This window comes from Sapajus apella, unplaced genomic scaffold, assembly GCF_009761245.1.
Source record: "Sapajus apella isolate SASKATOON/1434 unplaced genomic scaffold, GSC_monkey_1.0 scaffold33, whole genome shotgun sequence".
NCBI classification, from domain to species: domain Eukaryota; kingdom Metazoa; phylum Chordata; class Mammalia; order Primates; family Cebidae; genus Sapajus; species Sapajus apella.
In genome coordinates this window covers 3,149,661-3,293,839 of record NW_022436973.1, presented here as the reverse complement: position 1 = coordinate 3,293,839, position 144,179 = coordinate 3,149,661, and the positions used below count along the sequence as shown (strand labels likewise).

The window sequence follows — 144,179 nt, the reverse complement described above, 5'->3', positions numbered from 1 at the left end:
AGGAGCACAGAGGACGCGTGGACTAATCACCTCCTATAGATCCCACCTTTTAAAATTGTTGCATTAGGGATTACATTTAAACATGAATTCTGGAGGGACACAAACATTCCAGCCACAGCATGTGAGTAAGAGTTAGCCTGTTCCCAATCCTTCTATGTCACAACACAACAAATACCTCCTTGAACTTGTGCCTCTAATTGTGATCCATTGCCTTGGGCCTCAGACAACAGAATAGAAAACCGTCAAGACCATGAAGGGAGGGCAAAGAGCAGTGGGTGTCCAGAACTTCACGCAACCGTCACAGTCTTTCTCAGGTTAACCTCTTGAGACCTCCCTAGAGAGATTACTTTTGTTCCTCAGACATGGTTATCTTAACTGCATTCTCATAACTGGTTTTCTCTTTTGCATTTCATTTCTTCATTCTGTATAGATCTGCCACCCTACCAGAGGTCAATGTCCTACTGCTGATTTGTGGACACTTTATCACTCGATGTGCTTCCATCTGTATCCATCTATTCGTCTGTCTGTCTCTCTATTTACTAAATTTATTTACCTGTACAGTATTCCAGATGTTTGGAATTGCTGGAAGTCTGAACTCTGATTTACAGAGGGGATGTTATTTAATTCAACATGATTTAAAGTGTCACACAATCTGTCTATATTTGGAAATGTCTTCTCTCCTGGCATCATGCAGAACCAGACACAGCCCAAGGCCTTATGTTTCCTGTTTAACTTAACAACCTGCATAAATGTCTCTTTTACATATTATCAATGTGTCTTTAATAGTCTTGCCATTCTTGAAGCAATACCAATCTGAATAAGCAAAATTTTTGCAGGCTGTGGTATGTAAAGATCCAACTGGCTCACACAGTCAAGTAGAATTTCAAAATATACATGCTAGCCCAGAACAGTATCTTTTATGCCTTTTGAAGAACACCCATTTTTAATTATTGTATTTGACATGTGTTCAAGAAGAATGGTCTGGTAAGGGATCTTTTTACTTTGTTTTTATTATCGTTTGACATGGGATGGGATGCGGGGTGTGATTTACTAAGACAGCTCAGTAAAATTCTGTAACAATAATGCACTTTCTTTTTTTGCAATGACATATTGTTCTCCACTCTCTCTCAATAAAATATCTGCTACAAATAGTTTCTACAACTCTCCTTGAAGGCTTCCAACAACCACACAGATGTCTCTATTCACAACATTAGCTGCGGAAAGAAAAAGTTGTGTTAAAGATGACATTTTCCAGTTACAGGGAAAGACAGAACCACTATCTTATAGTGAAAGTAATACATGGTGAGTCCCATTGGAGCAGGCTTGGAGACCCCTCAAGGAAAGGGATTCAGACACCCGCTGGTATCCTGTCATGTCTGCCAAACGGATGGCTGTTCGTGAGTTGAAACATGAATGGAACTAGAAGAAAATGGAACAAAGAAGCAAGATGGTCAGAATTTGTCCCCAGAATAAATAAAAGCTCCCCTCAAGACCACCAGTGCCTACATTCATTGAAAAACTTTTTAATACTTGATTCAGTCTTTCCTGCATGTTAACACCATGAAAGAAGTGAAGAAGATTCTTGATAACAAGCAGAAGTAATTTTTACACACTAAAGGTAGAGGCAGCTCTGTAAATTGATTCAATGTTCTCTGGCTTATACATCTATTGTTTATGAGTTTAGTTACTACAAATTGGTTTCATGAGTTTGATCATGAGAATAAGAACCAATCAAGTCAATTTCAGGACATGCAAAGTTGATGGAGCTGTCAATCAGGGGCTCTTTTCATTACTCTGGCCAATTGGACTCCTTCTTTGGGGGAATATGAATCTTGAACCAAGTATAACAGTTCATAAATCATTGGAACTAAGTATTTCTGGAGGCAATCTTTGAGACTTTCCATGAGTTCCTGCCACTGAGATCCCTCAAGATATCCTGGTTTCTGTCTTTCTCAAAGCCTGGCAGTTCAGCTTTTTTTTTTTTTTTTTCTCTCTCTCTCTACTCCTGTGAGATATCTATTATATACTTCATAAACTACATCTTTCTATTTATCAGCCTGATGTGGATTCTATTTCTTGTAACCCTGAGCCCATAAGTCATTCAGGACCCATAAGGCCTTTTCCATTCAGGTAAAAATCGAGGTTCAAGGAAGCCACAATTTCTTTAACTAGATTTCAGATGCAGGGCAGGATAATTAACCTTTTATTAGGGAAGGTATGAGCCCTGCCTCCTCTTCCCCCGGCAGAGACAAACAATTCTCCACCCAGGCCTGACTGAGCAATATGATTGTTTGAGCCCACATGCATTTGCACAGGAAGGAGCTGCTGGAGCTTGCCCAGGTGGCCAGGCCAGCACTGAGTGCTGGAGGGCCCAGGAGGAGGGCTCCTGCCTCACCCTGGGCGGTCGGGTGGAAATAAGCTGTGTCTACCGCCTGGTTCTGGCAGCAAAAGCAGCACCAGCACTGGAGGAGGTTCGGACTCCAGACCCCCCGAAACCAGGAAATTCCAAGCTGGAGCTAAAATTGTAGCTGGCCCTCCCAGTCTTGCTCTCAGCTCAGTGCTCTGCAAGCCTCAGCACAGCTTGTATCCACACACAAAGTTACCCACGTGGGTTGAATTATGGAGGCACAGAACTGCTGAGGCCAAGGCCCTCTGTAAGTCTCCCACTCTCTGAAGCCTGGGGCAAGAAGAATCCTTCACCCTCTGCATTAATACTTGAACTGAGCTGGCTGTTAATTTTAACCATGGCATCAGAAACAGAAAACTAACATTTGTTGTTGTGGGCCAGACACTGAACTAGCGATTTAAAGAAAATTTTCTATTCACTCTTTCCAGCCATGCTTTGGTCAAAGTAATATTATCCCCATTTCACAGAGGTTGCCCAGGTTTGGTTGATGTATATGTGCCAGATTAGTTGCAATTTGAGCTCATATCTTTTGTCTCTAAAAGCCTAGATAACTATTTGATATTTTCTAACTGATGGAACAGAGTTTTCCCTGAGATTATTCTCAAGTGGCTTTTAAAAATTATAAAACCAGACTGTACCACTAGACTTTTCTATTGGAAGAGCCAGGAAATGCTATTTTCTGGGCCAGGAGATTTTCCTGTCTGTCCTGGCAAAGTCCATTGTCATTAGTAGGAATGACCAGCTCACAAAGGATGTTACTTTAGGGAGAGACTCCTGGATTATGAAATAGGAATTTAAAGCCAACCCTTAGCTATGTCTGGACAACATGGGCTCTTAACACTTACCTCCTTTGTATCCTCAACCCTTTTGCTTATAAGATGGCATAGCAATGTCTACTAACAGCACTGTGCACTGTTAATAAGGCAATGACCTACTGAAATTGGGGAGGGAGGCTGTCTGCCCTAGTGGAGATGAATTTTTATTTCTCACATTGTCAAGACTTTGAAAACAGGGAGAGATTTAGTTTTATTATTGTTTTCAAATCCTCTATGGACAGTGCAGCCCTTATAACCGGCAAGGGTGAGAACCTCCCAACTTTTCTACTTCTGTGTACACTTAGATCAAGAAATTTGCCAGAAAAATACAAGGCTGCAGCTAGAAAGGGACTTATAGACCATGAACATCAAATTGATCACTTACAAATCCAGAAATGGATACCCTTAAAAGAGAAGTAACTTGTCTAAGATCACATAGTAAATTAGTGGCAGAGTCAAGGCTTTAGCCAATCTTTCTCACAGGAATTACAGTACAAATGTAAAGTGGTATTATACTAACATTGATGGCCATAAAAAGACCCCAAATATTTTCAAGAAATTCAGGCACGAAACTCTGGCCTTTGGATGGCACTTATTCTGATGGAGGGAATGTTGGATTTAAATGCCAACGACTTGTGCTCAAGTCTTTGGGTACTGTTAACCCCCTGGGGAAGGAAGACAAGAAAGGAGCAGTTAATTAACACTGCAAGGTAGAAATGACTGCCCAAGACACCAGTGAAAGGTAGTATAAATTCAACCTTCTTTTTTAAAAAATCAAAATAGGTTCTCCTCCTCTCTCCTGAGTATGTTTTGGAAAGCACCACATGATGAGTTGTCATATTAGTGGAGCCAGGAGGTAATGCTCTGAGAGGGCAAAGGAGAACCACCACCTTGCCTCCTCCATGAACTCTCCAGCTCTCCCTGCATTCCTGTGGCTTCCAAAGCCCTTAATCAGTAACCTTAACAGTGATTTGCTTGATAATTATATGTTTATGAAACACGATATTTGGGGGAAAGAATAAGTGATTTGGAATCAATAGACATGTCGCTACAGCTCATCTTTGCCATCTGCTACTTGAATGACCATGGGCAAGTTCCTTTGCCTTCGAGACCGCACCTTCTTTTCTACAAAGTGAAAACAACAATCCACACTTCTCATGACTGATTGAGCGTTAAATGAGAAACTAGATCAAAAGCATCAACCATCGTGTTTGCCTCTTTTTGAATGCAGGATAACTTCTGTGTCTTCAGTTAGACTGCAAACTCCGTGAGGGTATGTTCAGGCTTTGTATGACTCAGTATCTTTCATGGCTCCATCACAATTATATCAAAAACACTTAAAGAATATAATTGGATTGTTTGTAACTCAAAGGGTAAATGCTTGAGAAGATGGATGCCCCATTCTCCATGATGTGCTTATTTCACATTGCATGTCTGTATCAAAACATCTCATGTATCCCATACATATATACACCTACCATGTACCCACACAAAATTTTTTAAATAATCTTAAAAAATTTAAAGACATTATTGATTGAACCGACTCAAACAGAGTGAGGAGAGAAGAAGAGAACCTATCTTGATTTTTTAAAAAAGAAGACAGTTGGATTTATACTACCTTTCACAGAATATCAGTCAGAGTGTGAGCTAAGTTTTCTTAACAACTGTTCATAACTTGTGTCCATCGTGGGCATCATCAGTTGAATGCAGAGTGGTATCAATAATCTATGAAGAATAATTACTTCCCTAAATATCTTGGAACTCAGATTATTTTATTGGTGACCACTTTAAAACTTCCATATGATAAGTTCCATAACATATTTACTTCCATAGGACATATAAACTGATAGAACGCCATACAAAAATTCGATAAAATCCTCATGGCAAAACATGGTGATCAATTAGTCACCCCCAAAAAACTAGCATGTATCATTATAGACATGAGTATGTTATAGCAAAATTAGGTACAAGTACTGAATAGCTTATAAAAATAATTATATTTATTATCATAAAAAGAATGCTTTATCATATACTACGAGGAGTTCTATATTGGAAAACACACACATTCACAGATCTCTGTATACAGATATGTGGATAATATTTTCCACATACACATATGTCTCAATATATTTTCCACATTTTCTACAATTTGCATCATAACCAGAAAATAAATTCATGCTTATTTTCCCTTTACCAAATCAATCTAGCTAGATAGCTGGCCAGCTACCACTATCTATTTATAAATTATGGATCATTTTAGTAAAGAGAAATAAACTTCAGTTTATTTTCTGATTATGATGGGAATCGTGGAAAATATGGGGAAAAAAAGAGAAATTTTTAATTTAGGGTCCAAACAGGAGACAAAAACCACACAGCAATTTGAACAGGAAATGTTGAATACAAAGAATTATTAAGTATAACTTGGAATTACCTACAAAACGTGAAGAGAATACCAAAAGACAAAGGAATGATAGAAGAGGAAGCAGCCACCAGCTCTAGGACTGAGGCAGAGAACCCAAGGAAAGAACAAATGTGGAAGACACTCCCTTCCCAGAGTTGAACTCCACGTATGGATGGTGGTGGTGCTGCTTTGGCCCACTGGATGAGGGAGAAGTTCACTGAGGTGTGCACCTCTGGGGTCCCGGGGGAAGCGGCCCATAGGAAAACGTGACGTCCCGGGTGGTAGAGTGGCTGAAACTCTCTGGAGGTGAGTGCCACTGGGTGTCCCGCTGCCCGCCTCCCTCCAGCTGCCTCCAGCCAGAGGAACGAGACAGAATATTGGAACCATGTGAATCCCGTTTCCTACTCCAGTGTCTCTCCAGCGCCCTCTACTGACAAAGCGTATCACTGTGTCAGGGGTCAAAGGAAAAGTACTCTTGTCCCAAGCAGGGCAATGAAGGGTGAATGTGAAGCGGAGAGGCAAAACTTGATCATAGCACATACAAATATATGTAAAGATCACCAATAAGCCCAACAACCAAAAATAAAATCTTCTATTGATATTTCAGTATAACCTGTATTTACTTGGGAGGGAGAATGTCTACATATTTTGTAAACAACTAAGATCATGCGTTAAGTCAATTTAACTGTGTTTCTTTTTTATTTATCATAAATTGTGTTACATAACATTAAAAATTCTCTTTCACATGATTTTATTGGGTTGTTGATATTCTACATCATAATATTTATTTAAGTAATGTTCTATTGTTAAGTACTTACATTTTTATTTTTTTTTATTCAGATAATGTATATCTTGAACAAATTCTTTAAAGACCCAGAGCATATTTTCTGGTTTAAAGTTCCAACCATATTTAAGAAACCTACTATATATTTTTAAATTGTTCTTGGGAATTATAAAGCCAATTTACATTTCCACAGAAGCATATGTGAATGTTCATCTCATCACATTCATATCAGCAAAGAGCAGTACCATATTTAACTATGTATTGTTAGATTTTTGAAAATACATAAGTTAATTCTTACATTTTTGATAGCTAGTAAAGTTGGCGATTTATTACATCTTTAAGTTCCACTTCTGAATATTTGTTTTAGCCATCTTCTTGAATCCTTTATGTTTTCATTTTCATTATGAAAAAGTAAAAAGCTATTTGTTAAAATACGAAGACAATCAAAATATTACAGTATAGAAGTCAAATGATACTTTTAACTATGATAAAGGGTGCTTTTATCACACACAACAAATTGGGTAGTTGTGACAACGATAAAAATAAAGAGTTTGTTTTACATTTTTAATTTTTAAAATATTTTTCTTATAAATATATATTCTTTCTTACAATCAGGAAAGCTATATCTTCAAAATACAAGGATGTATGTTTTTCAGTTATATCCATGATCATATTTCATGGTTAATACTAGAGGTATACCTGCTAAAAATCAACAACAAAAGAAAAATGTCCATTACTACTAACATTGTTGTGGAAGTTGTGGTCAATGGAGAAATACATACAAAATAAAAAAGAGGTGTATATAAAGGTAAGGAAGAGATAAATTATTATTCATTCACTATGCAATTCCAGAATTAACACAGAAGCATTTTTGTCTTGAGAAATGTTCTAAGGTCTGTATGTAAGGAGGAATAAGTCACAGTATGATGTGGTTTGGCACTGTGTCCCCACCCAAAATCTCAGCTTGAATTGTAATAATCCCTAGGTGTCAAGGATCGGACAAGGTGGAGATAATCAAATCATGGGGGCGGTTTCCCCCATAACGTTCTTGTGATAGCGAGTGAGTTCTCATGAGATCTGATGGTTTTATAAGGGGCTTCCCCATACTCCTTTGCTCTGCACTTCCTTTGCTGCTGCCATGTGAGGAAGGATGTGCTTTCTTCCTCTTCTGCCTTGATTGTAAGTTTCCTGAGGCCTCGCCAGCCCTGTGGAACTGTGAGTCATTTAAATCTCTTCCCCTCATAAATTACCCAGTCTCAGACATTTCTTCATAGCAGTGTGACAGCGGATTAATACACAATACAAAAGAATATTTGAAAAGAAAAACCGATAAGGAGGAGGACTAGGTGATAAACAAAAGAAAAATATCCCCCGCATGTACTAAGGTTTAATATCTAACAAAGCATTGCAGATCATTGGGAAATGAAGAATTATTCCATAAAAGTTACTAACTAAGGTGACTTAACAGTTAAAATAAACAATTTCTGTCCCCTCATACCATTTACCAAAATACATTTTAAATGGATTAAAATGTCAATATAAAAAGCAAAACCAAAAACTCATATAGCATAGAGTTGCTAATTTGTTAAAACCTTGAGGTAAGCGACAAGAAATTGGAAAGCTATAAAGGTAATGGAACAGATTAAATCCTAAATATGTAAATTTTTAAATATAAAATGTTTTGTATCATGAAAGTATTCATAAAGTAATATTGCAGATGGAATAGTTTTACATTTGTTTGGTTAATAACGTAGAGAAGTCAATAGGAAAAACGTAACACCCTTATAGATAAAAGGACAAAGAACATGAACGGAGGACTATTTACTAAATATTAACCAGAACCATTAAGTAAAGGTGAGGAAATATGTTAAACCCCATTCATAATCCAAGAAAACTCTCCCTGTGGTGAAAGCCAAAACTGAGCATCTGCCTGAGACCAAGCTAGATTTTCTTGTTAGAACCATCTGAGTTACTACTGAAATAAGTTTCTGACAATGACAAATTCCTCAACTCCAAATCATGATTTTCTTCTAATAAGAGTGATTGTAAGTCATAACTCCTCAAGCATGGGTGTGTGTGTGAGGGTGGCGTGGCGAGGCTCTAAAGAGGCGCCCAGACAGATGGGAACCTTCATGTCTTGACCTTTGTCTCTCCCAGGGTAGCCTCCAACAAGATGGCTTGGATTTGTTTTGAAATGTCTTCTCCAGAGAAGGATTCCCAAGAGGCATCATGTAGACTAAACCTTTGGATCTGCTTGGCACAATGCCTACTGTGGTCAGGCCCTGGGAAATGCTGCAGAGCCCTGCAGGGGAGGTGAGACTCAAGAGGGAGACCCAGACCCAAGCCCGGGACTCTTAATTTATGTTTCTGCTCTGGCTTCAGTGCTGTGAACAAAGAAACAATGGTGGGATTTATTTAGGGGGTTGCCCTTCCCCTCCCCTCAACACCCATCTACCTTCTGGAATAGAGGAAACAGTGCTAGATTTGAAGAATCCCAGTTCCTCCAGCTCCTGAATGTTGACCTTCTCATCTAGAAAATGTGGTCAATACTTTCTTCCTTCCTGTTGTTGGATTATTGGGAAAAATACAGTTAATTTATAGTAAATTATGCCAGATGGTTGAGCCTTTGAGACAAAGTAGACGTTTTGGATTCAAATCTTGTTTCTGCAACTTTGCATCCTTGACAAAGTCTGTTTAACCTCTCTGTGCTCAATTTCACCTTCTGTAAAGTTGAAACTATTTCTTGAATAATTATTATAAGATTTTAATTACGTAATACATCCAAGCACTGTAGCAAGACCCGGAAATAGTGTTATTATTACTAGTGCTCCCAACTTAGAAAGTCCTATTTCAGCATTCTTTCCCACATTCTCTTTTAATTCACCCCTGTCTAGCATGTTCTCTTTCCCACTTCTGCCAAGCAGCATTTTATATTTTATATTTTTTGATATTTAATGCCATCTGATATAATGAATGGCATTTTCCTAGGATGGTTGTCATATACCTGAGGTCCAGTACCACATTCATTCATTCATTCATTCATGCAGCAAACATTTATCTAGCATCTACAATATCCCAGACCTTGTCCTAGACCTTTGAATATACTCATGACTTCACTTCAGTCCTGGTCATTTAAATTCTAGTTCTAACTTGAAAGTCAGGCAAGTAACCAAATGATTTCAAGTCATAAGTAGATAATAAAGAACAAAACTTTATGGGAAATAGAGCTGGGCAGGATTCACTCTTGCTCTAAGGATTAGAAATCCTCCAATGGGTCATCTAAGCGGGAGTCTGAATGTACAAAGTAGGCAAAAGGGAGAAAGAGTGGTCCAGACCATGAGAACAGAATGTTCCAAAGCATGAAGGTGTGAACGTGTATGACCTATTCAGGAAAGGTGGTAAAGGTGACCCTGGCAAAAGTATAGGGTTTGTAAAAGAAAAAAAAAAGAAAAGAATAAAAGAAAAAAAAATGGCTGCTAGAAGTCAAATGGAAAAACAAAAAGGCAAGGACCAGAAGAGACTTCAAAAACTGGGTTAAGGAGTTTGGACATTTTCCCAGACATTCAGGATTTTAAACATGTGGACACCAGGCAGGCCTGATCTAGTCGGGTCTGTATTTTTAAAGTTTTCTTTGAATATAGGGCATATACTACCTATTTCGCCACAGAACCCATCATGCCATATGATGGTATCCAGCATTGAATCCTTTCCCTCATACCCCTGATGGATATAAGCCTCCAACCCTGCCTAGTCTTAGTGAGTTGCTAAAGAGTGGATACTAGGCATTGACTTTATCCAGTCCCTCTGGAGACTGGCAGGAGACACAATTGTACGTAGTAGAGGTGTGAGACTATAGCAGGAAAGAGCAGCTAAAAAAAAACTACCACAATAAAATGAAAATGATAAAAAAATTATGCTTGCAAGGATGTAGAATGGCTAAAAAAATCATACTTTATAACTTCAGGAATTGCCAATTGGTATAACCACTTTGCAAAACTTTTTAGCAATATTTATTAAGCTAAACATCTGCAGACCTTGTGACTTAACAATTTTAATTCCAGATATATGCCCAACAACTCTGTGTACATGTGTGTATACAAAGTCACGTACAAGACTATACAGCAGCACTATTTATAATTACTTCAAACTGGATACTGCCCAAGTAGACAGTAGATGGTGGATAAACACATTTTTGTATGTTACATACAACTGACCACTGTATCCCTATGAACAACAATGTGGTTAAACCTCACAACGCAGTATTAAGTGAAAGAAGACAAACTGAAAAGGTCACATGCTAAATGGATCTGTGTGTACAAGGTACAAAAACAGGCAAGACTAAAATTTGCTGTTAAATGATGATTACCCTCGGGCAGGCACCAGTGTTTGTCTGGAAGACAGCAACAAGAGGGCTTCTGGAAAGCTGATAATGTTCTATTTCTTAATTTGAAAACCAGTTTCCTGCATCTGTTCAGTTTGTGAAAATGTATTAAACTGGAATAGGTGTTTACAATATGTGTACCTTTCTGAATATACTTCAATTAAAAAGTTTTTACAAATTTAAAAAATAAGTTAGAGGTCATCCCAAATAATAATATTGCAGTAGACAGTGAGAATTAATGAGACCTGATCCAGGGAAATAAATGTTTTAATTACTTATCTGTTTATCTATTCTTTCATTCAATTTTTTTTTTGCTTGAAAACTTTATTAAAATAAGGATTAAACCTGAAAAAAGAGCGATAAGAATGTTAGCCCTTTGCATAAAATCAGCAAGAAAAAGGTAACAGGGAGAGAAAGAGAGGGAAGAAAGGAAGGAAGGAAGAAAGGAAGTAAGGAAGGAAGGAAGGAAGGAAGGAAGGAAGGAAAGGTTTTTCATTCAATCTTTATTAAGAGTTCGTTATGGATCAAACAGTCTACTAGGTGTTGAGCATGCCCAAAGCTATGGTACACGGAGAAGAGAGATATTAAACAATCAATCTCTCAACTAAATAACTTCAAGAAGAAAAAGACAAGTAATCAACAAAGCAAGGTGATGAGATACAGCAGAACCGGATAGCAGTAGGGGATTTTGGAGGGAAGAGGCTCCTTTAGACAAATTAGCCACTGTGTTTCCCCCATCTCAGGCTGCTAGGACTAAGTACTTCTGCACAGTTAGTGGTGTGAAAACTCCTAGAATTCTTGTTCCCATGCCAGCAGATTTTGATCTTGCTGAGGGTAAAGCAGGATTTTGATAAAGCTTCCTTACAAAGGGTGTCACATGCAATAATGTGGCATGATCAACATGTCACAGCACACAGCACCAGGTTGGTACAAACCGACGGTCGGGGTTCATAATGTCATTATTGGACACTGGGAAGTTAATTTTCTGTGTCTCATAAAATGCTCAAAGAACACTGTCTACCACTGCTTGACCTGTGTTTTATAGGATCCTTAGTTGTTTGCTTCCAAAGTGGAAAATATTCCATGGGTACCCTGATAGCATTATTTAATATGCCTTACATCTCAACATTTTTTTCCTGGGTTGTTTTTCTATCCAACTCCCTGGTACTCCTGAACATAATTGGTATTCCTTTGTCACCAAGATTTTTTCAACAAACTTTACTTTTGAAATATTTCAAAAACTTAAAAAAAAAATTTAATATTCAAATAATTTCAGATTTCACAGTTAGTCCAAACATCCCACTAAGGCTGATATGAGTTAGAGGGCTCATTGGAAGAAAGGGGATAGAACATATATTTTTTAAGAAGGGCCAACATTAAAATTGAAGGTTTTAGCTTTTAATAATATTACCGGAGCCTCTAAAAATAAATGTGGTATATAAATGTAAAATTCTCATCACAATTTTTCATGGCAGAGCATGTAGTAAAGACAACTTGAAAATATCTCAGCTTTTCGGAAGGAGTTATTGCCAGATTTGATTTTATTTCATCAACACTGGCCCTCCAGTCTATCCTTGCATCTCCAAAGCCTACATTTGGGAGACCCAGCTTAGAAACTAACACTTGTAGAAAACCTTTGTTGATAACCTTAGCCAAGAGTGCTTTCTGCCAGCTAAACTGTTGTACCTGTTATTTACACCTTTCTCCAATCAACTGTGTGATGGCATGTCTAGCTCTCTACCTGGCCGCTGGGTGTGAGTATCTTGATGTGTTTAAGTTATTTCTGCATCTTCCACAACCACAGCATCATCACCACCATCATCACCATCATCACTGTCATTGTCACCTTCATCAGTAATACCCACTGAGCGCCTACCCTTTGTTAGGACTCAGCTCAGTGCTTTAATAGCCTTATCTCATCTAATTCTCCCAACAGCCTTATTACTACTCACTTTTTATAGATGAAGATATGGGAGCATGGGAAAGCTGAGTAATGGCTTCAGATTCCTCAGTGTTAGAACCAGGGAATGTGGCTCTAGCATAGACTCATACCTGTTTTGCTACGGTGCTTCTTACCTAGAAAAAAACAGGCATGATGGAAGTTCATAAACATCTGTTCAATACATTGTCCCCAGAGCATGACAATGGCTGTGAATTAATTTGGACAGAATAATACAGGAAGCAAGTCGAGCCTCACAGATGTGAGTTTGAGAAACACTGAGAGTCTTCATTTCAAGATGACCAGTGACCCCCTTGTTTAATTGGGGTCCGTGACATATACTCTAAGCAACCCATGTTTCCTGTGAGCATGACACCTTCAATCAAATGTTCACAAAGCCGGCATCTCATGTCATGCCCACCCAGCTGCTGGTAGAATTCCCCAAGTGGCACACTGTGAGGACAGGTGGGATTCTCAGGATGGAAAGCATGTACACTTAAGCAGTTGGCAGAGATTTGCTTTCTCCATTCCCTTTATTAACTCCAATTGCCTTCCATTATAAAAATGAAGATGCATTCCCATGGGATAAACACTTGGCCTCGCTACTAGACAAAAATGACCTGTACAAAGGAAACAAATCCCTTTCAATCAGCTGTTTAAAGGGAAAAGGATAATGGATGAAAGAACCTGAAGGAATAATGATCATCGTCTTTAGAAAGCAATGCTAAACTACATAAAACATGAAGCAGAAAAAAATATATACCTTTTAGAAAAAAAGGGGGGAGAAACTAGGCCCAACAAAAGACTTGAAGCAAACATGGACATTCATTTATTCATTTACTTTTTCTGCTCATTTATTCATTTATTCAACACATTTCACTGATTTGTGCTGTGTGTGCTCTGTTTGATATAGAGAAGGAAAAACAAGAAGGTGCTCAAGAAGTGAGACCAGGCGTACTTATGTTCGGGTAGATATGAAGGTGTTACAGCACATTAGTTACGATGCAGATTTTAGCATCTGGGAACCAGCATAGCACAGTCTTGGGACTGGAATCCTGTTCTCTGGCTTAACAGCTGGTGCCTTTAGCAAGGCATTTAACCCCACCTCAGTTTACCTGTCTGCCACATAGGGAAGATAGTAGTTTCTGACATGAAAATGTTGTTGTAAGCATTAAATAAATTCGTGTTTGTATATCACTTAGAACTAAAAGGCAATAAATTTTATATGAATGAGTTTTATCATTTGTTATCTGAATGAGTTTGAACAAAATTAGTTTATTCATCTGTAAAATAGGTAACTTGTACATCTCAGGATAATGAAAATTATACACATACATACATATGTAAATATCACACACACACACACACACACATACACGGAATTCAGAATATGCCATCCAAAATATGTTACCCTGGCATGTTGACTATTTTGAGTTAAAGGCACTTGAAAAACAGCAGATCCAAGAAGGACACTCCGATCTTCCTTCTTTTTCTCAAAAGAAAGAGGTGAAATTCCAATTTGAGAACTGTCCTCCCTATACCAGGAGAAAGAAAACATTCTTATCATGGAGAACGGGAAATTGAGACCAAGAAAATTCTGTACAAACAGATCCTTGACAAAATAATTCTTATCTTCCTTTAGCCTTCCCACAATTGCCCTTTTTTGTTCAACCTAGAATAAAAGCATTTAGGGTTTGCCAGGTCTTTGTGTCTTCATTTCCTTATGAGGTCTCCTGTGTCATATAAAATTTATATTTAAAAATTGGTATGCTTTTATCCTGTTAATCTGTCTTATGCCAAGTTAATTCTCAGGCCTAGCCAGAGACCCTAAGATAGTAGAGACAACAAAGTTTTCCTCCCTTACAATATACACCAATATAAATACACATACACATAGAGATATGTATGTGTATGAGCGTGGGTGTGTGTGTGTGTGTAACATACATTATATAAATGCAGTCATGGGCCACATAATGATGTTTTAGTCAACGGACTGTATATATGACAGTGTCCCATAAGATAATAATGAAGCTGTTATTGCCCCCAGACAGGAAAGCAGTAATGTTGATGACCTCAACCTGGTGTAGGCCTAGGCTAATGTGGGTGCCTGCATCTTTGGTTTTTTTGGTGTTTTTGGTTTTTTTATTTTTTATTTTTTGAGATGAATTCTTGCTCTGTTGCCCAGGCTGGAGTGCAGTGGCACGATCTCAGCTCACAGCAACCTCTGCCTCCCAGGTTCAAGAAATTCTCTGGCTTCAGCCTCCTGAGTAGCTGGGATTACAGGCACACACAACCGTGCCCAGCTAATTTTTGCATTTTTAGTAGAGATGGGGTTTCATCATGTTGGTCAGGCTGGTCTCAAACTCCTGATCTCATGATTCACCTGCCTCAGCCTCCCAAAGTGCTGGGATTACAGGCATGAGCCACCACGTCCGGCCTGTGTCTTAGTTTTTAACAAAAACATTTAATTTTTTTTTAAGTTAATAGAAAAAATCTCATAAAGATCTAAATAAAAAAATATTTTTGTACAGCTGTACAATGTGTTTGTGTTTTAAACCACGTGTTCTTACAAAAGAGTCAAAAAATTGACAAAATAATAAAAAGTTTATAAAATAAAAATTATAGTAAGCTAAGGTTAACGTATTATTGAAGAAAGAAAAATATGATTTTATGAATTTAGTATAGCCTGAGTGTATAGTGTTTATAAAGTCTACAGTCATGTACAGAGATGTCCTAGGCCTTCACAATCACTCACCACTCACTCATTCAGAGCAACTTCCAGCCCAGTAAGCTCCTCTTTATGATTAGTGTTTTATATAGGTATGCCATTGTTTATCTTTTGTGCAATATTTTTACCGTAACTTTTCTATGTTTAGATGTGTTTAGATACATGAATACGTACCATTGTGTTACAATTGCCTACACCATTCAGGACAGAAAGATACTGCAGAGATTTGTAGGCTAGGAGCAATAGGCAATACCATATGGCCTGGCATGGAGTAAGCGATGCCATCTAGGTTTGTGTAAGTACACTCCGTGATGCTCACACAACAGTGCAGTCACCTAAAGATGCATTTCTCAGAACATATCCCCATTGTTAAGCATCACATGACTGCACATAAAGGGCTTGACACAGCATCTTACACCCAGCAAACACTCAAGTAGTTAAATGTTAAGCACTAAGCCAAGCTCTATCCATACATCTATGTATCTATCTATCCAATTTACATAATTTTGTTATTTTTATTATTATTTAGTGGGAAAGGGAGAGAAGATAACACATTTTTTACACATAAAAATTTTTTTGATGCCAGGCGCGGTGGCTTACGCCTATAATCCCAACACTGTGGGAGGCTGAGGCAGGTAGATCACCTGAGGTCAGGAGTTAGTGACCAGCTTGGCCAACATGGTGAAACCCCATCTCTATTAAAAATACAAAAATTAGTTACCCATGTTGTCATGAACCTGTAGTCTCAGCTACTTGGGAAACTGAGGTAGGAGAATCACTTGAACCTGGTAGGGGAAGATTGCAGTGAGCTGAGATTGTGCCACTGCACTCCAGCCTGGACAACAGAGTGAGACACCATCTCAAAAAAAAAAAGATTTTGCTAAGCCACTGTCATGTACAAGGCACTGGAAATTCCACAATGACAGAGACAGGTGTGATCACTGTCCTCAAGGGTACTTAGAGTCAGTCTTACCGGCCTGGGCAGATGAAATACTGATACGTTCATATACAGAAGACTAGGGGAAAATAAATTTGGTAGAAAAGTTTATGAGGTCAGTTAGGGGCATATGAGGATAAGAGGAGGAGTTGACAGGAAGATACTCAAGTTTGAAATTTAGAATAGGGGAATTAGATTTCTTATAGATTTGGAGAATATATCAGGAGTTGGCTGGTGGAAGATAAGATCACCCAGATTGAACAAGTGAAATGAGAAGCAATTCTAGCTTAAACATGGAACTCTTAGTAACTCTACCATTTTAAAATGCAGACAAAGAAAAGGACCCAATGATGATACCGAGGGGGAAAAAAGTTGAAAAAAGTGAGACAGCCAAGGTTCTACAAAAAATACAGAGAGAAGGGCAGAATAATCAGGGTCATGTGGTTGCAGTCTAGGAAAGCAAAGGCGTTTATCGCAGCAGCCAAGAGAGTCACACAGGCTTTGTTACATACGTGATTTTATAGCAGTTTAAAAAGCCAGACTTTGAGACACTTCCTATATCACGAGGCTCCTGCTGTCCAGCAGAATCTCATTTCCTGAAATTTGTGCACATTTGGCTCCTAATAACTCCTCACTTTATAGTTTACAAAGAGCTCTCTCATTCTTGTCTAGGACTCTTCACTAGAGAATCAGGCAAGGCCCGATCATTATCTGCATTTACAGATGAGGAGGAAATGGGATCAGAGAGGCAAAAGCATGTGTCTGAGGTCTTGCAGATTTATTGACATCCTGCAACACACTGGCTATTTTCTCCCTGACCCTGGCCTTGGAGAATTGTGTCTTCTGAAATACATTCTCAGAAATTACGCACTATGCCGGATCTTAGAGGGGCATTTTGGATCCACATAACCCAGAACATAGGGAGCATTAACTTCCTTAAATCTTTTTGGAAGTGAATAAATAAAGAAATGCAAAGGGAATTAAAACAGATATTGGGGCATTTTCATAGTGATGGAGAGATAAAGGCAGATAAACACATCTCTGTGTGTCATTGCATCCCATCCTCTCCTCCTACCCTCAAAAGACAGAGAAGCTAGGCTGAGTTTCCAGGAATTGCCTGGGCCATGGCATGGGCTGTGCTCCTTTCCCCATGGGTGCTGTGTCCTCCATCCAGGGACCCAGTACACTTGCCCTCTCTTGCAGCTTCAAAGACCACTGCTGCTGACTTAGGGTCTCCGCTCTGACTCTGGTTCCCTTCTTCCTGCCTTTCAGTCAGACCTTCCCATTTCTGAAGTCAACAGCTTCCCTAAAGCACTGGAACACAGGATGTCATAACTCAGATGCCACACAGCAGGAGCCGGCAGGGAGGGAAGAAAGGAACACAATGGAAATGGGGCTGCAGAGACTGAGCCAAAGGGAGGACTGGAGTGGGAGCCCAGGGGAGATTAAAGCAACTGCCTGATGCTGAGCATTGTGGGGCACAAAAGCCATTGCGTTGGGTATCCAGTTGACATCTCATGTTTAAAGTCCAGGGTGTATGCAAAGAAGGTGGGATTTAGAATCTAGCAATCAGACTGCGGTCGGGGTGGGGGTTGGAGGAAGTAGAACCAGCCCTTTTCTAGACAGAGATGGTCCAGAGGTGGGCAGGGGCGGGCTCCAAGAGGACACTGGAGTGCTGCTCATTAAACTGAAATCTAAGTGCTTGTGCATAAATGGAGCTCAGAAAAAAAGTAGGAGATTGGGGAGGGGAGCAGTTTCAGGCTACACACCAATGCCCCAATGCAAAAGACACAGGATCTGGCAGCAGATTCCTTTCTCATTCCACAATCCGGTGGGCCTGTGAGGTTGCTCACATTAGGAATGATGAATCTGACCTTGTCTCTAGTAGCAGCCAGGTCTCAGCTGGAAGGAGCCACAAGTTAGGAGGCAGGGCTCCAGAGAGGAGCAGGGGCCAGTCATTCGAGGCGTCCAAAGATCCCCCAGAAGGAAGCTGGAGGATCTTTCTGGAACTCCCAGTTCAATGTTTTAAGATGTGTTGCGGTGTCTCAGTCCTGTTTCATGGGACCTTTAAAGTAATATGGCAGACATCTGGCTGATTGTAACTGAGTACTTTAAATTACGTAGATAACTATATTATTTTTCCACTTAAAAGGTCAGTTCTTATATAACTTGCCTCATTCTTTTCCAAAAGTACTTTCATATACACATTAAATAGAATATATAGAAATATATACATAAAGTATACATATATACACAAAGAAATACGATCTTCATATAGAAAAGTATAATATGCATTCTTAAGTGTACTCAGCACCCAGATCCAGAAATAGAACATACCAGCACCCTAGAAGTCCTAATCATACTTAACTCTTAATAAAAAAAAATTATCTCAGCATCTCTGCCAACCCCAAGAAACACCTTTCCAATTTAGGCAGAAAACAAATAAGGAACTGTGATACAGTATGTGGGTTTATATTCTATGGCACACTTTCCATGTAGATCTGCTCTGCAAAGGGAATTACACCTCATCTCCAGCTTGCCCAAGAAAACTCATGGAGAGTCACGTTGATTACACAAAACAGATCCATAGCATTAGCAGTGGCTGTTCTGCTCCATAGCCATTCAGAAGTCAACCCTGTGTCTGACTGAATGGCCTGAGTCCTTCAGTATTGCTGTCTTATGTATATTCCTTCCAAGCTCCGCAGCAGCAGCCAGCATGGAAGGGGAGATTTCCACACAGCCAACACTTATTTCTGTCCATGCAGTTTCCAGTGGAATACTTAGCAGCATTTCCTCCATAGGGCAGGGCACCTTGGAATTAGTAACAGTCTGCTTCCAGCGTATTTTGAGCTCAGAGTCTCTGCTGGGGATTGGGATGGGACAGGGAGAGTGTACTAATATTTCTCTGAAGCAGTGTGCAAGATTTTCAGCATTTTTCGAGGGAGAGTCTCAAAGTTACACAACATCCCCACACTCTGCCCTTCCCCTTAAAAGGTTAAGAACCTCTTTACTTGACTATGAGTTATCTGAGGGCAGAGGCATTGATGAATCTTCTTCAGTCTGTATCTACAGTGAGATTTTTTTTTTTCTACATCACCAGCCATCAGCCTGTGTAACAGAAAAACTGGGAATTTGGAGTCAGACACACTGCCTTCGTCCTGTGTAACTGAGTAAAGTTTTTAAACTCTCTGAGCCCCGGTTTTTTCATCAGTAGAGTAATTATAGTAATGCCCACTACACTGTAACATTATATAGTGTAGTGCTTGGCTCATTAAAGGATTTCTGCGAAGTCCACCTATCATATGCCGCTGCCTCTCTGATAAATGCAGAGCAAGCTGAGATAGGAAGAAAGGTTGAGCTCACAGTTATCTGGATGTTTCAGACTCACAACCAATATGAAATTGAGGCTGACCACGAGACAATAACTCCACTCAGAATAGCCACGGAATGGCTATTTAAATGACAATGATGACTATCCCTCTATGTTCAGCCCATAGCCCTTCAAAAGGTCCCTTCTTGGTGTCCCTGATCAATTCTGATTTGTAGTCTACGAAGTTCTGGATTTGCCACTTAAGCACAACACTCATGTTTTGAGAGCATGAGCTTTGTCTAATTCCTCCACTGCCCAAGGCTAGGCACACTGCAGGTCTTGGATAAATGCCAGCTGAATTTACAGTTTGTAATAATGAAGTCTATGGCTCAATTTAGCCAGAAATCAAAAGTAAAAATAGCATGTTAAAGCCTATATAGTTCTTTCTGGCCCCCAGAGGAAAGGACAGGTAGCTTTCAACAGACTAACAAAGGATGAGACACGTTAATCTATTCCTTAATAATCTCCTCATGTCTTCATATACAAAAAATACCCAATAGATGTGTGTTTCAGGGGAATTATCAGACCCTCCTGTTCAGTGCCTACTGACTTACAGGTGCTAAATACCCAGTAAGTTGTCTTCTGTTCTGCTTAACAACCACCTAATTCATCCACCGTTCCAGACTTAGAAAGAGGTGATTTTTGTCCTGAGGTCTTCTCCAACAGAAAGGGAAGAAACTACGTCAGTTAATAACTCTTAGTATTTGATTTAGAGTTTCAAGTCTATAACCATCAAGATAGCAATTCTGTGAAGCAAAAAAGGCACACACAAAAAATTAGCCTATATTGAAAGGAGTAATAATAGCCACAATAATATTAATAACATCTACTATGGATGAGCACATTTGAAATGCAGAGTAAAGGACTAATCACAAATCATTTCATTATATTTTCTGAAGAAGGCAGTAAAATAAGCTCGACTTTTATTTCCACTCCTCAAATGTGGAAACTTGATGGAGAGAGGTCAAGTGACTTGGCCAAGGACACAGTCACAAAGCCAAAAGTCAAGCCTAAATCTGCCTGATTTCACAGCCTCTGCTGAGAACTGAAGCCACAATCAGGCATCTTGTCATACGTCAATATCATTGATGGTCCCAGGAGTAGACTCCATTATTTTGAATTCCTAAATCCAACTTCTGCACATTGAGATAATCTCTAGATTTTCTTCTAGAGCTATATAGATTATCCAATTTTGATTTTAAGGTCAAATCACACAATGACTGAGCAGGCTTCCCCAAACCCTGGCAAAGTTTTCATTGCCCACAAGATGGCGTTGAGGGGTGAATGAATAACCTGCAGGCCTGGATGTCCTGTGTGCACCATTCCACCAGAACATAAATGTACTGGCATTTTCCAGCAAGATCTATTAACAGTTTTGGACCAAGGAAGGGGAAGGGACCTCATTAGATATATCACTTTCCAGTCATGTACCAAGTCCTGTAGTAAGTGCTTTGCATCTGTGACTCCAAAGCAAAGTCTCAGAACTTTGCTTTGGAGTCACAGATGCAGAGCAATTAATGCAGCAAGTATTTGACAATGTGCTAAACTAAACTGAATTGGTTCAACCACCAGTTCCTTAGGAATCCTGGGCAAACCTTCCTTACTTGAAATTACGTGTAACCTAGGTTGGCACATAGTTGGTGCCCAATCAGTTAAACAATTGATGAATGATGTTTCATTCAATACCTGAATGCTGGCCTTCTCTGGATAAGGACTGGCTAAATTTTACATCCAATGAAGCTGTCATTGAGGTTGACATTCTGAGGAGGAAAGAGTTGGGTCTGCCAGAAAGACACCTGGACCGTGAAAAGAATACGTGCGCAACTCTAGTTCTGAGCCTTAGAGCCTTTAAACAAATCACTGTGAGTCTCAACGTCCTCATCTTTAAAATACTGTGTTTGCCCTGCATAGCTTCTACTGAAATAATCAAATATGCTAAGAAAAGAAAATTGGTGTACAGAAAAATGTCACTATTCCAAATGTAAAATTCTATAGCCACGAAGAAAGCAGCTATTGCCTTTTAGTAGGTGACGCTAAAGTTGGTCATGCATTAAGAGCCTGGAGTCACTTTGGGAGACTGAAGTGGGCAGATCACCTGAGGTCAGGAATTCAAGACCAGCCTTACCAACATGGAGAAACCCCATCTCTAGTACAAATACAAAAAATTAGCCTTGCATGATGGCACATGCCTGCAATCCCAGCTACTCGGGAAGCTGAGGCAGGAGAATTGCTTGAAACCAGAAGGCAGAGGTTGCAGTGAGCCGAGATTGCACCACTGCATTCCAGCCTGGGCAACAAGAGTGAAACTCCATCTCAAAAAAAAAAAAAAAAAAAAAGAATCTGGAGTCAGAGCTGAATCTCAGCTCTACCATTTACTAGCAGTGTGACCTTAGGTAAATCATAGAACTTTATGACCCACAGTCTTTATCTCCAGTAATACAAGCATAAGCTTCCTGGAGATTAGGACAGAGGTAAATATAAAGTATTTACCAAAATGCCTGGTACATAGTTAGCCTCAAAATGGTACTAATCATAATATTAATCCTATGTGTACAACTTTTAAATTATGTCTATCATGACTTATAATATTTTAGACATGGCTCAAATTGACTCCCATGAGCCAATTGCATGCGCGTCTTTTCAGCTTTGTGTTTAGCAACGTCACACTGGCAGCTTGAAAATGATCATAGTAGGAGTTATTTACACTGAGAAATTAGTAAATGCTACAAATCAGGATTGTTGCTCATTGTTGTTTTTATTTTCTTCCAGAGAATCAATTTATCAGTATCGGCCAAGTGTGGTGGCTTACACCTGTAATCCTAGCACTTTGGGAGGCTGGGGCAGGAGGATCACTTGAGGTCAGGAGTTTGATATATCATTATATACCTCGTTAGCTATATGGATATATATCCATGGCCAACATGGAGAAACCCCATCTCTACTAAAAATACAAATATTAGCCAGCATGGTGGCACACGCCTGTAATCCCAACTACTTGGGAGTCTGAGGCAAGAGAATCACTCGAATCTGAAAGGTGGAGGTTGCAGTGAACTCAGATGGCACCATGGCACTCCGGCCTAGGTGACAGAGCGAGACTCTGTCTCAAAAAAAAAATTATCAGTATCCCTTTGGTTATGAATATTGAGTGTGTCTTGGTTTAGGCCCTAAGCTGAGATTCATATGTAATTGAGCTATTGAGAGAGTGCCCCCAAATAAAACCTATAAGAGAGTGACAGAAGTAGTATAGGGCAGAGGAAGAAGCCAGGCCAAGGTGAGGGTACAGCTGAAGTCTAGTCTCAGCCTCATCCCACAGGCAGCTCTGGAGCCTGCGTGGAACCACAGAGTTCCCACCTTGAGGCAAGGGTGCCAAACTTTTCTACCCTTGTGTTAGTTGGCCATTGGCTACTGACAGACATCTGGAGAGAATGCAGCTTCCAAGGCCATTCTGGGTGACACAGCTCCTGATCTTGAGTAATTCTCTAAAGGGTCCAGCTGTGAGTCAAGAATGAGTGCTGCTGAGACATGGGTCCACCAGCCCAGCAAAGCAGAGCTGAGCAGGGCACCAACAGCACCTACTACAATATGGAAACTGATTGTCACATTAGACATTTGAGCAAAAATAGACTTGGGAAGTCACCTCTCTATGTCTGTAATCCAATACAGAAGAGTTGCTTATTCAATAAGCAAATATTTATTTAGTGTAAACTACATTCCTGGTAATGGGATTGATGCTGGAGTTGTAGGGCTGAATGCAATCAGATGTGGGGTCCCTGCACTGAAGGAGTTTATATTCCAGCTATGGAGACAGACATTAACCAAATGCTCTCACAAATAAACACACATTTACAACTGTGATGGTTACTGTGAAAGGGACAAGAAACGTAGTACTCTTGGATGTTAAGAGAAGGGTTTGGCAAGGAGGCCCCAGAGAGCTTCCTTAAAGAAGTGACATCTGAACAGAGAGCTGAAGCATGAGCAGGAGCTCACTAGGTGTGGGAGGAGGAGGATCTGGAAGTGGGAGGAGCTGACAGGCAGCAAAGTGAACCTTCCCTTGGATTCATCTCCAGGACAAGCTTGAGTATGGAGATTTGTCCCTGAGGCCCAAGGAATGGGACGGCTCCTGGAGACCACGAGGGTGGGGAAATGGGGAAGCAAGGAGAGTTACCTTTGCTCTTCTGAGAGTAGTACTTAGAAGGCAGGCCAACCCTTCTCTATTTCTACTAATATTCTAGAATTCTCTATCTTGAAAACAAGACTATTTTTATCCTCTTCATATTTTCTCAGATTGGTTACTTTCTGGTTTTCTTTGATGTTTAGAAAAGTGCCTTTTGAAAATCCCTGCCTGATTTAGTTTTGCCAAGCAAAGGCAGGCAGGTGAGCGGCTGGAGGGTGGGGGGTGTGTCCTCACTAAGTCCTGAAGTTAAAAGACAGGAGGATGATAGGTCTCTATTTTTACATGGGTGTGTTTATTGCACGTATATGTGTGTGATCCTGTGAGCGCATCTGCATGCATGTCTGTGTGTGCCTGTGAGTGCTTGGGCATGCATATGAGAGCTGCATGGATGCAAGTGTGTGTAGCTAGTGCTTGTGTGTGCAGTGTGTGTGTGTGCATGTGTGTGTGTGTCATGTGTCTGCTTTAGTGATCAGGGCTGGGAGGTAGAGAATGGAGGTGGAGGAGAAGAAAGCAAGCATGCACAGGGCAAGTACTGGAGGGGGGAGGAGGAGGGGAAGTACTCATTGCTGCTGCTCAGCCCATTATTAAAGAGAAACAACATTCCCAGCAGGAGGCAGAAGGGCAATAAAACCAGTGGCTCCACAATTTATGATGCTAACTGAGATTCCATAGTTGAAGCAAGACTATCCCCCCGAGCATCAAGGTCAACAAGCCAGTAATGCCCTGGCTTCCAAAGAGCTCCCCCGTGCCCACCTATTAATCAGCCCATTGCTGAAAATGCACCAATGAGCTCTGCTCTGGAAACATCATTAATAAGCAGGGACAGGCCAAATTGCTAAAAATTCCAGGATAAGGGCAGAAAGGCATGGAAAAAATATTTATATACACATATGTGTGTGTTTGCATATGGGGTGTAGCCTATTATGTATACTGGGCCATCTATTACAGGGGTCATATATAAGTGTGTCTCTTCATTTTCCGTATATTTTGTATTATATGAGAAATGTTCAGCCTTTAGAACCTTGCCAGTTGGAATTAGAGCAATTGTTCTTCTGCCGAGACTTTGGGAAATTAATGAGGTTCGCAAGCAGAGCCATGAGAAAATAGATATGTTTTTTTTTAAAAAAAAAAAAAAAAAGAAAGAAAGAAAAGAAAGTGCCCCTTTTCCAAAAATACAGCAGCCACAATCCCAGAGAGAGCTATCCATTTAGTGGCTAATCTTGAGGCCCATCAGTTGTCCCAGCCTATCTTTTGGGTTATTGCAATTCTGAATGGAGGTTTAATCAGCTTAGCCCAGCCCGGGCGCCACGGGCCTGCCGGCAAAGGGCATTTTCCTGCAGATCCTCTGGAAACCGTCTCCACTGCTCTTAATAAATGGATCATTCTCTCTCTGGGTCCAACCTGGAGTGCAGCACTTAACTTCCTTTTGTGTTCATGTAAAGAAAAAAAAAGCAGTAATAGGGAGGAAACCCATATACTCTGAACCCCAAAGTGAAGGACTGAGTATTTTCTTTATACCAAGGCTTCAATAATGTCTGAGAGTTTGGACCCCAAATTGGAAGTGTCATTCCCAAAAATGTGTTTCTGTTTTAATGTTCTATCAACAAAACTTTTCCTGGATTCTCTGTTCCCGTCAAAGACCACCATGAAAAAGGACTCTGTGCCACTTTTGTCACCCGCCAAGTCCCCCGGGACAAGCCTTTGGCCAACATGGCGACCTCCCATTCTGATGGCTCCCCTACAGAATGCAAGGGGGTGGGAGGAGAGCCCAGCGCTGGGTCTTTGCCTCATCAGATGAGCAAGCTGGTCCCAAATGAAACCACTGCTGGCTCACTTCCTTCTCTGCTCCATTCTATGCCTCCAGTTTGGAACAGGAAGGGCTTTTTGTCAGCAATCATCCCCAAAGGGTGTTTTCCTATTGCTTAACAGACCTCAGAACCAAAAATGCTATGCGTTTTCCCAGCTCCTTGGCTCCCTGCAGATTGCCTTCTGTTTGGAGCTGCCTCAGAGGGAATACAGAAAATTTACAATATGTTGTATTTGTTCTGAAACAACAGAAAATGGCTCTGAGGTAGAACTTTCTTGCTAGCAAGGTAGGGCAGGGCATATATGTTCTTAGTATATGTATGCATTGAGATGCTATGTGGGAGATTTTTAAGATGCCATTTTTTGACCTTGCACTGTATACCTGCACTATATATAAAGTACTTCCATCATGCAATATCTTTTGATAAAATGGAGACTCAAAATTTTCCAAGGTCCAAGAACTGGTGAGTATAGCAGTTGGAGTTTTTCATCCAGGTCTGTTGGATCCAGAGTGGATTCTGTATCCCCTCTGAGTCCCGTTCCAGGCTCATCAAATGTCAGAACTTCCAACAGAAAAAGATGAGCTCACTAAACAGCACCCTTTTCAGATGGACAATTGACCTTGTCTATTACTGAGTAGTAGAAAAAAGACCAGAACTCAAGTAATACAGGGGTCTTATTCTGTGTTTCTGTGTGATTAAAAAAAAAAAAAAAAGGTGAAGTGGGATGGAGAGGAAGAGCTCCCTTCCTCTGCACCAGTCTTTGCAGAGGGTCCTTACCTTCCTCATTGAGTAAACTCAAAAGGCATCTGCTCAACTACCAGGGTTATGAGTGTGAATTCATTCATTCCGTTACCCATAACACACCCTGGGCAAGAGTGACCACCTGAATGCTGGGAAGACAGCAAGTGAAGGACTAAAGGCAGCCTCAGTCCAAGAACCAGGCTCGGTGCTGAGTCTGAGAAGTGCCTCATCATAAGAGTTCCTGAGAGGGCTGGGTGCTCTGCACACACAGGCAAACTGAGTGCAGCTTCCTAGGCTAGGGTCCCCAGGAATGAATTCTGACTCATAGACTCTCCAGAGAGAAGGAGACGCCAAGCTCCAGAGCCAAGGGAGATGGGGAGGACAGCAGCTGCTATTGTTGTTTCTGTCTTGACCTTATTAAGGCAAGGGGAGGACCCATTGTGCTCCTAATGATTGCTGAGATTTGAGGTCTGCCCACTGAGTGGAAGTATTTTGGTTTTAATTAAAAACATGGACCTTAAGATGAGCTAGAGAAAGAAAAAATCAGGGCCAACCTTCAAAGCAGCTTTTGGGAGACTGAATTTTACTTCCACCTAAGTTTTATGACCTTGAATGAACTATGTTCTTATGCTTTGGTTTTGCCATTATTGTGACTGGCATGTAATGATTTTTGTTGATCTACATTGTTACAAATATGGAATTTTTCAACCCAGCTCTAAGCAGATGCTTTGCATTCCACAGTATCTTTATTTATTAACATTGCACCTTAGAAGAAAGAGAAAGGAAACTGATGTTCAGTGATAATATACTTTGTTCCAGCTACTATGTTAGATACTTTACAAGCATTAATCTAGTTTCATCCCCATCTCACATAGTTTCAGCCCTGTCAAGAGATAAGTTCAGAGAGGTTCAAATGTTACCTGATCTCACACAGGTTTGAACTGAGGAACTGCTGTTCTGATCCAAGTCCGTCGAAACCTTGTCTATACTCAAACTCTCTCTGATGCTTAACATCACGCTTACACATTCTTACATTCTCACCAGAAACCAAGGGCTGATTCTTCCCATGCTCCTTGGTACTCAGTATTTCTTGTCCTGTATCATTTTCATTTGCAAATGGACCCTGCTTGCTCATATTTGCGAATTAACATTTTTACATCCAATTGTTCACAGACCTCTATGCACCAAAGTCAAAAAGACTGCAGGACACTTATGTTACCTCCTTCTCACTTGAAGCTAATGCGTGAAAGCCAACTTGTCCTTGGGCCTGTGGCTAAGTCCATGGAGTAGAGGAGGTGCCGGTGATGGTGGTTTGGTGCAGCAAATGAGCATGTCTCACCTTACGTTCCCAATCCTACTTCCCCTCTTGACTTCTCATTTAAGGGTCAACAGAATGATATTCTACCAGTAGCTAAGATTTCAGGGCCAGGGCTGTGGAAGTCCTTCCCTGGCTGGGCCTGGGTCTCATGAGCTGCCCAGGTGTTCTCAGGGTCACCGATGGGGGTGTCTTAGTAAATACCACAACTCAGAGCTGCTGCAAATTCTGGAAAGGAAAATTAACTCAGTGGTTGTATATCAAAAGGCAAGTGGTCATTCATCAATAAAAGACATTAGTTACTTAGCCTTTCAAGAAAAACGAGTCACCAGTACCTACAGGAAAGAAGCCTAAGAACAAATAACCTCTAAGTCCCTACGGGGCCCTTCATTATCCAGCTTTGCCCTTCTACCTATAGATTTTTCACTGGCCTCTCTACCACTCTTATTGCCTCAACTCAAACTTATTTTCATGTGATGGAGAGTCAAGGTTTCAGGGTTTCAGGGCCATGTGTCTATTACTTTACTGTTTACGGAGAGATAACAGCTCGGGGAACTCTTGCATTTTTAGAATTGGATTTTTTTTTTTTCTTTCGGAACAGGAGGCCCCTGCTCTGTTTGGCTCTATCCGGTTGTGTCTGGTCATGCTCTGTCCTCTGCAGTAACTTCCCTGCTTTAGTTCTTCTTCTCCTTTCTGGAGCCAGTCCCTTCCAGCTTCTCCTCTGGTTATTCTAGTGGAGCCCCATGATGTCTGTTCCAGCTGTTTATAATTACCTCCCTGAGGCTGCTTGGGGTGAGTGACTCAGCACTCTGCCTTGTTTTTTGTTTCTTTCCTTTTTTTTTTTTTTTTTCTTTTTTAAAGAAGCCAGATATTTGTTTAACATAGTCCATTCAATTTCACAGACACTGAATGCTCATTTCTGGTTCCCAGGTCTAGGCAGCACCTAGAGTTCTCGAATCACTTTGTATAAATAGGTTAGATTTTGAAAGCAGAAGTAACTGGACGTGAATTCTACCTCCAGCCTTCTGTGCCAGTCACTTAGCCTCTCTGAGTCTGTTTTCTCATCTCTAAATAGGGACTCTGGCAGGTATTCACAAAGTAGTTTTGGAGCTAAAGCAAGACACTGAATAGAAAAGGCCAAATGTAGTGCTTACCCACTATTTTTTTTTTAACTCCAAATATAAGGATATTATTTCTTTTGTTTCGGATATCCACTTAGTGATTATATCATATAAATTATTCCTTCTAAACGTCTCTGGTATGCTCCCACTTCTCTTCCATTTCTACTACTCCTATTAAATCCAGGTCATAATGCTTATTTCTGAACATGTGCAATAACACCCAAGTGGTTTTTTAGCTTCTAATCTTTGTCTTTTTGACATCAAATTATTTTTCTAAATTGTACATTTTTTTTTGAGACAGGGTCACTCTGTCACCCAGGCTGAAATTTAGTGGCATGATCTCAGTTCACTGCAACCTCCACCTGCTGGTTCAAGCGATTCTCCCACCTCAGCCTCCCAAGTAGCTGGGACTACAAGCGTACGTCACCACGCCTGGCTCAGTTTTCATATTTTTTGTTAGAGATTGGGTTTCACCATGTTGGCCACACTGGTTTCAAACTCCTGACCTTAAGTAATCTGCCTGCTTTGGCCTCCCAAAGTGCTGGGATTACAGGTGTAAGCCACCCCACTGGACTTTAATTGTGTATTCTATCCCTGCTCCACTATCAGTACCCAGCCTTCCCAGATTACTCTCAGCGGCAGATCTGAGTTTTGCCCCTGTGGATTCAACACTACCTACCCTGTCCTCTGTGCAAGTTTTGACCAAACCAGGGGATCTGAGGTTGCCTCATGGCTAAGCACATATAAGTCACTCTGGCAAAGACTCTCCATTGCCACGAAGACTTCACTCTGTGTCCATCCTGAACAAGGCAGTCTCAGCCTCACCAGACAGTGAGCTCTCAAATGAGCTTTGCACTCCCAAGCCTTGCTTTTACTATGGCAGCATGCTTTTATTCATTTGGCAGATAATTAACTATTACCTACTAAGTGCCAATTGCTGTTAAGGATCTCGAGGTCAGACATGAATAAGACACAACGTATATGCTTTAAAGAATTTTAAGTTTACAGCCGGGCAGGGTGGCTCACACCTGTAATCCCAGCACTTTGGGAGGCCAAGGCAGACAGATTACCTGAGGTCAGGAGTTCAAGACCAGCCTGGCCAACATGGCAAAACCCCATCTCTACTAAAAAATACAAAAAATTAGCTGGGTGTGGTAGTGGGCACCTGTAATCCCATCTACTCAGGAGGCTGAGGCAGGGAGAATTGCTTCAACCCAGGAGCCCAGGAGGTGGAGGTTGCAGTGATCTGATATTGTGCCACTGTACTCCAACCTGAGCAACACAGCAAGACTTGATCTAAAAAATATATAAGATCAGTGGGAGACATAAATTCCTTGATAAGAGTTAGGATGATGTCATACACAAGTTCTTGGGCATGTTATGCCAGTCAGGAGAATCATCCTAATTGGGTTAGGAGAATCCTCCTGATTCTCACTCATTCTTTCATTCAAGTGTTTCTTTTTTTTTTTTTTTCTTGAGCACCTCATATAATCTAGGCATTGAGGATGTAGTAATAAAAACACAAACATGGTCTTCATTTTCATAGAGCTTGCAGTGTAGTGGGAGATAAAGATAATATATAATTATATATGTAATTACAACTTGTGATAAGTTAGTTCATTAATTCAACAGAGATTTATTGAGTGCCAACAATGTCCCAGGTACTGTTCTAAATACTGTAGATACAGTAGCAAAGCTACATACCTTTCCTAACCTCCTAGATCTTCTAGACAGCAGTCAAGAAAGAAGAAAAAAAGATAACATATATTATGGGTTGGTGGTAAATGCTAAGGAGAAAAAACATAAAGCAGGAAATAGGGGTGAAATAAAATAAAATATTGGGGGATGAAGGGGGTTTGAAATTTCAAATGAGATGGAAATGCCTCCCATGTAAATGACTTTTGAAAGAGAATCTTGAAGAAGTGAGGAAGCAAGGCATGAGGATACCTGGGAAAAGGGCATTCCCAGAAAAGTGAGTGACAAGTAGAAAGGTATGGAAGTGGGAGTGTATCCGGGTAAGAAAAATACAGCCAGATAGCAATGAAGAGCAAGGGGTGTCTACTGCAGTGTTTAGCAAAGTTCTCTGTAAATAGATGCCCTTAATCTGAGGTGTAAAGGCCAAGGCAGGTGTCTACCTGGGTTATATGAGTGTGTGTTCCATTTTGGATTTCTTTTTCTCACTCCAGATGCTTCCATAGCCTAAAACTTATTTCTGAGAACTAGCTCACTCCAATGATGGCCAGCCCCTTCCAGCTCCTTCCTCCCAGGATCCTCTAACCTGCACCCTGCTCCAAATTAAGATGCCATCCCATTGTTATCACAGTTTGGAGATTCCTGATCTCTCTGCTCACACTCCCACCCCCCACAATGTCCCATCACGAAGATGAAATTAAGCTGGAACCCCCCAGAATTCGCCACATATTTGGACAACTAGAACCCCTCCCTCTACCAATGGCCAGTTTTCCATCTGGGCAAGTTTTCTCCATATTCATCTCAGTGCCTCTTCCTCTTCCAGAGGCCTCCTGTGTCTGAGGTCCCAGCATGCCTTGCAGCTAGTCATGGACAAGTTATGACACGTTCACACTTCCCTGAAAAAGAAAAACGTGGCAGCATAGCTCCTGGAGACTTGATTATTTATGGGGCTTCAGTCTACTTGGAAAGCCTACAAAGAAAAATGACAAAGGAACTAGAGTTGTGATGAGTTATGTTCAGTTCTCCTTTGCCATTTACTAGCTGTACGTCTCCAGGAAAGTTAACTTCACTGAGTTTCAGTTTTCTCATTTGTAAACTGGGAATTCCTTTTCTACCTTAAAGCTTTTGAGAGTCAATAAAATAAATTAATTAAAGTACCTGAAACATAATTAAGTGTTCCGATGAGTGTTTGTTATATCTGAAACTTCCGTGTCCTCTTTTGTTTATGCCAAGTGCCAGCAAACTACTGCCTATAGGCTGAATCCAACCCATGGCTTGTTTTTTATAAACAAAGCTTTATTGAAACATGGCCACACCATTAATTACACATTGTCAATAAATACTGATTGCCACAGCAGCAGAGTTGAGTAGTTGTCACAGAGACCATATGACCTCAAAGCCTAAAATATTTACTATCCGGCCCTGTCTGAGGAAAGGTATGCAAATCCCTAGTTTTTACCATCATGGGACACTACACTATTGTGGTTGAGTACAGGATCTGGAGTCAGCCTTCCCGAGTTTAAACACACTTTTACCACTTGCTAACTATGGAACTCTGAGCAAGTTATTAATTTAGCTATACCTTAGTTTTCACTTCTGTAAAAAGGGAATACTAATTTATTACCTTAAGTTGATGAAATAATTAAATGAGCCAATCTAGTGAAGCATCCAGCACACTGTTAGGCAAATGGTTAGGCTTAAACAACATGATGGTTATTATTGTGACTATTATATAATATTATTGCACATGCTATCCAAGCACTCTCTCCATTAACAGGGACTATAGATGGTTTTTTAAAATCAGCCTGAAACCCAAGGATCCTGACTCAAATGGCATTCGGCATATAAACATCCCTCCAGGTATTTGTGCAAGGCTCAGGGCTCAAGGATCTCAACCCATCCCCATCTACTTTTCCCCATGGCCACATCCTGCCTTCATCTTGCTCCCTAGAACCTGCTTGGTAATGTGGCTGGAAGATTCAGGCTCTTTACATGAGGCTTTCCCTTGTAATGCCCTTGGCAGGTGTGGGCATGAGTCACTGCTGAGCCCAGCCCTTTTGCTACTGAGGATGCACCTCTCCTCAACAATCATTGGCATGCACTGTGCACCTCACTGTACCTTGATGTTGGCCAGACTGAAGGAAGGAGGAGCAACCTCTAGTGACTCCTGTGTACAGCTGAGGACTTGCTGAGCAGAACTCACAGCGTAAAGTTAAGGGCTAAAGTGATAGCCCAGGTGGAGAGAAGAACTAGGTCAGGGCAGGCAAGGACAGATGCCCTCATGTCTTGGGTGAGGCCACCTCCTGGAAACTAGAAACCTGGGTGTTTGGGAGCCCAAAAGTTAAACACAAGAGCTCCCGTTAAATAATTTGGACTAGGCAGATGTGAGTCTGTAGACCCAAAAGAATCAATGGCCAGAGAGTTGAATATACTCAGAGCTACTTGGCAAGAAAGAAAGAAAATGAAAGCTATCCAAGGAGACCAAGAAGAAGAGGAAATGTGTGTGTATCCATATACATTTATGTGTATAAATATCTATACTCTCTAGCCAGTGAAAAATAAGATGGAGCAACAAGGCAGCGTGAGTATGTTTGATTCCTCCACAATGCAAGATTTCTAACATTTCTAAAACAACTGACTCTCATTTTCCTTTTTTAATGATACTATTTCTTAAGTCAACATAACCTGACAAAATACGTTTAATTTTGGAATAATACATGTATAAAAAGTCTTATGAAGTTATACATTCAATCACACAGATTTACATACCATTTTTAAGGACACAGTAGCAGACCCATGATATTAGGTTAGACCCAGATCTTCTGAGACCCATGATTCCACTATCAATAGGACATGTACTTTGAAGCAGCTATCAGTAATTTTTTTAAAAAACTTCCTATGTGAATCAAAGAGGCTTGATTCAGAGCCAAGACACCTGTGGGGAGTGTAGTACAAGCTGCCACCACCTCATCCTGAATGGATAAAGATATTCATGCTTCAAATCTAGGGCCCCAGCACACACCCCAGGTGTGGCAATATTCAGGAGCAATAGTCCTGTCAAGAAATGCAGGTGACTGTTGAATTGGTTTGCTTGAGCCAAGAAATTGTCTTTAGCAAATGAGGACACCTCCTTGAAAAATAAAGGCCTCAGCCAAAAGTGCCAAGAACTCTTTTGCTCCCAAAGTAAGGTAACTTGCTATCTTAAATAGCCAGTCCTGGCCCCAGTGAACTTTGCAAGCAGGTAACTAGAGCATTCACTCAGAAAAAAAAAAAAAAGATTTCTCACACTGACATGTTCTTTCTCTGACTTTATTATCATGCCAGGTACAGAATTGAGTGTGGGGGCAAATGAAGCACCTTTCTAGTGCCCAAACAGGATCTGGTATATATTAGGCTCCCCATAAATTTGCAGAGGCTTTCTGATTAACTGTGTTCCACTTTGGGCAAAGAAACCAAAGCCATTTGTTCACTACCTGATGATACTCCTGCACTCTGTTGTTTCCGGACCATTTCTAAAATGTTCTCTTTGCTGAAGGAATTGAATACATCAAACTGTGATAATATTCCAGTAGACATTTCTTTTTTTTTTTTTTTGATACAATCTAAACAAATTACCCATTCCAACATAGAGATCAATTAGACTTATGCTTTCATTTCAGCCTGTGTGTGTGTGTGTGTGTGTGTGTGTCTGTCTGTCTGTCTGTCAGTAGCATCTTTGCATACCAGCCAAACAACAACCCTAGCCAAGTCCAAAGGTAGGGTTCAATGGGCTCAGGAACATGGGCTAGGAAACTCAGGAAGAGCATAATGGAAGGCAAAAATACTATGGATAATTTAGCAAACATTTTGGAAAAATAGATTTCCCACAAGTGTGGGATTTATCAGCGTCAAAGAAGGAATGCTGGGTGCATCTTTGCACACCCACAATGCACACAATGTGAGGCTGGCACTTGCCTCTTCTTATCCCATCAGGCTCTGCAAACAGAAAGACTGCCGAGAGAGGAGAGAATGTGCAACCCGAAAGGAGCTTCTCTTCTCCATTTTTCTTGAAGGCATTTTACCCCTTGGCACTTCGGAGATTTTCTGCTTTAGGCCTGAAAATGAAGATGGGTTAGGTTGCTGAACAAAATGAGAAATCCTCCCAGAGACAGACAGATGGGCTGGACCACCTTTTGAGGTTCGGTGGTAGTTGCTTTGAGATGATGCTTTCTGAAAGATCAACTGCGCAATGGGAGGTCTATGAAGCACATGACTGCAGTGCTGGCCTGCCTGAACAGCATGGTCCCAGCCATTTTCTTCTTCTTATAGTGAGTCAAATAGATTGCTCCAAAGTTTGCCATTTGGGAGTGACTCCATTAATGACTGATCATGCCCACTGAGGGCTCTCCCTGAACAAAGTCACTGAAGTAAACCCAGCCCCCACAGAATATCTGCCCTGGATATAAGCATTTCCCTAGCGCCCACTGTAAGTTCAAAGCAGTGCTGGGTGATTTCATAGGGAGCCACCAAATATTTCAAGTTCTTTGTCTTGGTCCTCCTGGCAGCCTATCACACAGGTACTGCAGGGGAATCCTTAGTAAGTCCGGAGCTGGGTGCTGGGGATACAGAAATGAGCAAAAACCAAGGTGGAGAGCTCAGAGTCCAGTTAGGGAAATGGGCACTCACCAAAAAATCACATTAACTAAGGTGCTATCCCCCAATGACCCAAGTGCTTGGATGGGGAGGACCAGGATCCTAGGCACGTTCTGAGAAGCATAGCACAGTGGTTATGGTTAGAGACATCTGCTCAGAGTCCAGTCTCAGCTCTGCCAGCTTTGCTATGAGATCTCGCCCAAATCATTTGATATCTCGGCGCTTTATGTGTAAAACAAGCCTCATAATAGCACCTGCATCATGCAATCATTATAGGAGTAACTGAGATATTTGTGAAATGCATCGAATAGTGCAGTGCAAGTACGCAGCTAAGAACCTGCAGCTGTGGAGATCTGTGAGGGACAAACCATTATTTCCATTTAGCTGATGAGAAATTGGAGTTCAGATAGATGATCTGGTTACCCTGAGGTTATATACTCTGTGTACTGGGGTGGTTACCTCTGCTGCCCCTCAAATCTGGCAATCAACTCCTTTCACCATGCCACCTCCTGTCTTGGCAAAGGAGCATGTCAGGGAGCCCCCGCCTCAGGCAGGGCTCAGCTATCACCACCACAGAAGCAGACTCACTATCATAACACATCTCTGTTTAAGAAACCTAAACCACCCTTTGGCAGCTTCTCAAGTATATGTCAGAGCCATTAAAGAGCTCCCTCCCCTCACCCCACTTTTCTGCTTTGACTGTTAAGACCTAGCTTTACAGGGAAACACACAAGAGCTTACCCAACAGGTTTCCCAACAACCACGCCAGAGCAGGCAGGTCCCAAGGAGCCCAGGCCTGGGAGGGCCCACCCTCCTGGCTGCCAATGCCCCCGCTGACCCGGGCGCCGGCGGCCTCCCGCTCCTCCTGTCTGAACCTGCTGCCTGGGAAGGGCTGATGTCACTAATCTTGCCCTTGTAGCTGCGGGCCATCTCAGGCTCCCAACCACGATTACCCACTGCAGCTCCATGCAGGCCCTGCCTCCTTCCCTCTGGCACCTCTCCAGTCGTGGCTGAGAGCCCAGCTCGGTAAAGGATGGCCTGGCCCAGTGGTGAGTGTCCCGGCCGGGCAACTTGGCGCAAGCCTGACAAGTAGCATCTGTGCTCGTCAAGCCTGGCAGCAAGAGCCAGGCCAAAGAGCTGAGTTCCAAAGCTGGGCCTTCGGAGGACATAAGAGACTCTGGAAATGAGATGACAGGATCAGAGCAGGTCACAAGTCTTCAGGGAGTTATTCTAAGAAGAAATCACACCCAGTTCCCAAACTGTGAGTGTAAATGACTCCTCGGAAAACCATTAACGGTGCCCACCTTTCCATTTCTAATTAGTAGGCTCCTTGCATCCTGGATTATACTGGGGACATATCATGTTCACATTCTCCTCTGATGGGAACTGAGGCCATACCCAGAATTTCCCAAGGGCTCCTGAGGACAGAAAAGGTGGTGAGAAGGCAGGTGCTTGGCTCAGAGTTGGTGGAACAAGCAGGGACTCCAGAGGGCAATCAGATTTAGCACAATAAAAAAACATTAAAATGAAAGCAGTAACAATAGTTAACATTTATCAAGCTCCCACTCTGTCTTAGGATCTATGCAAAATAGTTGATGCACATGAGCTCATCGAAGCCTCACAACCCTGGAAAGGTGGATACTGATATTTTCCACCTTACAGATGAGGAAACCTGAATCTAATGAAGAAGAAATGACTTGGCCAAGGCTATTCAGATGCAAAGTGGCTGACTTGAAATTCAAAATCTGATATGCCTGACCCCAGGACAGACCCTCCCATAAATAATGGGGGTCATGAGTCTCTCTACTTCTCCTCATGAGCTGTTGTGCCATGGTTTTACAGAGAGGAGGAACTCATCTCTTTGCTTCTAATTCACCTGCTTCTAATGCTTTAAATCCAATACCAGATAGGTAAATGTGACACATCTTGGATGGGTTGCAAGTGACCAAATCCTAGTCATTGACCAGGTAATGGGCAGCATAGAAGTTCTGGAGTTAGACGTGGAAATGTTTCCCAACTATGCAATTAATAGTCTGGGTGAACTTGCTAGTGTTCATATACTTCTTTGAGCCAAAGGCTTCTTATCTATAAACAGGACTAATTATCATTACATTATTAAGCAGGGTAGAGGTCGGGAAAATATGGAGTAGACATTTGGAATACAGCAGCAGATTAGATTGCAAACTCTGTGGAGGCAGGAGGCAATTACATCTTGTCCCTGCTGTACTTATAGCACCCAGTCCCCTACCTGGTAGACACTTTCTTCAATAAATTCTTTTGAAGAACCTGTTTTACAAAATTATTTGCAAGTGTTTGCAAATAGAACACATGTAGGTTACATGTACAACCAGCAAGAAATAACGCATATGACAATGGATGGGGTATGGCTAAACAAATGCGAGCCCTTTCATGAAATAGAATGTGAGAGAGTCGTTAAAAGGAGTGAGAGAACTCTATCTGTGATCATGTAGAGAGAAAAGCAGGGTATATAAATAGAATGAGGGGATTGCAGAACAATTTGTATTTATGGCAAAGTGCTTGAGAAAGGGTCAAGAGAAGAATCCATACTAGTCTACTAGAAGTGGTTACTTCCACTTGAGATTAAAATTTTAAGAAGGAAGGGTAAGTGGAGAAGGAAGTGTGGTTGCTGGTGTAGGAATATTTTTACTTTTCGCCCTGTGCCCTTTTGCATTGCTTAATTTGTTTTGACAAAGAATCTGATATTTCCTTTTATGCAAAAATGCACTCAAAGTTATTCATTTATCTTAAATAAGTGAATAGAAGAATAAACATCTTGCATGCCAAACATAAAATAGGCCCCACAAATGTTCATCTTTTTCTCTCTCTTTCCCTAAAGAATATTTGTCACATATCTGCATCTCTGTGACCACAATAAAACATTTGAAAATATGCAAAATCTTCCTAAAAGTGTGTGTGGCCCTGCAAAATCTGATGGCATCCAGCCGTCAGATTGTGGAGTTTCCTGGCTATGTCTTAAAAGGATGCATGATAGAAAGCACAGGCATGGGTTTGCTCCAAAACAGAAAAAGAAACTTGCATGCTTTGACCAAATTAGAAAAGGGGTGGGTGGGCTCCTGGAACATCTAGCTTAGAAATAATTCTCGTCTGAGGCTCTGCCATGACCTCAGTGCCAAGGAATATTCATTATCATGGACCTAGTGTCTTACCAAAGAGTCATAACTCTAATTTAGAAAAGCTAAGGACCAAGAGAAAAGTGAAGAAGGCCAAAGGGGCAAGACAAGGGGATCATTTCCAGAGACAGTGAACAGTCGCTCAACATAGCCGGTCCCCTTCCACATGAACATGCCTTTGGCTGATGGCATTTGTGTATCTAATTATCGAGGGTAGTGGGCGACTTTTATTTTGAGTCCCTACTATCTGGACCCAGCCATGTCCAAACAGACCTTGAATGTGGTGGAGGGGAAGAGAAAGAGCAAAAAGGTCAGAAACAAACATTTAGGAAACACTTACTTTGTTTCTGGAACTACTCTAGCTGTTTAACATAGAAAGTCTCCTAGGACTTCTAAATACCTTGGGAGGTAAATTAGATTACCCCCATGTCACAGATGGTTCAGAGAGGTTAAGTGATGATCCCACTGGGATTTAATAGCAGAACCTGGAAGAAAATTTAGGTTTGTTTGACTCCAAAGCCTGTCTTCACCCAATACAACATACCCAAAGCAAGGGTACACACACACACACACACACACACACACACACACACACACCTCTTTTTCTCACTGCAACTACTTATACAACTAGACTAGATTATAGAAGGTGATATTTTCTTCCCAATGTTTCACACCCTCTAAGAAGACTAAAAGACACATTGGAGAGGGCAGGAATGTCACACTGTCATACATCATGCTGATATTCACTTCTTAGAAAATACCTTTAATACTATATATGAAGGCTCATAAATATTCATAATCATAATCTCCTTATACCAATAGACGGCAGTGTTTAACTCTCTGTGTAGAGCTGTGAGCCAGACATTGGCAGGGGATGAATCCCCAATCTCTGCTCCTTCCCAAAAGTTGACAGCCTGGTAGGATAGACATTTGGGTTGTTTTTGTTTTGTGGTTAAATATTTCAGTAACTATTCTTCTCAGGTACTGTTGGAGTCTAAAAGTTCCTGAAAGAGCATTAGCTCAAATACATCGACTTACAAATGAAGAAAATTCAGACAGAGAAAGGAAGTTCTTTCTTAACATTACACTGTAAGTCAGGGGAAGATCGCGGAGTAACTTGTGCCCTATGGCTCCGTGACTCCAGGTAGTCAAATGTCTTGACCGACAGGCAAGCCTACCCCATGTGTTTTGTAAACAGATTTATTGATTTCAATGTATAATTTACATAATGTTGAATTCACTTGTTTTAAGTGTACAGTTAAATGACTCTTTGTAAATTTATAAACTTGTACAACTATCTCCACCATCTAATTTTAGAATATTTCTACCACCCCAGAAAATACACCATTACCCCATTTGTAAGCAGCACCTGATCCCACCCCTACCCCCAGAAAATGGCAATCTACTTTTGGTCTCTATAGATTTGCCTTCTCTGGATATTTATATATGTAGACTCATAATACATGGTCTTGTGTGTCTGTTTATTTTTCACTTAGCATGATGCTTTAAGGTTCATCCACATTGTTATGTGTATCCACATTTCATTTCTTTTTCATGGCAAATTGTTTTCTATAACCTGGATATATCATATTTTGCTTACCTGTTTACTATTTTATGGATATTTGAGTTGTTTTCACCTTTTGGCATACTGGATTTTAACACATACGCCTACCCCAAATGACCGATCATGGCTGCCATGTATATTAAGGATTTTGTGGCTCTATCTAGACTCAGTGGGAAGAGTGCCTTTGATGATTAGTTATTTCTGTCAGTGGAAAGGGAATAGAAAATGTGGACATGCATACAAAGTACTATTACACTGTTTCCAAAGGGGTCTCTTCTTGCATTAAATAAAGTAGTCACATTTCTCCCAAAAAAAGAGTTAAAAGAAGGCAAGTCCCTGCAAGTGGGAAGAACCATGCTCATTTTTGGTGATGAGCATACCTTTTATGTACAATTTACTACTGCACAACCAGTGGTCGGGGCTTCTTTAGCATAGTGTTCTGGAAAGGCAATGAACCCACACGGTCATGCCTCCTTCAGACCAGCTTCTCATCAGGCTCAGGATTGACACCATCTATGTGGCCAAGGGTTGGCAAACTCAACCGCAGATAGTCCCAAGTGACTGATGAGTTAACATTCCTGGTGATCTTGTCAACAGCCACGTTGGCTCTTTTTATTTTTTAAGTAAAAGTAGGAAGACATATTATTTCCAGTTTTCTCTTGGGAATGGAAGTATAGGCTTGCCTATTTCAAAACTCAGTGGGCTTGGTGGTGTCATTGTATTGTCATTTATAAGAAAAGAGATGTGAATTTGAGTGGGCCTGTTGGAAGAATGAGGAAACTGTGGTTTGTGTGAATGTATCTCAAGCAAAGAATTCCAGTATTCCTTTAGAACAATATAAAGAACACGCTTTTTTCAGGGGGAAAAAAGATAGAAAAAGAAAAAGTATTAGAGGACAAAGAAGAAGAGGAAAAAGACAGAAATGGATAAAGGATAAAATATATTACAAATATCAGATTGGTTGCTTGTTAGTCAAACCCAGCCTACAACCATGTTGTAATTGTTTCACATCTTTTTGCAAAATAAAATGAATTGGTTCCAACATGTAAAAACTGGGACACGCTATATACATTTTTAAGTGTCCTATTTGCTTTGAAAAAAGAAATGAAGTCTGGTAAACATTTGCTATAACAGAATAATATCTGCTCCCTGTGACCGGGGCAAGGGTGTTCCACCTGGGAGTCTCCCCTATACCCTATTGTTTGTATTCAGTAACTTCACAAGTTTATGGGACTCTGCATCTGCAACACCTGAAAAAACTGTGTCCATATTGACTCCCAGACATCTTGCTGGGACCCTGTGTTGTCAACACATTTTTCAGAGGGTAAAGTAAATGTTGTAGAGGTTAAGTGACTTGCCTAAGGTCACCATCAGTAGGAGTCAAAGCTACTTCTCATTTCCACATATCTGCCGTTTTTTGCAGTCTATCATGTTGCTTTGATGAGTAAAGAAATGATTAAAAATAAAACAAAGAATTGAGTAAAAAATAAAGGGAAAAAAAAACGAAGGAAGAGGAAGTGATGGGAGCTTTTAAAAGAACAGTTTATTAATTGGCTGAAAATTAAGCTACAGCATGGACTTTGCCAATGAAGGGCCAAACGCAAGTTGGCTGGACACATATATTCTTCTCCCAGGTGCCAGAAACAAGTCCACACCTCCTAGGCAGAAAACATTGTTTTCTTGACTCACAAAGACAGCTCTGAAAAGCAGTTGGGAGTTGTTTTAGGAATAAAATCACTTGTTCAAATTGATAAACATTTCCTAAATATTTATTTAGGAAACAATATTAATGTACCTATCACTCACAACTTAATAATATTACCTATCACTCCCAAGCTTCAGTGGATTAGCAAGCTCCCCAGGTAGTTCCAGAAATGAAGTTTAGGCCAGAGTTACTATTGGTGGTATAGTTCCTCTTTAAATCACTCCCTGGAACAGGCCTGACCACTGTCTACTGTCAGAATTTATTGAGGCAGCATAAGACCCTGTTTCTCACTTCTTTGGCCCTTGACAAAGAACCTGAGATCTCCCCTGAGAGTCACCACGTGTACAGAAGTAGAGGAGAGCAGAGAAAACAAGCTTTTCTTTTTGCAACTTCACAATCTATTTCTGGGGTTGAACTGAAGCCATTAAAACATTCCCATGACTCTGTGCCAAGCCCCCAAATTACTAATGACAGACATGCTGGCTCAAAGGGAGTCACTGCTGGCAAATATCCCTCTAGTATCTTGTTAACAGTAATAACCCCGAGCCTTTCATTGAAAGATCTCAAAGCACAGTGCAAGCCTTAATTGACTCTCCCCCCAACTCTGTCCCTGAAAAAGGTAATTATCATTATATTCCTCAGACAGTTTACACAGGGGTTAAATGGACGACGGAGGTTGAATGATTTATCCTTGTTTCATATTCCGAGTTGAAAGGAAAAGTCTAAATAATGTCATAACTTGGGGTGAACTCAGCTGTACAACTTGCTGGAACAGTGGGATAGCAGAAACAGACAGAACAAGAGCCTGGTGAGGCTGATGCAATGAGAGAGGCCACAGGCCAAACACTCTGTGCAGAAGTGCTGACCTGAAGTTATTTTAGCCTAAGGACATTATCCATAACTGTCCAGTGCAGGTCAGAAGGAGCAGAGAACTGGAGCCAGTGTCCTAGAAGTGGGAGACCCTCAATATCATGTACCTAGAGTCTAAAGCCAGAGTCCATGCTCAGTGACTTGGACAAAATCAGTCTCTATATCTCTGGTGTGCAGTGTACCAAGAGCTGGAAATGTACCTGGGCCCCAAACAGATAAGAGGTTCATCTCCGTGGAGAACTTGCATGCCAGGCATGGCATCTGGGACAGCCCCCCAATCCTAGGGCCTTCACCATCATGAAGATGAGCATCACTGATCTCACAAACCAGTTTCTCCTACTACAAATTCTCACCTCAGTACACAGGGCCTCTCCTTACTTCAGAGCCATAACCAAAGTACAGGGAGTCATCGTCTCCATTTATATTTGATACCCAAGTTCAGATGACACAGTTATCTACCAAGCCAGCTTTCTTATCACCACCCCTACCTCCATTGACTCATTTGAAACCTCATTATATCTCCCATAGATTATTTTAACAGCCTCCTGGTTGTTCCTGTTGCTTTCAGACTTTTCCCAAGCCAAACAATTGGGACTGTCCAAAGGATATTAGACTGTCCAAAGGATACTTCTGGAATGCAAATATAAGCATGACATTTATAAACTCCCCTGATAAAATTCTTCAAGTTCCCTTCCACAGGGAAAAGTGTAAAATTCAAAACTCAGGGTAAATTATGTTTCTGATAAATAAGCTGAAATAATTCATCACCAGCAGACTTGCACAACAAGAAATATTAAAGACTGTTCTTCCAGCAGAAGGAAAATGATGACAGCTGAGAACTGAGAACAGCTGAGAACATTATAGGCATGAGAAACATTAGAAATGGTATATATAAGTGAGTATACATAAAACACTATTTTTCTCATTTTTTATTTCTTCAAATGACATATCTTTGAAGCAAGAATAATGCTATTTATAGCATATGCATAAATAAAATTGAATGGCAACAAAAGATGGAAGGAGATAAACGAAAGCATATAAGGTATATAAGATTTTTACATTATGTGGGAAGTGAGATGGTATCATTTAAAGGTAGGCTGAAATTAGTTAAAGGTGTGTGTTATATTCCCTAGAGTAATACTAAAAACTAAAGCAAGGGATAGCTAATAAGTCAGTAGTGGAAATAATAGAACACTAAAACAATAATTAACAATAAAGGATGCAGAAAAGACAATTTTTTAAAAAAGATCACAAGAGTATAGATTTAAACTTACTATATCAATAACTACATTAAATGTTACTAATCTTGACACTCCAATTAAAAGACACATTGTCAGAGAGGGTAAAAAGGCAATACCCAAATATAGGCCAGCCATAGAAAACCCTCTTTAAATATAAAGTCATAGTGTGGTTATAAGTTGAAGGCTACAAAATTAAATACCATGTAAACAAATGCTAGGCATAGTCTAGAATGTCTATATTAATGATCTACAATGTAGACATCAGGATAAGCAATATTTTCAGAGATAAGATGAAGCATTTCATAATGAAAAACTGCAAAGTACATCCAGAAGACATAACATTTTCAATCTATATACACACCTAATAACAGAGCTTCAACAATGCCTGAAACCAAAGTTGGTAGAACTTAAAAGACAGACAAATTTATAATTATAGTTAAATATGTTAACATTGCTCACTCAGTAATTAGTAGAACAAGTCAGCAGATAATTATTAGAACAAGTAGTAAAGGTATAGATGACTTTGATAACATTAAAAACCAACTCGACCTAAGTGAAATGTGTTGAATGGTCCACTCGACAAGAGAATATGCATTCTTTTCAGGTGCACAGGGAAGATTATATGGTGTTAGATTATATTATGGGCTATAAAACAAGTATCAATGAATCAAAAAAATCTAAAATTATTCAGATTATCTTCTCTGAAAATAATAAAATTAAATTATAATCAATAATACAAACATTCTGTGTGAAAACATCTCCAAAATTTACAAACTCAACAACACACATCTATACAGACTGTAAAAGAATAAATCACAAAAGAATTATGAAATATTTTGAACTGAAATATAATGGCATCAGAAAATATTAAAACAATTTTGGAAAGAGCTAAATCAGCATGTAGATGGAAATGTGTATTAAGTGCTTATATTAGAAAATAAAAATCATATAAAATGAGTGACCTGAGCTTTCATTTAAATAATCTGTAAAAGAAAAGTAAGTTAAACCTGAAGGAAATAGAAGTAAGAAAGTAATGAGAGGAAGCCAATAAAATAAAAATTAGACAAAACAGAAAAATCAATGAAACTGAAGCTGTTTTTGTAGAAATATAAATAAAATTTACAAACTCTTAAATAGACTATTAGTATTTTTTGAAAAGAAGCAGCATTTCCAATAATTGAATGTAAACAGGGACATCACTACAAATCCACAGAAATTTTAGAGTAAATAAATAAGGGAACATAATAAACAAATTTATGCTAATAAATTTGACAACTTAGCTATAATCAACAGATTCTTTAAAAGATACAGGTTACCAATACTGACTCAAGAAGAAATAGAAAACTTGAATATTCCCATATCAAATTTTAATCAGAGACTTCACCACAAAGAAAACTCCAAGCAAAGAGGACTTTATTGGTGAATTCCAGTAAATATTTATAAAATAAATAACAATTCTACCTAAACTCTTTCAAAAAGAGAGTATGGAGGAAGATTTCCCAAATCATTTCACGAGGCCAGTTTTATGCTGACCCAAAACCAGATAAAATCTTACAAGAAAAGCATACTTTAGACTGATACTCTTTATGAAAAAATACACAAAAATCCTTAATCCTTAGTAAATTATAATCATCTAGATATAAAAGGTAGTGCATTATGAAAAGTAGATTCCAGAGTTTCATGACTGGTTTAACATTTTAAAATGTACTTTATTTCACTATAAGAATAAAGACTAAAAATCTAATTCTGTTTAGAATATAAACACATACTCATATGTATGACAAAATTTAACACGTTTTTATGATAAAAATTTCATAAAACTAGGAATAGAATAAAAACACCTCAATGTTATACAGACTACCCATGAAATATCTACAGATAATGTCATAATCAAGAATGAAAGACTTATACCTATGAAATATCTACAGATAAAATCATAATCAATAATGAAAGAATGAATTCTTATCCTCTAATTTCTGGAATAAGGAAAGATATCAGTTCTCACCACTTCTATTTAATATTGTTACTGAAGTTGAATAAAAGTCATACAGGTTACAAAACAATTAAAGCCTCCCTTAATTTGCAGACAACATAATCATGTGCATACAATGTCCTAAAGAAACTAAAAAGAAAAGTTATTAGAACTAACAAGATCACAAAATACAAGTTCAACATTCAGAAATGAATTTAAATCTATACATCAGAAAGAAACAATTGAAAACTAAAATTTAAAATACAATACCATTTATGCTATCATCTCAAAATATAAAACTCTTAGGACAAACTTAACAAAATATGTACAAGACCTCTAAACCTAAAATTTCAATGAAATGCTGAAAGAAACAAAAAGTCTAAATAAATTGAGAGATATACTATGTCCATGGATTGGAAGACTCAATACTGTTAATGGCAATTCTCTCACAATTGATCTACATTCAACATCATTCCAATTCTGGCAGGCTATTTGTGTAGAAATTGAAAAAATATACACTTTAAAAGAATGAATTTTATTTTTTGTGAGTTACAAACCAATAAAGTTGATTTTTGAAAAAATATATACATATATATACATAACAACAACTACTATGAAAGTAAACCTATTAGGAAGTTAGAATAACCTTTTTTTGGAAGAGAAGATAAAAGGTCATAAAAACATTATGAATTTAAAATTTTATCTAAAATAAACTAAACTTGAAACTAGAAATAATGGATCAACTTGGAATAGCAAAATTGCATTCCCTGCTACCAGGTAGAAGTGAAAGCTAATGAGCTAAGATAATTTCAGTACAAAAAACATCAATTGAAAACTTACATTTTTGCATACCTGAGTATTTTGCCTATGAAATATTATCTCTGGTTCCTTGTTAATGAGGAGAATTGATCACTATGCTAATGGAAGACTTGGTCCCCAAGATTGCTCAAATGACTATGCAAAGAATTGGAGGTTGGAGCCAAGACTAAACTCTGATATTGAATCCTGTGCTTCAAAGGACCTAAAAGAACATTTGTACCTCTGAACTATACCAAATTTCTGATAAAGGATCTGGTAGCCTTCACTAAAACAGACAGGAGCTTTCTGTTTTGAATGGAAGCTCATTCTATTTTCAGCATGCTTTCTGATGGTTTCTTCATAGACTTGCAGAGCTAAGAGATGAGCATATACATCAAACTTTGGCCTGGCCTATGTCAAAGGTAGGGACTCTTACCTTCTTTGATCTTAATAATACTTATAATTTATTTTGCCTGAATTTTGGGAGCACTTTAAGCAGTTACATTGCTGCGTAAGGATAAACTGCACCATATTATCATAAATTCAGGGCTGTATACTTCTACTCATGAACTCTCAAGGTGTTTGTTTTCATCTCTTCTTCTTGACTGACAAGATCATGTTTTTAATATGAATTGTTATACAACATCTTATCTGATTGTTTTATTCCATGCTTGAAGAGATACAGCCTGCACCTTTGAAGGAATATCAGCAGGTAAACATGAGAACATTACTTGAAAGCATGAGACAAGGGCTCAAAGCAACAGGGTGTCTGGGAAACAATAAGCAATCACACAATGAGTATTCTTGGACTCCAAGATAAGAAGTCTTGTGGAACACCTGAACAAATAGATAAGGATTCCTGAAGGAAAGTGCATCACAGATTACTTCAGCAGCTGCATCATCCAGAACTTGAGCAATATTTTCTTATATTCAATCTTCAGAGTGAGCAAAACACAGCTTCCGAGTTCACTCTAAACAAGTCTCAGAAAAAAAGATGATAGGAAAGAGGTGATCTTTGGCAACATAATCACGCTACTCAGCTTGGTGTTGGTGGAGCCTCTTTCAAGATGGTTCATTAATATGGCTGGAAGTTGATTATGACTGTTGGCTGAGAGCTCAGCCAGGGCTGTAGATCAGTGGGCACTGATTCCTCTCCATGTGAGCCTCTCCACAGTTGTGTAGGCTTCATCACAGTATGTTGGCTGGGTTCCAGGAGCCAGCAACCCTCAAAGAACAAAATTAAAATACATGGCAATCTTATGATCTAGCCTCAGAAATTACATGGTATGATTCCTACTGGAGTCTCTTGGTTGAAGCAGTCAGGAAGAGCCACCCAAATTCAAGGAGAACACACACAGACACCACCTCTTGATGGGGGAAGAGTTTAATGTTCCAGAAGAGCCTGTGATATGGAAAATACAGCTGCACCCATCTCTGGAAGATAATCTGCCAGATCAAATAACTTTGAGAACTATTCTCCATTTCTCCACTTCTTTATGCACTCTGTTGTGTGATTTTTTTTTACACATGGAAAGTAATACTGCACACCATTATGCATACATGAATAATGTAATGGAAAAAGTAAAATAATGTCCTCCCTGACCTTGATTACAAAAATATTTTATTTTTCATTTCTGTTACTGGTTTTTTCTCTTACTACTCACATCTTATGTTCATAGTCAAAGGTTTTATAATCATCAGTTCTCATCATGGATGGGATAAAATAAGTGACAACAAGAATACATGTATGTAACATCACTTTACCTACCAATGGCAGATAGTTCTTTCTATGTGAATCCAGATCTTTCCTCCAAATCATCTTTAACATATTTTCCCATAAAATCACAGCCAATCTTTCATGTTTAGCATGTGTAAAAAATGTTTTTTGCCATGCTAGTACAGTTTGAAAATGTAGCTGCCTGGACCAAGGTGTTAAAAGCAGGGGAAAAACTGAACCTAGATGGGGGAAGAAGGGAGTAAAAACTTAAAATAATATGTGGAAACAGAATGAATCACTACATTACCCCCAAATAGTTGGTGAGACAAGAGCCAGGCAGATTCAGTTCAGATTTAAGATGAGATTGGGGATATCTATGAAGATACAATGTGGGAAAATCTAGGTGAGGTATAGTTAGGGAATTTAAGGGCTGTGATGGAAGGATACCAAATTCAGAGTAAGACTATGACCAGAATTCTGCTCAAACAGATGTAGTGCTAGCCTCAAGTATGGATTGATAAGAACCAAGCAGTGGCCAGCACTAGCCTTATAAATGAAGATCACAAGCAGGTCTCCCCTTCACAGGTTCCCATGTAGGTAAAGAGAAGTCCTGAGCAGGGGCCTTCTCCCAGTAGAACAGGTTCTGTCATAGCTATCATGCCAGGTTTATATGATAATATCCAAATTCTTCTAATACCTAGGTAATGCTGACATTAGGCTCTCCCTCTTCTGCACTAGTGTTTTCCAACTGGGTGTGCATGTCAGACTAATCAAGAAAGCATTAAAAGAAAAACGACAGAAGACTGATCTCATTTAGGCCTTTGGTTGCACAAGCCATCAACAAAATTTGAATCAATTGAAGTTAGCATGAAAATAAGGAACATATTCTAAATAACCAAGGGTAAATGAAACAAGGAATATGCAGGATGCTCATTAAGAAAAGCGACATATTGTTGACCAAAATAAATGAAGTTGCAAAAGGACATGTTCAGTCTGACACATTTTGTACAAAAGTTCTAAAAATACAAAACACTATATATGTTGTTATGGACAAATAAGTATGTTGTGAAATTATAGGTTAAAAATGCACAAAATGACAACACACAAAAAGATAGTGCAGCATTTTTTAATGTTAGTTACTATTGAGAGTAGAGGAAAATGCAGGTGGAAGAATGTGCCTGTTTCTGTAACTTTTTAGGTGTCAATTTTAAAATATTTGAAGCATACACAAAAGGCAACATGTCAACATTTGATCACTATGCCTATTTTTAATTTTTCTCGATGAAATTTATTATTTAAATGAAATCAATAAATAGAAGAAGGTAATGATGGAGAAATGAAAATGATGAAGTAAGTTGAGAAGGAAAGTAAGGGAAGGAAGGAGAAGAGATGAAAAAGAGAAAGAAGAATAGAGTAAGAAGGAGGAGGAGGAGAGAGGAGAGAAGAAAGAGGAAAAAAGGAAGAAAAGAAGGAAGTTCCCAAATATTAATAAGAAAAAAAATTTAAAATTCCCCTTGGATCTATGTTGAAAGCTTGACAGACTGTTTATGATTCATTTAGACAAAATAAATACATGAGAATGACCCTAGATGTAAAATAAATAATTAAAAAGGTGAAATCCACCCTGTCAGATGTCAAATCATACTGTACAGCAACAGTAATTCAAACACAGAACAAAAACAAGACTACAAATTATTTAAAGTGTGAGGAAGAATTATTAAATAAATATGGCATAGATGATTGGTTAAATATTTGGGAATTATAGCAAGGCAAATATCCCCTCCTTTACCTCATAAAATTTATCTAATTTGATTTAAATTGATCAAAAATTCAAATATTAAATAAGTCGTAAAAGAATTGACAAAAAAACAAACAAATGCATCTGATTCATCTCAGGGTAGAGGTGCCCTAACTATAAAAGCAAAGGGAGAATCCGTAAAGAAAATGTTAGGACCAGGCGTGGTGGCTCAAGCCTGTATCAAGCCTGTAATCCCGGCACTTTGGGAGGCAGAAGTGGGAGCACCACTTGAGGTCAGGAGTTCAAGGCCACCCTGGCCAATATGGTGAAACTCCATCTCTACTTAAAACACAACAAATTAGCCAGGCATGGTAGCGGGTACCTTAATCCCAGCCACTTGGGAGTCTGAGGCAGGAGGATCACTTGAATGTTGGGGGCGGAGGAGTAGGCTGGCACTGCACTCCAGTCTGGGTGACAGAACAAGAGAAGAAAGAAAGAAAAAGAAAGGAAAGGAAAGGAAAGGAAAGGGAAGGGAAGGGAAGGAAAGGAAGAAAGAAAGAAAGGAAGGAAGGAGAGAGAGAGAGGAAGGAAGGAAGGAAAGAAGGAAGGAAGGAAGGAAGGGAGGAAGGAAGGAAGGAAGGAAGGAAGCAACGGAGGGAAGGAGGGAGGGAGGGAAGAAGGGAGGGAGGGAAGGAGGGAAGATGTTTAGGAGGTTTTAAAAATTGGAACACCCAATTCTGATGTGGGTATTGTGAGACGGATACTTCCTTACAATGCTGGTGAGAATAATTGGTAAAGCCTTTCAGCAACATAGATTAAAACCTTAAATGATAATATTCCCTTCAAGCCAGCGGTTCTACTTCTAAGAATTTAACCTAATAAATAATAACAAATGCATGCAAAGATTTAAGTACATGCATGTTCACTTTATCATTTGCAGTATTCCAAAGTAGTCAATAATTTACAAGCTCAATGATAGAGAACGGAGAAGTACTCTCCATACAACGCTAACTGGCAAAAAGGACACGTAAGAATAACATGGATCTAATCATATAAATAGAATGTATGTAGATTGTGAGTCTCTGGAAATTATTCCTGTTTGATTTATTCTTCTTTACAGATGTATGTATTCTATAATTGACATGTATTTTTTTATTTTAATGAATTGTATTAAATTATGATATATTGGTTTTAAGAGTCAAGAAATACATAAAGAAACATAAACTTACTAAATGCTCTCTTTTGCCCCACTCTCCTATCTTCATTTCCCAGAAGTTTATCAGAGTTTCTTGTGTATACTTTCAAAGACAACTGTCTTTGGATATGAACACATATCTCTGGAAACATCACATAGATACGTGTTCATGTGTATAGTATGTGTATACATATGTATCATACTAAGATACTAACATAAGCTTCCTGTGTGCCAGGGCAGTTTCTTGTTTGGGGAACATGATGATTCACTTATGATGATCCCAGCCAGTGGTTTATGTGAACATAAACGCAGATAATTCTGAGAGGCACTAAAATAAAGGTAGAAAGTTAGAGTCAGGAACTTAAAGTTGGATTTGATCCTTTTTCTCATCAGTGTAGATTTTGTTTGTTTTTTTTTTTAATTCTTTTTTTTAGGTTCAGGGTATACATGCGCAGGTTTGTTAGATGGGTGTATTATTATGTGATGCTGAGGTCTGGGCTTCTAATGAGAATGTGATCTCTTCTAATGATGAAGTATGAGGTTGGAGGTACAGAAGGGCTTCCTGGAGGAGCTGGCCCTTGATATGGACACCAAAAAGGGAGATAGACTCTCCAGGATATATTAATCTCAGGTGGAGACAGAGAAAGGCTATTTCTGACAGATGGAAGAGGCTAAGTTAGGGAAGTTGAGAACAAGATCAGGCCTGCTGGGCCCAGAAATTATAGAAAATGTGAGTGAAAGCTAAGACGGGGAAGGTCATTTCATGGCACATCATAGGGGATCTCGACATGTGATGTGGATTCTGGATACCTGTCTTTTGGTGTTAGGAGGTCTTTGTGGTTTTCAGCAGGACGGTGCTGCTGCTGACAGAGACAAAGACAGATTGTAGAGGGTGACCAGAAGGCAGGGAGGTAAGTCAGCTAGCTTAATTATTAAAGAGACGAGGAAGGCCAGAACTAGGGTATTTTTAGTGTAAAGGGAGAAAGGGAGAGCAATTCAGAGAGATCATGGAATGGAGGGCAATACAGCAGGGTTAGAAAGCTAAGCTGTGCCTGGGACATCTGATTCCCAGGGGAGATGGTCAGGAAGGATGGAAATGATAAGAAAGAGGGCTTCCCCCTTCTTGCATTTCAAACACATGTTCCATGTAATTCAAACTGGTTTTTTTTTTTTTTGAGACGCAGTTTCTCTCGTTACCCAGGCTGGAGTGCAATGGCGCGATCTCGGCTCACCGCAGCCTCCGCCTCCTGGGTTCAGGCAATTCTCCTGCCTCAGCCTCCTGAATAGCTGGGATTACAGGCACGCGCCACCATGCCCAGCTGATTTTTTTGTATTTTTAGTAGAGACAGGGTTTCAGCATGTTGACCAAGATGGTCTTGATCTCTTGACCTCGTGATCCACCCGCCTCGGCCTCCCAAAGTGCTGGGATTACAGGCGTGAGCCACCACGCCTGGCAATTCAAAGTTTTTAAAAGACTTCTTGTGGCTTTTTAATTTCCCGTGTCAGGTTCTCCATAGTCACCCAAGTCAAAGCCTAAAGAAATCAAAGAACATTTCTAGGAGAGGTTGAAAAATGGTGCCCGGAGTCACCTCCAGTCACCTCCAGCTTAGGAGCATGGAATCCTTACTAGAAAGATGTAGGACTTGCTGGAAAAGCAAAAGGCGTATCAACAGGTCAAGTGCTCTTGACCCTGCCAAAGAAAGAAGGGCTGACAGTGAAACCCACATAGGTCATTTCAAGGGCCCATATTTCCTAGGAGTCTTTAGCCTGCACAGGGTTCCACCTGCCCCTTCTGATCTCTGTATTTTTGCCTGGACTCTCCTATGGTGGTGGTCACAGCTGAAGGGGTGAATAGTACTATGTTTTGATCTTGGTAACACAGTGATTAGTTATTTTTTGAATGACCTGTTGTCATAGTGATTAATAAGCAAAAGCTCTAATACTAGCCTGCCAGTGAGTCCACACATGTGAGGCACATAGAATAGGGTGGCACAGAGAAAGCGTTCCATCTATATTGGCTATGGTGTGTATTCATATTAATGAAAACATCACACTTCAGTTCTAAAAATGTCTGTTCAGCTTCTCTAACCCCCCAACCTAGACTCAGTCCTGTATTTGCCTTGAAAAAGTAGGTAAGCATGAAATGACTCTTGCTGTCATAAACTTGTGATCCCCTGCACCCACTGTGGGTCTATCTGTGGCCACTCCAGCCATGATTGTGAGGTCTGGGTGACTGGGTTTTGACTCAGGCCTGCTTTGTACTCAGCCAGGCACCTTTTTTTTAGAACTGAAGCCCTGTTCTGACCTCCAGTCCACTTGGCTTGGGCCCCGACACCTGTCTGGCCTTAAGAACCTCTCCACACATACTGATGCCATTCCCCAAACCAGGCAGCCTGCCCTGAGCCTGTTCTGGCTTGACTGCCACTCCTAGAAGAATTTCTGCTGTCATCCTCTTCTGCCCCAGTTCAGACCCCCTTATATTTTATTTCTGGACTGAGTCAAGTGATAGTCACCATGCTGTTTTCTCATTATTTAATACAAGTCTTGTCCCATCCTGGCTGCCTCCCGTTCCAGGGGGCAGATGCTTTTGAATTCTCAGCCTGGTCCCATTCAAAGCATGAGATGAGGGATCTTAGAAATCCAAACTCCCCATTCTATGGATGAGAAACAGTGGCTCAGATACCGGAAGTACATTCCTCCATCTGACACTCTGATTGTAGGATAGATACAAGGTAAAATCCCAGCCCCTGGGAAACATTTGTCTTGGAATATTATCACAATTCCAAAAGGCTATGGCTTGTTTCCTCCACTTATCCTCAGGAAACCTCCAAGAGAATTTCTTTCTGAGACCATACTTAGCAGGTAATTCCTTCTTACAAAATAGTCAAGGACCTCAGATTTATAAACCCCTTCTCTCCTTCCAGCATTCAGGAGTTGTCAGGATATTTTGGTCTGTCAGTAACCTATGGTGGCTGAAACAAAGAAAGATGTATCTTGGAATCCTTGAAGCAGAAAAAACAACATCAAATGTTTCCCCCGTGTCCTGTGAGTTGGCAAAACCATAGGTGTAGAACCAAGTATCCACACGATTATTTCAATTTCCCACATCTTCTGGACTTTGCCACAGAGCCTAAATTGATGCACAAGAGATATCTGACACATTCATAGAAGTCTCCCTGGCCACTTTCAGTGAACCAAGCAAACACATAGGAAGTCTGACCTAGCAGGCTTGTAGTCCACTGGGACTTGGGGGTCCTCCTATTCCCAGCGTGCTGCTGAGACTATTGGAATTATGTTCCCAGTCTTTGGCATTTCCATGCATGAACAGATTCTAAATTAATCCAAAATCAAGTGCTAGAGGACTAAGTCCTGTACTTGCAATAATTTTGAATTCCATCCCCTCATCTACTGACACTTGGTTTCCAATAAATCATATAACCCAGATTGCAGGGTCCAGCTCTTAAAAATTTAAAAATAAACAAAAACAAAACCGAAAAACTTGTCTTGCTTTATCCACGTAATGTAATCGTCTAGTTAAAAGACCAAGTACACAAAAGTGCTTTGGGAGTTGTAAAAATGTAGCAAAACTGTTCCACTTTCTTTCTAATATCCAGTGCAAATCTTTCAAGGGTATCAGAAAACAGACAATGTAAAATGAGAATCGGCTGTTGGCATACACAGTCTCAAATGTTGCTTCCTCGTCTGTAAAATGGGAGCAAGAGCAGTGCCACTTCGTAAGGATATTTTAAGATTTAGAACATAATGACAGGCATATGATGACAGTTTTCAATTCAAGTCATGTTTTTAAATGCGATCCAGAACATTCCCTCCTGCTCCAGCTGATCTTGGGAGACATTCCAGCCTCTTTACTGCTGTCCTGAAATGATGTGGCAAGGTTCTTCCCTGGATTCTGTAGTGTTTTAAAGAAAAATTTCAAAGGCTCACAAGAGGCTTTTCTAAAGGGGTTAGGGTAACTGAAGGGAATGAACAGGCAAGAAATAAGCAGCCATGGCACTTGACAAGATGAGGGTGGCTTCCCACCTTCAGCTCATTTCATGTAGCCTGGGAGCCCCTTTCCAGTTCCCATCACACCTTCCTATCAGGGAGGCCATCTCAAAACCCTGAAATGATGCTCTCCTCCAAGGGCATCAAGTCTCCGCAAGGTCTAAAATCAAAGTGGAAGGACTAGGAGACCCTTTGCCAAGCCTTCTAAGGTCATATTTTCTGGCTAAGTATGGCCTCCTCCTCAGACATGTAACACTGGGTGTGCCTCTCTCTTTCAGGGAATGCTGGGCCCACCCACAGGGATACAGATTTACCACAGAAGCAAAATGAACAATGATCAACGATCTGCAGCACAGAACACAGACACAAACAATGGAAGTGTGGGAAAAAAAAATTGTTTCCCTAGAGAAGCACTCTATGCAAATAGCTAGGATCAGTATCCTTCTACTTAGGTATTTTTTATTTTCTCTGCAAGAGACAAAGTGACAGAAAATGCCTCCAAAGAAAGAAATCCTAAGCCTCCACAAAAAAGATAAAAGGGAAGGGAGGCTGTTGGAATGCAAAAGCTGGGAAAAGAGGTCGGCTCTTCAATTTGGGAGTAAACTATACTCATGGCTCTTAAGAGAGGGTGTCCTGTCAGTGAGAAAGAGGAGTCTCTGGGAAGACAGAGGCATGGGAGAAAGATCATTCCAAAATGTGTCAGAATTTCCTCTAACTTCATCTCTCCCTAGTCGGCCTGCCTCCCAGTATATGCATATATGTATATATATGTCTGTCTGTCTTTACAGCTAAGACAAGATGAAGGGAGAAAAGTGCTCCTGCCATGGGACTTTACCAGCATCCTCGCATAGCATTCATAATAATAACCCCATCACTCATCAAAGGTGCTCTGCAGGCCAGGCCTCGCCGGGCCTGGGCAACTCTCTGATCCCGCCGCCAGCTCAGGCTATAATTGCAAACACCCTGCCCCCGGGAAGTGTCAGGTTATGTGAAGACACTTGGGCTTTGCTGGTGTCTGTAAAATGCAAGTTCAAGGGGACTTTTTAACATCAGAAGCAAAAATATGAGAGTCAAGAGACAGGTCCCTTGTGCCCTGTAGAAGATCACAGTAGAGATAAGAAGTAGGAGGCAATTGCTCTGAAGGTGGGGAAAATAATTTGAAAGCAGCTGAACAGACACAAGGTAATTACCACTCAGACACAGCCCAGGCAAAGCGGCTTTTGCTTTCAGGGAAACAAGTGAACAGACCAAGCCAGGAGGAGAGACCTGGCTCTAGTGAGATGGGTGAATGTCAGTGTTTACTTCCTGATAGGAAGGCAGGGAGAGAGAGAAAATGGCCCCCCAAATGCCCTCTCATACTTAACAATATTGTGAACCAAGTTAGGTATGGGTTTTTCTCAACTTTCGGTTCAGTTTTGGAAGTGCGCGTGTGTGTGCATGTGTGAGTGTGTGTGTGTGTGATGAGCTAAAAAGGACATGAAAACATGAAGGAAAAGTGTACAAGAAAGAGACATCAAAAATTCTACCTCTTAACTTTATGGCATTCTGGAAAAGGTAAACTATGAAAACAGTAAAAATATCAGCTGTTGCCAAGGGTTCAGGGACAGAGAGGGATGGATGAATGGGTGGAACTCAAGAGAATTTTTAGAACAGTGAAACTCTTCTGCATGAGACTATAATGCAGACTACATGTCATTATACATTGTTCAAAAACCTGGGATGTACAACACAGAGTGAGCCCTAATGTAAAGTATGGGCTTCAATCAATCATGATATATTAATATTGGCTCATCAGGCCAGGCACAGCGACTCATGCCTGTGATCCCAGCACTTTGGGAGGCTGAGGTGGGTGGATCATTGAAGTCAGGAGTCTGAGATGAGCCTGGCCAACATGGTGAAACCCCATCTCTGCTAAAAATACAAAAATAACTGGGTGTGGTGGTGCACACCTGTAAACCCAGCTACTCAGGAGGCTGAGGCAGGAGAATCACTTAACCCGGGAGGCAGAGGTTCTAGTGAGCCAAGATTGGGCCATTGCACTCCAGCCTGGGTAACAGAGCAAGACTGTGTCTAATATATATGTATATATATATATATATGCTTATTAATTGAAACAAAAGTACCCCTCTAATGAAGCTGTTGATAATGGGGTACTGTGTGTGGCAGGGAAAAGGGGTCTTTATTTTCCACTTAAATTTTCTGTAAACTTAAAACTGCTCTAAAAAGAGTCTACTAATTTAACTAAAAGAGAGAGAGAGAAGAGATGTATGTGTGAATGTGGGGTTAAACATTTAAATATCCCCTTGCCATCCCAATAAAAAGTTGACAGTTTTGTAATCAGAGAAAAATTGGGTATCGTAGTCCAGAAAACAGCATCAGAGTAAAAATCTAGAAGTACCTGGAATCCAACTTGGGTGTAGTTTCATTTCATCAAAATCCAGGAAAATAGTTAAAATCATCCTACCCCAGCAAAGAAACAAAGAAGGCTGTTCCCTGTGCGGCGCAGTGGCAGTGCTTCCCGGACTCTCTGATGGAGGGCTCTTTCACGTTAGTGTCGTTTGTCTGTTTTCATTCCATTCCATTACCTACTGATACATTTATAACTAAACTTGAAATGAGTCACAAGAAAAGAATGACAGCGCACTTGGATATTAAATTCTTGTGAGTTCTTACAAATGCTTGTTCTCATAGCACTGCATCGAAAGAAAGTCACTCTACTGAAGACCCTGGCACTGTCCAAACCCAACAGTTAGCAAACAAAGAAACACAGCGAAGGAACGCAGTATTGCCCAGGGATGTTTTTTGAAAAACAAGGGCACCAGCTCTTGTATGAACAATTGTGCTGTTCCCTCGCCTTGCTGTCTTCCGGTGTATTCTCACAGCCGTCAGAGACATCATTCTAAAACACAAATGTAACTGTGCCACTGTTTTACCTGACACCAGACAGTTTTTCGGATATCTCTGGATGACCTGGGCATTGCTTAGCACTTTCTTCATAGCAAACTGGTCCCTACTTACTTCAGTATTGGGTGCCCCAAAGAAGGTCCCAACTGGGTTTTTCAAGCTAAGCAAGAAGACTGGAGTTTGACACAAGTAATACCAAGGATTAGCACCCTAGTCCACTAACATATACTACCAGATGTGAGCAGGTAAGCCAAATTTTAAACACTGAGTCAAGAGTACTCACCGAATTCTCATGGTCAGGTAGGGATGGTGATCTTAGAATGTTCAAAAAAGAGAATTTCATTTGTGAAAGAAAGGCATTCCAGGTAGAGGCATCCTCAAGAGAGCCTATGCATTTCAGTTAGGGAAGAGCCTCACATCTTCTTTTAGTAAAGGGAGTGGCAATAATTACTAATTACTGCAGAAATCCTCAAAGTTTGCATTCTCTAAGTACCTGGCATGAAGATGTCCTCTACTTGCCTCAAATTGGCATATTTGGAATACACTTTAATTCTAAGAACTTGCCAGAGACGGGATAATCTATGGAGGAAAGAGAAGTCAAATGTTCTGAGTTTCAACATTCACATCAGTCCAATGGTGTGGGCTTTCTCCTGTTTTACAGATGAGGAGACTGAGACTGAGAGAGGACAGTGATCACAGACAGTCACACTGAGTAAGCAGCATAACTGAGTTTCAAACTGAGGTCTATAGGCCACGAAAAGCTATGCATTTGGTACAAGTTCACCACTGTTTATGCATGTAAATGTGTATGGAAGCTGGTTGTTGAGAGGAGAGTAAAAGGCAAAGACTGATACATTTTAATCTTGTGTTGGCAAATATATGTATTAAAATTGAACTACTTAATAAAAATTTACCGTTACAGAATGTTTATTGTGTCAAACACTAAGTGTTTTGTAGGTGTCATCCACTTAATTCCTACAGTAACTCAGTAAGCTTGATGTGGCAGATTGTATTACATTATTGTTCCCAACTATTCACTCTCCTCCCTGTAAAATTTCATGCACTCCTGCTCATTGTTGTATGACTTAGAGTATTGCCCTGTAAGCAGAATATACTTTCCTACCCTAATGATCAGATGGGTCATGTGACTTGCTTGGGCCAATGACATGAGAACAGATGTGCTGCTTGCCATGTCTTAGGAGAAACTCTCAGAGGCTTGCAAGTCTCTCAGCGCAAAGCCTGGGTCTTCGGATAAGACATCGCATGAGCAGCAGCATAGCAGTCGACCTGCAGCTGAGTGACAGATGAAAGTTGTAAGTCAATGAGATCTTGGGGGTGTTTGTTACTGCAGCCAAGCTGATGGATACAAATGAGGTATTTTACAAATTGCTGACTGAAGTTGGGAGAGACATCTTTCCCTAGCTCATTACCACTTATAAGTGGTGAAGTCTGGATTTAGATCCATTTCTACTTGACTTAAACATCTGTGCCATTTTAGTTAGAATTTAAAACCCTTCTGCAAAACCCAAATTGTTTAAAGTAGATCACATGAGGCCACTTCCCAGACAGGAAATAAAGACACCGACTCTGGAGTCTCAGCATGTTCCACGCTTCCTGTGGCTTCTCCCACCTTCCAAGCCCTGACAGATTTCGGTGGATTCCAACTTGAAGCATCCATTTTGCTACCTTAATGATTTCTTAGAAGAGAATAAAATCTCTGACCCTACCATCTATTCCAAGCATTCTGTAACAACCTAATAATTGGGCTCCCTCCCCCAATTGTCCCCCTTACAGACTTATCCACACTACACTTAGGACAAGCTTTTAAAAACGATCTTGACTCTCCCTGGCTTAAAGCCTTTTGGTGGCTTCTCACCACTTTTGGAATAAAATCCTAAACGGCCTGTCTCTTGCCAGCCTCCTCTAATACATCTTATAGTGTGCCGTTCCCTGCTTATTATGTGCCAGACATAATGACACCCTTTTAGTCACCAAATGGGACAAGCTGTTTTTCACCAGCTCATAGCCTTTCCATGTGGGATTCTTTCTGTCTTCAGCACCCTTCCATCTCATCCCTACAGCCTCAACTCAAATGTCAGAAACTATACTGTATGAAGTGTTTCCCAAATCCTTTTTCATATCCTTCATCTGGCTCACTCAGGAAATGTACTTTATGGCCTGCTTGACATTAGATTTTACCATGTGACTAATTCTGAGCTACTGAAATGTTAAGTGGAAGTGAGGTGTACCCAGCCATCCAGGCTGCACCATCCTCCAGCCCCCTCTTCTTCTGCTTCCGATCCTGGCCATACCACTTACTTTCATCTCTGTCATGCCACTATCTTTGCTTCACTTATGATATTTGTCACCATCTGGAATTATCTTCTTAATTCATTACTACCATATCATTTTCCATGTCCCATGCAGACTTGAAGCTCAAAGAAGGCAGGGCCTTTATTCATCTGTTCAGTTACATCACAGTCCCCATCACAGTGGCTACACATAATAGACACTCAATATTTCTGAAGTACATAAATATATGAGGAAATAAATGAATACAGCTCTTGTACAAATGAGTTAATTTGTGTAATTAGTATAGCATCTGATAGAAAGTAAGCTCTGAGCAAATGTATCTAATAATGGACATGAAGAATTGAAACAAAAGGTCTTTCCTTTTATTTCTGTGCTATGGAAAAGAAGGAACAAAGATGAGGTTATGACTTGGGACCAAAGGTCTATAAGAGGCAGTCTCAGTCTTGAATATAGAGGTGGCCTGGGAGAACAGTCACTGGGGTGTAGGCAGTGAGAGTGGACTCAGCTTCACAAGTCAGAACTTCTCTTCATAACAGCAACATGATGCTGGAATTACTAGTAACGGTCTCATATGCCAGGACCAGGATATGATATACCTTCTGCATCCACATCACAGAGCCTCTTATAAGAATTGTTCCATACGTTTGGTATAAATTTATTGGGCTTAGACTATGTGCAAAATTTTGGCTGGATTCTGTGATTAAAAGATAAATAAACGGCAGGGCGCGGTGGCTCACGCCTGTAATCCCAGCACTTTGGGAGGCCGAGGCGGGTGGATCACGAGGTCAAGAGATCGAGACCATCCTGGTCAACATAGTGAAACCCCGTCTCTACTAAAAATACAAAAAATCAGCTGGGTGTGGTGGCGCGTGCCTGTAATCCCAGCTACTCAGGAGGCTGAGGCAGGAGAATTGCCTGAACCCAGGAGGTGGAGGTTGTGGTGAGCCGAGATCGCGCCATTGCACTCCAGCCTGGGCAACAAGAGCGAAACTCCGTCTCAAAAAAAAAAAAAAAAAAAAAAAAAAAAAGATAAATAAACTACCATCCCTCCCCACAACAAACCAGAGTGAGAAACAGACATGGAAACAAATAATTAAAAGCAAAATATGACTAGAAGTATGATAGCAGGATGGGCAAGAGGATGCTGGAGTAGAGAAAAAAAGATTGTCTCAGTCTGTGGAGTCAAGAAGGCTCTAAGAGGCGACTTCACAGATGGACCTTAAAAAACAGGTATAAGTTTCCCAAGAAGACATAATGGGAAGGGCATTCTAGAATGAGGGAACAGTATATGCAGAGTGCGGAGTCATGGCACAGCCTTCACAAATCTTGGAAAGGGTGGGAAGTTCTGGTGGTTTAAGTATAAGGTAAGTACATCTCACAGGTATTGGAATGAGTGGTTTTGCTTTTGCTTTCTCCACTTGAAAGATATGTGGGAAATAGACACAATAAAAATTATGCATAGGAAAAAATTAATCTATTGGTGAAAAATCAAAGATTTACTGATTGTTTTTGAATGTGTTGTTGTAGTGTGTTTGTTCCTTCAAGCTAATCATAGAGATAATTTCTGGCATCCAAACTGTTTCAGGTTCTTTCTTAAATGTATTGCTCAGGCAATGTTCTACTAACAAAACTGAAAACTCAAAGTTAGAAAAGAATGACCCAGAATACCAACAGCCTAATAACCACGTGTTCATATTCCCATGTTCCTTTGAGGCTGCAGTTTGACTGGCCCATCCCTTTCCCAGGAGACTTAATGAATGAAAACAGGACTTGACTGCATTTGAACTAAGGCAGAACACTGCAGGGGCTCCTGAAGGATATGTATAGAATACCTGTCCCTGGAGAACATAAACTAGAACATAAACTAGAAAGAGGGCTGGCCATTGTCCACTCTTGAAGGTGTAGATTTCCAGGATAAGGAGAATCAGTATGAATCTCTAGTTCATGGATTTTTAAATCTTGGATCCAGACATAGAGGACCCTCCTAGTCTTCTGTGGGTGGAGTAGGGGGTGTCCATGGAAAGTGTTTTGGAATCGAGGAGTCACTTGAAATTGTATGCCTAAGTATTTTGTAAGTCTACATGTGCGTTTTCCAGGGAAATGGTCCTTTGTTTTTTGGAGAGCTTGTGTATGATTTAAGTTTGAAGGTTTCTCTAGTTGTTTTCTGTCTATTCACCAGATCACATTGAATCAACATGTTTCCAACTTATTGTTCTGAAGCCTGGGAACTGAACAAGCCTGACTCCCAGTTCTTGGCAAAGAATAGAGCTTTTTCCTAGGCAGTCTTTCAGAAAATCCTGCTATTTCTCCTTCCAAAATACATCTCAAATTTGTCATGTGTCTCCATCTCCAACACCAAGCCCCTGGCCACCAAGCCTCCCCATCATCTCTCACCAGAACAAATGTCAAAGACTTCAAGGAGGCCTCTTTTGTTCACCCTTTCCTTGCTGCACCTAATTTTCACAGAGCATCTTGAGTGATACATTTTAAAATGGACATTATGTCACCACCACACTGAAAATTCTCCAACAGTTTTTTATATTGCCTTCAATGTAATCCAAGTTTCTTAGTACCCAAGGGCCCTAAAGCCCTATGTGACCAATTTTCTTTGCACTTTTACAACCTCAGTTGATGCCACCTTCCCTTTTGCTCACTAGAATCCAACTAGGCTGGACTTGCTTCTGCTCCTGACCTTGCCCAGTTATTTCACACCTCCAGGCCCACATCCATGGAGTTCCACCTTCTGGAATGTTCTTCTCCTTTCTTCACATGAATAGCTTCTTGCCATCACTTAGGTAAGTCTCAACTTAATATGGCAATACTTTTGTGGCAATACCTGTCACGCTGGAGTCTGAATGATTGGATAGATATGGTAGTGGACGAATGAATGAAAAAAATAAAAAAGAAGGCCTTGTAAGTAGTCTTCAGGCTCCATCTTTCTGTATAGAACTAATGTCAACCCCCGAGGGGTGCTAGGCTGTCAGATATGCTGGGATGGCAATGGTGGTCAATGGGGATATGAGTTGGAAAGAGTTGAGAAGGGCATGCTGAGGATGATTAAAGGTTGCTAATTAGAGGGTGTGGCCTTCAGTCCAAACCATGCTCTTCTCAAGGGCTTGATGTGCCTAAGTTTAATTTGAGGCAACACCTGTATCTTAGACCGTAGTAAGGGAGGCAGGGGAGGGGAGGAGGATTTTCAAACTGAATATAGCACACTAAGGGGCTAAAGGAAATATTTGGAAGGCCTTCAGGGACCTTTCCTTGATCAAGGAAATTTAAGAATGGTTTTAGATGAGCAAGAGAAGATTTGGGATGAAGGTGAGAGGTGATGATGATCTGATATTCAACCAAGGCTCACAACCAATGGCTCAGGGACAGGTGGGACAGAAGGTCACCTTGTCCTCTTTCTCTAGCTAGGCTGACAAACCGTCACACCTCCAGTAAAACTCACAAGCATTGATGCTCTTAATTTCTTACCTTCTTTTTCCCCATTCCTATCAATGTCTGGCTCAAATCTCCAATCTTGTCTGCCTCCCATTCCTGTCCCTACTTGTAAAGCTGAGGGTTGCTTATGCTGGATCCCAGGGTCCTTATCTACCTCTAACCTAGCATGTTCTGACCTTTGGTTCTCCCTTTTGAGATACTTTTTAGGAGGGCCCCTTAACCCAAACTCTTTCTCCAGGAATCAAATAATCTTTGTCCTGTGATTTGTACTCTAGTCAGGTCTGCTCAGGTCTGAGAGGGGGAATTTTAGGGCCAGTTCCTGTTAACTTTTATAACTTTGTCTTTAGGGAGGGAGTATAGCTTATTAGTTAAAACCATGGTCTCTTTTTTCAAAAATTTTACTTTAAGTTCTGGGGTATATGTGCAGATCTTGAAGGATTGTTACATAGGTATACATATGCTATGGTGGTTTGCTGCCTCCATTCCCCTGTCACCTACGTTAGGTATTTCTCCTAATGCTATTCCTCCCCAATCTCCCCACCCCCCTGCTATCCCTTCCCTAGCCCACCACCCCACAACAGATCCCAGTGTGTGATGCTCCCCTCCCTGTGTCCATGTGTTCTCATTGTACAATACCCATCTATGAGTGAGAACATGCAGTGTTTGGTTTTCTGTTCTTATGTCAGTTTGCTGAGAACGATGGTTTCCAGATTCACCCATGTCCCTACAAAGGACATGAACTCATCCTTTTTTATTCCATGGTGTATATGCCCCACATTTTGTTTATCTAGTCTATCTTTGATGGACATTTGGGTTGGTTCCACATCTTTGCTATTATAAACTGCTGCAACGAACATACGTGTCTTGTGTCTTTATAATAAATCTATTTATAATCCTTTGGGTATATACCCAGTAATGGGATTGCTGGGTCAAATGGTATTTCTATTTCTAGATCCTTGAGGAATCGCCACACTGTCTTCCTCAGTGGTTGAACTAATTTACACTCCCACCAACAGTGTAAAAGCATTCCTATTTCTCCACATCCTCTCCAGCATCTGTTGTCTCCAGATTTTTTAATGATCGCCATTCTAACTGGCGTGAGATGGTATCTCAATGTGAAAACCATGGTCTCCTAACTCATGGGTGATTCTACTAGTTCAAACCTCAGCAATGCCACTTAAGTGCAACTTCAATCAAAGTGACTTCTCCTTTCTGAATCCCATTGTCCTTATCTATTAAGTGGGTTCCAAATAGTCCCTTCCTCCTAGGGTTGCTATGAAGATTAAGTAAGATGATGCAATCGATCTTCCACTCAGCCCCTTGAAATTTTAAAAAGATCAAGCTGATTTCCAGCTTGCATAATCTGCAACAATATGCCGGAATGTGTGTGTGTCTGTCTGTTTTAAAATTTTGAGTCACAACTGCAGAAAATCCTGTTGCCTCTTTTTCTCTGTGTGTGTGCGTGCGTGCATGTGTGCACATGCAAACACACAGAAAACCGAAAGTGCAAAAGAGTTACATCAGCTAGGAGCAGGGTCCAACCAGTGACCATGGTACAGGTTGTATAAATACCCCAACTCCCTCACACCTCAGGTGGGATAATTCCAAAGCATGTGTATTGCACAGTATTATACAACTTCCTCAGAGAAATTAGTTTTAATCCTCACTACGATAGCTGGCTTGATACCAAACTCATTACTGCTGCTTTCATTTCCTTGTATAATTTCCCCACTTCCACAAGTGTGTTAGACATCCCAAATAAACTACTTGAGCCATAATCTTGGCCTTAGGATCTATTTCTTGGAGAACACACCCTAAGACAAAATTCTCAGCATAGTTCCAGGTTCTTTGTAAACCTTCAGTATTCAATGACTGAGCTATTATTGTTATGGGAGAAATCTGACCTCATCTCAGTGGGAAAGACCTCACTATGCCACCCAAACACTAACAAAAGGAACATGCTGTCCATCACAGGGAATAATCAGCCTAGGCCTGCCAGTAAATTGCAGTCCTGTCTGCATGTTTTACTAGCCAAGTTGCCTCCTTGTGCTGTGAGCCCAGAAACTACTGAGGGATACCACCAAAGTGTTCCTTTCTGGCACAACTCCTCAGCCTCCAGCGAAGCAGTCTGCAAGACAGGGGAATAAGCCTGTCTCTTCAGGTGGGGTGAGAAGCCTCCTTGCCCTGCCCAGAACAGGTCTGGCTGGTGATCGCTCCATTGTCACAGATGCCAATCAAAGGCAAAGCTGGGGCACTTAGTCCAAAAATTGAATTAAGAACCTCAACTGGGCACAAGCAACACCCATAAATCTGCCTGTAGATCTTTTGCCTGTTACTCATTTTGCATCTTCCGAAGTCACTCTATAAAATTTATCTCCCGTAAGGAGAGTTCCAGGGGATTATCCCCACCAAAGACCTTTCAATTTTGCAGGCAGCTTTCAAAGTTCACAAACTGATTCCAGCCCAGATGTCCTGGGAGGACACTCTTCATTCCCTTGGCCAGCTCGAAGGCTGCTTCCACTGACTCACATTAATTTAGTATCTACTGCATGTCCAGCAATAAGCTACTTGAAGTATCGCATAGTCACTAAGAGAGTAGGCTCTGGTGTCAGGTTATCTTACTGCAAATCTGTGCTGTCTCTGACTCCAAACCCATAGAATTCAGTAGAAGGGACACTATGTGACTTCTTCTAAGGCTCAATTATAAAAGGCCATGTAACTTCTGCCTGGTTCTCTGGGAACACTCACACTTTGTGTATTAGTCCATTTTCATAATACTATAAAGAAATATCTGAGACTGGGTTATTTATTGAGATGGAGTTTTGATCTTGTTGCCCAGGCTGGAGTGCAATGGCGTGATCCCGGCTCACTTCAACCTCCATCTCCAGGCTTCAAGCGATTCTACTGCCTCAGCCTCCCAAGTAGCTTGGATTACAGGCATGCACCACCACGCCCAGCTAATTTTGTAGGTTTAGTAGAGACAGGGTTTCTCCATGTTGGTCAGGCTGGTCTTTAACTCATCACCTCAGGTGAATCGCCCACCTCACCCTCCCAAAGTGCTGGGATTACAGGCACGAGCCACCACGCCCAGTCAGAGACTGGGTAATTCATTTTAAAAAGTTCAATTGAATCACAGTTTTGCATGGCTGGGGAGGCCTCAGGAAACTTACAATCATGATGGAAGGCAAAGGGGAAGTAGGTACCCTCTTCACAAGGTGGCAGGAAAGAGATGGAGGGAAAGCAGGGAAAACTGCCTTATAAGACCATCAGATCTCATGAGAACTTACACAATCTCACAATAACAGCATGGGGCAAACCACCCCCAGGATCCAATCACCTCCCACCAGCTCTCTCCCTTGACATGTGGAGATTACAATTCGAGATGAGATTTGGGTGGGGACACGGAGCCAAACTATGACACTTGGAGTCCTGGGCCACCATGTAAGAGGGCTGCCTATCCTGAGACCAGCATGCTGGAGTGGTCATGGGTACATGCTTCAGCAGCAGCGCCAGCTGAGCTTGTCCTTCAGTCATCCAAGCCCAGATATCAAGCACAGGAGCAAAGAAGCATCTTACAAGTGGATCCTCCAGCTCAACTGTTTCCAATCCAACTGTTAAAGTTATCCCAGCCATTTATGAAGTTCCAGCCAAGGCCCCAGACTTCATATGAGGAAAAACTGTACTTCTGTGCCCTTCCCAAGTTCCTGATCCTCCAAATACAGAGCTTACTAAAGTGGACGTTTTATGCTATTAAGTTGCATAATTGTTTGTGACACAGCCATAGCCAACTTGAACATTCTCTAAGCCTCAGTTTCTCTATCTGTGAAATGGTGCCAGGAATGGTGCCAGCCTATAGAGACTCTGAGGAATAAATAATTGCTGTGCACCATAATCACTCAGATGTTGGTGAGTATTACCATCATCACCTTCATTTCATTTAATTGAAGAACATATGAGTTAAATCTTTGTGATGAAAATCTAGTTAATTGTTGTGCAAACTGTCTCTTCTAATTAGATGAATAAGACATATTGATGAAAAAGATGAGCTCAACTCTTAACTAAAAATAATATGTCTATAAGGTTTCAGAATTTCATCAGTTCTTTAAAAGATGCAGAAACAGGTTTGGTAAGTGTTTCTGTAGCGGGAGGGGGTGGTATCTATGTGCATCTGTGACTTCATATTTGCTTTACATTCTTCTCCATGCATATGTTTGCAAAATGATTGACAGACACATTACAAAGAGCAAAGGGATCGTGTGTATGTATACATGCATGCACTCACAGCTTCTGCAGTATGTGAAGTACCCTAAGTGGTAACTGACACTCCCATTAGTCGGCTTCGTCAATCCCTTCCAAGCCTAAATGCTTTTATTTTCTCGTCCACAGATCGATAGGGCTGGCAGGTAAGTGTCTGCCACATCAGGACAGTGAGACCCTTGCGGGTCAGATGACCTTAGCCCCTCCTGCAGGTCCTCAGGCCCAGCCACGCTGAGCAGGTGTTTGAGAAGTGAGCCAGACCACACTTGAGCATCGAGCCGTCAGGGTACAAAATCAGATCTGATCGGCCTGTGGAAGATAAATGAGCTGGAGTCCCCCCAGCCCTAGATTTGGTCATCTCTTTATGAGCTCTGAAGGGCCTATTAGCAGATCTGATGAGTGCTGGGGGAGATGAAGTCGGCCTCGAACAACGTTAGCCGGCAGAATCAAATCATTCCCAATCCCCCTAGGGAGAAGGAGACGGGCTGGCTTTCAGAGGCAGCATCCTCTCGTCTCCATTGCCTATAAGGTTTATATGAACACTCAGTTGGGGGAAGAAAAAACACTAAGCACTTTTTTTTTTTTCTGGTAGAATCGACTAAGAATTTCCTCATATATCTAATAGCTTCTCCTCAGGCAATTTGATGTCCCTGCTTAGACAGGTGCCCTCTCATTTTTCCCTCTCAGAGTCTCAGCTTAGGAGGGAGTTACACCACTCAGAAGGGCCAGCTGAAGCCAGCTCCCTTGTCACCCTCTCTGAGCCCTGTATCCCACTCAGCTAGAAATTGGACTAGCCTTCAGGGTGCCGAGTGGAGTCTCTTCTGTGAGGCGGGGAGGTTTGATGGGAGCCATAGAGCAGGGGATCAGAAGTTCAGCTCTTGGTAGCTGGATGACAGCGGACAATTAATACCATGGAGCCATAGTGGACTCCTCTGTAAAATGAGACAGCAGGTTTTGTCCTGACATGGTTGTGTGAAGATTAAATGAAATCACAGGTATCCAGTTGATGAGCTGCTCATGGAAGGACCCTTTCCTTTCTCTCGTTCAGCATAACAGGGAGTCTGACTTTCTGAGCCCGAGAAAGGGGTATTTAGAAGAGGCAAACAGTAACCACAGGGATTTCACCAGCTTATTAGAAAGATGAAAAGAAAGATAATTAAATCTAGGGCAGGGTTTGGAGAGAAGGAAACATCTTCCTGAAGAGAAGAAAACTGACAAATATCTTACTCCTTACCCCTGCATCTTGGATAACATGAAATAGACCAAAGAAGACGTAGGTGTGAATCCTGACTTCATAGTTGTGTGTCCTTGGCCCCAGTCACTTACCCTCTTGGATTCTCAGTTTCTACATCTGTAAAATAGGAACAATTAGGCTATTTAGATTGTAAGGAAAGTATGCAAGAGTGCCGAAAATCACTTTAGTAGCTGACACCTAGGATCAGGTGCACCCCAAGTATCAGTTACCTTCTCCCTTCTTTTCTTATTTGTCTGCACAACTTGCAACTCTTTGCCTACCTACCTTTCCTCACAATTGTGTGTGTCTGTCCCTGTGATCCCTTAATTTATCCTTCATCTGTGGTGAGGCTACTCATCTCTGGCTGCCTTCTTGCTCAATAATATTTTCTTCTCTCTATGGCAGGTAGCTGTTGTAATCCTACTCAATTTTTTTTTTTTTTTGAGATGGAGTTTCACTCTGTCACCCAGGCTGGGATGCAATGGTGCAGTCTCCGCTCACTGCAACCTCTGCCTCCTGAGTTCAAGTGATTCTCCTGCCTCAGCCTCCTGAATAACTGGGATTACAGATGCACAGTACCATTCCAGGCTAATTATTTTTTAAAGTAGAGACAGGACTTCACCATGTTGGCCAGGCTGGTGTTGAACTCCTGACTTCAAGTGATCTGCCTGCCTCGGCCTCCCAAAGTGCTGGGATTACAGGCATGAGCCACCTCTTGACATTTCTTGTGATTTTTTTTTTTTTTTTGGTCTGTCTGACCACCCTACTTGACTGCAAGCTCTCTGAAGTTGGGGGCTGTCTGTTACTGATTAAATAACATTTTAATCAGAGGTTTTACATATTTGCTTTTTAAATAAATTGAGAGACCCCTACACACCAAGCACAGTGCAAAGGTATATGACTGAGGAGAGAATGGGACAAAAAAGAATCTGCCCTCTGAGGACTTAAAAAACTGTCCTTTGTGGGAGAAAAACCAAAACCAAAATGGAAGTCAATGATAAGATAATTAATGTCTCTAACATGTCCTTACAAGGACAGAAACCAGCAGGCTGAGATGAGAGAAACTGAAGGAAGTCACTTTAGGCAGGACAAGCTTTCAAAAGAGGTTCAATTCATGGAGGCCATCGCATAAGACAAATGGATGACATGAGGAATGAAGACGAACCATCTTTCCTGAAAGTCAGGAGGAGAGAATTTCTTCAAGCAGAGGGAATAGCACATGCAAAGATCCTGAGGCAGGTAAGAGGTCAGGTTTGGCAGCTGCAAAGAAGTTTCTATATCAGGGGGGAATAAATGGCAAGGAGAGCAGCATCTGGTAAACATAAGGAATGAGACAAGGATTAAGTCACAGAGCTCAGCAGGACAAGATCAGATGTTTAGACTAGGTGTCAGCAAACTGTAGCTCTCTATTTTTATAAATAATGCCTATTTTTGTAAATAGTGTTTTATTAGTACACAGCCACACCCATTCATAGACACATTGTCTATGGCTGCTTTCAAGATCTGATGGCAGAGTTGAATAGTTGCTACAGACACCTCATGGCCCAAAATCCTAAACTATGTTCCATCTGGCCCTTTACAAAAAAAAAAGTTTGCTGGCCCCCAGTTTAGATTATGCAACAAGAAGCCAGTTTGACGGGCTTTTAACTGAGGAGGGATGTGATCTGATTAGACACTCAGAACAGTGCCTGGCACACATCAGATTCTCAAATGTGTTCCTTGAATGAATGAGTGGATACTTAGATGAATAACGCTTCATTATCCATAACCATATAATATTATCCCCTCCATTGGCACAAATAATCGGAGGGTTTACAGGACTGAATGGGAGCCTCCCATCCATCCGGGCAGACTACGTTTTCCACACTGCTAACAGCTGACTGATACTTAGAAAATTGAATGTTTTATGCAGCTTCAGATTGAAAATAGCAGTGTGGTTTTCACCACAGGGAACCCTCTTAATGTAAATCCAACCCAATTACACACACGCAGGCAGGCGCCGAATTTGCAGCGAGACTGAGTTTTGCCCAGCAGCAAATGAAATACAGTTCCAGAGAGGAAAGGGAGGTCTGTCAGTGAGGGTGTGGGAGTTGCAGAAGGCACCTCAACCCTAAGGGCCGCTGCGGTGTGTGACTCATGTGTGGAGGGTACTGGGTAGCTTACAGAGCCTGAAAGAAAAAGGATGAAGTGGCTTATGTAAATGTACAGCAAGCTGCATTCTGCAATTGCAAAATCATGAATAGGGGAAATTGGTGGAAAACCAGAACTAACTTTTGGCCCCAGAGGGTTCCTATGACCAGTTACAGAGATGACCAAAGCCTTAGAGAAAGTTAGAGACTGAGCTTTTAAAATAACAAATAATCACGATGAGCTTTGTGACATACGTGCAAGATTAGATATATGAAATAATGAGGTGGAGAGATTAAACACAAGAATTGGTTAAATCAAATATCTGCTTTGTGGTCAGGGTCCCATATGACCACCAACCATGTAGCTGTCCTATAGGGGTAATGCCTCTGAGCACTGAAATGTCCTCCATTTGACACCCCCTCCCACAATATAGACATGTGGGCACTTGCCGCCATTTGCCAGATATTCAGGGGTCCCCTGAAGTCCAAAATCAAGGTGTGGGCAGGGCCATACTTTCACTCAAGGTTCTCGAGAAAGATCCTTCCTTGTCTGTTTCTAGTTTCTTCTTTTTAAATTTTTTATTTCCATTTTTTGTGGGTATCGAGTAGGCATGCAATGTGTAATAATTTCATCATGAAAAATGGGGCACCCATCACCTCAAGCATTTATCCTTTGTATTACAAACAATTTGATTGTACTTTTACTTAGTTTAAATTGTACGATTAAGTTATTACTGTCTATAGTTGCCCTGTTGTGCTATCAGATAGTCGATCTTACTTATTCCAACTATATTTTTGTACCCATTCTTTCCCAAGTTTCTAATCGTGGCAGCAATCCCTGCTGTTCCTTGGTTTGCAGCTAACATCACTCCAACCTCTTTCTCCGCCATCATATGCTGTTCTCCCTGCAGGTCCCTGTGTCCAAATCACCTCTTCGTGTAGGGATACCAGACATTGGATTAGGGTTCACTCCAGTCCAGTGTGAGGTCCTATGAATTTGAACACATCTGCAAAGACCCTATTTCCTAATTCATTCATCTTCACCCATGCCATAGGTTAAGATTTGAACATATCTGTTGGGAGCACAAAGTTTTACCCTCAGTAGATCTGTAGGTTGAGTCCTATGGAAGGGTTTTATGGAAGGAAGAGCCCACGGCATGCATTTGGCAGTGTTCCCACTGGCTAGAGAGGGCACCTGGAGAAAGCAGCCATACTCCTCTTGTGTGAAGGCTCTGGGGGTAGGCGATCTAAGTGTCTGCTCATAATGAAAACCAGAGCTCAGAAGGCTGTAAATCTAACCAAATACAACTGCTTGCCACCAAAAACACCCTCTTCCCCAGAGGTCTCTGTGTCAGCCTTCTCCCCTGGCACCTCCCCAAACACCTCCCTCTCTACTTCTTGTCTACTCTGGGTCTCTGCCATTTAGACTCTGCCCTCTAGATTCCCTTTCTTCTCCAGTCTGTCTGCCTTCCACCCATATCAAAGGTCAATTCTCTTCTTTTCCTTCTGTGGCCTTTCAGTCCCAAGGAAGAGGCTAGTTAATCCTCAAAATCTGAGCCCAAACTAATTCCCCTTCATCAAAATTCAGAGCTGCTGTTCCAATCATGATGATATCAATAATAATAACTGACTAAACCACATTCCTGGAGTGAAGATATTTTTCTTCCATCTTAGAGAAGGCCCCCTTCTGCCCAAGAAACATCTGACCAAGTTTCTAATGTAGCAAATAAAAATAGATTGAAAGTCACAGCAATGAAAGTTGGAAATTCCTCTCCCCCTCAAACCTTTGGCAATCAGTGTGATCAGTCACTAATCTCTGTAATGTTGTACTAGCAGGTAGTTTCCTGATAGGCCTGTCATCTAATTTTAAAAATCATTCACTTGAGATTAAAGGATCAGAAAAAGAAAAAGTCATCTGCCTCAACATGTCCCAAACTATAACATGCATCAGATCACCTGGGGATCTTGTTAAAATACAGAGTCTGATTCAGTAGGTCCCTGGATGGGATTTGAGATTCTACATGTCTAACAGGGCACCACACAATGATGCTGATGTTGGTGCCCTTACCACAGCTTGGGTATCAAGGGTCTACATGATCCCTGTGGAAAGAGGATAATTGCTTATCCAGAAGCATGTGTGTTCCAGCCAGAAGGCCACTTGTAATGCTGCTCTGTCTTAGGCAATACAGAAAATCATCCAAGGCAAGTAAAAATTAACTTTTACACCTTCATTGTATTGTAGAAAGCTACCTTCTTCATGACAAAAAGTAAGGGCTTATAAATACATTTGTGGTCTCTTATGTTGGCAGCTATGCCAATCAAATTTCTGCTCCACATATATCTTTATGAAAAGCTATAGTACTAGAGAAATAAAGATTTTATGATTTCACAATAGACCTGATCATGGCAGAAAGTGGGAGGAAGGCTTTATGTAAGGTTTTATGTACATGCAATTGTATTTAACCCTTGCTACAAGCCAATAGGGAAAGTGAAGAAACAGAGGTCCCGGAAAGTTCCATCCAAAATTGGCCCCAAGCTCCAAAATTATTTCATAAAACACATTGGACTTCATGGTCTCCGCTGATTGATCCCTCATTGGTTTTTCATCATTGATGCTAAGGCCCACATTGTCCTTGTGGAGACTCGATGTGAGTCAAACAAAAACAAGTTTGCATCCCTGCTGTCTCCTTACACCCCAGCTTGCTTGCGTTAAGACTGGGGATATTGTCCAGACCACTTCAGAGCTGATGGGAGAGTCCATCTAGGGGGAAATTGTCCTGAAGGGCCCCTGGAGGAAGCCACTCAATGCCAATTCATTTTCCCTTCACCCTACAGTGGAATCAGAAGGAAGTGATGACAGAAACCTAAAATCACCCATCCTGGGGTCCCTGAGATCCACTGCCCACTCATTTCCTGCATGTGCCAACTTCCTCTCCAAGAAGCCCGGTTATAAGGCTTCTTGCCCATGACAGCAGAGCAGGGAGTAATCAGGGCTGAAATAAAATAGTGACTAACTTCTGAATAAACCTTGGGGGTGCCCGGATTGGGGCCTCCACCCCATCCCATAACTCCCTGACCTCTTATGAGTGAAGATGGAGGGGAAATGACCACCAGGTCAAGTGTATCTGAGGTAGCTAAAAATGCCAATTTCTTCAAAACCTGTACATGGTATAGTTTTCTGCTGAAGACCTCAGCTCTGGAAACTGGTTTAGAATTCTGGCACTACCTTTTCCGGGTGTACAACCTGGGGCAAGGTGACCCTCTCTATACCCCAGTTTCTTCATCCATAAATCTCATAAAGTTCTTATAATGTGCAAATGATTCATGTTTACACCTACTTAAGTCTTTGGCTTATAGTAAGCATTCAATAAATAATAGCAAGTACTATTATTTATATTTCATTATTATCATTAACAGTTCCCCCTGCCAATATAGCCTACTACTTTTTCCTGATAACAGGATTGAGGGAATCAGACACTGTTTAACCCTATAGTTGTTGTCATTTTTTCTTTAATCCTCTAGTAAATACAGTCATAATCCCAGGGCTTTCCATGGAAACAACCACTGAAAGTAAATTCCCTAGAGCTCTGCAACAGGTCAGTCTTAGATAGAGTAACAAGAAGTTCTGATCTTAAATGCGAAATATGATAGAAATGTGTATGTTCCAGAATCATGGTACTGAAAAAGTCCAAGGTCCCACTTAGATTCAATGGCAAACAAACAAACAAACAAAAGCATGTTGTGATTGACTGGTGATGATTGATATGGCTACATGAGAAATTTTCAACAAACAAAATATGCTACTCACTTTGCTTTCCATTGTGTGGGGGACAGAGAACCAGCCTTGGAGTCCAAAGAATTGGATTCAAATTCTGACTCTGCCCCTTAATGGATGGTGCAGCACTGGAAAAGTAATCTAACCTTCTGGGTCTTGAACCACTTATTTTTATGAGCAGTGGCTGCTCTCATTATCTTATGAAAATAAGCCTTTAGATACACAATAAAGAATAATAGTATAAACACCTTCTTTCTCCTCCCCCCTCTCCCATTCCCCTTCCATCTTTCTTCCTCTCTTCCTATCACTTTCTTCCTTTTTCCTCTTTTCACACTGGTTAGTCTTCTCATTCTTTCTTTCTCTGCTTTCTCTGTTGGCCCATGCTCATAAAATTTCGCCTTGGACAGGAGTACTTCATCCGTTTCCCCAGAGCAAGGTCACTGAGGATACAGAGCCCATGTGCTGACCCCCAGTTCCAAATCTACAAAATCAGTGAACCACAATGAGAGTGGAATTCCCTAAGCAACCTTACACCAAAAAAATCAATCAATAAATAAATAAGTCTGGCAATGCTTAACTCCTCAAAGCTTCTAGTAGGTATTCTGGAAAAGGGATAAGCTATCACCACCTCTGATTAAGTTTCTTTTATATGCCAGCCCTGTTTTTGTCATTGAGGATACAGAAATGAAAGAAACCACCTTGTGCTGAAAACGTGGAGTAACTAAATTACCTTAGGGGCTGATAGCAGGATTGCTAGCAGAGGTCACAGCTGAACTGACCCTTAAAATTTATTTCAGCAGAGCAGTGAGATAGCATATATAAGCCACATAGACGCCCAATCAGAAAAACGTGAAATCTCAGAGGTGTGTGCATTCTACTACCACCAATTCCCCATTGAAATGCCTTCTTCCCACTCCTGAGACCATCTTTTCCTTTACCCACACTCCATTTCCTGGAATACCCTCTATGCTTCTATCCCATGATCCAGATTTATGCTTCTCACACTGGATACCTACCCCAATATGAGTTACTTAGTCTGTGTTTCCTAATCTCTGGTCTAATTGCCATATAATCCACCAACCCAGCCCAGCAAATTTCAAAAAATAACCCAAAGGGAACACTCATATCAGAATCACTTAGACAGCTTATTAAAAATGCAGTGACCAAGGCCCCACTCATTATATTCTGAATCAGAATGGGGAGGAAGGCGTAAAAATGGAGTCTACATTTCCACAAAGCCCCTCATTGACTCACGATTAAGAACTATAGAACCCATTCTTGCTAAGGTGACACTAACTGATAACAGCCTATCCTTCCTGCGAATTTAATGAATACCTTCTATAACTGGGCATTCTGTGAGCATATTTTGCATACATCATCTCTTTGAAAGTGATTGTGTTATTAATTGGTGCACTGGTATCATTTGCACAAGTCCAAATATTTTAAATTTAATTCTTCCAACAACTTCACTGAACAAGAATGAACTCTATAAGGCATTTCTTCTTTCTATATAGTTTGAAGCTGGAAAGCAACACAAATAGCTCTGTTGTGTACATATCCTGTACCCCAGAGATTGACCCTGTGGATCGATCCATCCAGTATGAACAAAGGGCAGAGAAGAAAGAAATTCTCCCACAGTGATGTGGGTTGAGTGGGCACAAAAGGACTCAGATATTATCCCCTGAACTCTCAATTTCAGCCTGTGAGCCTGTGTCTTTGACAAATGAAATCATCAGATAATGAAAGAGAATATTCTTAGCAAACTTCTGCCCCTACATGTAAGGTATATGGTATAAGAGTTACAGTCCTGGGTTCTTGACTAAGACAGACTTGAGTTTGAAACAAAGCTCTATCACTGCTTGTATGTGAGACTTTGAGTGAGTCAGGTGAGATACAGATAATATGGGATCTATCCAAAAGGGCGTTAGAGGAGCTCAAACACATAGTACATGCAGTGTGTTCAGCACAAAGTATCACAAGGATGATGGTGGGCTTTGTGGCCCCACCCTAACATTCACACCTAGCCACACTTCTGTCTGTGCTCAAAGAATCTCCAAGCCAGGTACCCTGTGTATTTCTGCAGAACCTCATCATCTGCTTTCTCTTGTCTTTGTTTTCCCTTGAAGCTCAGAATTTCTCAGCAGGAAGGCAAACAGCCAGACAAGAGGCTCTCATCACTTGGGGATCAGCATGAATTGACAGAAATCCCAGGGGAGTATCCAGCAAAGCATTAAGTGGGTTTCAAGAGCTGGAGACAGAATGAGGTGTGCTGGGGAGGTAGCTCTCACTAACTGGCTGCCTTCAGCCTGGCTTTGTGGAGACTGAGCCTCACGGACCTTGACAAGAAGACTGGTTATGAGTGAGTGGGTTGGGGAGGGGTTCAGCTGCTTCCAGTGTGAATGGGAGGACCTGGCTGAGCTGAAGAGGAGCTGAGAGATCAGCCAGAAAGAGACAAAGATCTCCTGGCATTTGTCAAGAAAGCACATCCCCCACCTCCAGCCCTTCATACACACAAATACCACCCCTGGTTATAAGAGTAATCCTTATCTGTGATGGCAGGGACCTCGTCCACCTCATTTTCCACTCTAACCACCTCAAAGAATAGTTATTGAATGAATCAATGAATGAATAAATAAATTTAAAGAACCTGAAGGACCATCATTTTTGTTTTCAGAAGAAGCCTTCCAGTTCTGAAATTTCAGACGGGATGGTCTTCTCACATTTTGTTTAGAAAAAACTAAAGAATACTGATGCCTTCTCTTTGAGTGTCAAGAATTCCATCTAGGATACTTATGCACATTCCTTCATTTAATCTCCTTCTGACAGCTCTATGAGGTGTATATCTCCACCTTTTGCTCAAAGGAGCCTACCCTGATTCAGAGAGGGTAAGTGACATATGTATAATCACACAGGAAGAAGCAGCAGGGCTGAGTTATGAATCCATGATGCTCTGATGCCCAGGTTGGTATTTATTTCCACTCTATCTCCTCAAGACTCTGTATATTTGTATGACTCTCTTACAGTCACTGAGATTTATTGTGCCCTTCTCATCTATTTATACCTCAGAGGAAATTAAAAGCATTCATGTTTATTCTTTGTTCCATTGAACGAGCTTCACCTAGTTAAAGCTAGATAAAGTCTATCCAATAGAAATATAATGCTAGCTAAACACTTAAATTTCCTAGTGCACACATTTTTAAAATTGCAAATAGAAACAGGTAACATCAAATTCTATAATATGTTTGATTTAACCCATTGTATTCAAAATATTGTCATTTCAACATGTCACCAATACAAAAATCAATAGTGAGATAATTAACATTTTGTGCTTGTCTTTGAAATTCAGAGTGTCCTTCATACTTACAGCATGTTTCAAGTTAAGCTGCATTTGGAGTGCTCATAGGAATGTGGGCCTGGTGGCTGCCATATTGGACAGAGAACTCCTGCAGGGATAAGACATGGGATCCATCAGCGTTGAGGATAGAAAGGAGACTAGCAAGGGGCCTGTAGCACTGCTGCTGGAATTCTGGCCTCCTGGCCCCTGCTGCAGTGCCCTTGTGCAGAAGGAAGTCTAGTAGATGGCTGCTGCAGTTGCAGGCTGCCTGCTATTCAAATTCCTGAAGGAGGATCAGAGAGATGCCAGAGATTTCAGGATGCCGGATCACATCCATTTCCCCACTGGAGTTTCTAATCAACTCAAGAGGCCTATAGGGAGGCCTGTATAGGATTATAATCCTGCTGAGCTTCTGCCCTGGGAGGGCCTACTTTGTCCCTGTGTGGTATCCCTGTCTCTCCTTCTTCGGGTCTGAGAACCCAGAAGATCCCCCTGGAAACCCAGCAGCATAGGCAGTCAAGTAGCCCAGATCAGTATGTGGGCTGTGAAGTGGGGATCCTGGGACAAATCCAACAAGCAAGAATCCCCCTCCATCCTCCTTGCTGGGGCTTTGTGCCAACACGGCCATCCTTGCTGCTCAGGAACAATCACTGGAACTCCACACTGGTAGCTTCTACTTGCTCCTGTCACAGGCTTGGCTGTGCCCCACTTTTGAGTGTCCCCAGCTACACATGGAAGCCTGCCAGGCTAAGCCGAGCTTGGCATGTTGAGCCTGGAACCACCTCAATGCTTTGCTGGAGAAGGGAAATGCCCAAGGCCCATTTGCTGAGCTACCATTCATTCCCACCAGGCGGCTTGGCAACTGTCAGATTACTAACAGCGACTGGATAATGTTTCCTGAGCAATTACTATAGCCCAGGCCAGAGCAAAGACCTTAACATGGATTACCCTGTTGAAGACATTCTCCATATAGTAGCCCGTGTGAGCTTTATGACACACAGAACTAACTGTATAACCCCCTTGCTGAAACACTTCGATGAATTCCCACTGTGCTTGGAATAAACACCTAAATCCGTAATAAGGCTTCCGAGGCCGCCCAGGCCCCTGCAGTCTCTGCAGCCCTGTCTGGCTCATGCTCCCGCTTCTCCCTGGTCTCTGACAGTGCTCACCTCCTTGGTGTTACTCACAATCATTGCCAGCTGATGAGGGAACTTGGCAGGGCTGGGTGTGGGCTTGTGCTCACTCTGAGACAGTGGCAGAAATTTGTGGGCTGTCTCTAATATTGACTGGCTGCCCCCACCTCCTTGGTTGTCATCCAGGGTGGAAAACACTCCAGAGCAGCCAATTATTATTTACTGTGACTTCACACACAGCACAGACACACACCCAGAACACTTCTCTTTCAGCTTTTAAGCTTCTTCAACATTGCTCATGCTGTAAATTACCAGAAATTTGCAGTGGATTCTCCTAATTAGTGTATTTCCCATCTATATGCAGTATCATCACCTTGCTGGCCAACAGAAGAGCCCTCCCATGTGAATTAAACGGGCTCTTGCATCCCAGGACCTAGGGAAGCTTGCCCTGGAAGAAAGGTAATGATCCCCACTCTCACCTGCACAGACAATGCTTTCACTCCAGCAGCCTCGTGAAACATCCAGCTAATCCGTAGTTCACTGTGATGCCCACTTAACAGATGGGAAAACTTGCTCAGAGATAGGAAACAGCTTGCTCAAGCTTATATGGTCAAAAAGCAACAGAATTGTGCTTTGCCTGTGTGTTGGCCTTTGAGGGAAATGTTGGGTCTGGGCTAGAGAGGCTCTATTTTGGGAATGAGGCTGCAAACCTGAGCCCCAGCCTCCAGGAGAGCTGCAGGGGGCTGCAGTGTCCAGAGGCTCAGGGTTTACCTCCCAACCTTGGCTACATGTGAGAGATCAGGCTCAATCTCCTCTCCAGAAGACTTTGTCTTCTATATCCCAAGCTGTGAATTTAGTGTCCATATCATTCCACCAAAGACCTCCCAGGCTACACTGAATAGAAGATGACTTCAAGGGTGGGCGCCCCCTCAGGGGCCTCCAAGACCATCACTAGGTACTGTCCTCTCCATCTTCAAGACATTTCCCATCTGATTCTCTCTTCCCTTGCCTTTGCCTTGTGCCCGAGCTTAGACTGCAGTGGTTTTTATCTGGGCTAGTGTCCCAGCCCCCTCTGACCTCCCTACCTTCAGCCTCACCTCACTATTCAGTCCACCCTGGATGGAGGTTTCAAGAGAGAAGTTTCTCCCGGTGATTTCTGCCTGTACCTCCCATTCTGACCTTTCCTATTCTCTACAGCATGTGTCTCTTAAATGAAACCCTTGTAACTGAACCTTCCCCTTCTACCCAGCCCATGGTCACTCCTAACAAAGTTGTAATAATCAACCTGGTATTCCTGTTTCCTCCTCACGTATGCTGATGCAGGGCCCATGGTCTAGCAAGACGCTGAGACCCCAGACTCTGCGTCCCTGCCTGGGGGAGGACCCCGTTTGGGCCTTGCCTTGCCCTGCACTCACTCCCATCACCTGTATCCCTGTGTCTCTTTTCTCCCTCTATCACCTGTACCATGTCACCCAGGAGCTGGTGGGAAGAAAGTTTCCTGGGCCCTGCTCCAGAATGCTTTTTTATGATATATACTTAGTACGACATAATATTTGAGATATACATATATATACAGTGAAATGGTTTCTACAGTCAAGTGAATCAACTTATCCATCATCCTACACCGTTATTTTTTTAAAACGTAAAATCTACTCTCCGAGGAAATGTCCAGTCTTTAACATATTATTGACTATAGTATCCTTATGGTATATATTTTATCGCTAGACTTACTTATCCTGCATAACTAAAACTGTACCCTGTGACCACCATCTCCACATTCCACACCGCCCCCAGCCCTTAGCAGCCACCAGTCTCTGTTTCTATTTGAGTGTTTTGTTGTTGTTGTTGTTGTAAGATTCCACATATAAGTAAGATCACGTAATATTTTTCTTAGTTTATCTGGCTTATTTCACTTAAGCACGAGGTCCTCTAGTTTCATTCATGTTGTTGCAAATGGCACAATTTCCTTTTTAATAGCTGAATAATATTTCTGTGTATTTGGGGAATATATATATATATAAAATCACAGTTTCTTCACTCGTTCATCCATTGATGGACACTTAGGTTGTTTCCCTGTATTAGTTATTATGACTAATGCTGCAGGGAACATGGGGCACAGATATGTTTACAAGGTACTGATTTTATTTATTTTATTTGGGTGTATACCCAAAAGAAGGTTATATGATAATTCTATTTCTAACTTTCTTAGGAACCTCCATATTGTTTTCCATGACAACTGTACCAATCTACATTCCCACCAACAGTATATAAGGACTCTCTTTTCTCTACATCCTTGTTAAAACTTGCTACCTCTTGTCTTTTTTATCATAGCCACTCGAACAGGTGTGAGGTGGTATCTCACTGTAGTTTTGATTTGTATTCCTGACAATTCAGGACGCTACATTTTTAACAAACTCATTAGATGATTCACAAGTCCTTGAGGTCCATGAGGTCTGAGAACCACTAACACACAAGCCTTTGTCATGGGATATGGCATGATCCACCTTGGGGACTGAGGGCCACTGTCTTCTCCAGCCTCATCTTCCCTACGTGCTCTTGAAATGCCACTTGAGCTTGCTGCCCAGGACCTCTCTCGTCTATCCTCTCGGAAATGTCTGCCCTTCCTTCCTGGTACAGCTCACTTGCCATCTTCTCCAGGAAGCCTTCCTGGGCTCCACAAAGCTGAGTTGCTCATACCATCCTCTGTGTACTTACAGCAATCTGCTTTTCATTCTGCAATGTATCTCAACTTCCTCTGTGGCCTGGGGATCTAGAGCCATTTAGACAGGGCCTTCCACTTCAGACGAAATGGGAGGGTGGGGAGAAGGGCCAGTAACGGCCTGAAAAGAAGGTGGCCCTTTCTGATCATCCACTACACACGTTCACATTCATCAATGACTTTGCTCTTTCCTACTAACCTAAGAGGCTTGAACTGCCATTCAGGTTCTAACAGGCAAGGACACTGAGGCTTGCAAAGCACAATATGGAGTCTGCACTGCTGATAAACAGCAGAGCTGGACCTGCACTTCAGCTCACCTGGACTACAGAGACACCATTAAGGCATCACTCTGAGAGCTGGAGACAGTGGTCATAAAACAGCTGATGACAACCTAAGATCTTGATTCTTCTGCTGTGCATGTTCAGTCCCTGAGCTCCCCTCTCTGCGTGCAGCCCATACGTGACTATGAGTCAAGCCTTTGACCCAGGGTGATTCTGGTGTAAAGCCCAGCATCACCGTCATAAGCGTGGGAGCCATTCTCCCCTTAAATTTACAGACCTGCTTTATACTCCCACAGAAACGCAGTCAGAAAATGACCCTCACACCAGGCATCCATCAGAAATCTGTGTGCAATTTGTCTTTATTATGAGGAAGAAAGGGTTGGTAGAGAAGCTTGGGGGAGGTGGAGGAGGAGAAATTAATTTGATGTCAGGTTTCAATTGTTGAGTTACTAATCTAATCAGTGACAACTTACCCTTTTAGATGTACAGCTTGGCTTTCCAAAAATTAGAAATATCCTCCTTTTCCAAAAGGCTGTTGGAAAGGAGATAATTACCCCAATACAATCTGTGCTTATTCTCAGAGTTGTGGTTTTTTTTTTTTTTTTTTTTTCCTTTAAACACGACAACATTTCCTACATGTGTTCAGTGAAGCTGAAAATGCTATTTTGATAATGGGCCCACAGAACGTTTAACAGGCCTGGATGACAATGTGAGACTTTCTTAAGGAACGAGGAGGCAATGAAAAGCTATTATAGGAGTCATTAATGGGGACTGGGAGGTTTGCTGGAGACATCACTGCAATTCTCAGTTTTGCACTTTTCTTAATAAAGCTCTTTGGAGATCAGATCCGAAGTGTGATCTCACCAAAACCCAGAGCCCTCAGCCCTGTCCTTACTCAATCTGACCCTCCCAGCTGCCAAGACTGAACCCTCCTCCCTTAATACCCTCCCCATTTGATAAATATTGACTAAGTATCTACCATGGGCTAATTTCCCCATTATGTACTGGCAATGAGTTGAAAACAGTCTTTGCCCCTACACTTTACAGCCCCGAAGGAAGGCAGCTAAGAAAGGAGAGCCATAATCCCAAGTGATGGGTTCCGTGATGGGGTAGCTGTGTGAGAGCAGAAAGTGGGCAGCAGCTAAAGTTTCTGACCTTAAAAGATGAATTGAATTTTCTTAGTGTGAGAAACTGAGCCTCATTAATCTGGCTTCAGTTCCACACCCATCCCTGAATCTAAGGCCAGAAGTATGAAATACACTCTGATTGGCCACATGGTCACATAACTACCCTTAAAAGTGACAGTAGCGTCAACTCCTGGAAAAAATCATTGACTTAAAGTAGGGGAGAGATGGTTCCCCATAGAACTAGGGGAGACATTCTGTTCCCAGAAGCAGGGAAGTAAATACTGATCAGGCTAAACTAGCAGCTGTCCACTAAGCAGATAGGCAGCTGTTACCCCCAACAGAGGTCATGCCATCTTTCAGTACTGCAGCTACAAAAAGCCACAACTCCTGGAACTTGGCTCCAAAAGGAGTTACTCTCTACCAAGCCAGTCTCACTAACCCTCCATTTCCAGTTCTTCCCAGAATAATGGGGAGCTTGCCCCTCTGAGAGTATGGACTTGATTGTCCTGTCAGCAGGAAGAAAAGCTAAAATTACCTTGTCATTTATCCTGGTTTCCTAGAATAATAAAAAAGAAAAGAAGGCAAAATGGAGTATCTCAAGAAACCCTCCAGCTGCATTAATAACAGCAAGCCAGGGAGAACATGTTATTCTGGAGAAGTATCTAAAATTCTAGTAGCCCTGAAAATGGAGCAATTTATTTTGTAAAGAAATGGGTGAGGAATCAAGTAAAGTTATGGAGAAGAGGTTATGCTAGGAACTGGGCTATAATCCTCATAGAAATGAATTCTAATAAGTGGCCCACATTCAAAAAATTGATGATCAATTTGCTTACTCATCTGGGTCTTGGGAGTGTGCAAAGTACCCATACATATGTGACTTCACATTCCAAAAATGCCCCGGAATTGGGAAACATTGCATTTGATAATGAGAAAACCTGTCCCAATAGATAAAGTAAATTCCAAAGTAGTTCTTAGGGGTGGAAATATAAACCATAACCAAGGGGACCCATTAGTGTTCACTATATTCAGAGGATCACAATGAGATGGAAATAACTGCATTATCCAGCCAGTTGAAGTCAAAATTCCCCTGAGGGAGGGACTGTCTTGGTGTGAGAAACTCATGATAAGTCCCTTGTAGGTCCAGACAGCTCCTTAAGATAAGGAGTTGTCTTGCTTGGGGTACAAGGAGAATGTATTGACTTTCCCCCCACAACATTGAGGAGGGAAGAAGACTAACTAGAGAAGAGAAAGAGAAGGAAAAGTATAGAAGGAGGGAAGAAGAGACAGCCCAGTGGATCCACAGCTAGTGAAGCAGTACAATGTGTACCAATCATTTGGAAACTGGGTATGTTCTTATCCTTTTAAATTAGTTTGTTCCTGTGATGGAAACCCTTCCTCCATTCTGAGTCTGACTGAGGCACATGGCTGTGTTTTCCTTGTTCTTGTTTTGGTTTGTATGTCAGTTGATTTTGTTTGGTAGAAAGACATGAAGAGGCTGTATCTGACACCTTAATCAGTGTGGTTCAAAACAAGGATTGCATACTAGAGATCAGGAGGCCATGAGTCAGAAAAATTATGAAAATTTAGGGAGATCCTGGAGAAGAGCCACAGAAATGGATATTTGAGGTCATCTTATCCCAATCCCAAGGGAGAGGGAGACTGACAATTTTTTATTTAAAAATAAAAAGTTAAGAATGAATGAATTACTTTTATGTCAAGGTCTTTTCCACTGTAATATAAAATATCTTTTGACAAATCTGGATAACTTCCATCTTTTTTTTTTTTTTGATACTAGACTTCTTAGTGCCTTTAACTTTTTACATACACTCAGACTCTCCAAAACACCTTCTTCATTCTGATACAATTCTCTCTGTCTTATATTATTCTATTTTTTATATCAGTGGGTTTTCTATAGCAGCATTTTTCAAAAAAACTTATTGTAACATCTCTGCCATTTTGCATGTGTCCCTACACCCTACAGACCTGGAGGAAATTGGGAATGTGGAAAAGCCACAGGTAGAGATTGAGAGGATGTTAAGAGAGTCTGAGAAGAAAGTGGGGCTTTGATTTCACAGGGCAGGCATGTGATAGCCTGGCCCCTGAGCTCCAAGTAGGCAGGAATACTATCTGCCTTATTCATTCCCATCTCTATGTCCCCAGGACCCAGGAAAATTGCTGGTGAAACACATAGGTGCTCAATAAATATCTGTCAAATGAATAAGTGAACAAGTGAACTCTTCAGAGCTCCATGAATTAAGTGTATGACCTAAGAATTAAGTATAGGACTCTGTGATTCACATCAACAAAGAAACTAAGCCTCCAAGAAGTCAGGTAGATTTCTCCACATCACAGAATCACCGGGATAGGAATTGAAGAGGCTTTGGCTGCACAGCCTGCATTATTTTCAGCCTCACATACTCTCTCTCTTCTTACTTCAGGAGGTATCCTTCTGGTCACCTTTGCCCCCAGCTTCCTGTTTGCACTGATCTACAATACATAAAACTGGGGTTCTCCACCATTAGAAGGCATTAGAATCACACAGAGCTGAACAAATGTGCAGGTTTCTGGGATTCACCCCCAAGAAATGTTGATTTTTGTAGTGGGCTCCACCCCCAAAAATACGGATTTCGTGGGCCGGAATGAGACTTGGGAATCTGACTTAACCTGGGTCCATTGCATGAGTAATCCCTTCATGGAAGGACCATTTTAGTAGCCCATTCAGCTTCCTGTAGATCCCTTTATTATTTTTTGTGTGTGTCTTGGGGCCTACGATTTTTTTAGGGGACCACCTTTGTGTTATTTGAGCCTTGTGCTACCTTGACCACATATACAAATATCCAGAAGTTCCTAGGAAATTATGTTTTGCTAGAAACTTTTAACTATTGAGATTCAAGTGAAGTTTTAGGAAAACTCAACTCCCTTATTTCAGGCCAAGACACTTCTGAGGCTTAATTTACACTCCAGTTTCCCTGTGGGATCAGACTGAAGTCAACTTCCACAGGTCTGTGCCTGAGATCAGACCCTTGCTTGGCTTCCAACTCTTCTCAGTCTGATTTTCACCTCCCTTACCAGCTTTCCCTTCATAAGTTATCTGTAAATGAATCCTCATCTCAGAATCTGTTTCTGGACAGTTGGACCCAAAACATACTTCCTGTCTTTAGTGTTTTATTGCTTATATCCTGCCCTGCCAAGACCTGTTCTTCCAGAAAGTTGAATACGAACAACTCAACTCAAAATTAACACAACTTGAAGTTTAAAAGTATGTTTTCCCCTCTCCCTGACAATTATACATATTTTGAGCTGACCATCTTTGAAACTGGTGGAAGCAGGCTAGAAAATGGAGGGAGGTGTGCCACTCTTCCAAGGAACAAAAATCTTATACCCTACACTAAGGGTCAGAAGACTGGGTTCTTAATTGCCTTTGGAGGCTGATGCAAGATTGAGGCCATCTTTCCATGAGAGCTCCCCTTCTTCTGACCAACTCCAGACCCATCTGCATAGACCTCACTAGGTTTCACCCCTATTTTTCCTCCTTACCCCTACAGAAATGCACATGACCTCTTTATGAAGACCCTAAGGTTTATCTGTCATTATTTTTTACATTTTCAAAACATAATAGAGAGAATAGAAAATCTATTTATTTATAGGGAACTGCATGACTGTGTGACACATCTCCCTGTTGTGAAATCCAAGCTACTGTCTTAAAACATTTAGAAACAAAAAGGGAAGAGATGAATACGGTGGTCTGAAGAGGAAGCTCTTGCTATGTATTTGCATTTCTATGGAAACAGCTTTGGGCAGACATGGCTTTGGTCCTCTGTGGTCAGAGGGACATGAAGTCAGGTGCCTGGCAGCTGGTCAGAGGCTGCTGCAGCAGCAATTTGCAGGGGACAGAATGGCATTAGAGAACAGACTCCAGAGGCCTCCAAACCTCCTGGTCCCAATAACAGGGACCAGGAACTCCTGGGTTTATCTCTCCAAATGCTCAGCTAGTCCTGTGGCAATCTCTCTCTGTGTGCACTTGCAAGCGGGCATACCTTGCCATTTTCTCCCTCACCCTAAAAGCACTATGCAAAAAAATATGAGATGCAGACATCAGAGAGAGAAGACCGATGGACTGCTGTAAGAACAGTGGCTAGAAGATAAGGAGAATAACCATTTTATGTTTATTATTAATAAATAGAACAGGTACAGTTGCCGCCAGTAATTCAAAAATAGTTATGCATTAGCAGTTTCAATTATACAGCTTAGTAGGGGGGGGAAAAAAGGACCAAAAAAAAAAAAACAAAAAAAAAAGAAAGCTATTTTGGAAACTGATGGAAAAACAGGTAACTACTCAATATCCATTCCTGATTAGAAAACAGAAAGATAAACAAACCTTATTAAAGTAAAAATAGGAAAAAATGTTGAATATGGTAATGCTACTAGAGTTTGACAACAAAAATCATACCTTATTTTAAAATAATAAAATCATTCCCAATGAGGCAAAACAGTAGAAAAAGTAGACTGGCATCATTATAGTTTATTATTGTTCTACAAATTCTACTACCCACGATAAGATAAGGAAAAAAAAAGATGTTTAACTAGCAATAAAGCAAAGCTAAAATTCTCCCTACTTGCAGGTGGATTTATCTGTATTAAAAAAAATAAAAGACTTAACTAAAAAAAAATAAGATTTTAGGAAAAGTAGAAAGATATGTGTTCAATATGCATATGTATTGAATGCCTACTGCATACCTTTGAACCATGGTGTATCATTTTAACTTTCACACACACTAGCAAGATAGGTCTAATCTTCTGTTCCTACAGATGACACAATTCAGATCTGGAGAAGTTTAGTACCTTAGTGAGAGACAGTTTCTAGCTGCTAAAACACGAACCCAGTGATGACTTCCTTACATCTCACATTCTTCATATAGTAGTCCAGTGTGACTATTACTATCAATATGTTATATTAACAATGTTAATAATAATTTTAAAGGTACTCCTTAATAAGTACTTCTTATTTGCTATGCATTGCACTATGAATGAATGAATAATGTCTGTTCCCCCAAACACCGGCAAATGTTCCTAAAACTTTCCATGGCCAAAATATACTTCTTCAATAAATAAGATTTTAATGCTATCAAATTACTTGCTTTCTCTAAACATCATTAATCATGTGTAATCTATGAGCAGAGAGGTATAGCATTTGGAACAAGAAATTATCTAAAAAATGAAGAAACTAAAATGTATAGGGAGAGTGACATCAGCAAGATGACAGAATAGGACTTCCCAGTGCCCAACTCCTTGGAGGAACATCAATTTGAATGAATTATCCTTGCACAAAAATAATGTCACAAGAGCCAAGGAAACCCAGGTAAGAGATTATAGCACCTGGGATTAGCACAGAAATAAGAAAAGGCCCATTGAAGAGGGTAGGAAGGACGGTTTCACATTACCTAAGTCATGCCTCCCTTAAGCCTGGGCAGCACAACATGTTGAGATACCCTCCACATGTGGGAGAGAAAGTGAAATAAGCCACAGACCCCAGCACCAGGACTGCTTTAATGAAATCAGCACTAGGCCAGCCTCCACAGCCCCAGACTCTAGGTCAGCACCCATGGATCATGCCTCCAGGCCTACCCTATTGTCAGGCCAGCCCCCATGGCCACAGGCTTCAGACCATTCTCCACACCCCGTACTCCAGGTTGACACCCAAGGACTCACCTTCCAGGACTTCCTCAGTTCCAGGACAGCACCTGCAGATCCCAGTTCTAGGCTGGCCCATGAAGCCTCAGACATCTGGCTGGTTCCAGAAGCCCCAGACCCTAGGCCAGCTGCCACAATCCCAGGCTCCAGGTCAGCCCCTGCAGCCCCAGACTCCAGGCTGGCCCCAGGGACCCCAAACACTAGACCAGCAACTGGAGACTCCTAACCTAGGTTAACCACTGCAGACTAACTTTCGAGGTCCACCCTAGTATCAAGCCAGCCCTGAAAGACTCAAGCTCCAGGGCTGTATCCATGAACCCAAGTGGCAAATCTATTCCCTTGAGGACTCAGGCTTAAGGCCCATCCCAGCACCAGGACAGCTCTTATGGACCCAGGGTCCAGGCCCAACCCCCACAGACTCAGCTTTATTTATATCAGGTCCCTGTGGACCCAGGTACCAGGCCTTTCCACATTCTGATCCAGACACTTGGCCAGCCTGCCTAGGACTCTAGCAGCAAACCCACCACTGGGACTTACAAAATGGTCAACCCAGAATCTCTGGACTGACTGGAGGGTTTTCCCTGCCAAAGCCAATCTATAAAAACTGGAATAGGTGCCTACTTCTTCAAATGTGCAATCATAAGCACATAGCCAGAAGGATAACAAATAACCTGTGAAACATGACACCACCAAATGAACATGATAAAGCACTAGTAACTAACCCTAAAGAGATGGAATTATATGACTGCCTGACACAGAATTCAAAATAATTGTCTTGAAGCTCAATGAGCCAAATTAAATATAAAGAGATCTTCACTGAAACAAGAAAACACAGACAACTAAATGTAATCATAAAAATAATACCTAAGCAAAGTTTGAAGTTCAATGGTGGGAGTGTAAGTTAATTAAACCATTGTGGAAGACAATGTGGCAATTCCTCAAGGATCTAAAAATAGAAATGCCATATGACCCAGCAATCCCATTACTGGATATATACCCAAAGGATTATAAATTGTTATGTTATAAAGACACATGCACATGTATGTTCACTGAGGCACTGTTTACAATAGCAAAGACTTGGAACCAACCCAAATGCCCATCAATGATAGACTGGATAAACAAAATGTGGCACATATACACCATGGAATACTATGCAGCCATAAAAAAAAGATGAGTTTGTGTCCTTTGCAAAGACATGGATAAATCTGGAAACCATCATTCTCAGCAAACTGACACAGAACAGAAAACCAAACACCACATGTTCTCACTCATAAGTGGGTGTTGAACAATGAGAACATGTGGACACAGGGAGGGGAACATCACACACTGGGGTCTGTTGGGGGTGGGTGGCTAGGAAAGGGTTAGCAGGGGGTGGAGAGATTGAGGAGGGATAACATTAGGAGAAATACCTAATGTAGGTGATAGAGGGGATGGAGGCAGCAAACCACCATGGCATGTGTATACCTATGTAACACTCCTGTAAGATCTGAACGTGTACTCCAGAACTTAAAGTATAATAAAAGTAAATCAGTAAATCAATAAATAAATGAAAAAAAGAAACTGTAAAAGTGAACCAAACAAAAATTCTGGTGCTGAAGGATATAATATGTTAACAGGAAAATTCCATAGATAGCTTCAACAGCAAACTCCATCAAGCAGCAAAAAAAAAAAAAAAAAAAAAAAAAAAAAAGTGAGATAAAAAACAGATCATTTAAAATTAACTAGTAAGATAAACAAGAAATAAAAAAGAAAAAGAATAAAGAAAGCCTACAAAAATTATGAAACATCAGCAAATGAACCAATACACACATTATAGAATTCTCGCAAAGAGCAAAAGAGCACAGAAAGAGAAAGGGGAAGAAAGCTAAAAATACATAAATAAATAAATAAATAAATAAAAATAAAATAAAATAAACTAGAAAGTTTCCCAATCTGAAGAGGAAAATAAATATCTAGACTCTTGAAGACCAAAGAACTTGAAATAAATTAAATATAAAGAGATCTTCACTCAAACATAATCAAATTCTCAAAAGTCAAAGAGAGAAATTGAGAAGCAACAAAAGGAAGAAAACTTGTCACATACAAGGGAATTTTAATAAGATCACTAGCAGATTTCTCAGCAGAAACCTTGCAGACCAGGAGAGAGTGGGATGATATATACAAAGTGCTGAAAGAAAACAGCTGTCAGCTGCTATACTCAGTAAGTCTTCAGAAATGAAGAAGAGATATGAATGTTTCCAGACAAACAATAGTTGTAGGAGTTCATCATTAGTAGAGCTGCCTTACAAAAAATGTTAAAGTAAGTTTTTCCAACTGAAACAAAAGGGTGATTACCATCAACATGAAAACATTTGAAAATATAAAACTCACCAAAAAAATAAAAATACAGTGAAGTTTAGAATACTCTAATACTGTAAGGGTGATGCATAAATCACTTTTTAAGTCTACGATAAAAGCTAAAAAAATTAAAGTATTAAAGATTGTGGTCATTAAATAATTTGGTAATGGATACACAATATATAAAATATTAAATATATAAAAGAGGTACATTATGATATCAGTAACACAAAATACGGGGAGACGAATAGCTAATTAAAAGTGCACAGTCAGAGGAGAGAAAAAGGAGTAAGAAAGAAGCAAGCCTACAAAATCTAGAAAATAGCCACAAAAGAGCAAATCTAATAGTTACTGACCTTTAAAAGAGGTAGAGAAAGAGATAGGGGTAGAAAGCTTATTCAAAGGGATAATAACAGAGAATTTCTCGAATCTAGAGAAAGGTATCAATATCGAAGTAAAAGATGGTTATAGAACACCAAGCCGATTTAACCCAAAGATGATTACCTCATGGCATTTAATAATCAAATTCCCAAAGGTGAAGGATAAGGAAAGGATCCTAAAAGCAGCAAGAAAAAAGAAACGAACACCGTAACAATGAAGCTCCAATGCATCTGGTAGCAGACTATTCAATAGAAACCTTATGAACCAGGAGAAAGTGGCATGACATATTTAAAATGCTGAAGGAAAAAACATTTACTCTAGAATAATATACCTGGTGAAAACATCCTTCAAATGTAAAGGAGAAATAAAGACTTGCTCAGATAAACAAAAGCTGAAGAACTTGACACCAGACCTGTCTTACAAGAAATGTTAAAGAGAGTACTTCAATCAGAAAGAAAAGAACATTAATGAGCAATAAGAATTTATCTGAAGGTACAAAACTCACTGGTAAAGTAAGTACACAGAAAAAACACAGAATATTATAACACTGTAACTGTGGTGTTTAAACTCATCTTAAGTAGAAACATTAAAAGATGAACAAATAAAAAATAACAACTATAATACAGTAACTTTTCAAGACATAGACAGTACAATAATACATAAATAGAACAAAAAGTTAAAAAGTGGGGAACAAAGTTAAAGTGTATAGTTTTTATCGGTTTTCTTTTTGCTTATTTGTTTATTTATACAAACAGAGTGATGTTTTTATCAGGTTAAAATAATAGGTTATAAGATAGTATTTGCAAGCCCCATGGTAACTTCAAATAAAACAAAATACAACAGAAAAAATAAAAAGCAAGACATTAAATCAAACTACCAGAGAAAGTCATCTTCACCTATAAGGAAGAGAAGAAAGGAAAGGAAGGGGAAGGGGAAGGAGAAGGGGAAGGGGAAGGGTAGGGGAGAAAAGGGAAGGCAAGGGAAGAAGGAAAAGAAGAAAGGAAGGAAAGACAGGAAGGAAGGAGGGAGGGAGGGAAAGAAGAAAGAAAGATAGAAATGAAAGAAAGAGAAAGAAAGAAAGAAAGAAAGAAAGAAAGAAAGAAAGAAAGAAAGAAAGAAAGAAAGAAAGAGAGAAAGAGAGAAAGAGAAAGAAAAGAAAGAGAGAGAGAGAAAGGAAGAAAAAGAAAGAAATGAAGGAAGGAAGGGAGAGAGAGAAAGAAAAGAAAGAAAGAAAGAAAAGAAAGAAAGAAAGAAAGAAAGAAAGAAAGAGAGAGAAAGAAAGAAAAAAGAAAGAAAAAGAGAGAGAGAGGGAGGGAGGGAGGGAGGGAGGAAGGGAGGGAGAGATAAAGACCACAAAACAATCAGAAAACAAATAACAAAATGTCAGGAGTAAGTATTTATCAATAATAACATTGAATGTAAATGGACTAAATTATTCAATCAAAAGACACAGAGTTGCTGAATGGATAAGAAACAAGACCTAGTGGTCTGTTGCCTACAAAAAACACACTTTATGTATAAAGACACACATAGACTGAAATAAACAGATAGAAAAGGATATTCCATGCTAATAGAAACCAAAAAGAGCAGAAGTAGTTACATTTATATCAGACAAAATATATTTCAAGACAAAAACCATAAGAAGAGACAAATAAGGTCACTATTTAACGATAAAGGGTTCAATTCAGCAAGAGGATATAACTATTGTAAATATATATGCACCCAACACCAGAGCACCCAGATATATAAAGCATTATATATATATAATGAGAGAGCTAAAGAGAGAGATAGAACCCAGTAGAACAATAGCTGGAGACTTCAAAACCCCACTTTCAGTATTAGAGAGATCTTCCAGACAGGAAACCAAAAAAGAAACACCAAACTTAATCTGCACTATAGACGAATGGACCTAATATATATTTACAGAGTAATTTATTCAACTGCTGCAAAATACACATTCTTTTCCTCAGCACATGGATCATTCTCAAGGATGGAACATATGTTAGGTCACAAAACTAGTCTTAACACATTCAAAAACACTGAGATAATATCAAGCATCTTCTCTGATAACAATGGAATAAAACTAGAAATCAGCAAGAGGAATTTTGAAAATGATACAAATAAATCTTCCCAAAGAAATCTACAGGTTACACTGCCACGTGTGTTCCTATGCAACAATTTTGCATGTTCTTCACATGTACCCCAAAACCTAAAATGCAATAAAATAAATAAATGGGAAAAAAAAATAAAAAATTAAAAAAAAAAAAGAAATCTACAGGTTAAATGCAAACCCTATCAAAATATCAATGATATTCTTCACAGAAATAGAACAAAAAATTTTTTAATTTATATGAAACCACAAAAGACCCAGAATAATCAAATCTATCCTAAACAAAAGAACAAAACTGAAGGAATAACATTAATAACATTATCTGACTTCAATTCATGTTACAGAACTATAGTATCCAAATTACCATGGTACTAGTACACAAACAGGCACATGGGTCAGTTTAACAGAATAGAGAACCCAGAAATACATCTACAGTGAGCACATTTTCAACAAAAATTTTAATAACACACGTTGGGGAAAGAACAGTCTCTTCAATAAATGGTGCTGGTAAAACTGGATATCCATATGCAGAATAATGAAACTAGAGCCTTATCTCTCACCATATATAGAAATCAAATAAAAATTGATTAAAGACTTAAATCCAAGACCTCAAACTACATAACTATTGAAAGTAAACACTGGGGAATCTCAGGGTATTGGAGTGGGCAAAGAAGAGTTCTTGAGTAATAACCCATAGGCACAGGCAACGAAGGCAAAAATGGATTAACAGGATCACACAAGTTAAAATGTTTCTGCCCAGCAAAGGATACAATCATCAAAGTGAAGAGATGACCCGCAGAATGGGAGAAAATATTTGCATACTACCCATATGACAAGGGATTAATAACCAGAATATATAAGGAGCTCAAACGACTCTATAGGAAAAAAAAATTAATCATGTTATTAAGAAATGGACAAAATATTTGAACAGGTACTTCTTAAAAAAAGATATACAAATGGCAAACAGGTATATGAAAAGGTACTCAACATCATTAATCACCAGAGAAAGGAAAATAAAAGTTGCAATGAGATATTATCTCACCCCAGTTAAAACGTCTTCCATCTAGAGGACAAACAATAGCAAATGCTGCCAAGGATGTGGAGAAAAGGGAAGCCCCACTGCTGGTGGGATGTAAATTAGTACAACCACTATGGAGAACAGTTTGGAGTGTTCTCAAAAAGCTAAAATAGAGCTACCATATAATCCAGCAATCCCACTGCTGGGTATATACCCAAAAGAAAGTGAATCCGTATACCAGAGAGATATCTGCAATCACATATTTGTGGCAACACTAGTCACAGTAGTCATAATTTGGAAACAACCTATTGTCTATCAATAGATAAATGGATAAAGAAAATGTGATACATATACACAATGAAGTACTATTTGGCCATAAAAAAGAATGAGATCCTGTCATTTGCAATAACATGAATGGAATAATTTTTATTATATTAAGTAAAAAAAAAAAAAAGCACAGAAAGACAAACATTGCACATTCTCGCTTATTTGTGGGAGCTAAAAAAATAAAACAATTGAACTCATGGAGAGACAGGGTAGCAGGATGGTTATCAGCAACTGGAAAGAATGCGGGGGTGAGGAGTAAGTGAGGGGATGGTTAATGGATACAAAAACAAATGATTAATAAGACCTAGTATTAGCTAGCACAACAGAGTGGCTATAGTAAAAAATAATTTAATTGCACATTTTTAAATAACTAAATGAGTATAATTGGACTGTTTGAATCACAAAGGATAAATAATTGAGATGATGAATACCCCATTTGCCCTGATATGATTACCAGATATTGGATGCCTGTGTGAAAATATTTCATGTACCCCATAAATATATACACCTACTATATACTCACAAGAATTTACCATAAAAAAATTTAAAAGGCAAATACATTATTATCTTACTTATATGTAAATCTAAAAAACATCACATTCATAGAAGCAGAGACAGTAGAATAGTGGTTTCAGAGGCAGGTCAAAGGGAGCAGAAATGGAGAGACATTTGTTAAAGGGTATAAAGTTTTAGTTAGGATAAATACACTCTGGAGATCTATTGAACAGCATGGTGGTTATAGTTGAAAATAATCTATTATATACTTGAAAATTGCTAAAAGAGTAAATTTTAAATGTTCATGCCACAAAAAATGTGAGATGATGGATATGTTAATTAACTTTAACCATTTAACAATGTACATATACATCTATCAAAACATTGCATTGTACACTGTAAATACACACAATTTTTATTTGCCAATAATACCTGAATGAAGCTAGGACAAAATAAAAATGAAAAAATGTTACCCTAAATAGTTCAACAGGTAGATGCTTTACCTGATATCCCTAACAAATTTTCAAGACACATATTATTTTTATTGTTAAAATAAAGGAGGCAGAGAAGAATAGAAAGCTTTGCCCAAAATCCCAGAGTTAGAGGCAAGATACAAACCCAGATCTGTCTGTCACTCCTGCTTTCCTTCCATGATTTAGACTTCAGTGTTCTAGTCAATTACCTCAAACTTATCTCACAGGGACATACTCCAGTAGGCTCCAGGAACCCATTCATTCCTAGAGTAAAATTGGGTATTTGGCCTATAGAAAATGGGAGATTCTTCCTCCACATAAAAACCTAGCTACCCAAAGCCACACCATCAGCGCCAAGTACTATTTATGGAGCACTCACCAAGTGTCAGGCACTTCACCTAAACAACCTCAATTTATACTCACACAGCAGGCCAGATACGGAGATGCTGTTACTATCCCCCTTTTGACACTGAGAAAGCCGAAACTAAGAAAGAAGTAATTTTCCCAAGGTCAAATGTTTAGTAAATAGGAGAAACAAGATTCTTATCTAGAGCTATCTGAAGTCAAACCAATTCATCCACATATTGCATTATAACCTTAAATGCTAGGGCAAATGTGCTGACAATGAACTTCCACCCTGCCTCTAACCCCCTGCATCATGCAAATTCTTAAGATTTACCTCCAAGAAGCTCTGATTCATAGGTGTTGGGAAAGCCCCAAGAGCTTAACAAATACACTCCGTGACTGTTAGGTTCATTAACTATGAGACCCCTAGGCCTTGAGAGCTCTACTGGTTGGGCTGGGATTTAGTTACAAAGACCCACCCCCAGACAAAAAGCAAGTTAAGTCCACTTTGCTTTTCTCTGAAAATAGACTTTGGGGGTTCCCTGTCCATATATGGCCAGATCATGTAGTTTGGGAAAAGATTCAGTAGAATGGAATATCGACTGTGGACTGACTCTATCTTGGAAGATGGTCTCTCTCAGGAACTAGAGACATGAGCTTGTGCCTGTACAAGGAAGTGTCTGGTCACTTTTCCTACTCAGCTATCACGGCCGATGAGATAGGTTAATAAACAGGCAGACCCAGAGAAGTTAGGATAAGGAGAGGAAGGAAATAGTTTTCCCTAGAGCTGGGGTGAGTTACCAGCCTGTATCAAATGTGCCCTATTTATTTGGCAAGTTCTGCTGACAAACAACCTTGTCTGCTCTCTCCTGAGGAATTCCTGATATGAACTGTTGAACATCCATATCCTTCCTGTAATCCACCCTCTGTGTGAAGCAGAGATTTCTTCTGGAAGTAAAGCCAGCCTTGCCATTTTGGCTGCCAGGTTGGCATTAGAATAGTGGAATCTTGTAAGCTGCAACCCGCCCCCCCCAACCCCAGAGAGATGGCACCACATTGTGCTGGGCCTGCTGTTTCCAGCAAAACAAGCTCATGTGTGGTTCACTGCCTTCCCTGGAATGTCCGGGAGCAGGAAGAAGGGGTCCTCCTGCCAGACTCCCCAGTTTCACTCTCTTCGCTTCTCTGGAAAATTTTATCTCATGAAACCTTGTACCTTGCTTTCAGGATGACCAGGAATATTCCATGGAAGTGGAAAGTTAAGGAAGATAGAATGCATGTTGGTGCAGAGAACACCAGTCTCTGAATGCCGGACCATAAAAACCTTGTGAATACACAGCATATCTGTAGAAAAGTCTATGGTGGCAAACACTTCTTGTTGAACTCTTACACTTCCAGCTAGTGATGATTTCCAGCTCTTCCTAATTGATCTGTCTGGAGAGGATGGCAGGGCTTCAAATCTAAAAGCTCAGTTAAAAGGCCCTGGGACACAACCTCCCTCCAAAAAAATACATGCCAGATACCTATATATTGACGTCTTTTTATGAGAAGCTGATACTCACAGCCCTCTATAGCAGTGACTGTCTTCCCAAAATATACCTTGCTCTCAGAGAATCAAGGTTGATAATAAATATCAGGGTGTGTGGAGACCAAAATAGTGCCTGTTTGTACAGTGACAGTATGGTTCATTCATTCATTTATTCATGCAGTAACTAAGGCAACAAATATTTATTAAACACCACAGGTAAGCAAGAACATCTATTCAGTACAATAAGGGTTGTAATAGGGGATGCAGAATTACTGTTGGGCCACAGAGGCAGGCATCTAATCTAGTCTAGCTGCTGGGAAGCAGGAATGCCTTCCCCAAGAGGGTAACACCTAAGCTGAGATGTGGAAGGTGAGTAAAAACATGTGTAAAAGCCTAGGGACTGAATCTAAGGAACTTGAAGAAGTTCAGGGTGACTACAAGGGAGCAGTTGCTACATTAAGAAAAGTCTCATTAACTAAGCAAAGTAGGTATTGCATCAGATTGAGCTCTGTAGGGTACCACTGAGATATTTTTAGAAGGGAATTGCATGGAAAAAAAATGGATGTTTAGAAAAGGCTCACCTGGCTGCAGTGTAAATAATTCATGGGAGGGGTGATCTAGGTGTCAGGGGAGCCTGTTGAAAAGGCTTTGCATTGACCTGAGACAAAGATCATGAAAGGCACATCTATGTGTTGTCAGTGGAATAGAGAAAATTTGGATGGATTGTGACTTATTTAGGAGATACCGTTTAAAACAAAGCATGGACATATAAATTATTTCAATTTTAAATGGTGTGGTAGACTGAGTAATGGCCTCACAAAGTTGTCCACATCCTAATTCCTGGAATCTGTAAATATGTTATTTTATATGGCAGAAGAGATCATGAAGATGTAGTTAAATTAAAAACCCTGAAATGGGGAAATTATCCTCGATTATCCAGGTTGGCCCAATCTAATCACAAGGGAAACAGGAAGTCAAGAGAGTCTGGGTCAAATAAGATCAATTTGAAGATGCTGTGCTGCTGGCTTTGAAGATGAAGGAGGGGACCAGGAGTCAAGGGAAGCAGGTGGCTTCTAGAATTCAGAAAATGCAATGAAATGTTCTCCCCTACAGCTTCAGACAGAACCCAGCCCTGCCCATTCATTTCAGACTTGTGACCTCTAGAACTGGAAGATAATGAATTTTTGTTGCTTTAAGCCACTAAGTGTATAGTAATTTGTTGTGTTAATAGGAAACCAATACAGACGGGAAAACTAAGTCCTGGCCCCTAATAGACACGTACTAAGTATGTGTTTAGCTAATGCATGAATGAGGCTTAGACAGGTACAGTGGATTCTTTAAAGTAACAAGGCTTCTAAGTTCTCAAACTTACGTGAAAAGTTTAAAATCCCCCTTACCTGATAATAGTGGTTAACTCAAGATGTGAAACTTGGGGACAGAGGAGAAGGGAGGCTTATTTTTCACTACAGCTTATTATACTATCTGATTGTTACCCTGTGCACATATTGCCTATTTAAGAAAAGTTAATGACCCTTGTCTTCAAGTCTGAGGGATAAGGCAGGTGTATAGATCAAAATAGAAAAGAAAGTAATCAGTAACTCAGTGTCACATCTGAAGGTAGTTACTGTAACAATTCAGTATTTTTGGATATGCTCAGTTAATTAAATCTGAATTTCAGTGCCTATGTGCTCAAACTACCATCCACCCACTATCTTTCTCTTCCCCTTCAAGGGTTTCAACTCTAAGAATAGTTTACATCTATACCACCCTGTCCCTTCTTAGCCCCATGAAATTTGGTGTGTACTCTGCCCCAAACAAAACGCTAAGCTGCTCATTCTCACAGGGAAATGATATCAACTCGTGGGCAGAGAACGACTTTTGAAGACAAGAGCTAGAGTTGAAACCTAGGCTCCACATCAGAGTGACCAAGAAAAATTTATTTAAACTTTCTGAGCTTCAGTTTTTCCATCTGTGAAATGATGTAATATAAGAATTTATTGGTTTATTTGTTGTTTTTAAACAGAATTCAGTCAAGCACCATATGTAAAGCATCTGGCATGGTATATGGCACTCAAAACATATTAGTTCAATTTCCCTTTTTATGCATGTTCTTCCCTTTTCCACAGTAGCCAAAGCTTTTATCTCGGGCCTTAGCCTCTCCAAACTTTCTGCAGTATAGAACCACTTTGATCTCTCTTTCACCCCCACACTTTTCTCTCCCACTTTATTTTTTTCATCCTGTAATTTGTGCAATAGAAATTTTACAAGGAATACAAAAAGTGCAGACATTATTCCAGCATTATGAAATGAAGATGACTTAAATCTGACAGTTGTGCTCATGTGAGATCCCTTGGGCCATTTATAGGCACCATTTAAGTTCAGAACTCCACAGATGCTTCATATGTTTCTGGTGATGTATATGGTTGTTACATGTAAACCTGTGATAGGAGTTCTTGCCACAAAGATGCTGTGTAACACACCCGCCCCAAACTCAGTGCCTTCCCACTCTCCTTCAATTTCACGTACATAGATGTACAGGCTGCCTGTGTTCATCTGACCTAGAATTGGTTCCCTTGGGTGGTTCTGCTTGAAGTTGTGGGACAAACGGGTGTGGATCCAGCCTCATCCTGAGACCAGGCTGAAAGGGCAGCAGGCACCTAGGGTATGCTCTTTTCAGGTGGTGGCAGAAACGCAGAGGGAAAGCCCAACCGCACAAATGCAACGCCCCAGTAGTGGCCCAATAAAGTCGCAAGGCCAATGTCAAGAGTGAGAAGGTACATTCTGCCCACCATAAGACTGTAGCAAGGGTGTGGCTAGACACCACTACTAGGGAGAGTGGAGCACTGGGAGCAGTTATCTCACCTACTGCACTACCAATCCACCTGAAGTGAGTAGCAAGTAATCCTCCATTCTTCCCCAGCTCCTTTCCACAAATCCACACCAGGAATTCACATCAGCCATGAAGGCTGTGACTAATCTTTGCAGTTGGGGTTCTAAATCAATAATCTAGAAAAAAACTTCATTTAAAGTGTCATTAACCCCCTGGAATTGTAAGTATTCCCAAGCACATGGGTTCATACCTTTCTGTTGAGAGAGTCCAAAACTTTTACCAATTCTCTAAGAATTTGAGAACTACTTCTCTTAGTAGTCACATATTCACAGCCAAGAGCAGCTCTTTAGGACAGCAGCAAGACAAAGCTATAGTATTAAGTTCTGAACCTGGGATAGTCAATGGCCTGAACCAGTTTGTGCCACAATCATCCTCCCCAGGAACTTCACTTGGAGCACCTCAGCCTAAACATCACCTCACCACACCAGTCTTCCCTGATCACTTGAATTGATATAGCTCTTCTCATCCTCAGTTACTTCCCTATGCCATCGCCCATGTTATTTCCTAGGTCTTATCTCATTTGTGCATTAGTTACTTATTTTCTGTCCCCTCCCACTAGATTGTAAGCTCCATGTCCTTATCTGTCTTGTCCCCAATGTTAACATAATGTCTAACACATAGTGGAAGCCCCCTGTGTATGTTTAATTTATGAAATGAATGAATGAATGAATGAGCATCACTGGGAAATGCTAGATATAGCTAACAACACATCATGGAATTGATGGGTCTCTAGAGAATGCTCTCCCCAAGGTGTTTGTGGGAAGTTTTGTAAAAGTGTGTGTTAAAATGCACACACATGGTGGATGGGCTGGGAGAGAAGCAGGAGAGGGAATTAAGGTAGTTTAACCATCTGTGCTTTATTCTTCACTTGATTTGTGAGTGATTAGCTTCTAATAAAAAAGACATTTCTTCACACACACACACATGAACGCACACATGCGTGCACACACACATACACACACACACATCCCCCAGAGTCTCCTCTATGTGAGTGTATCTCCTAGACTTCTGGTTCTCATCCAGGGACAATTTGCCTGCCAGGAGACATTGGCAAAGTCTGAAGACATTTTAAATTGTCACAACTTGGGGTGGGGGAGCTGCTGGCATCCAGTAGGTGGAGGCCAGGAATGTTGCTAAATATCTTGCAATACATCCCACTTTATCACCCACTACAAAAAGTTTTCTAGCCCAATATGTCAATAGTACCAAGATTGTAAACTCTTGTTCTAGACCCAGAAACTTACACATTTACACACACATCCATGACATAGTAGGATCCCAAGATCATCTTGGCTAGCCAATTCTCTAATCTCTGATCAAGATATCCAGACACCAGGCCGTAAGCTCATTCTTGAAATCTCTGTCTTAAAAAAGTTTTGACAAATATTTACCAGAAAACCTCTTATGAAGCCAACACTTTCATTCTCTCATTTAGGGAGTATTGCAAAATCCCATTTGACTAATGAGGAAGCTGAGACTCAGAGAAGTTAAGTCATTTGTCAAAGTTACACAGCTGGAAATTGCAGAGTCAGTGTTCAAACACTAGTTTCACTCACTTGTACTCAGATGTCTTTCTTCTGGCCACCAGCACTTCACTTCATGTTCTTTTTGAATAGTTTTGTTTTACGTTACTTTTCTCTGTCTGGAGAGACCCAAGCTGACTTGCTTGCATATCAGTGCTCCAAAGAGCCCTCTTGTTTAGTCAACTTCCCTATGCAAAGATAGAGACAGCACCACCCCAAGAAGCATAGATATTTGCTGCTGCTGCTGCTGCACAAGCTTCTATCTCTCAGTTCATCTTTATTCCTTCTTTGTATTTGTACTTGCACAATTTGGGGCAGTTCCAGGTTTTCTCTCAACCCCAATGTCTGTCAGTCTGGAAAGTGTCATCTGAAGCCTTCCTAGATTCAGAAGAGTTTTCTGGGTTGTCCATAGAAGAATCCTTTACACTAGGTCACCAACAACCCAGCACCTTCCCAGGGGTGTTCCCTTGGCTCTACAGCAAGACAGCTCCACTGTAGCTATAGTGACATCCAAAGATGAATGCCATTAATGCTCCCAGTGCCACTGAGTAAATTTTTAACTCTTTCCTGCCTGCATGTTCAAGTTACACAGCTAATACACAGCACATGATAAGTGCATAATCTTTCAGATTAATCTTGACAATAAGCAAACAAACAATAAATGAATGAATAATACATACAGACCTAAAAATAATCTGAAAGTGTTGTTATTCTCATGGTACTTATGTTTTAATGAAGAACTTTTTATTTAGTTCATGTATTCATTCAACAAATAGTCACTGAGCTTCTATGAAGCTCTAAACCCTGTGCTAGATGCTAAAGCTTCTATGAAAGCTTCTATGCTGAGCTTCTATGAAGCTCTAAACCCTGTGCTAGGTGCTAAAGAAAAATATATAAACCAAGATAGGCAAGGCCCTGTCCTCAGAGAGCTTACATTCCAGTGGCAGGTCTGGACTTTGTCATGGCCTTTTTAATATATAATTATGAAACAGAATAAGTGAGCTGAGGAAACAGTGTGGGGGCTCTGAGAATGTTTATCAGAGGAATTTCACTGGATCTCGCCAGGACTGGGTAAAGAAATCTTTCCTAAGGAAAGAACCTGGAGGACCCTAGCCCTAAAGGAAGATTCTCCAATATGAGAGTGTTCATGATCTGAGGCAATTGATAAGCATGGCATTGGGAGTAGGATATGCCACCCTCCTGGGGTGTCACATATTCCACACGTGCTAGGTGACATGCTTTGCCAAGAAGCAGAGCTGGGCTGACAGTCCCGTTTTCTAGGAGCAGTAGCTGAGTGCAGTAATTCTTAGACTTCCCACTTGCTTGTTTGCCAGAATAACTTCTAAAAGTTTGGTGCCTCTTGGCAAAGGGTATCGTTTTTAATATGGCAAATGTTGAAAGTGTTAAACAAAACTGTTACTCTTTAAAATGCAATCAATAGTAAGCATAGTAATTTCATACCTACCATCACCCATTTAAACATGAGCAAGCTCTCCTGTAACAGTCAGATATTTTACATCCCTCACAGAATTTTAAGCTCATGTAATATATTTTGATGCTTGAAAACCTTTAATTGTTCTATTTTCTGGCTGGATAGTATTCAATGGTGCATATGTACCACAATTTCTTTATCCAGTCTATCATTGATGGGCATTTAGGTTGATTCCACGTCTTTGCTATTGTGAATAGTGCTTCAATGAGCGTATGTATGCATGTGGAGAGGATCAGGAAAAATAATTAATGGGTATAGGCTTAATACCTAGGTGACAAAATAATCTGTACGATAAATCCTCATGACACAAGTTTACCTATGAAACAAATCTGCATATGTATCCTTGAACTTAAAATTAAAGTTAAAAAAATAAAACCTTTAATTGATTGTACCTATTTGCTAAAATATGTACATAAATTGACTTTTAAATTGATGTTTAAATTTTAAATTTTGTTCAAACCTAGGACTATATGGTTCAAGTATTAAAAAGAATTTCTTCTATATGGATATATCATTATTATTACTAAACATGGATTAAGGTGAGATTCATACATTACAAATTTTGACAAATATTTATGAAGCAGAAATAATTCAATTGTATTGTAAATTCATCTATTAATGAAGATGATTATGACAAATCACATGAAAGAAAGAGGATTCAGTATTGATTCTATTTCTTTTTATATTTGTTTTTATGAACATTAAATGCCCAGAAAATTTGTTCACAAAGTTAGCTACATAGAAATGGAAGCTTCTTTTTAAAACATTGTTATTCAAATCATTATTGCAACTGAGTTATGAAAGAAAAACATTCAAAAATATTTTTTAATGTTTTGAATTATCCTTTTGGCGTCCTGGAAGCTTTTTATGCTAGTCCAATGCACAGTAATGAGACTCCCAATGAGTAAAGATATGGTCTTTTGTGTTTTTTTATGGGAAATGGGAGATTATTAAATAATGAGGAGAAATTGTAGGGTTTTTATCAGTTAGCACAATTTGAGAAAAGTTCATATGGAAGTTGATAATCCAAAACCAAATTTCTTTACGTAGCTCTCAGAAAATACTTATAAATCTTCAGGGAATATATACCCCAGTTTGAAGACCACTGGCTTTGAGAATCATATCAGTTTTTAATTACCTCTAAAGACTGACAATATACCTGGTTTTTGTCCAACATGTTGACTCCCTCTTCCAATGTGGGAGAAAGGCCATCTTGGTGGATGTTATGAACACCTTCATCCCCTTTCAGGGTGAAGGGCTCCCTCCAAGATTTTTCATACTATATGCCAGTGCAGGGTGAGTTCTCCTTTGAGAATTAAACACCAGGAAGAGAACTGAGAGGATGGAATGAGAATGGATAGCACAACTTGGTCTGGGAGGTCAAGAAATGCTTAACTGGAGCAGTGACATCTAACTGAGGTACAAAAGATTAATAGAAGTCAACTGGACCAGGAAGGAAAGTAGGAAAGGGAAAACATTTCAGGCAGAAAGCATGGCACAAGGAAAAGAACTGAAGAAGAGAAGGGCATGAAGGGTCTTATAAGCTAGGAGGAAGAGGGTACATTTTATTCCTCATGCAATGGGAAGCCACTGAATGGTTTTAAAGGAGGAACTAACGTGATCAGATCTGAACTTCTATACAGTCACTCTGGAAACTGCTGATGATCAAGCCCCTGAAGCATAAGTGCAGAAGAGGGATGAACAGGCTTAGCCTAGAGCAAAACAGGACTGCCACCACCTCCATTCTTCTAGACAGCAGAATGCAACCTATGATAATTACTAGGCTCTTTTCAGCCCCTTCTCAGTGGACTCCAGACACTGATGTCTTCTTCCATCTCCATGCTGTTGAGTCACTTCTCTCAAACCCTGTTAGTGAACATTTGGCTTGCTAGTCCCAGAATAGGACTGCATAGCTCTTCATTCTCTCTCTTTCCAAACCAAATTATTGATCTATTCCTTGATTAAACTGCTTTGGTGCCTGATGACCTATATATTTAAGTGTAATCTTCTCTCCCAGAAACTTCCCCAGATCTTTTTATTCCCTAAATGGAATGTTGGTGGCAAGCTGTTAATAAATATTTTCATCCCATTACACATGATATGATCATATGAGTTGATATGGCACCTATGGTATATCTTATAATACAACATAACACACCATAATATATTTGAGAGTTAGTGATAAGAAGTCCATAATGAATGATTTATAGCCCCAAGTAAATATGTATGGGATTAATAATAATTATCATTATGAAATGCATATTTGATTACTGAAAGCCTTTTTAAGGTAGTGCTAAGTTCCAGGTTAAACTGTTTCAGTGTTTTATAAAATAAGATGACAAAAATACCAAATTCATGAACTATGAATAAATATTAAGTGACAAAATAATATATTGTAGGATAAGTCTGAAATGCCCTGGATTGTGGTAGGTGGAGAGGAGATGTAATTCGTTTTGTTGCCTACAAAACTTCTTACAGTCCTTATTGTGTCATGCAAGTCTTTTAATAAATTTCCATAATATGATATACAAGGTTTCCCAAACACATTTGATCACAGAGCACTTGTACCCAGAGCACCCTGCTGATTGGCATTCTGTGGAACATGCTGCAGAAAACACAGTAGCTGGAGAATGTCTCAAGCTTTTTTCATTTCTTAGTGCCCTGGGTTTCTTGGACCCCACCTCAACCTACTGGTAAATCCCATTTCTTGGCAAGAACATCCCTCATCCCCTCTTCTACTCTCGAGTCATCTGATCTTGCAACCTCCAGTGCAAAATAATTTTTTCCAAGTTTCAGTTTGAATAATGTGATCTCCTTATGGTCAAGAATCAAATCTTACTCAACTTTGTACATTATAGTTGCCAGTTTATGGAAAGCACTTAGTAAATAGTTGTTAAGGAATGAATAGTAACCAGCATACAATAGATACTTTATAAACTGTAACTATTTTCATCCTTCTCCTAAAACAGAATATAAGAGATTACATAAGTGTGTACAGTGTGTTTCAGGGACTCATTGTATGGAACTCATTGCAAATATTCATTGGTGCTTGTGGTCTTCATGCACGATGGAGCCAGTCTTTGCATTTTATGAACGTTGTAGCTGTGTGGAGCAATATTATGATAATTCCACCACTCTCTGATTTCTTAGCAGTTACACTTATCTTCAACTTTTTACACTCAGTCCAAGTTCATGGTAAATGATTCAGGATAATCCTTCTCTTTTTTTGTTTTCACAAGTTAATGACCAATTAGATGAGGAGATTGAGAGTTCACTGGGGAAGTAAAAATGTAACTTGAACATCTGAAGAAAACCACTCTGGTTTCTAAATGCATTGACTTTCCTTGAGTTACCGTAAAAAGAGAGAAAACCCACATCTCAGAAACTGCTGTGTGCGCACATTTGTACATTAGAGCCCTCCACCCCAAGAAAGCCATGCAAAGCACGCAATACATTTCCTAGAAAAGGCAGCATCACGGAACAGATCCTCCTAGGCCACTGCTATGTGCTCCCTTCCAGCTCTGCAGCTGGGCATTGGACTTTCATCTTTTCTGGGCTGCTCCAAAGGCATTTTGTTCTTGAACAGGAAATACTGGGCAGGGAATCTCTGTCATGACTGCTTAATGCCTGGTCTTGGGACAGAGATGAAGATCACTGTCACTTCCCCAGAGTGGTATCTAGGAAGGACAATATCTCTGGAAAGATAAGCCATGCCTTCAAAGGGTTTGTACTCATCTTTGGCCATCTTTGGCTATTTGTCTATAATCATGCTCACAGAAGACTGTAAAGAGGAAAAAAAATACAAATACTTCCATGAAGATATCAAGCCTTCTTACTGCCCAGAGGAGGCTGTTGAGAATTGAACCTGCCCTTCAGATCCACTGGATCTAGGCTTCTTTCCCCTCTAGCTCTATCTGAGAAGCAATATACAAGAACACATGTTTTGGTGAAACAGATTTTCTTCTAGTACCAGTTCCACCCTTTTACAGGACAGCCTGGAATGTTTTAGATGCAGTGATCAGCAGTGAATTTACAAAGATGAACAAGTCAACGCCCTGCTCTTGCACTACTTGCAGTCTAGTGGGAGAGAAAGGGATGTGGGAAAATGTTTATGATATGTTGTAATAAGGACATTTCCAAGGGAGACATTAATTTGGGTTAACCTCACCTGTGTATGGTACTCAGGAGAGCTAGACAGAGACAGGAATGCCTTAAGTAAATTTTGAAGTATGAGTAAGTGTTAACATTAAGGTTGGCTATATTATTCTATAGGAATAAAAAGTAACTAAATCTAAATGGATAACCAGAAAGTTCATTTCCTGCTTATGCAAAGTCCAATTCAGGTGTTCACAGTCAGGCAGCTCTACTGAGTAGCTGTTGCTCACACAGTGATTTAGTATCCTCATCCACATCAATTTAGGGGTTCTACTATTCCTTAGGACCTCAGAATTCTTCTGAATCTTAGGTGGATTGTCTTCATCTTCATAATGAGAAATGACACAGAATATAGATCTCTCAAGAGGTTTTAAGAGTCAGCCAAAAATTGCCCTACATCACTGCTATTCATATCAAACTAGCTAGAAATAGCCTCATGGCTCCACTAAATGGCAAAGGAAGCTAGGAAATGTAACTTTTCTGTATTCTCAAAGGAGTATGGAAGTGTGTTTGATTACAGTATTAGTTATGCCACAATAGGATTTATCAAGGAGCAAGAGAAAAGCATGTCATGGGAAAGGAATGAAGATTTAGCTTTGAAAGTACATGGTGGGCTGTTCCTCAATGGGAGCACCAGGAAGAACAGAGCCTTTCAAGAAAAATATGTTTGGAAATCAGACAGAAAAACTAATGGCAGAGCTAAGACATTTGTGGAAGAGGGTTTCAAAAAGAGAAGTGAAAAGTTGGTCTTGGAGTTGGTTGGGGTACAAGCTGGACTATTCCACTGGAGCTAATTCTTTCCTGAATACTACACACTTGGCCTCCATTCCCTGCAAAAGGGATAAGTCCCCAGAGAAGTTCCTACAAAGGACGATTTGACCTATTTAAAAACATGAGCTGGTCTTTCCTTTTTCTTTTTTATGTCCAGAGAGACCCCAATGTCAGAGACCTAAAGATCTTCAGGTGAATCCAGGGCTTAGTTTTTGATGCAGGAGCTTCCACCACCAGCCGGAGCCTCATGAAAACAGCTCCATTAGTGTGCACATGGAAGGCTTGAAATATACAGTCCATCAGTCACGAGCACAGGCAATTTCCAAGCAAATCCTGGATGATGGGTTCAGTGAAGGGAGCTTTTGAGACCTATAAAGGCATGGTCTAAAATATAGATTGGAGGCCTTCACAGAGAACTCTTAAGAAGAAGATGCAGGCCATCGCAACTAGACTTGATGCCTACACTCTGTCTTCTGACTTATCTTTGTAGGTTCTGAGATCAAATGTGTTGATTGACTCTAACTTCCAGCCTGTCAAAAGGCATGGTTTTTTTTAAGTTTAAATAATTATTGACTTTAACTTCTTTTGATAATATGAACTTATTACAAAAAAAGTTATGTAATATGGAAAAGTAGAAAAAAATGTCTAAAACCTTACTACTCAAAAATTGAGCACTGAGCAAACATTTTTCTAGAACATTCTTTATATTTAAGAAAGAAGGAATGGAGGAAGAAAAGAAGGATGGAAGGAGGGAGGGAAGGAGGGAAGGAAGGAAGGAAGGAAGGAAGGAAGGAAGGAAAAGGGAAGGAAGAAAGGAAGGAAAAGGGAAGGAAGGAAGAGAGGAAAGGAGGAGGGAGGGAGGAAGGAAGGAAGAGAGGGAGGGAGAGACAGAGGTAAGAAGAGTGAGAGAGGATAATGTATTGCAGTGAAACCATATTTTACATCCTGGCATAGTACATTTTATACTTTAACACAAAAAGTGATATTTATTAAAAATTCAAAAGAAGAAAACAAGCTTCAGAAAAACTGTCTTCAACTGATCCCTCATGTTAATAGGAATGCCTTCACCTAAACTTCTTCTTAAACTACTCACTGGGGCTACTCTGCCATCTACCATTTTTTAGCCTTTCTTGATTTCTTCATTGACCAAATATTTGTTGAAGGCCTACCCTGAGCCAAGCAAGCACTAGGCTAATGCAGGAGGTTAAAAGGAGCAAGACTGATGCAGTTCCTATCCTCAGGGAACTTAGATAGAGAAGAATGTTTCTAAAAGCATGGCTCAACATGCCAGAGAGTCTGGCTTTATCATTATAGTGTAAGGCCCAAGAACCCACATTTTCAACAGCTCTCCAGGTGACTTAGATACACATTGCCATTTGAGAACCACTATGCTAACAGAGCTTTTATGTAAAAAAAAAAAAAAAAAAAGATGGATAATTCATTGCCCAGAAATAGCATGGCAGGTAAATATGGTTGTCCCAAGTCAGGAATCCAGGTCAAGAGTCAGCAATAATCCAATCTGATGGAGCTAGACTGATCATTATGCACAATCCCGTGGTGTAATTATGTTTCTTCCCTGATTCATACACGGGTCTGAGTTATCACTGAAATAGTGAGGATATTTCCTTTACAGAAAGCAGCATCTTTACAGGTAATAGACTTTGGCAGATGTTTATAGCAGGATATATCCTTTGGGTAACCTACTAGATACGTTTTCAAGAATTTTGATGCAAGAATGTTAACCCCAACTTCTATGAATATCTGCCAGCAGCGACTTCTGTGTGCCCTGGCAAATGTCATGAGGACTTACTCTTTAGCACAAAGATTCCCAGAGAAAGAGATCGTGTACTGCTGAGGATTAGGCTCAGCTCAGCTAGAAGCTGCGTCCTCATCTTGAAATATTTAGCTAAAAAAAAATGTTCTTTCTCTGTTTGGTTGAAAGGAGATCAAAATAAGTGTATAGAAGTTTAGATCTAATGTGTATCCTGAGAACGCACTCAAGAAAGATCTAGATGAGGGAGAACTGTGCTTTCAACATTTAAATAACACTTTAAATGTTGAAGCTAACCATGCTTAGCATGATTACATGAAGCCAGGTAGAAATCTACTTAGTGGATTTATGCAATTATATAAGTTGAATGAATGCACTGTTTGGAGAATATAAAATATTCCGATGGCAACTTTCAGTTTTTTTGTTTCTTTTTTTGTTTGTTTTGAGATGGAGTTTTGCTTTTGTTGCCCAGCCTTTAGTGCAATGGCACAATCTCAACTCACCACAACCTCTGCCTCTCCAGTTCAAGCAATTCTGCTGCCTTAGCCTTCAGAGTGGCTGGTATTACAGGCATGTGCCACCACGCCCAGCTAATTTTGCATTTTTAGTAGAGAAGGGGCTTCTCCACATTGGTCAGGCTGGTCTTGAACTCTCCACCTCAGGTGATCCACCTACCTTGGCCTCCCAAAGAGCTGGGATTACAGGCGTGAGCCACTGCGCCTGGCCTAACCTTCAGTTTCTAATCACCCTCTAACCCTTTAAAGCCCTTTAAAGACATATCTTTAAAGACATGTGTTTCTAATGACTAATTATAAGTATTATTTTATAAAATTCTGAAGCTACAGAGGTTTACATAAACCTATATATTTTAATCATACATAAACCTACATATTTTAAGCAAGACTCAGATCTTTTTTTTTTTTTTAACATCAGTTTAGACAGGAGTGAAGTTTAGTGTTTCTAGGTTCTGGGAAAATAAATATTGATTGCCACAAGCAGGTTTAACTGATAGCCTTATAATTTAAAACTACAATTTTAAAAAGTCAGATTCAAAATTCCAAAGTCACAAATGTCTGGGGCATACAGACAGGCAGCCCATAATACCCCAAGTACCTTAGAGGACATCACATATCGCAAAAATTGATGTTAATACTAATGACTTCAGGTGATCAAGAAATTTATGTTAGGCCTGTATATTCTAATTAAAAGACTTGGAGATGTACAGTACAATTGAAAATTTTCTCCATGATAATATTTTGGTCTTTTATGGGATTGGTTTTTATCATGGGTAGAATTCACTTGGGCAGAAAGCCTCTTTCCCCAATGATTAGGCTTGTCAGATGTAGCAAATAAAAATACAGGATGCCCAATTAAATTTGAATTTCAGTGAAATAACTAATCAACTAATCATTTTTAATATAAATATATCACATCCAATATTTAGAACACACTTATGCCCCATGCGATATTTGAGAAATAATTATACTAAAAAATCATTTTTGAAATTTAAATTTACCTCGGTGTCCTGTATGTTATATGGAAACCCTATCAGTGACTAAAATGAAACCTATATTTCAGAATGAGTACATTCTGGAATTGTTGCACTTAAGAAACCTGGCTAATTCTATGAGTCAGCTCCACAGAGCTTTCCAGAAGAACTCTATAAACTTGAGAATAAAATAACCTCCTAATGCAAACTACTCTTTCCTCTGAAAGTTTCAAGTCAAGTGAGATGAAAATTTGAGACAGACCTGCAGGAGGTATGCAAATAAAGATTGTAAGCTCTAGGAGAATTGATTTCAAGGAGCAAATTAATTCACTAAGGCTACTTGTGAAATCACCTCCATTGAAATAATGGTGAGGGCTAAGACTTTTATTGAAGACAGAGCATCACAACACTCATTACTAAAATTTCCATGTAATGTTATTGGAGATCCTGTAGTCTGTTTCTCTCCCTCAGTCTTGACCTATCTGGAAGTCTTGTCTAATTCTCCTCCACCTGGTTAGCTGCTTCTTTCTCTACAAGTCTCCATTTTAGCTCTAATTCCATGATTCCATAATTGTCTGTTTATCTGCAGAGTTCTTCCAGTAGATTCTTTAAAGAACATGGATGTATTTTCTGACTTTGTATTGCCAGTGGTAGAACAGTGCCTGGTATGCAATGAATACACAATGGATGTTTGGATGGAAAAGAGGGAGAACGAATGGATGGACGGATGGATGATATGGTTGAAAATATTATGTTGTGCATATGGAGAGGGAAAAAGTTGCTCTTATACTTGTATAAGATTGGTCATAGTGGGCAGGGCACGGTGGCTCATGCCTGTAGTCCCAGCACTTTGGCAGGCCAAGGTGGGTGGATCATGAGGTCAGGAGATAGAGACAATCCTGTCCAACATGGTGAAACCCCATCTGTACTAAAAATACAAAAAGTTAGCTAGGCATGGTGGCAAACACCTGTAGTCCCAGCCACTCGGGAGGCTGAGGCAGGAGAATCGCTTGAACCCAGGAGAGAGAGGTTGCAGTGAGCCTAGATCACACCGCTGCACTCCAGCCTGGTGACAGAGTGAGACTCCATCTCAAAGAAAAAAGAGTAGTCATAGTCACTTTATTCATATTTGCCACAGCTTAAAAAAGCCAATTTATCCACAATTAAAAAATGGACAAACAAACTGGTATATTAACCCAATGGAATTCTACCTAGCAATAAGAAGGAACAAACTACTGATGTAGTATGCACATGATGGATAAACTTCAAAAATACTGTGCTGAGCAATAGAAAACATGCAAGAGTACATAATATATCACTCCAGTTTTGTGAACATCTGAACATACAAAACTAATGTGGGGTACAAAAACTTAAAAACAAAGTTTTTCTGGGAAATGGAAGGTAATGGAAATTGACTGGAAAGGGGCATGAGAGAACTTTCTGGGTGATGACATTGTTCTATATTGATAGTAATTTAGGTTGGATAGGTGTATGCGTTTGTCAGGAGTCAATAAACGCACATGAGATTCATGTGTTTCATTGGAAGCAGATTTTACCTCTTAAGAGGAAAAAAAGTAAATACTGAACTCTGTCTACATGCAGTAGTATTTAGAGGCAATGTAATGATGTCTGCAATTTGCCTTCAAATGCATCCAAAAATTAAAATGGATTGATGACTGGTCAGAGAGATACACTGATACAAGATAAAGCAGGTATAGTAAAATGTTAATGGTAGAATCCAGGTGGTGAGTATATAAGTCTTCACTGTAAATTCCTTTCAATTTTTCTGTATTAGATATTTTTCATAACAAAATGCTGAGGTAAAAAGGAGCTTCTAGTTCACATAACTATCAAGGGCTGCACACTAGAAAGGAGTCTGAGGTTCCCTGAGGATATTTTAGACCTTTCTTAGGGTGTGTAAATTACCTTTGAGGCTTTCTAGGGAATCAATTCATCCATCACCAGATTCCCAAAAAACATTTGGCCAAACTGGATACAACCAGAGAGAATTCTACTCAGGATATTTTTCATTACCCCAGCCATTTCAGCATTTTCTCTCTTTGAAACACTCACCATTATTTAAAAATGAAAATAAAACCCCATCCCCAGGACTCCAGCTCCTTCTCTTATACCCATTGGTCTCTGTTTGCCAGTGTCTGGCTGAGGGAGGCCATGTCAGAGTCGATAACAGGTCTATGGGAGATGACTGACTCCGGGGGTTCGTGCCAGGCTCAGCTGCTCTCTTCTGCAGAAGTGTATGCCTGAAGATCACTCTCCCTGACATAGTTCTGCAGCTGTTGAAGGAGAGAATTTACTCAGATGAAATTTAGGCCCAAGGGGAACTGGAGCATCATGCCCACAATTAGAAGTGACATGTGACCCAGAAGTGAAAATCTGGCTGCCAGAGAAAGGAGTTTTTTGAGTTGTTCTGATTTAAGAAAACTGCCTTTGTAATTCCTCCCCAAAGGGACCAGGAAGTTTTCTGTTTGGTCAGTTAAAATACAAAATAATAATAATAATGAAGGTAAGAAATCCCTTTTGAGAAAGAAAAATGTCACAGGCACCTTAGAAAGGGAAGAAAGAGGGCTGAAGAGCTCAACCACGTTCCGCTGGAAATGTCTGGGCCTTGTGGTCTTCTACTCAGAGACAGATTTAGATTCCTTCCGCCTACAGACAGTTGCATTCCTCATCGCTGGAGGTATGCAAACAGACAGCGGACAAGAATATGAGAGGTCCCTAAAGATGATTAAAGAACAGAGTGTGGTCCCCCCTATATTTCATATACTGAAGTCCTGATCCCGCAGTATACAGAATGTAACCATGTAAGAGGATAAGGTTTTTAAAGAAGTGATTAAGTTAAAATGAGAATTTTAGGTTGGAGCCCTAGTCCAATAAGACTGATGTCTTTATAAGACGAGAAACAGACACTAAGAGTGAGCATGCACAGAGGGTTGACCATGAGAAGAGGCAGCGAGGGAGCCGCCATCTGCAAGCCAATGAGATAAGCCTCCGAGGAAACCAACCCTGCCTCTAGAACTATGAGGAAGTAAATTATTTAAGCCACCCAATCTGTGGTATTCTATTAGGGCAGACTTAGCAAACTAATACACTCTCTGAAACTTCTGGGCAGTGCATTATCCATCTTTTTGACATTGAAGCTGTACTAGCACAGCGGTTCTCAAACTGCATTGTGCATCCAAATCATCTGAAGAACCGTTGAAATGCAGGTTCCTGAACTTCACAGTATAACCATAAGGACAGTCTTTCTGGCATACTGAACCATGCTTTCAGAAACATTCTTTTGCACTCAGATTCAATGAGGATGGGGACTGTGTCAGTCTTGCTCCCTTTGATTCCCTGCACTAGCCTAGTGCTTGGCCTCGGCTGGGTCTTCAATAACTATGCACAAGTGGGGCTTGAAGTAGATGGTTTTCCAAATTCCACCTTTGAAGGTAAGCTGCATGGGGGAAAGATCTTCAATTTGTTCATAACATACAGGATTTCCTGTATTATTCCAGACACCTATTATAGTCCTTGACAGATGGTAGGAATTCAAGAAGTAATTGTTGAATGAGTGAATCTTATAAGACGTTCTAGAGAACTCTACGTTAGTGAAATTGCAGTGCCAAGAACATAATCTTTTAAACTTATATATGTTGGCTCTTGATATCGTTTTAATATATCTATTATTTCATCTAATTATTTTATGGTTTAATTTTAGATATTTGGAAAATATAGGCATTTAGAAAGAAAATTAAAGTCTCCTGAAATCCCAACCCTTAAATATAACTATGGTGAACATTTTGGTTTGTTTTCTTCATTCATAAAAATATATGTTTAGATAAATTCAAAAGAAAATGCAAACACAATACTTTTTCTTTTTTCCAAAGATTATATTTTCCCATTTTACTGCATATTTTCTCAAATAGGATCCTTAACAAATGCGTAATATTCCATCATGAGAATATCATCTAAAATTTGACTTAAATATAATAGAAAAGAAGAAAATGAATGCACATGTCCAAAAAAAATCAGTTTGGAAATTGCATTTAGGGGGGTGAAATATGTTTCCATGTTTTATTAGGTTGGTGCAAAAGTAATTGTGGTTTTACCACTACTTTCATTGGCAAAAACCTCAATTACTTTTGCACCAATCTGTAATTGGCTATTTGGATGGCTCCTTCTTTTCAAAAATTTTTTTTATTGTTTTATGCTTAGAAAATATTTCTCCACGCTTAAATCAGTTAATTAAAAACTTTCATTTTCTTTACGGGTATTTCCATTACCAAAATAATAAATGCTCATGATGCAAGTTTTAAAAGTATATGAAACCTAAAAGAATTTAGAAAGTTGTCTCTAATATTCTGAACTTCTGTTGTATTCCTCCCCATCAATTTGCAGTGTACATTTTTATATATTTGCTGTCATATATTACCTATAAAATTTTATATACTAATTTTAAGTTTATTTGTATGATTATAAAATGAACATCTGATCACTGTATAAAATCTGGAAACTATACAGTATTATGTGGAGAAATTAAAAACAACTAAAACCCAATCTCCCAGGCAGAATCACTGTTACATTTGTTATACAATACTTCCTTCCAGTTTTTTTGGTTGTATATATTTTTACATAATTGCAGATGTGGCAATATGCACAAAATTATACTGTTTTAATCATTCATTATTTTGCATCTAGAATTCATACTCATGATAGAAAATTACATATCTAAAAACATAAAATAAAAGATTAACTAATGGTAGTAAGTCAAAGAAAATACATTTTAATAACTGTATATTACCTTATAGAATAGTATTCATGTCTTCTTTGAAAAGCAGTCAGAGAATATGCATCTCATATTATGCATATATGTCTATACATATGACACAATACTTGTATTTGTATTCGCAAGTTTTCTATGTAAGGTAATTTAAACAGAAGACTAATGACTGACGTGTACTCATTAAGTCATTCAATGTTTGTTCCTTTCTTCTATATTTTGAAAGTCCCTCAACCTTGCCCTTCAAGTTACTGACTTCATTTTCTGCAGAGAAATTCTACCCTCTACTCCCTCCAATAATGATTTTAATTATCTTCTTAAAAATTAGTTTCCTTATGTCAACCAGATCTTGGCCAGTTTTTTTCCTTCATCTATTATTGTCTTACAGCTTTCTGTTTACCATTCAGAATTGATACTCTGCTTTTTGGGCTTTAGTTTGTGAAATTCTTTCTACTTTCTTTTTTGCTTTTGATTAAACATTTTTTGTATAATTGTAGATCACATGCAGTTTTAAGAAATGATACAGAGAAATCCTGGTAACCTTTACCCAGTTTTCCCCAGAATTTTAATGTTAACATCTTGCAAAATCACAGTGCAGTGTTCACAACCAGGTTATTGACGTTGATACAGTCAAGATACAGAATAGTTCTGTATACTTCTTGTTGTTCTTTGATACTCACACTCACCTCTGTCCCCCTCCTTTGGCCTCCCTTTGTACCTGAATCTTGGAAGCCATTAATCTCTTCTATGTTTCTGTAATGTTATCACCATAGGAACGTTTTATATATGGGATAATACATTATACACCTTTTGAAATTTTTTTTCACTCAGCATATCCTAGAAATTCAAATGAGTTACTGGATTTATTTTTATGTTTTGACACATTTATATAAATGATATATGTAATTACGAGGGACAGACTTTAATTTCCATGATCAAGACTTTCTAGTATTAATACATTTGTGTAATCCCCTTGAGTGTGAGCAAGACCTCTAATTTTCTTCTCATCCATGTCATGAGGCAAAAGTGATGCTATATATGTGATTTGTTCATGTGATTATGTTAAGCATGTATCTTCATCTTGCTAGAGTCTCTTTCTCCTTTGCCAATTTTGAAGAAGCAATATGCCATGAAGGAAGCAGTCATATTAGAAAAATTCACGTGGCAAGGAACTTTAAGTGACCTCTAGGAGCTGCAGAAGATTTCTTGAAAGAAACTAGAGCATGGCTGTGCATGCCAGGTATAGTTGTGCAGCCATAAGAACATAATTATCCCAACAGACTGAAGGATATTTGAAGTAATTCCTTCCCCAGTGGTGCCTCTGATGAGACCACAACCTTGGCTGTCACCTGGAATGCAACTTGGTCAGATGCTGAAGCACAGAGTCCAGTTAAGCTATGCCAAGATTTCTCACCTACAGAAACTGTGATATAATAAATGTGTGTTATTTTAAGCCACCAAGTTTTTGGTAAAACCAACACAGTAATCTACTGCAACTTCTTTTTTCCACTCAATGTTATATTTTTGAGATTTGCAATATTGTTTAATTGTTTTACAGAATTTCAATGCCTATACAAACCACAACTTCTCTATTCTACCACTAATAAAGGATGTGTTTCTCCTTCTTAAATATTAGAATGCAAATGTTGCAGAGAATATCCTTATATTTACGCAGGGCATATACAATAGCTTCTCGACAAAATATATCTCAAAGTGAAATTACAAGTATATATGCATGTTCAAAATTACTACATATTTCCAATTTGCTCTCAAAAACAAATTTTTAAATACCATTGTTTTCTACTTTTATCTTTGGTATTACTCCATTTATTCATAAAATGCATTTTGTCTTGAAATATACTTTTTTCTGTATTAACATATTAACACTATTTTTATTTGCCTTCACTTTCAAGTTTTCTATATCATATTTTTGGTGTTTTTCTTATAAACAACAATTAGCTGAATTTTGTAATTTTTAATTCAATTTATGATTCTCCATTCTAACAAGTTTATCTGCTACATTTATTGTGGTGACTCATATATCCATTTATTTCTATAATTTTATTTTGTTCCATTTACTATGTTTTTTTCTTTGCTTCCCTTTTCCCTTTCTTCTTACCTTCCATTGGGTTTTCTTTATCCTTTCTCAATGTCTTCCTACCCTCTGATTGCTTTGGAAAAGTAATTTCTTTTACTAATTTTGAATGGATCCTTCAAATATTTCATATGAACAAGTGGCTTAGGAATGATACAGTAAGCAATTAGTATCTCAACACTTATCCAAAACAATTTGAAACCTTGGAATCCTCCAGCTCCAAATGTCCCATTCTATTTCACCTGCTATTTGTAGAACTCAACGTAGTCATTGTTATTTTTGTTTTATACTATTAGTGCTTCTATAGATCTAGTTATAAGTTAATTAACATAGACTGGGCATGGTGGCTCATGCCTATAATCCCAGCACTTTGGGAGGACAAGGCAGGTGGATTGCTTGAGCCCAGGAGTTCAAGACCAACTTGAGCAACATGGTGAAACCCCATCTCTACAAAATACAAAACTTAGCTGGGCATGGATGCACACCCCTGTGGTCCTAGCTACTTGGGAAGCTGAGGTGAGAGGATCACTTGAGCCCTGGAGGCAGAGGTTGCATGAGCCAAGACGGTATCACTGCACTCCAGCCTGGGTGACAGAGTAAGACCCTGTCTCAATAAAAAGTAAATTAACTTTAAATAAGTAAATAAATGTTTACTAATGTCAATGATTACCAATCCTGCTTCTGTTCCTCTCTTTCATTATGGATTCAATTCTTATTTTTCCTGAAATGTAATCTTTAGTATCTCTTCCAGAGAACATCTGTAAGTAGTAAATTCACTCAGTCTTTGTTTCTATGATAATATCCATAATTCACCATCATACCAAAATGTTACTTCAGCTGGATATAAGATTCTGGGATGATGGTAATTTTCTCTCATCCCATTGAGAGTATTATAAGACAATGTTTTGGAATTTATGATTGCTGTTAAAAAGTTTGCTGTCAGTATAATTCTTTCCTTTATGAACAACCTCCTTATCCTCAGTTGTTTTAAATAGCTTTATTTTATCTTTGAGGTACTTACATATATCTCCCAGTTATCTAATTTTCTTTTTTTTTTTTCAAATATATTGTTTATTGTGTTGAGGATATAATTTTAAACCCTGAATTTTTATCTCTAAAAATTTTATTTGGCTCTATTTCAATTTAGTCTATCCTTTTATTCAGTGCCTCGATCTGAATAGTATATTTCTTCCTATACTACATATGCTTTTAACTATCTTATACATGGGTATTTTACATTCCTGTGACGCTATTATTTGATTATCTCAATTTGTGCTCTAATATTTACTATTTGTGGTATATGTACTTTTATAATTTTTCATACCATAGCTATCTTCAGATAGATTTTCATCATAGTAATCCTGCCATTTGATTTTAGGGAGATTCTTTCTATTATGCTTCCTTTCGGTAGAATAGGGGTATACGGTCATTTAAACCGATTTTTATAGATTTTTTTTTTTAACTCAATGGATCTAGGGCTACACAAAACAGAAAAGCACATATTTGTAGACTTTATTTTTCAGGAAAAACTTTTCATTTTGCCTTTAAATCCTTTTGTTTTCATTTTCTTCTTATTTATTCAGTTTATTCAATAATATGAGTGTATTCTTTCCTTTTTTTTTTTTGAGACAGAGTATCGCTCTTGTTACCCAGGCTGGAGTGCAATGGTGCGATCTCGGCTCACCGCAACCTCCGCCTCCTGGGTTCAGGCAATTCTCCTGCCTCAGCCTCCTGAGTAGCTGGGATTACAGGCACGCGCCACCATGCCCAGCTAATTTTTTTTGTATTTTTAGTAGAGACGGGGTTTCACCATGTTGACCAGAGTGGTCTTGATCTCCTGATCTCGTGATCCACCCGCCTCAGCCTCCCAAAGTGCTGGAGTGTATTCCTTATGGAGATATAACTTATAGAGTACACAAATCTTAAGTGTATGACTCAATGAATTTTTATGTGGGTATGCACGCAACTACCACATAAATCAAGTCGAACTTTTCAGCACTCCAGAAAGCTTCCCTGAGCTTTCACCCAATTGGTCTATGATTTGGAGTATACCTTTCTAATTTCCAAAGATAACCACTACGCTGACCTATAGCATCGTTCATCAGATTCATCTGTCTTTAAACTTTCCACGAATAAAATCACACTGTAAATACCTTTTTGCATTTTCTTTTATTCAAAATCATGTCTGATAGATTAAGCCATGTTGTTGCATTTATGATGGTCTTTGCTAGATGGTATTCCATTGTATGCATATACCACAATGTATCCACACATTCTACTGTTTCTGGACATTTGGGTTATTTCTAGGTTTTGGTTCTTATGAGCAAATCTGGCATGAGAATTTTTGTATATGCCTTGTGGTAGGATGTGAACTTATTCTAATTGTAAAAATTCCCAAAGAGCAAAAGTCCCACTTTATGGCTGTTTTCCCTTCTTTCTCTCCCTAGAGGTAAACACTGTTTCCAATTTAGTGTGTATCTTTCCAAATCACCACTTTAAAAAAATCTAGACATATATGATTTTATTGTATTTTAACTTAACAGCCATCATGTGAAATATATTATGGTAAACCTTATTGTGTTTGCCATTTAAAATATGTATTAAAGACCTTTCTATGTTTGTATATAGAGCTCTCATTCCTTGTTTTTATTTGCTACATTGTATTCCATTCTACAATTGTTAAGTAGAATTATCATTTGATTCAAATATGGAATTCATCCCTCAAAAGAGATTTAACTGTATCTCATAACCTATAAAACATTGTATTCTTTCTTATTTTGTAAATAGTTTTCACTTCAATTTTATGACTATGCACTGAAATTTCTGCAACATGTGGTTGTTTTTTCTTATTTAAGTTCCCAATTATTTTGAAGAGTTGGTAGATGGGAAGATATGTTTAAATTCAAACAATTAATTTCAATTGTTAGTGCATTATAATCCAAAAATAGCATATAAAATTTCTTCTGTGAGAAATTTAGAGGCATGTATTTTGATATAATATTGAATAATTATTGTGTTTGAAAAGAGGCATTCTATGTGATATATCAAAAATTCTATACGGAGAGAGTTAAATAATCATATTCACATGTGCTGTATCATGACAATCATTACTGCCTTACTTTATTTTTGCTTACATGGTCTGTTTTTTTGCTAATGTCTACATATATGGGTTCTAGATATGTATTATGCTACCAGGTTCTTTATTTTATCATTGTAAAATGATTCCTTTCCTTATTCACTGCATTTCGACTTGGACCTTAATTTGTCTGAAATTAATTTGTTGTTCATTTTTTCCTTTTTTTCCTTATTTTCCCCCTCAATTGTTCCATAGCCTATTTTTTTTTTCTCTCTCTCTCTTTTTTTTTTTTTTTTGTAATTTTGTTTCAGGTTATATTCTTCAAAGAAACATATAAATGAAGATTATTTTTAATACAACCAAGAGACTTGATTCTCTACAAAGTGGTGTTTTAAACGTTTACGTTTATTGTTGCATCAAAATGTTAATCATATTTCTGTGTCTTATTTTATTCCTGATAGCTTCCTCTTTTTTCTGCTTTTTTAAATTTATACAAACTGTACTTTGTTTACCTTCATCTAATTAGGTAATTGTGAAGGTACTTTTCCCCTTTCATTGATCAAAATATTGTCTTTCATTAATATTTATCCAAAAACCCTAGCTAAAATACAACTTATCATATTACTAAAGTTGGTTTTGCCCATTACTTAGTGATAACCTCTATGAATGGAGTAATCATATAAACTTATCATCCAAAATGGGACATTAGACAGAGAAAGAAGGCACCAGAAATGAATAGTTACTATATCTATAAAACAAGATAATTGTAGTGTGTTCCCATGTCTCTTTTAGTTATAAAGAGCTTTTATTTAGCATAGTTTAAGTATTGCCTCAGATTACTGTTATAACATTATTTTCATATGTTCATAGACAGTTTAAATGATTTTATATGTATGTTCAATTCTGTCTTATATGTAAGTCTTCGCCCAGTAAGGAACGTGTTCCTTCTTTCTATAATAAATCTCATTAGTACATTTGTTATTATTTCTTTTGCCAAAAATATCAAACATTGGGAAATTGAATCTTTATTCTCTTACCACCATAACTATTTTCTTTTACATGGTTCAGTGGCCAAAACTTTTTTCTCTAAAGAACCAGAGAGTAAACAGTTTAGGTTTTGTGGATCATATAGTGTCTGTTACAACCATTATATTTGCCAGTGTAGCTTGTATCAGCCACAGATGATACTTAAAGCAACCACTGTGATGGTGTTCTATTAAGACTTTATTTATAAAAACAGGTGGGAGTCAGTCCTGAGGGCTGTAATTGCTGACCTCTGAGCCAATTTATCAATTTGTCTTTTTCTTCATATTTTTAATTACTCTTAGGGATATATTTTTTATATTTTTTGTATGTTGATTATATTTTTACTACCTCTCATGATAATTTTGACTATAAGATGAATTTTTTTCATAAACATTCTTAGCATTTTTTAAGTGAACTTCTTTTTGTCTTTCTTCCTGTTTTTTTTGGTCTCAGCATAGTTTACTTTTTAATGCTCTCCACTTTTATTTAACAGCATCAATATTTCTTTATATTCTATGAAAGAAACCACAACATTTCCTATAGTCTATCATTTCCCAAAATTTTAAACACACATACACACACACATATATAAATATAAATAAATAAATATGTGTGTGTGTGTGTGTGTGAATTGTTTGCTTGATTGTTTTTCTAGCTTATTATCACTGAAGAAGAAAAAGAAAAGAACAATTCACAACCACATTTTGTAACTATCAGAACTACAACTCAGCTCTGGACCTGCCCAAAGTCTCCTTGGTTGTGAAAAAAATCAAACTCTTAGTTCCATAGCAAAAGATGTTTAGTCCAGTTCTAAAGACCTAACAAGCACCAAAACCATATGGCTCTTCTGGATTATGCGTGATGTTTTCCTACTCTCCACTGCCTGATTTTTCAATACTCTGGACCAATGGAACCAATGGAAAAATAGCCTGCCAGCATGGACCTCCACCCTGAGTCTCCTTCCCTGTCTGGCAATTTATAGGTTAACATCCTAAATTTATCCACCAGCAACTAGTTGTTGAGAGCCTTCCAGGAGCCAAGCATTTCCCTGAGTGCTAAGGATATTATATATCAAGCCAATGTGTTAGCTGCAAATGAACTAATTTCAAGGAGGTTATACTGAAGAAAAGACCAATGATATAGCTGCTGAAATGAGATTTGAATGATTAGAAGGAGCCACCATGTGAAAATCCGGGGAAAGAACTGACCAACTGCAGGAACACAAGTGTAAATGTCCTAAAGTGGACATTTATATATATTTATATATTCAAGGATCAGGGAGAAGGCCCGTGTGGCTGGAGTATGGAGGATGGTGGGAGACAAAGCCAAATAAATAAGAAGGAATCTGCTGGACACAGTGGCTCACACCTGTAATCCCAGCACTTTGGGAGGCTGAAGTGAGTGGATCACCTGAGGTCAGGAGTTAGAGACCAACCTGGCCAACATGGTGAAAACCTTGTCTCTACTACAAATACAAAAAAAAAAAAAAAAATAGCCAGACATGGTGACAGACGTCAGTAGTCCCAGCTACTCAGGAAGCTGAAGCAGGAGAATCGCTTGAATCTGGTAGGTGGAGGCTGCCGTGAGCCAAGATATCACCATTGCACTCCAGCCTGAGTGACAAGAGTGAAACTGTGTCAAAGAAAAAAAAAAAAAGAAGGAATCAGATGACAATGGACTTTGTAAGTCATGGTCAGGAGTTTGGCTTTTCTCAGAAATAAAAGACCAGTGGGAGAGTTTTAACATGGAAAGATCCATGATCTGATTTATGGTTTTGAAAGATGAAGAGACCAAAAGAAAGGCTATTGTAGTAATCTAAGCAAAAAATAATTGTGATATGGTTTGCAGCGTAGTAGTGGTGAAGAAAGAGAGAAATAAATGGATTTGAGTTTACAGAAATATGAAAGTTGAAGACACAGGGCTGGGCGCGGTGGCTCAAGCCTGTAATCCCAGCACTTTGGGAGGCCGAGGCAGGTGGATCACGAGGTCAAGAGATCGAGACCATCCTGGTCAACATGGTGAAACCCTGTCTCTACTAAAAATACAAAAAATTAGCTGGGCATGGTGGCGTGTGCCTGTAATCCCAGCTACTCAGGAGGCTGAGGCAGGAGAATTGTCTGAACCCAGGAGGCGGAGGTTGCAGTGAGCCGAGATCGCGCCATTGCACTCCAGCCTGGGTAACAAGAGTGAAACTCCGTCTCAGGAAAAAAAAAAAAAAGAAAGTTGAAGACACTAGAGGAAGCAAGAATATTGACTATATTTGGGCTTAAGTAACTGAGAGGAGGGATTTAAGGCTATTTACTGAAATGAAAAAACTTGGAGTCAAGTAGGAGATGGTAAAATCAAGATTTTTAGCCTTGACGATTAGACATCTAAGCTAAGGCAGTCTCCCAGTTTCCAAAGTTGAACTCTGAGGCCATTTCCTCTGTGTTTCTATTGTCTTTCAGAAGTTGCTTAATACAAACCAGTGTCATTGATAGTACTACCGAATACCTGGGTGTGACCACATTAAAGAGTCATGTAACACACAACACAGGAGTCAAGCAAAAGCACAAGGTCAAGATTTCTACTTTATTTCAGTCATGAGATTTTCTGTGTTGTAAGTAGGTCAAGGTGGGCTGCCTGCTAGCTATGATTCTCAAGTTGGTGTCACAGTTATGTAGTTGACTAAATCTTCTCCTGGATTTTAGCAATAGATTCATTGGCACAGCAGATTTTTGTCAATGCCTGGCTCATGTTCTTTTGGTACTCAACGTTATTCATACCACAAACACCTGAAATTCAGTTTTTGCCTAAGGACTTTTCTGGCTACAGGACCAGGCTTGGTCTGTACATAGAGAAAGCCAGCAGTGCTTTTCCTGTTTATTTGCTGGGCAAAGACCCCATCTTCCTGACCTAGGATGGGACAATTCTATGGAGTGTTCTACACCATCTTCAAGAGGTTCCCAGAAATAAACCCGTTTCCCATGGAGGTACATGGGTATACGAATGTACATGGGTGTACATTCATACACTTGTATTGGCTTTCTTCCCTTCTCTCTCATTTTGTTACTTTTCCTATTTGCACTTCCTAGATTTAATTCCCAAATAAACTACTTGTACCTAGTCTCAGAGTCAACTCTTGGGGTAGCCAAAGGAAGACAGCTATTATCTTTATTATTGTTTTATAGTTATATGTTTCGTGGTATTCTTTGATTTCATCTGTATTTTTAATTAAAAGCATTTGGCTTGATTAAAAATATGTATCCTAGAATATTTTCAAAATATGGAAAAAGCCAAAAATAAAAAATAAAAATCACCATGTAAGACACAGTTAACATTTTGATATTTATGGTATATTTTTCTCCAGTCTTTCTGCTCTCTCTCTCGTCCTTTTTTTTCTTATCTATTTTTAAGACAAGTGAAAAGAGAATATGCCAGAAACAATTCCTTAAATGCCATTTATTCCAGACACAGTTCATTGACATTTGGCATAAGGCCGTTTTGTGTATGTGAAAGCTTTATTGTACATAATTTGGTGTAACTTCATGAATTTGGAGAATCCAGTGGAATACTATGCTCAGTGAATAGTTTTACGTAGCATAGTCACTGACTACTCCCCAACTCACTCTTAAAAAGAGAAATCAGAAGTCTTGCATCCATTTCATAAATGGCAAAACAGACAAGGCATGGCTTTCATACCTGGAAGGCATTTCAAAGGTCATTTCCTTCACTCCTTGAACATATTTGTTCTTTTCTGTTTTGCTTTTTGAGAAGTCAATCCTCTTCGTGACCATGTAGAATTATCTGACAATGGGTTAATGCTGCCTAGCTGGCTGGCAACTTGAAATGGAGTCATTTTAAAACCTGCATTGTAATAATGGGAGTTCCTTATTTCTGAGCCTATAACTAATTCAAAAGCAATTGAAATCCCCAAGGAGATCACACTGTACTGGGAAGCAATTCCCCAGAGTGAGACCATGAGATGGGCTAAGTCCATCAGGCAGATATACAGGCAAGCATGCAGACCCCAGGTAGAGGGAGAATCCAAAATAGAATGGGGATGTACAGTTGATCATCCCATAGTCAGGCTACTTGATTGACTCTCTTAAAAGCCCATGTTCTTACAAAGCAAGCTAATCCTGATGCATTCATTGCACTGAATGTAAACAGAGCTCATGTATTTCTGCATAAGTCTGTCAATCATGTAAGCGCAGAGAGCTATGCCCTGGAGAACACGAGGGAACAAAACTGCACTCTAACATTTTGAGCAGCTCACAGTGGTTTCTTTAAACATTTACTGAGTGACTTCAGTATGTTTGTGTCAGTGTTAAGCATGCTTCTGCCAACAATCTTGAGATATGGTGAGGTACAAATATAAAATAATTTGTACAACTAAGTAAATGTCATTAACAAAATGTATGGAAAGGAATGAGAAAATTGTTCTATCAAAGTAAATGTGTGTGACAGCTTAGAGAAAAGTGAAGTGCTATTTGAAGGCAATAATTTTTAAAAGCTATGAAAGGTGGTGAAATGTCAACTGATTTGGGGATTCAGATCATCTCTATGCTGGATTACTGCTCCAAAGAAAGGAAAGGCAGCCTTCAATGTTCAGCTATGAGTTTTAATCTAGACTTATAAGTTCACAGAAAATAGTCTTGAAAGCAAGGCTTTCAAGGCAAAGAAAAGGGTCTTCTCAGACCTCCTTAAACTATATGTTTCCATTTAGGAAATGAAGCTTAAAAAAATAATCATAGAAAAGGACAGACATGGATAAGTGGAAGAAAAATGTCTTCACACAGGAAGGCTTAAACCATCCCTTGCTGGAGGACAGCAAAAGAAAATAGAGCAAAGGGTTAAGGACTAGCACCTCCCTCTCCAGTTCTAGTGGGCTAGAGTGGGCCCCCCAAAATGGGCAGGAGTTAAAACACTCAGATGAGTATACCAGATGTCACTCTCCCAATACCACAGAGATGTATAAACTCTCTGCTGCATCCATATGCTATCCAAGCAAGGAAGTGAGGTAGGAGCGGTAAAACACTAGATGTAAGGAGAAAAAAAGGATGTCTGAGTCACTAACCAGAGAGAGAAAGAGAGAGAGAGACAGAGACAGAGACAGAGAGAGACAGACACACACACACACACACACACACACACACACACACACACACAGAGAGAGAGTGAAAGAGATATTAGGATTTAAACAGATTATGTACTTTTAATATCTTTAGATGACAAGATTAAGCATGTTCCATCAAAAGAGGTCCTGTGGATTAGAAGCAAGAGACAGAAAATAAAGATAGTTGCATTTCACTTAAAGATAAGAAAAAAGTTACTTAAAAACCATATTAGGATATTAGAGAGGTTGGTGAAATAGGGAGCTCTTTGATGGCATTATGGAGAGGGAACTTGAAAGTATTTGGATGCTTAACCTGACAAAACATCTCTTCCTTTAGGTTCACTAATGAGCAGGAGTGCTTGGGATCACAGCAGTACATAGGAAACATACTTCATGCTGAGACTTTGCTTCAAACTGTAAAACGGAGAACTACATTAACCTGTGCTGAATCAGATAGATACAACTTTTTTAGAAATGATTAGCTCCAATTGGTTTCACACCTAAACATGTCAGTGGAATACCAAAAAAACAGTGACCAGTACACCTGAGAATGTCCAAGAGAATGTTCCTCAGTCCCTGTTGCCTACTGCTGAGTTAGTCCAGGATGGATAGAGGCAGTGGTGCTGTCTGGCTTCCAGGTAAGAGACAGAGGAAGAGAAGGCTGTGAGGGTAAGAACACCAAGCTTCTTCTCATATAAAGACAGCAGATGGTCCTAACAAAAACATCTAATGTAGATAAAAGTGAGAAAGCTGTGCCTACTTTTTCTACCTCATTTCATATATGATGATTCTATGCACCATTATTTCCAAAGATAGCCTCAACAATTCATCCTGTGTTTTTACTATATGAATGTGAGGTTCCTCCTATCAAGAGGTGAAGTCTATTTCCCCTACCCTCGAGTAAGGCTGGCTTTGTGATGGCTTTGACCAATAGAGTGTTGGTAGAAGTGATATTGTGCATGATCCCAGCCCAAGTCTCAATAGGCCTTGTGTTTTCTGGCTTTGTGGCTTGGGACCACCACCATGAGACGACCTGAGAATGTCCAAGAGAATGTTCATCAGTCCCTACATAGACCACCAGGCTAGCCTACTAGAGGTAAGAGTCCACATGGAGGTAAACCAAGTCATACCAGGTGACAGTTGACACCAACTGCCAGGATTAAGAATGTTCTACCTTTTTTTTTTTTTAATGGAGTTTCACTCTTTCTGCCCAGGCTGGAGTGCAATGACACGATCTTGGCTCACTGCAACTTCCACCTCCCGGGTTCAGATGATTCTCTTGACTTCAATCTCCTGAGTAGCTGAAATTACAGGCACACACCATCATGCCCCAGCTAATTTTATATTTTTAGTAGAGATGGGGTTTCACTATGTTGGCCACACTGGTCTTGAACTCCTGACCTCCAGTAATCCACCCGCCTTGGTCTCCCAAAATGTTGGGATTACAGGAATAAGCCACGGCACCCTGCCAGAATGTTCCACCTTGTATCTCCCAGCTCAGCTGACCCTCCAGCTGAAGTAGTCACTTGTGTGAGCCTATTTGAAGCCAGTAGAAGAAGTGACCAGCCAACCCACAGAATCATAACAAAAATAAATTGTGGTTGTTTTAAGTCATCAAGTTTTAAGGTGGTTTGTTATACAGGAATAGAGAAATAGAGCAACTAGCAAACATAATGTGTTTCTCGTTTCTGACCCATGTGATTAGCATCCTGGATTCCAAGAAATAATAGGGGGGGCAACAATAGAGGTGCAAGGATGGATGGGGTAAGATCAAGCAGGCAAAGTTTCAAGATTCCACTGAAACCACCCACGATCAACTGGGTTTGGCACTAGAGCAATAGCTCCATTTTTCCTTTCCACTTTGCTTGTAGGGAGCATGCAGAGAAAGAGGTACTAGCCTGAGAGTCAGGACCTGTATGTTTTAATTATTCACCTTGACGTTTAGATGACTTAAGCCATCCGTGCCTCAAAATGCTCAACCATCCTGCCTATCTCACAGCAAGGGCTGTTGTGTGGACTTAAAGAGAAAAACGATGTTGGAAGCTCCGAAGCTTGTTGCAAACATGAGACATTGCTATAAATTAGATCCAATGCTATTAATTAGACCCATTGCTATTTATTGAATCCACAACCTCCTCAAATTATTAGATGGATAAAAGGAAATCTTTTATGTCTGGAAGTCATCAGTACTATCATCTCACAAATACAGACCTTTACAGAAAAGGTGTGTCCAGCACTGGAACCCAGAGCACAAAGAGGAAGTTGACCCCGAAGGATTCCTAAGCCACAGAAAAGAAGAAAATCTATAAAAACATGAATCATCTGAGACTCCTGTCCTCATTTTCAGATCTACAAAATTGGAAAATGTAGAGCAGTATTTACAGAGCTCTCCAGGTGCTCTCGGGATGGAAAATGAATGGAACTAACCATAACTCATCGCCTGTCATGTGCTGGATACTCTATGAAGATATCTTCCATGTGTAATTTTCATATTCCTTTCAACTGTCCTGTGGGATTACAGAAAACTGATATCAAGGAGATAAACTATATTATAAGGTCAAAAGAGGTAGGTGATGGGATCAAAAAAGTTTCTATGGATGACAGAGAATATGAGGTGGTTTCAAAGGATAGGTAAAATTTTGAGTGGAAAAAATAGGAAAAATTCATATTGTAAAACAAGCAAGTATAAGGTTAAAAAATGATAAAACAGGATGCTCACTGGGGCACAATTTGGCTGGAGAAGAGCCGTGTGTGTAGAAAGTAGTGGGAGATGAGATTAGAATGTGAGCCTGACACTCTATCAGTAAGGATTCAACCAAGGAGTAGAGCCAGTAAAAAATATATGGACTTGCTACCTGGAAGTAACTTTACACAACTGTGGTAGCTGGTTAGGCAGTCTCTGTAAGGCTGGTTTTCTTTGCATCTGATGCTGGAGCTCAAATCCTCAATGGTAGGCAGTCAGGATGGGAAGAAGAAGAGAGGATTAGAACTCAACAATAAAAGAAAATAACACAATTTTTAAATGGATAAATTATCTGAGTAGACATCTCTCCAGAGGGAATAAATAAATAATCAATAAGCACATGAAAGATGTTCATCACCAGTAGCCACTAGGGGATGCAAATCAAAACCACAATGAGATACCCCTCCATACCTGCTGGGATGTCTATAATCAAAAACACAGATAAAAACCAGTGTTGGCAAGGTTGCAGACCAATTAGAATCCTATTGCCTTGCTTACGAGGCAATAGGGCAGTCACTTTGAAAAACATTTGGCAGTGTCTCAAAATGAGTTATCATATGACTCAGCAATTCCACTCCTTGGTATATATCCATGAGAAACTAAAACACATTTCCACACAAAACTTGTTCACAGATGTTCACAGCACTGTTATTCATTATAGCCAGAAAGTAGAAACCATGCAAATAAAAGAGTAAACACGATGTGGTATATTCACATAATTGGGAAAAGGAATCAAGTACCTACAACACGGATGAACTTTGAAAAAATGCTAAGACAAAGAAGCTAGGTAGCAAAGGCTACATATTGTATGATTTCATTTACTTAAAATGTTCAGAATAAACAAATTCATAGAAGAAACAGAAAATAGGTTGGTACCTGCCTAGGATTGGGGGTGGGGAAGGGGTGGGAGAGGGGGTAGAAATAGAGAGTGACTGTTAATGAGTATGAAGTTTCCTTTTGGGGTGATGAAATGTTCTAAATTTGATTGTGGTAATAGTTTCACAACTCTGTGAATATACTAAAGACTAATAAACTATACATTTTACATGTGCAAAATGTATGGTATGTGGATTATATCAAAAAACTGTTTTTTTTTTAATTAAAAAAAAAAAGCAGAAATGAGCTGGAACCCCATGAGGATGGAGTAAAATCCTTACCCATTCTTTTCGCTTCTGGCCTTGGTGATGAAAGAGTCCTGCAGAAGTGGGGTCTCTTTATCAGGAAGCTAAATGCACATGCCAGTCTAGGAGCCAGAGAAGCTAAAGGAGAATCCAGGGGCAAGTAGAGCAATTCAGGCCCAGATGCTGCTTAATGCCAACAAGGCGAATCAGTAGATTCCCAACCACGCACGCTGCAAAATGGCTGCCGCTTTCCTTCTGCCCTCCCAGTCTCACAAGAACTTTCCTTGTGGCTCACCATAACTGGAAACATAAAAAAGAGGAGCCATGGAAATGTAGTCCAGCCTAGCCAAGTTGACACATTGCAAAGCCAATACAGACTCTATTGCTGAGAGCTTTGAAGGCAAGAGGAGACATTCCTGAGGGGGAATCTACAAAGTATTAAAAATTGGGAAGTAAAATATTCTAACCTGGGCATTGGGAAAATAATCTAGCAGCAGGAGGGAAAATAGTTTGTAAAGATAGGAAGATCAGCTAAGAGTCTGTTGCATAAGTGAGAGTTTAGTGAAAGTCTGAAAGGAGGGAGGGGGAAGTTGGAGGAGAGAGAGAAAGACAGAGAGAGACAGAAAGGAGGTAGATTAGTTCTACTCCTTAGTGTCATATGGATGCTGTGTTAATATATTGGAAATAAGGGATGAGGTAAAGAAAGAAATGAGAGATAATTGAACTTATAAAGCTCTGAGACAGAGAAGATGGAGTTACCATTAACAGAGACAGCAATCCAGGAAAATGAGCAGATTTGGGCAAAAGAAATTATGAACTTTTGGGTGTGATGGTGTGACCTAATCAAAACCTTAGGAGGAAAATCAGAGGTTTGAGATACAGTCTCTGAATCAGTCTCCACAGCGGTCATGGTTCAGATCCACAAGAGGGAAAGGACGTAGAGAGAGTGGAGAAGGATCACTGAAAGCCTGAGAGAAGCACTCAGAGAAACAACATGATAATCAGGAATGTTAGACTTCCCAGAAATCAGATGGTGATGTTTCAGGAAGAGGTAGGTAATTACTTCCAAAACTCAAGTCAGGACTAGGTATACACTGTGGTCACAACACCAACTAGATTGGGGCCAAGAAATGCTGTAGAATAAGGTGGAATTTTTGGTCAATATTTCCATTAAGAGTTGAGATTTCAGATCCATAAATACAGAGTGGTAGATAAGGTGAGCAAGCTAGGGCATGAACCACTCCAAAAGCAGGAAAATATGTTCCAACAGGTGACTTTGCCAATGTTATTCATCAGTCATGCTTTCCTGTCTACAGTTTTTGAAGGCTACTTAATGACAGTTCCAGAGCCAGTTTTTGACAACAATGATGACCGCAACTTTGAAGATGTTTGACAGAAAACAAAAGTAGGAAGAGGGACAGTTGTGTTGAGTCTTAAAGCATTGCAAGGTTGTCTTGTTCAATGGAGGAAGGTTGGGCACATTGGCAGGAAACAGAATGGATGGGACTAAGCACAGAGCTAGGATAATGTAATCTAATTCTGGAAAAACATTGTGGACTCACTGGGAAAGCTGATGAGATTACAAAGGTGTGAGACCCTGGAAAAGTGTCAGGTATGTGGGATTCCTGCATGTACTCCATTCACCATGAGGGTACAACTCATCCACTGGCTAGGAGAGCTTGAAATCTTTTCCTCAAGGGAAGGCCACATTGCTAAGGAAATCATCCCTCCCTGGAAATTTCTGATACTGACTCCCCTCGTTTCCCTAGAAATTATATCTTAATTGATTTTTAATCATTTTCATTTCTCAAAGTTAATTACCCTCTAAAGGTGCCATTATGGCCTAATCACTCTGCCTGCCTACGTATGTGTGTGTATGTGTGTATGTGTGCGGGTGTGGTGTGCACATGTACACACAACTGTGATCATCTGACTGTCCCTCTTGGTGAAAAATGGCATTGTTACAATCTTGATACTACATGTAAATACAGTTGATAGCGAGCCTTTCAGTGCAGAAAAAAACAAAGGCAAACAAATATTAAGAAAAAAAAATCCTGGGAAGTGTCTTCACATTAATATCTAGGTCATAATTTCTCTCATTTCTTCAGTTTCTTACACATTTAGTGTCTCCGTAATATTCTCCTGGCAAGCCTGGGCCAAAAGCAAAACCTGGTCCTTTTATTAGGTAGTTAGGTCCAAACCACTGAGTATTTATATCTTAACAACTTAGCAGCTATTGAAAGAATAACTCACATACATTCAAGGAAATTCTCCAATCACCTAATTGCCTGGTCTCCAATCGGCCTCATCTTTGTTTTCCACACCTCTCTACCTGAAGCATCCTCCCAGCTCCGTCCCTGCTCAGAGCTCCTGTCCTTGTCACACAGCTTAAGAATCTCCCTGCCCATCATGGCCTCCCTCCACTCTCCAAGAGAATTGCTCACGCTTTGCTCTGTGCTTCCAGAGGAGAGGACTCTGCCCCTGTCCTTAACATGCAGGATTGCAGTTATTCACTAGTGAGAGACTGCATACCTTCAAGTGAGGGAACATGTTTAATTCATGCCTCATTCCTCAGCTCCTAATGGGGTCTGCCACCTTCTAGGTGCTTACTCCATGTTTATTCATTGAGTGAATGATCGATGTCACAAAACTCACCAAGAAACTTTGAAGTGAGAATGTAAGAGAATTGTAGGTGCCAGCCTACATATAAATGCACAGCCACATATACATATGCAAGTCTACATATACGCATGCATTTATATGCATGCTAACATAAACATCTGCCTGCATCTCAGTCGCCTGAATAGTAGTTCTGGATCCTTCCCCTGGGAAAAATACAGAGAAATTAAATAACTTGCTTTGGGTGGGTCACAGGGCTAGTATATTGCAAAATTAGGATTCAGACTCAGGCAAATTAACTCCAAAGTCCATGTTCTTGACCAATATGCTCTTTGCCTCTCATTCCTGCTGGCTAAAGATCTTAGGAATGTATATACGACCAGGAATGCTTTCCCAAAATAAGTGAAATAATGTAATTATACTTTGCCCCTGTCCTCTTTCCTGATGCTCAATTCTCCCTCTGACTACCCATCATTATAAAAATATATGAATTCAACAGATTTAGCAAGTGGGCATTTAACAGTCTCATCTTTCCCAGGCATTAGGACACTGATCTGAACAGAACATGGCCTTTGCCATGAATGAAAAGGAAAGACAGAGACATTGAGGGGTGTAACAGGACAATGCACAAGGTATGAGAGGAGGATTAAGTTGTCGGGAGCAATTCAAACTGTGAAAAAGATTATAAAGGTGTCAGAGGAGTAGGATACAAGGGTCCTCAAAACCAGGGTTCCCATTTAAAACAGCTAGATAAAACTTATTCCAAAATATGAAGTCAATTCTTGAATGATGCAGGTGCATTTAAGACAGAAAACCAGGAGTCCTCCCAGATGTACCAAAGCCTTGAACAAGCCATTCCTCAACCCTGGGCCTCAGTTTCCTCCCCTGTAGATGCTCTATGGAGCATGCTGGGTTAAACTATCTTTAGCCCCAAAACCTCATCTCATCCTTCATTAAATTCCATGTATATGATAAAATACTCACCACAGTGCTCCAAAAATAAGGAGAAAGCAAGAAATTTAAAGCAAATGCAGTTATTTTAACCTTGGGCAAAATAACCCAGAGACCTAAAGGAAGAGACCAATGGCCACAGAACCCACGGCTCTTCCAGCCCTGATCCATCATTACCTTCTCGAATTGCAGAGCAGGAGCACTTTGTGCTCCCTGCTATTCCTCATCCTCTGAAACTTACCCCAGTGAGCACTGATGAATATCACCTAGCACCTAACCTGTGCCTACAGTTGTGCTAGACCTTCAATGCCTACGTTGTGATGTTTCATCTTCTCAACAACCCTGTAATACAGGATTATCATCTCATGCTGAGAAAACAAACTCTGAAAAATTAAGTCTCTAGCTTAAAGTCACACAGCAAAAGTCAGCTGAGAATCCACATCAGTATTATTTTCCATTTAACCTTCCATCTGCTATGGCACATAGCCAGCTTTGACAGTGGGCAGTAGAAAACTAAGGGAGAATAAGAAATTAGTCTAAAACGAGGGATGTCTACAGGGACAAAGCCCAGGGAACCTAAAGCTTTTATTAGCTCAAAGCTTTCCCAGCATATCCATTCTCTGTTAAAAGCACTGAGTAGAGGATGGGCACAGTGGCTGACACCTGTAATCTCTGCGCTTTGGGAAGCCAAGGTGAGAGGATTGCTCAAAGCTGGGAATTCAAGACCAGACTGGGCAATGTAGTGAGATCCCATCTCTACAAGAAAAAAAGCACATCCTGTAAACTCTTTTATTCTGTAACTTAATTTAAAAGGAGGGAACTTGCTTTACTATTTTCTTTTCACAACTGTTTGCTGCTGTCTTTCCTTCTCTCCAGTACTGCCCACAGCTGGTTTTTGTCCTCTCGCATTCTTCAAATTTGCTCAAGAAAATGCCTGCACTGGAAACAAATCCCAAGAAGGGCAGCTCTTGGACTTTCCTGAACATGGGGTAAGGCATATCAAGCATTGCGCTCACATACCCTAGTTTGCCAACCCAGCCATCAAACGGCCCAGGCATTGTGCATCAGTTTAGATCTTCTGGGAAGTGGAATCAAAATGGAAATAGATGCACAAGAGATTTATTGGCTGAAGGTTGTGTAAAGAATAAAAGGAACAGAACGCAGAAGAAGATTGGAGAGAACCTCCAGACTGCAATGCAGATCTGACACTTGACACCAGGTCTGATACCTCTAAAGACAGAAGAGGAAAGAAGGAAGGAGTGGAGCACAAATTTGCAGCAACTGTCATCTGTCAGCTCACTACACTGCTCACAGCAGGTTCTTTCTTGAAAGGAAATATGGGAAGTGCATTTACATGGCTGCCACACAGTTTGATCTTCTCCAGAGGCTTTTGCAATTCAAGTAGATTCCTGCACTTTGGGCAGATGATCAACTCTCTGGAGAAAGTGGTTACATTCTGCAGGGTTGGCTCCAAAGGGCATTGAAGGTTATTCCGGCATCTCAATTCATTATAAAAAGCCAGGATATCTTCAAAGATATACCTGTCTCTTGTATTAATGCCAGACAGTATTGAGAGAATGCTGTAAAAGGGGTTCTGTTACCCCTAATGAGTGTGATTTAGCAAAAAATAAACAACAGGGAGTAAAAGAAAATCCACCAGAAGGATAGTTCTAGGGAGAATCATTATCTGTCACAGAATTCTGCACATATAAAATGCTCGCTAACACATGTTGTCTGAGTGAGCCATTTCGATATTTCAGGTACTAACCTCTACTTTGGTGTCTTCTGGTCATTAAATGAATGTCATTCATTCTTCAAGCATATATGTGCATCTACTATGTGTCAGGCATTATACTTGATGTTGCAAATGCTGAGATAAGTATATATGATTCCTGCCTTTAAGAGATGAATACTTCAGTGGGAAAATATTCAGAGTAAATGGAAATACAAGCAAATATTTATTTTTAAGTGCTTCTATAGAAGGATGCACAAGACACTTTGATGATTGCTATGATTAGCATGTAATCTGTTGCGAGGAACATAAAACCCAATTCAAATTGGCTTAAATAAGGGGATATTGCTTCTCATAAGTGGTCTCTTGGAACATAGTTGTATTTTCCTCTCTTACTGCATTCAGGAAGGTCATCTGCAGCCTAAATGTTTCTCTAACAGAACCTTCATATTCATGCACCAATACCCCTATTTTTTCTACCAAGTCTCCTAATGCTACAGCCTTGATGATGCCTTTCCCAAGGTATATGGGCAGCTGACTAACCACTCAGAGTCCACTTTAGTGCCCTTGTGCCACCTCAACTAATTCCATACTTCAGGGTTTGTTACTAACAGTGTCCTACTTTCTGGAATCAAGCTCTCTATCACATGAGATACCTTCAGTTGTAAATAATGAACAAATTTAACTAAAAGTAATATTTACTAAAAAGAGGATATATGGGTGAATAACAAAGGGTTTGATGTGGGATAATATTGGTTGGGTCAGCACTTCAACACTGTCATCATTTCTCTCTCCCTTCTGTTTGCCATGGTGTTAGTTTCATTCGAAGGCTGGTTGTACTTCATGATTCTGATGTGTGCTAATGACCACGAAAGGTTCATGCTTCCTCAGGCCATGTCAAGAGATGGGGGAACAAGTTATCATGAAAAGCTCTCTAAGAAAAATGAGGAAGTAGAAGTCCAAAAAACTCCTAGAAATCATGCCTTCACATTTTATGGGCCCACATGGGACCGTGTGCTCAGCGCTGAACCAATCACTGTAATTAAAAAAAAAAAAATGTGGTTTTGCTAATTAAAATAGCCCTGAACCGTGTACAAGAGTTCAGTCTTCTTCTCACAAAACACATGAATTTGAATTGGAGAGGTGTTGATCTAAATAACAAATTAAGGTTTTTATAAAAATGGATGTTGGAGAGACAGCAGCAGTTTCCACTACAACGATGATAATGATGACAGTAAACATTTCCTGAAAGCTGCTATGCACAAGGCCCAGCTCACAGCTTATAATTCCTAGAATGGACATATCTCTGCTCACAGCACGCCTCCAAGAAATCCAGCCAGAGAATCATGAGCCTAGCCCTTATGCAAGCCCCAGCTGAAATGAAAACCCAACACAGCTCAGCTGAGACTCCTCTCACCCCTTCCCTTATCTCTAACTACTTATTTTACTGCTGTGTTTGCTTAAAGCATAGGGCACACAAAATCACTGAATTTAGGCAAGATCTGGAAAGAACCCCAAAGCCATTTTTATTCAAACAGGAATCATTTGTTCTATTGAGCCCACTCATCACCTCCTGACCTTGGAGCTTAATTAATTTTACACAAGAAAAGTGCTGGGTGCTGACCCCGATGTTGGAGACATTCCCATTAAGAAGGTTACTGCCTCCCTCATCAAGGACCCAACTGAAACTGGCTCTAAGAGGCTCTCTCAATCTGGCACTTGTCGGGGCAGGAAAACTGAGTTTTCTGAAGCAACTGGAGAGGAAATAAAAAGCAAGTCTCACCTCAGTCAGAGTGGCCTCCTTGGTTCAGAATTGCCATTGTCGCTAGAGTTTTCAAAGAAGCCACAGGAAAAGCATCTGCCAGGGACTCCCTGATCTCCATCTCCTTTCACTGAGCTGGCTCCTTGATCCTTCAGTACTCACCTTGGCTGCTCTTCCTTGGGAAAGTCTTCTTGGCTCTTCCTTCAACCTTTTAGATTGTGTAGGCTACAACCCTCTGCATTTGTCACACCCAAGGCCCTTTCTCTCTCCACCATGCGTCTAACCCAACTGAGCAAAATGGCTTGCTTATTTACCTATGACCCCTCTAGATCATGGTACCTTAAGAATAAGAACAGGGTGTATTTAATTTTCAACTAACACCTTAACTCTTGGAGGCTCAATAATTATCATGGAAAGAAGGAATAGAAGGGGATAAATAGGTAGCAGACATCCAGGAGACGAGTGTCTTGTTCATCTTCTTCTCATAGTTCGTGGACCTCATTATAGAATCTTTTTGACATAAATTTGGAGCTGTCTGCTTTCCTATCCTGCAGACCTTAATGATGATGGGATATTATTTCTACCTTCCTTCTCCAGCCCAGAATCCAGGGGCCCAAGGGAGTGGCTGGCAGAGGAAGCCTGAAGGGTATGGTGCAATTTCAAAATTCAACTAGGAAAACCAGATATTCTACTCTTGGAGGTGTGGAGTGCAGTTGAGGAACTGCCTGTCACCCCACACTACTAATGAGTTCTTCTTCCCACCTTTCCTACAAAGTGAGGCATTTAAGGGAAAAAGAAAATCTTTTCTGCCAAATTCGACTGCAGAAACACTTGCTTAAAAAAATGTAAAGTGGTTCCTTTAAAAGAGAATTTCTTAGAATTTCAGATCATTGTGTGATATGAAACTGTAGGGCATGGACATAAGGGTAGAAAATTCCTTTTTTTTTTTTTTCCTAAAATTAGTAACCAACTGGATTTTTTGTTGTTTAGGGATCTAATTTACTGAATTACTAACATATGGAATAGCATTTCACAATTTATTTGTGGCATAAAACAAGTTTTTAAAAGAGATTTGAAGAGGATATTTTTTATTTTTCTTAGTGACAGGATCTCACTCTGTCACCCAGGCTCAAGTGTAATAATGTGACCCTAGTTCACTCTAACCCAGAACCAGGCTCAAGTAATCCTCCTGCCTCAGTCCCCTGAGTAGCTGGGATTACAGACATGTGCCATCACTCCTGACTATATATATATACTTTATAGAGATGGGGGTCTCACTTTGTTGGCAAGACTGGTCAAGAACTCCTGGCCTCAAATGATTCTCCCACTTCAGCCTCTCAAAGTGCTGGGATTACAGGCAGGAGTCCCCACACCCAGCCCTGATTGTTTTTTAATTTAGAATTTGTATTCTCTGGAACTAGTACACGGCTCATGCTGCATGCCATCAGCCTCTTTTTTCTCCCTCAACCCCAGTCTCTCTCTTTCTCTCTCTCTCTCCCAGAGAAAGAGGACATAACTGGAAAGTGAGCTGGTGCACTAAAGTATCACCACCATCTGTCCATTTCCCACTCTAGGAGATACCTCTGTATTACCCTGTCCTATGGCAGAAGCTTCTGGAGGAGGAAACAGATTTCCCTTGCCCCTTTAGTTGAAGAATGAACATCAGGGCCAGAGCTGTGACTTGCCAATGACCAGGGTGGCCTGGTCTAGCGGAAATTGAGAGCCTCTTATTTCTCAGGCTCTGCTTGAAGAAGCTATCTCAGACCAAAGATGCTGTGCAGTTGGGATCTGGCTTTAGGGGAGAGATCTCTCATCATCACCATCCACCAGGCACCCTTACTCTAATCTATCTTAGCCATGCAACAGCCCACCTCCCACTGTGTTGGCTTTAAGACCAACTGAGGATCCTTTGTCCATCCCCAAATCTAGTGACAGTGACCCTATGTGAGAAGGAGACAAAGCGATGGAGTGAAATAAATGTCAATCAAGGAAAATAGCTCCTTGTCTTGTCTGGGCTCCCCACCTCTGAGCCCTCTAGCTTGCATGGCTTCCTTCTCAGTGAGCCGAGACCTCAGCCCCACCAGAGCGCTCAGTTTCACAAAAATCTTCACCAAAAAACACATCCCTTGCTCCCAAAACAGGAATGCCCCAGTGCCCCATCCACATCCATGGGTCAGTCTTAGGGTTGAAGGAGCTTAGTTTCTGGCTGCAGCTCTCATCAAGTAAGTGGATTACTCATGGGTACCACTCTTTGTTTGTCTTTTAAAATAACTTCAACTTTTATATATTAGATTCACGGGGTACATGTGTAATTTTGTTACTTGAGTATATTGTATGATGATGAGGTTAGGGGTATGACTGATCCTGTCATCTAGATACTGAGCACAATACCCAAAAGTTAGTTTTTCAATCTTTGCTCCTCTCCCTGACTGTCCCTCTAGTTGGCCCCAGTGTCTACTGTTGCCGTCTCTATGTCCATGTATACCTAATATTAAGCTCCCACTTATAAGTGAGAATATGTGGTATTTGGTTTGCTGTTCTTGTGTTAATTCACTTAGGATCAGGACCTCCAGCTCCATCCATGTTGCTGCAAAAGACATGAGTTTATTCTTTTTGTGGCTGTGTAATATTCCATGGTATGTATGTATCATATTGTCTTTATCCAATCCACCATGGATGGGCACCTAGGTAGATTCAAATGTCTTTTCTGTTGTGAATAGTGTTGCAATAAACATGTGAGTGCATGTGTCTATTTGGTAGAACAATTGGTTTTCTTTTCCATATATACCCAGTAATGGGATTGCTGGATTGAATAGTAGTTCTGTTTTAAGTTCTTTGAGAAATCTCCAAACAGCTTTCTACAGTGGCTGAACTAATTTATATTCCTAGCTGCAGTGTATAAGCATTCCCTTTTCTCTGCAGCCTTACCAGTATCTTTTGTTTTTGACTTTTTAATAATATGAGCTTTGTTCTTGATCTGAGTCAGTATGCAAAAGCCAGAATAGATCTCTCTCACCCCAGGCATCAATTTGGACATATATTGGAAATTCAGGGAGCAAGTTTCTCTCCAAGCCACTTTTTTCTATATATTTCCTCTTCTTATGTGATTAAGGCCCCCCACTTATGTTGGTGTCAAGTGGCCAATAAGAATAACAGTAATAACAATAGTTATAGGATAGTAATGAGCTAGGTACTTGATGTAGTCTGGCTCTTTGTCCCCGTACAAATCTCATCTTGAAATATAATCCTTATGTGTTTGGGAAGGAACTTAGTGTGAGGTAATTGGAGCATGGGAGTGGTTCCCCCATGCTGTTCTCATGATAGAAAGTGAGTTGTCATGAGATTCAATGGTGTTATAAGGAGCTCTTCCCCCTTTGATCTGCACTTCTCTTTCCTACCACCGGCAAAGAAGGATGTGTTTGCTTCTCCTTCCACCATGATTGTAAGTTTCCTGAGGCCTCTCTAGCCATGCAAAACTGTGAGTCAATTAAACCTCTTTCCTTTATAAATTACTCAGTCTTGGGTGTTTCTTCACAGCAGTATGAAAATGGACTAATACAGTACTACACTAAGTACTTTGTATATGTAATCTCATGTAATCCACATGTCAGCCTCGGAGGAAATAGATGCATGTATCCTTATCTCAAAGATGAGTAAATCAAGGCTCAAAAAAGCTATAGTAGTTGCCCAAAGTCTGTGTCACTCCAAGTTCAGTACCTTAAATCAATGTATTATATTATCTCTGACTCCTGTACTGAGTCTAAAGAGACAAGGGATGGAAAACCCAGACCATCCCAAGGGATGAAAGGCTAAACACAGCATTCTCCCCCTCACTTCTGACTCCTTATCCAAATTTATTTGTCAGATGAAAATGGGCACCAATGTCAAATTTGAAAGAAAAAGTAGTGCTAAAGGAGAGCCTAGTTTGGAAAGGGTGACTAAGACATCAGGATATAAGTGTTTTCTTGATGTAAACATAATTTATGAAAAGTGTTCTTATTTCTAAGCCCTGAGGATTTTTTGGCATCAGCCAGACTCACAACCACAGCACTGTCAGGTAGCTGGGGTGGAAGAGATCAATGGTCAGCCAAAGACTCCTGCTCCCCTTCCATATCAATAAGTGACAGCTGAAGAGGAGTTACCCAGCAAGAGACTATATTTCCCAGGCTCCTTTGTACCCATCCATGGTTCCAAGTTGTGGAATGTAGGCAGAAATAATCTGTTCTACTTCCAGTCCTATTGGAGCCTTACACATTGCCTCACCTCTCTCCTTCTTAAAATATAATGGCTAGTGTCAATGCCCAAATGACCTAATTACCCATGAGGAGCCCAGGTTCTGCCACCAATTAGACTTTATGTGAGTAAGAAATATGTTCCTTTTATGTCACATAGTGAGATTTTGGGTCTTCTCCACCATGGCAACTAGCAATACCTTAACCAGTACAGAGACCACACTGGTCTGATGGCCTTGGGCTCTGCCACACTGAAAGCACTAGTTTTCTCTCAAGATGAAAGAGACCTTGACGGC

General features: G+C 40.0%; 1 long non-coding RNA gene across 1 annotated transcript; it reads right to left on the bottom strand.

The window, feature by feature from the left end:
* Window positions 1-44,919: 44,919 nt before the first annotated feature.
* LOC116562683 lies at window positions 44,920-103,774 on the bottom strand. The gene is made up of 3 exons (XR_004274056.1): window positions 103,001-103,774; window positions 54,075-54,169; window positions 44,920-47,949 (listed from the first exon to the last, which is right to left on the bottom strand). It is a non-coding gene; the product is annotated as an uncharacterized LOC116562683 (long non-coding RNA).
* Between the last annotated feature and the right edge of the window lie 40,405 nt (window positions 103,775-144,179).